At 44.4% G+C, this 134,335-nt stretch overlaps 21 protein-coding genes, 1 long non-coding RNA gene and 2 other non-coding genes across 30 annotated transcripts in view; 15 read left to right on the top strand and 9 right to left on the bottom strand.

The window, feature by feature from the left end:
• Window positions 1–3,807, top strand: part of ca4a (carbonic anhydrase IV a) — a 6,395-nt gene extending 2,588 nt beyond the window's left edge. Inside the window, exons 2-8 of the mRNA XM_062485908.1 lie at window positions 659–703; window positions 843–1,007; window positions 1,094–1,239; window positions 1,480–1,572; window positions 1,734–1,800; window positions 1,879–2,042; window positions 2,226–3,807. Coding sequence (XP_062341892.1) covers window positions 659–703; window positions 843–1,007; window positions 1,094–1,239; window positions 1,480–1,572; window positions 1,734–1,800; window positions 1,879–2,042; window positions 2,226–2,405 — 860 coding nt within the window. The 3' untranslated portion in view covers window positions 2,406–3,807. The remainder of the gene's footprint in view (window positions 1–658; window positions 704–842; window positions 1,008–1,093; window positions 1,240–1,479; window positions 1,573–1,733; window positions 1,801–1,878; window positions 2,043–2,225) is intronic.
• Window positions 3,808–23,077: 19,270 nt separating this feature from the next.
• On the top strand, window positions 23,078–30,245 carry gusb (glucuronidase, beta). The gene is made up of 12 exons (XM_062486371.1): window positions 23,078–23,322; window positions 23,625–23,810; window positions 23,927–24,108; window positions 24,209–24,351; window positions 24,460–24,647; window positions 24,970–25,122; window positions 25,226–25,404; window positions 25,615–25,761; window positions 26,375–26,459; window positions 26,731–26,907; window positions 27,729–27,864; window positions 28,710–30,245. Exons 1-12 carry the CDS (start codon window positions 23,092–23,094, stop codon window positions 28,859–28,861), a joined length of 1,959 nt encoding a protein of 652 aa, XP_062342355.1. The 5' UTR covers window positions 23,078–23,091; the 3' UTR covers window positions 28,862–30,245.
• A 2,583-nt stretch (window positions 30,246–32,828) lies between these two features.
• Window positions 32,829–37,125, bottom strand: vkorc1l1 (vitamin K epoxide reductase complex, subunit 1-like 1). Of its 2 annotated transcripts, XR_009932854.1 has the most exons (4): window positions 36,881–37,125; window positions 34,828–34,937; window positions 33,345–33,695; window positions 32,829–33,234 (listed from the first exon to the last, which is right to left on the bottom strand). XR_009932854.1 is itself a non-coding variant. In XM_062486372.1 (3 exons), the coding sequence occupies exons 1-3, from the start codon at window positions 37,069–37,071 to the stop codon at window positions 33,469–33,471; spliced, it is 528 nt and encodes a 175-aa protein (XP_062342356.1). In that variant the 5' UTR covers window positions 37,072–37,125; the 3' UTR covers window positions 32,829–33,468. The 2 variants fall into 2 exon arrangements, 1 of the variants encoding a protein (XP_062342356.1); XM_062486372.1 differs by having other exon boundaries at window positions 32,829–33,695.
• Window positions 37,126–38,008: 883 nt separating this feature from the next.
• LOC134040132 (nuclear protein 2-like) lies at window positions 38,009–38,790 on the top strand. Its single transcript, XM_062486374.1, has 2 exons — window positions 38,009–38,310; window positions 38,486–38,790. Exon 1 carries the CDS (start codon window positions 38,068–38,070, stop codon window positions 38,296–38,298), a length of 231 nt encoding a protein of 76 aa, XP_062342358.1. The 5' UTR covers window positions 38,009–38,067; the 3' UTR covers window positions 38,299–38,310; window positions 38,486–38,790.
• Window positions 38,791–39,166: 376 nt separating this feature from the next.
• nhp2 (NHP2 ribonucleoprotein homolog (yeast)) lies at window positions 39,167–40,519 on the top strand. The gene is made up of 4 exons (XM_062485245.1): window positions 39,167–39,459; window positions 39,677–39,746; window positions 39,883–39,988; window positions 40,189–40,519. The coding sequence occupies exons 1-4, from the start codon at window positions 39,306–39,308 to the stop codon at window positions 40,312–40,314; spliced, it is 456 nt and encodes a 151-aa protein (XP_062341229.1). The 5' UTR covers window positions 39,167–39,305; the 3' UTR covers window positions 40,315–40,519.
• Window positions 40,520–42,092: 1,573 nt separating this feature from the next.
• LOC134040129 (uncharacterized) lies at window positions 42,093–46,067 on the top strand. Its single transcript, XR_009932853.1, has 3 exons — window positions 42,093–42,317; window positions 44,680–44,800; window positions 45,848–46,067. It is a non-coding gene; the product is annotated as an uncharacterized LOC134040129 (long non-coding RNA).
• Window positions 46,068–48,728: 2,661 nt separating this feature from the next.
• foxi3a (forkhead box I3a) lies at window positions 48,729–50,659 on the bottom strand. Its single transcript, XM_062485383.1, has 2 exons — window positions 49,870–50,659; window positions 48,729–49,612 (listed from the first exon to the last, which is right to left on the bottom strand). Exons 1-2 carry the CDS (start codon window positions 50,450–50,452, stop codon window positions 48,891–48,893), a joined length of 1,305 nt encoding a protein of 434 aa, XP_062341367.1. The 5' UTR covers window positions 50,453–50,659; the 3' UTR covers window positions 48,729–48,890.
• A 1,354-nt stretch (window positions 50,660–52,013) lies between these two features.
• Window positions 52,014–61,728, bottom strand: lcp2a (lymphocyte cytosolic protein 2a). Its single transcript, XM_062485894.1, has 22 exons — window positions 61,043–61,728; window positions 60,564–60,626; window positions 60,298–60,344; window positions 59,389–59,454; window positions 59,265–59,293; window positions 59,018–59,058; window positions 58,613–58,817; window positions 58,352–58,440; window positions 56,847–56,913; window positions 56,514–56,603; window positions 56,328–56,353; window positions 56,156–56,181; window positions 55,740–55,850; window positions 55,523–55,639; window positions 55,147–55,171; window positions 55,005–55,017; window positions 54,774–54,864; window positions 54,585–54,637; window positions 54,235–54,347; window positions 53,834–53,908; window positions 53,599–53,748; window positions 52,014–53,424 (listed from the first exon to the last, which is right to left on the bottom strand). The coding sequence occupies exons 1-22, from the start codon at window positions 61,118–61,120 to the stop codon at window positions 53,293–53,295; spliced, it is 1,707 nt and encodes a 568-aa protein (XP_062341878.1). The 5' UTR covers window positions 61,121–61,728; the 3' UTR covers window positions 52,014–53,292.
• Window positions 61,729–62,062: 334 nt separating this feature from the next.
• On the top strand, window positions 62,063–66,284 carry LOC134039771 (putative ammonium transporter 1). Its single transcript, XM_062485824.1, has 10 exons — window positions 62,063–62,362; window positions 62,481–62,570; window positions 63,485–63,706; window positions 63,882–63,964; window positions 64,045–64,170; window positions 64,262–64,486; window positions 64,577–64,715; window positions 64,833–64,912; window positions 65,350–65,476; window positions 65,568–66,284. The coding sequence occupies exons 1-10, from the start codon at window positions 62,299–62,301 to the stop codon at window positions 65,627–65,629; spliced, it is 1,218 nt and encodes a 405-aa protein (XP_062341808.1). The 5' UTR covers window positions 62,063–62,298; the 3' UTR covers window positions 65,630–66,284.
• zmat2 (zinc finger, matrin-type 2) lies at window positions 66,039–68,277 on the bottom strand. Its single transcript, XM_062485826.1, has 6 exons — window positions 68,126–68,277; window positions 67,674–67,770; window positions 67,296–67,419; window positions 67,020–67,093; window positions 66,762–66,907; window positions 66,039–66,602 (listed from the first exon to the last, which is right to left on the bottom strand). Exons 1-6 carry the CDS (start codon window positions 68,162–68,164, stop codon window positions 66,459–66,461), a joined length of 624 nt encoding a protein of 207 aa, XP_062341810.1. The 5' UTR covers window positions 68,165–68,277; the 3' UTR covers window positions 66,039–66,458.
• A 155-nt stretch (window positions 68,278–68,432) lies between these two features.
• Window positions 68,433–71,596, top strand: slbp2 (stem-loop binding protein 2). The gene is made up of 8 exons (XM_062485825.1): window positions 68,433–68,587; window positions 68,835–68,969; window positions 69,150–69,227; window positions 69,369–69,452; window positions 69,592–69,738; window positions 69,926–70,093; window positions 70,306–70,455; window positions 70,656–71,596. The coding sequence occupies exons 1-8, from the start codon at window positions 68,490–68,492 to the stop codon at window positions 70,873–70,875; spliced, it is 1,080 nt and encodes a 359-aa protein (XP_062341809.1). The 5' UTR covers window positions 68,433–68,489; the 3' UTR covers window positions 70,876–71,596.
• A 408-nt stretch (window positions 71,597–72,004) lies between these two features.
• Window positions 72,005–77,068, top strand: fam53c (family with sequence similarity 53 member C). Its single transcript, XM_062485967.1, has 5 exons — window positions 72,005–72,384; window positions 73,523–73,809; window positions 74,022–74,079; window positions 74,285–75,138; window positions 75,765–77,068. Exons 2-5 carry the CDS (start codon window positions 73,735–73,737, stop codon window positions 76,041–76,043), a joined length of 1,266 nt encoding a protein of 421 aa, XP_062341951.1. The 5' UTR covers window positions 72,005–72,384; window positions 73,523–73,734; the 3' UTR covers window positions 76,044–77,068.
• A 426-nt stretch (window positions 77,069–77,494) lies between these two features.
• On the top strand, window positions 77,495–83,967 carry LOC134039678 (C-terminal-binding protein 2-like). 2 transcript variants are annotated; one of them, XM_062485690.1, is made up of 10 exons: window positions 77,495–77,688; window positions 78,567–78,631; window positions 81,002–81,156; window positions 81,266–81,410; window positions 81,627–81,833; window positions 81,965–82,179; window positions 82,332–82,462; window positions 82,622–82,749; window positions 82,895–83,015; window positions 83,143–83,967. In XM_062485690.1, the coding sequence occupies exons 2-10, from the start codon at window positions 78,574–78,576 to the stop codon at window positions 83,330–83,332; spliced, it is 1,350 nt and encodes a 449-aa protein (XP_062341674.1). In that variant the 5' UTR covers window positions 77,495–77,688; window positions 78,567–78,573; the 3' UTR covers window positions 83,333–83,967. The 2 variants fall into 2 exon arrangements, with proteins under 2 accessions (XP_062341674.1, XP_062341675.1); XM_062485691.1 differs by lacking the exons at window positions 77,495–77,688; window positions 78,567–78,631 and adding an exon at window positions 79,343–79,452.
• Window positions 83,968–91,279: 7,312 nt separating this feature from the next.
• On the top strand, window positions 91,280–94,617 carry LOC134039373 (early growth response protein 1-like). The gene is made up of 2 exons (XM_062485197.1): window positions 91,280–91,946; window positions 92,442–94,617. The coding sequence occupies exons 1-2, from the start codon at window positions 91,730–91,732 to the stop codon at window positions 93,758–93,760; spliced, it is 1,536 nt and encodes a 511-aa protein (XP_062341181.1). The 5' UTR covers window positions 91,280–91,729; the 3' UTR covers window positions 93,761–94,617.
• A 3,270-nt stretch (window positions 94,618–97,887) lies between these two features.
• Window positions 97,888–99,656, top strand: btg4 (B-cell translocation gene 4). Its single transcript, XM_062485257.1, has 4 exons — window positions 97,888–98,336; window positions 98,468–98,605; window positions 98,851–99,118; window positions 99,215–99,656. The coding sequence occupies exons 1-4, from the start codon at window positions 98,164–98,166 to the stop codon at window positions 99,437–99,439; spliced, it is 804 nt and encodes a 267-aa protein (XP_062341241.1). The 5' UTR covers window positions 97,888–98,163; the 3' UTR covers window positions 99,440–99,656.
• A 1,007-nt stretch (window positions 99,657–100,663) lies between these two features.
• Window positions 100,664–104,706, top strand: LOC134039407 (heterogeneous nuclear ribonucleoprotein A/B-like). Of its 3 annotated transcripts, none has more exons than XM_062485255.1 (9): window positions 100,664–100,796; window positions 101,357–101,733; window positions 101,912–102,080; window positions 102,206–102,364; window positions 102,653–102,784; window positions 103,072–103,162; window positions 103,379–103,543; window positions 103,637–103,722; window positions 104,352–104,706. In XM_062485255.1, exons 2-8 carry the CDS (start codon window positions 101,366–101,368, stop codon window positions 103,705–103,707), a joined length of 1,155 nt encoding a protein of 384 aa, XP_062341239.1. In that variant the 5' UTR covers window positions 100,664–100,796; window positions 101,357–101,365; the 3' UTR covers window positions 103,708–103,722; window positions 104,352–104,706. The 3 variants fall into 3 exon arrangements, with proteins under 3 accessions (XP_062341239.1, XP_062341238.1, XP_062341240.1); XM_062485254.1 differs by lacking the exon at window positions 100,664–100,796 and adding an exon at window positions 101,002–101,019; XM_062485256.1 differs by lacking the exons at window positions 100,664–100,796; window positions 103,637–103,722 and adding an exon at window positions 101,002–101,019.
• A 1,089-nt stretch (window positions 104,707–105,795) lies between these two features.
• On the bottom strand, window positions 105,796–115,434 carry st6gal1 (ST6 beta-galactosamide alpha-2,6-sialyltranferase 1). Its single transcript, XM_062485455.1, has 9 exons — window positions 115,032–115,434; window positions 114,785–114,887; window positions 110,827–111,033; window positions 110,336–110,701; window positions 109,934–110,198; window positions 109,682–109,779; window positions 109,218–109,319; window positions 108,911–109,085; window positions 105,796–108,664 (listed from the first exon to the last, which is right to left on the bottom strand). Exons 2-9 carry the CDS (start codon window positions 114,794–114,796, stop codon window positions 108,390–108,392), a joined length of 1,500 nt encoding a protein of 499 aa, XP_062341439.1. The 5' UTR covers window positions 114,797–114,887; window positions 115,032–115,434; the 3' UTR covers window positions 105,796–108,389.
• Window positions 115,435–116,005: 571 nt separating this feature from the next.
• On the bottom strand, window positions 116,006–116,077 carry trnae-cuc (transfer RNA glutamic acid (anticodon CUC)). The gene has a single exon. It is a non-coding gene; the product is annotated as a tRNA-Glu (tRNA).
• Window positions 116,078–116,267: 190 nt separating this feature from the next.
• Window positions 116,268–116,339, top strand: trnaw-cca (transfer RNA tryptophan (anticodon CCA)). Its single transcript has one exon. It is a non-coding gene; the product is annotated as a tRNA-Trp (tRNA).
• Window positions 116,340–117,234: 895 nt separating this feature from the next.
• On the top strand, window positions 117,235–118,893 carry LOC134040045 (E3 ubiquitin-protein ligase TRIM17-like). Its single transcript, XM_062486269.1, has one exon. The coding sequence runs from the start codon at window positions 117,235–117,237 to the stop codon at window positions 118,426–118,428; it is 1,194 nt and encodes a 397-aa protein (XP_062342253.1). The 3' UTR covers window positions 118,429–118,893.
• Window positions 118,892–123,355, bottom strand: tpst1l (tyrosylprotein sulfotransferase 1, like). 2 transcript variants are annotated; one of them, XM_062485792.1, is made up of 8 exons: window positions 123,107–123,355; window positions 121,755–121,885; window positions 121,164–121,557; window positions 120,802–120,960; window positions 120,151–120,404; window positions 119,594–119,795; window positions 119,430–119,471; window positions 118,935–119,034 (listed from the first exon to the last, which is right to left on the bottom strand). In XM_062485792.1, exons 2-7 carry the CDS (start codon window positions 121,862–121,864, stop codon window positions 119,439–119,441), a joined length of 1,152 nt encoding a protein of 383 aa, XP_062341776.1. In that variant the 5' UTR covers window positions 121,865–121,885; window positions 123,107–123,355; the 3' UTR covers window positions 118,935–119,034; window positions 119,430–119,438. The 2 variants fall into 2 exon arrangements, with proteins under 2 accessions (XP_062341777.1, XP_062341776.1); XM_062485793.1 differs by lacking the exon at window positions 119,430–119,471 and having other exon boundaries at window positions 118,892–119,034; window positions 121,164–121,885.
• Window positions 123,356–124,014: 659 nt separating this feature from the next.
• On the bottom strand, window positions 124,015–126,227 carry crcp (calcitonin gene-related peptide-receptor component protein). Its single transcript, XM_062485671.1, has 6 exons — window positions 126,139–126,227; window positions 125,735–125,771; window positions 125,436–125,534; window positions 125,236–125,330; window positions 124,864–124,921; window positions 124,015–124,687 (listed from the first exon to the last, which is right to left on the bottom strand). Exons 1-6 carry the CDS (start codon window positions 126,144–126,146, stop codon window positions 124,541–124,543), a joined length of 444 nt encoding a protein of 147 aa, XP_062341655.1. The 5' UTR covers window positions 126,147–126,227; the 3' UTR covers window positions 124,015–124,540.
• On the top strand, window positions 125,723–130,277 carry asl (argininosuccinate lyase). 2 transcript variants are annotated; one of them, XM_062485670.1, is made up of 17 exons: window positions 125,723–125,835; window positions 126,324–126,363; window positions 126,534–126,728; window positions 127,254–127,337; window positions 127,432–127,488; window positions 127,633–127,730; window positions 127,948–128,025; window positions 128,150–128,227; window positions 128,323–128,375; window positions 128,486–128,548; window positions 128,635–128,749; window positions 128,946–129,030; window positions 129,129–129,188; window positions 129,273–129,356; window positions 129,430–129,510; window positions 129,611–129,717; window positions 129,873–130,277. In XM_062485670.1, exons 2-17 carry the CDS (start codon window positions 126,346–126,348, stop codon window positions 130,015–130,017), a joined length of 1,401 nt encoding a protein of 466 aa, XP_062341654.1. In that variant the 5' UTR covers window positions 125,723–125,835; window positions 126,324–126,345; the 3' UTR covers window positions 130,018–130,277. The 2 variants fall into 2 exon arrangements, with proteins under 2 accessions (XP_062341654.1, XP_062341653.1); XM_062485669.1 differs by lacking the exon at window positions 125,723–125,835 and having other exon boundaries at window positions 126,209–126,363.
• Window positions 130,278–130,322: 45 nt separating this feature from the next.
• On the bottom strand, window positions 130,323–134,103 carry ca4c (carbonic anhydrase IV c). Its single transcript, XM_062486270.1, has 8 exons — window positions 134,049–134,103; window positions 132,152–132,199; window positions 131,754–131,918; window positions 131,496–131,641; window positions 131,300–131,392; window positions 131,078–131,144; window positions 130,798–130,961; window positions 130,323–130,707 (listed from the first exon to the last, which is right to left on the bottom strand). The coding sequence occupies exons 1-8, from the start codon at window positions 134,101–134,103 to the stop codon at window positions 130,522–130,524; spliced, it is 924 nt and encodes a 307-aa protein (XP_062342254.1). The 3' UTR covers window positions 130,323–130,521.
• Window positions 134,104–134,335: the final 232 nt, after the last annotated feature.

Below are 134,335 nucleotides of genomic sequence, written 5' to 3' on the forward strand. Positions count from 1 at the left end.
GTGTCTTTGTGTTCATTGACAATAGGAAGACCGTTCTTTGTATTAGGGTATTTGTATTGCCGGGAATAACAGTTGACTCAAAGCTATACTTGAACAATACAATGTTTGTGGTAAAAAAAAAACCTATTGATAATGGGGTCAGATTTGATAAACATGATTGAAATCTAAGGGTGCTGTTGGTCCAGGATGTTAGCTGAGCAGGAGTAAGCAGTGCAAACTCTGTCAAAACAGACAGAGTATTGTTGCTGTTGCTGAGGGTTTGACAATAGGATGAGTGTGTACATTGTTGGCTGATGAGATAAGATGTACTGTATGGACTAACGGAGGATATGTGGCTGTTGATGTTCAACCCCGCGGGGGCGGGCGGGGGGGGGGGGGGGGCGGGCGGGGGGGGGGGGGGGGGCACACCCATCCACCTATCCACCCACGACCATATGCTTCATGACTTCCAGACCTAGAATCGGTTCATTCTCTGTCAAAAGTGGCTTTTCCATTTAAGGACTAACTCAAGGGTTGAAGATGAAGTTGAGTTATGTGTCACTTCTGCTTTCAAACGATGTGGCCTGAGTCCTGAACGACTGGACTGTTAACTTGTTTATCTTATGACAAGCCTTCAGTACTTACCCCTGGTATTGACATATCACTCACGTTGTTTCAGATTGGTGCTACCAGTCTGAGTTCACCTGTGAAAACCAGTGTAATGGTGAGTTGGTCAAGTATGAACAGTCAGAAATCACACTCGTCATAAAAGAACAACATTGATGCCATATTCCTCTGACATGACCTTTGTTTGTGAGACTGTACCTTAGTGCTTATTCTGGTGTCTTTTGATTTGCCCTCAGCACCAGAAAAGTGGGATCATGGCAAACGAGAATGTGCAGGAAAGAAACAGTCTCCCATCAACATTGTGACCAGGAAGACCATCCCAGATGACCATCTGACACCCTTCCGGTTCCTCAACTACCAGGACACTTTCAGGAGCGTCATTAAGAACAATGGCCACTCTGGTACATGTTCTGCAGTTAGCTCCAGCAGCAGCCACAGCTCAGAGGTGTCACCCCTGTCCCAAGCTTACGTGTCTTCCCCTCTCCAGTTCAGGTGGCCATCCCCAACCAGGCCAAGGTGGAGGGTGGAAACCTGGCGATGCCTTACAAGGCCGTGCAGTTCCACCTGCACTGGGGCAAGAACGGAGGACCGGGCTCTGAGCACACCATCGACGGAGAACAGTACCCCATGGAGGTAGAGTGTGGTGTCTGCAGTCTAGGACCACTCTGGTCGCAACATTCTCTTGGTTCTATAACCTAGGAGTTTTTTTTGTTGTTGTCTTGGTTTTGTCAGTAAATGTGTTTTGTCCATTGTCCTTGAGGGTTTAGGTTGGTTGAGGGGCAGTTCTATGGGCATATGTGAAGCCCTCTGTGACATGATTGTGTGTAAAAAGGGCTATACAAATACATTTTGATTTGATTTTGTCCCCTACAGCTGCACATAGTTCACATGAAGCAACATTACACATCCCTGGGAGAGGCACTGAGCGACCCGACTGGAGTTGCAGTACTTGGATTTTTCTATGAGGTTAAAATGCACATTTTGTATTTCAGTCTTTTTGTGTGTCTCTTGTTAGGCAGCACGTTCCCTTAAAAACGTGTGAGTTAAATTGACTGTAGAGAAAGCTGAGCGCACAGTCAATTTGATTTAATTGTAATTGAAAACCTTATATCACTTTCCATTTTTAGCAATCCATCAGTAGTAACAGAAAATATGAGCCAATCATAAATGCCCTGAAAAACATCAAAGACCCAAGTAAGTAGCTCAAAACACAAACCAACCATGAGAAAAGAAAATTGACTTGTTCTAACGTCCTGTCTGCTCCACCTCCAGGTGCCAACACCTCTCTGGGCCCAATCTCCCTGGACCATCTGATCCCACCTCGCCAGAATCTGACCAGTTACTACCGCTACATGGGCTCCCTGACCACCCCGGGCTGCAGCGAGGCCGTGGTCTGGACTGTGTTTGAGAAACCCATCCCTCTCAGCAAGAGCCAGGTTAGCTACAGCTTGCTAACACTATCCAACCACACCATCCAGGGATAAGTACAGCACAGCGGTAGAGCATCATTACTGTAGATCACGTTTACATTGGGGCACAGTGTGTTTTGCTGTATGAGTTGTGTACAGGACTGTCCGTCCTGTGTGTGTCATGGACTTGTGTGTCTGTCGCTCCTCCAGCTGCAGGCATTCTCTGAGCTGGAGTTCCATGATGGGAAGCCCATGGTGGGGAACTACCGGCCCGTTCAGCCTCTCAACGGACGCCCGGTGTACCGGTCGGGAGGCACCGTGGTTTTAGCTAGCGTGGCCGTTATGCTAGGCTCTGTGGCCATGGCGATGGGACTGGCCCAGCCCAACTAGAGAATAGCATTTTGTCTCCGCACCGCGACTTGCATGAACACGATGAGTTCTCAAACTAACCAATCAACCAACAGACTAAACTCCTGCACTATCAGCCATGCCCTAACCACAGACACATCAGCCTCCAACGCCACCAGCATGCTCATAAAGGCCCACAGGAAGCGGTTCACCAGCCCTCAGCCGTCCTCGTCAAGTGCCACGTAAATGTAGTTAATCTCAGTGTCAATCTAAACGTGATCCTCCGTGCTCAGGTGACAACTGTTCTGGTCACCGAAGCCAATCATTGACCTGACACGTGAAGTGCTTTCCAATGGAACGTGTGAATAGCGTTTGCAACTTATAAATAGGCGCCGTCATAAATACTTTCCAGTTTAAGCCCATCGGTCAAAGGAGAAAGCTGCAAGCCATGTCCAGGGTATTTGCAGTGCCATGAGTCAGGTGTTCTAGCCGCCACGGGTGTTGGGGTCGCCTCACCACGTGAATACCACAGGGAGGAGAAGGGGCGTGGGCCGGTCTATGACGAACGGCTCGCTGGTCTGTTCTGAGGGTTGTAGCTAGACGCCGTGTCCCACCTCCCAGACCCCAGCCAACACACACGCTGCATCAGGAGGAGGAAGGGGTGGAGCGTCATCGTCCCCCCCCCCTCCCCCTTCGCCACTATGCTCTGAAGATAGGTCGTTAGTAGGCTGGTAGGGGGTCAATGAGGGAGCAGAATACGTAGAGAGCCAGTGACTGGGCAGAGATTCAAGTGATATATCACCCGACTGACTCCTTTTTAGCACCAACCATTTCCGTCTCAAATGTTAGCGTTGTTTCGCATCTTTCTCAGCCTCTGATGATCACAAAAATCGACGCTGTTGTGTGAGGCTGTTCTGTCTGATACTGAGAATACGTGATTTGTGTCCATGGCTTGTATTTTAGGATTCTGGGTGCACTGAATGTTATTTACTGTGAATTTCAATCTGTTGTTTTCAATCTGATTTGTTTATTCGGAGGGGTTCTAAATAAATCATACAAGAGATCTGGGCAGTTGTCTTGTGAGACAAGATTTAACGAGCTGATTGAAATGTAGATTTTCCAATATTTAATTGCCAAGCTATACTTCTATACTGTGTCATTTGTACACATGTATTTATGTACTGTATGTGTATATTGATATAAGGACACTGTTTATTTTATTTATATGTATTTCAAAGTTTATGAAACAATAATTAGTCAGAAGAGACTATATGTAATAGACAAATAGACTGCATCATCAAGTTGACCAAAATAAGTTTACTCTTGTAAATGTATGGAATTGCTCAGTTTTAAATTGGTTCAGTTTATTTAGTTGTAATGCTTGAAAATATTATGAATACTATGAAGAATGTGTTCTAGTTTAACAATAAACTGCTGACATGCCTTTTTAAACTCTGTCTGTATTTTAATTATCCTCTCTTCTGACAGTAGGTCATAATATCAAGCAAGATCTTGAACAAGCATCTGTTTTCCTGGAGTTAAATGACATACACATATCCCCTGGCTCAGCCTCGGAGTGGAGGCTGCCGTTCTGCACCTAGGAAGGTGATATTAGAATAGCGACTTGGCCTGTGCTCGGCTGTCCTGGTGATCTGGGGGTTCAGACCCTCTTCTCAGTTTCCTGTCCCGCTCCCCGGCGATCCTGAGAACGGCCACATATCTCAGCCCTCCTGCTAATCCTTTTCTAATTGACTGTTCTGGACGTTACGGCTGTCCCACACACACACATACACACACATGCCCACACACACACACACCCACACACACTTAAGTGACGCCCACGAAAACTACACGCAATCAGACACAGTATCGTAAAGAAGCTGCGCAAACACTTTATTCCATGAGGCGTGAAATTGTATCACGAACGTTCAACCCAAAGTGACTGTTGGCTTTTCAAACCAGATTGCCGGTGTCCTATAAACTCGGTCCCCTTACGAGATTTTCATCTCTCCAACCCTCTCTCTCTCTCTTTCTTGTCAGTAAGGAATCAAAAGCCTTATTGTGACAGACAGGCTGGAGGAGACGGCGCCCTCTCACAGAGAGAACAGGCACACAAAGCCCTTCTGCTGGGAGAAAGAGCTCCTGTTCTGCTCTCCTCGACAGTCCTCTATGGCTTGTTAGTGCATCTTCAGTTAAGACCCCTAACCTAAGTGAATGTTTGGGCCTGTAAAAGTACGAGCCCTTGTTACTAGAGTCTAACACCCGTCAACAGAACACCCTGCTCTATACCCTTCTCGACCCCCCTCTGCCCCACAGCACGGTGGTCCAGAACAAAGACCCCCATTCTCCCAGAGAGAAACCAGAGGCATCCCCACTGGCCCCAAGGGGCCCATCAGATACCCATGCAACAAGAATGGGGGAGAACCCTTAGTAAAGGTCACCACCGAAGGAAACGTCCTCCCAGAACTGGGCCAAGACTAACTCTGACACCTCGACAGCTTCAACCACTTCATGCGATAAAGTCATGATGCAGCACTGCTCCATGCGCCTCCCGTATCCGTACACGCTCTCCTCTCTACACAGTTCAGGAGTTCAACCTCACAGCTGAGTACAGCGCAGCCCTGTGACACAGTCTTCTCAGGCCTCCACCAGTTACGTGGAAATATATCTGACCTGATCAATGATAGTTCATTTTTTATTCATATCCCTGTTAATATCAATGCTGAGCAGTATGTTGTCGCTGATGCAGTGGAGTTTATTATTCGTCTGCCAAGTAGGGCAGTGCGGCCAAGGAGATACACAGACGGGGGAACAAGCCTCTTGTCTTGCCAGGTACAGGAGAAGCCAACTGCTACAACAGAACTCCCTGCCCTTGTTTTTATGGAAATAGCAATCTAGAGGAAGCCATCGAGAGAGGGGCCAAAGGTTTATTTCCTCTCATGAATGTCAGCGGAGATGTAAGTGGGTCTCGTAACACCTGGACCTTAAACACCTCCTCTCCTCCTCTCCCCTGTTGACAAGAACAACATTAATACAAGCAGCCATGGCATCACATCACTGACAGAGAGAACACGCTGTACTAAGCTCTCTGCACGTTCATCGTTCACTCCCAGGTTGAATGTGAGGGGTTTACGTCGCTCCATACATTACAGTGTCCCTGTAGGACTAAGGAACGGCCCAGTGCCAGCAAATTGAACCTGTGTTTCACTGCTAAGTGAAACACAGGTTCAATCTCTTTGATGGCAAATGGAATTTGAACACAGTGATTAACTGCCAAACAATAGCAAACACATGGAGGGTTTGAGAGAGCCCTGTGATAGATGATGGGAAAGAATGCGGACCTTTGATCTCGAAACCTCAAGGATGCCGAAAGGTTCCACAGCAGGCGCATTGGTAAATCATCTGGACCTAAATATCTATGGTTTACACCTCAACCCTCTCCTTCAACCATCTAGGAGTAATACTTAAAGGAGTTCAACGGTCATCGTGGTCAAAAGTGGAGGTGTACTGTTCAATCTTCTGGCAGGCATGTACCCGTGTACAGGAGGCCCGGTCTATAGCCTGGGTTGAAACCTCCATGTCATCGTGCCTCATGGGGGAGGAGCTGGAAAACAATAACAGCAGTCTTCTAGAGGTTTCCAGTCTGTTCATCTTGTATCCTCACAAAAACAGCCTGTGTTCTTGTTGTTGATTGGATTGAAGCAGCCAGACCTGGCTTGGAGGAGAGGCAGTGAGAGGCAGCTGAAGTGATAGGTTAACCGCTCTAATCCCTTTTAGGAACACCAGCTTTGGAAAGTGATCTAGATTAGTATACCGCTGATCTACTGTAGTCTGGTGGGGGCATGGTCAGACCACTTAAGTGTCAGAGTTTTTGTGTGAGTGTGTGCGTATGTGGTTATGAGAAGTGTACGGGTGGGGGACGGGGGGAGGGGGGGGATTGTGAGGAGGTATGTGTTGGGTGGGGGGTTTGTGGGTGTGAAGAGGGGTTGTATTTGGGGGATGGAGGTGTGTGGGTGAGTGTGCTTGTGTGTAAAAGGGGAGAAGGTGTATGGGATTGGGGGATGGGTGTGGTGTGGATGTTACAGAACTGCATGACAATCTGACATTAATTTCATCTGGAAAATGACAGAAGCATGATCATTACGATTACACAGAATTAGTAATAAAAAAGAATCACTCCATGGTCAGTTCAAAAGGTCAGTCCGTTTTTGCGTTATGGTTATTGCGTGTTGTGTTGCACACAACACTAATATTACTTTGATGTCAAGTGGGTATTCATGCAAGGTCAAATGTTCCACAATAAACTGGTGGACTTCTGCCTTCAGGAAGGGTCGGCCACAGAGCGAGCAGATGGATAGAAAAACAGATGTAGTGAGCTGTGGTCCCCATCAGCATCCCAGCACTTGTCTCATAAAATTGAAAGCTCCGTGGCGACCTCAACACAGACTGAGGAGGTTAGGGTCGATCAACAGGAAATGGGGCGACGGAGAGGTGAAAGATGGCTCTCCCTCCCAGAAACAAAGGTATGTCAAGTACCAACACACACAAAGGGCCGGAGGTTACACATAGTTGAGGTTCTTTTCTATTTTTAACAACATTGTTACTCCACTACATTGTATCCAAGGCATGAGTGTCGAGGGCAAGAGGTCTTGCCAAAAGACACAACATCAAGGTATCGTTTTGGGTGGCTCCACATTCCTTGACCAGTGTTACGATGTGTCCGTCTGAAATGGCTGGAAATTTTGCTGTTTCAACCAGTTGGAACGACTGAGACTGTAGATGCTATGCACCACTATTGCAACATTCTGATTGCAATAGTGGTGATTTATCCCTCTACTAGGGGGGTCAGATGGGTGAGCGGTTAGGGAATCGGTCTATTAATCAGAAGGTTGACAGGTCGATTCCAGGACGTGCCAAATGACGTTGTGTCCTTGGGCAAGGCACCTCACCCTACTTGCCTCGGGGGGAATGTCCCTGTACTTACTGTAAGTCACTCTGGATAAGAGCGTCTGCTAAATGACTAAATGTAAATGTACTATTTCCTGTTGAGAGATTATAGTTGGCCAACAGTCAAATTTCCAAAAGTCCTCAGCTAGGTCTAATATACCAGACCAGCCTCTGGTCTTCCTGATGTATTATTTTTACTTTCCCTAACTACCGCCAACCCCCCACCCCCAGCCCCCACACACACACAAACAAACAAACACTCCCCCCAACAACGCACATTACGTCAACGTGACTTGAGTCTGATCCCTGTTTACTGGTAGTACCAAAAGGAAGGGCTCCTTCCGCATTCTCTGTTATCCAAATTAAACGTGATGAGTCATTGCATGTAGCCACTACTACAATGAAAGGGTGCAGCGGCGCTGGCAATTCCAGACAGATATACGCCCCCTCGCCACCCTGACTCCTTCTCTCCATCCTTCCCCCTCCTCACCAGCCACAACCCCTTCTCCCGCCTGGTCCCCCTCCTCTCCATCCCTCCCTAACCCCCTTACCCCTGTGCACTGCTACTGTTACAAGACTCGCTGTTTATCAAATATAAATGGACGTTCATTGAAATAAAATAAAACAGAAGTCCCGTAAGAATGTAAACAGACACACCATGTTTTGGTCCGCCCTCGAGAACACATTTTTGATGCCGCAAAAGAAAAATGAGAGTTTGTTCTATTCTAGTTGTAATATTTATATTATCAAAGGAAGCACTGTCTACCAGTCTATGACAAATCCATGGGAAGATGGAGGATTGAAGGTAGACAGACCCCTGGCAGCAGACGAGACACAACCATCTCCGGGACTTCCTTGTTTTCAAGCTTCCAGCAGCACTCAGTGGGACAAGTACAAGTGAACCGTGTGATTGCTAACTCTGCTTGAGCTCTGTGTAAAACCAGGGGTTTTGTCAGTGCCAACACATTGAGTTGAATGTCGACCAATGTCAACAAAGTACGATTCCTGCACAGTGAAAGTGCTATGGTACACCTCCGTCTGTGCTCATTCCCTTTCTCAACATGGGAATAACGTCTAATATCTGATTGTCAAGCAAAAATAATAAGCATATAATGCAAAAATTGAAAAGGCGTTGTTCCAACTCAACAGGAGCTGGTATCTGAGGCAAGATTCAGGCCTAACAGACTGATTACACAGTAAAGCATGTGGAGCCACCATCATCGGATCTGAGGATAGCATACAGAGTCTTAAGGAGGAGTAGGAAACACTGATTATATATAGGAGATTTGATTATATGTTTTCTGATGAAGGCATCCTGCTATGTACTGTAACAGCTTTTAGCTAATAACCTTCACTTCCATACGGGCTGTTGTGGGCCTCTCTCCATCCTGTAATCATTAATGCAGGCCTTGTCAGTTAGCACCCCATCAGCTTTGGGTGTACATGTTGCATTTGAAGTGATTATAATCTACTACCTGTTGCTACTTTCAAAACCGATGCAGACCTAGCGAAATATTCATCTGCACGCTATCCTAAACTGGGTTAAACACAGTGTGACTTCATGAGAACTTACAGGAGACATAGGGAAATATTGTACACATGATGTGTGTCTTTTCATCTGGATTTTCTGCAGTCAGGGATCCTCCTCAATCATTTTCCTCAAAGTAAAAGTTTATTTTTAAGGGATTCCAAGAGCAGTGAAAGGATATGAGACAGCAACACATCCTTCCCCCCACCCATACGGGCCAGCATGATGTATTGCTTGTTCCACTTACATAAGAAGTTGACTCCCAAAAATGAAAAATTCTGTTTTGAGCAATGAACTTTTGCGAAATCTACATTCATCCTGATTTTGAGGAAGGAACTCAAGTGACGGCACTTCCTCATTAATGAAAAGTAACATTTTAATACACAGAGGCAACACAATGGTGACACAACACCTTTGGCCTCAATCTACACCTCAGTCTGAAACAACATCTGCCCAAAGAACTATGTTGAACTACATTACCTGATGTAGACCACCTCTTTCTCTCCTACTTGCGGTTGTCTGTCTGTCTGAGTGAGTGAGTGAGTGAGTGAGTGAGTGTAGTGTCTCTCTGTCTCTGTCTCTGTCTCTGTCTCTGTCTCTCTCTCTCTCTCTCTCTCCCACTCTCTCTCTCCCTCTCCCTCTCCCTCTCTGGCTGTGAAAATATCAACATCAGTCTGTCCATCTGCCCATCTACCACACTCACACAGCCTGCAATACAAATACCTGAACCTTCAGACATGCTCAGTGAAGAGGACAGAGGAAGGTAGGAAGGGAAAGGGACATAGGGGAAGACACCCTCACCCCCTCACCTCCTCACCCCCTCACACCCTCACCTCCTCACCCCTCACCCTGGTCCCCATCAGCATTAAAACCAGGGGTCAGGGTGACACATTGAGTCCACAGCTGCACAGTGTTCAGGAGAGTTTGTTGCCTGTAACCGGCCTCCCACAGTGTAGAGCCCCAGGGGTGCAGATCAGATTAAAGATTTTGTGCTGAATTAGACAAGTGCCTCATTTTCAAATAGAAAGTTGTTGGCAGGATTTTCAGTGTAGTGTTACCGGGAGACTTCGGAGCCAGGTCAATTAAATACACACGCACACACATGCACGCAAATATGCACGCACACAAATTTCTGCTCCATAAACAGGCCAGCCCACATGCATGTACCTTATACTGTACATACTCAGTCGCACCCATCCACGTGTTCAGAGAAACCCATATGAAATCGGAGACAAGCACATGTGCTGTTTATGACCGGTACATATTTTTACGAGGCGTACATGTGATACTGTTACTGTGTGTCAAACGGCCCTCATAATAACTCTGGACTCTGGACCAGCTGCCCTCAGTTGGGGCCACTGCTGTGCCTCGATGTTCAGCCGGGGCGTCTCAGATGTCTGCTTTGAGTTCAATCAGCCGTTTTTTCCCCCGCTGGCTGATCAGGGCCTGGTCAGGGACAAGGGGCTTCTCTTTCCCCAGCTTGTGCTGACTTAGAGCTGATGGGGATATGGAGTCTGCTGGCCCCCCGCTGGGTGGAAGGAACCAGGGGGGGGGGGGGTGGAGATGCCTTCCTCCAAACGCCCTTCATCTGTCTCTGCTTTAATTGTTTCATGTGTGGTCAGCTGCACGTTGAGATGTTGTTGTCTCCACAGATGTTGTTGTGTATGTTATGTTATGTTATGTTATGCCAGGTTGCTTTGCGTTGTCTTGTCCTAAGAATTTCAGTGCCCAGTCTGACCCTGTGTTGTTCTGTGCATCTGACAATAAAAGACTTGAACTTGAACACTCAGCCCAGAGTAAGCTGGAACAGATGACAAGTTTGGTCAGCGTCAGAGTGTTACAGGGTTGATAATGGGCCTTTTTCAGCACCGAACTGATGGAGGATTTCCCCTGACTCGAAACTCTTTAGAGTGCTGCACGTAAGTTACCTCCAAGCTTTACTTGAAAGATTTACAACTTTTAAAGTAGAGTAAGCAATATGAACTTTCTAATGCATGGACGCTGCTGTGGGGGATTGTTTACTTGAAGTGATAACACAAGGAACAAGGGTGATCCCCCTGCCCCCATCATTTTAAATGACACAGAAAAGCTTATGTCACCCCTGTTCTGTTGTTTCATGTTTTATTCAGGTTATGGAACTTTCAGCGGCGGAACTTTGAGCATTCAGCAGAAAGAGCTTCTAGGCACTCTGTCTATCTATACATGCTGTGCATCATGAGCCTGCATGCATGGACGGAGATATGCAAGAATCAGAATCAGAATCAGAATGGGATTTATTCGCCATGAAAGTTTGCACAGACAAGGAATTTGCTTTGGCAGGAAGGTGCATACAATAAACATATAGGGACCTAAAATTTAAATATGTGGACTATCTATACTAAGGGTACATAAACTAGCAGTACTAAGTGGGATTAGAATATAATTAAATATACAATAAAATAAAAGTGCAGACAGAGATGCTTCCGTGGGAGTCCGTGAGGCTTTCAGACATATTTAAGCGCATAGTGTCATACAACGGTACGCCTCATCAAGTCTGCGGGCGCCCATTGTGAGTTTTCATGGTGGTTTTGAAGCCATGTATATTATGTCTTATTAATTGGTTTACTTAAGGTTACTTTAGACTTTAGAGATACCATCTTTGCTGAGGGAAACCTAGCAATGCCTTTCCTAGAAAAAAATCAGTCCATCATTTTTGGCTTTGACTTTCAAATTCCTGCATTTTGTGCCTAATCAGTGAACTGTGATAACTGTGAACCAAATCGTGGTCTCTCTTTAGCTGGAGAGACCTGACGTTAGCTCTAATCTCCCCTCAGAGCAGATCACAGTCGCATGTTTCTACATATTTAATGTTTCTCACACAAGGATGTCAGCGTCCATTAAGTTAGGCGTTGCCTCCACTGGCCTTTCCTCCTCCTATAGATGTGGGACTCTAAACATTGCTTGTCATCATTAATATTTACCAGTCAACACTTCCGCAGTTCCTGTGATTCTGGATACAAAAATGCGAAGTTTATTTATGAATGCGGGCGGCACAGAGGGGGAGCCAGGGCAGGGTGGGAGGGTCGTAGGTCACTCTGAGTGTAATTCATCATGTCCCACGGCCACTTTAGAGCGAGCCCCTGACTTATGTTGCTGAGGTCATGCAGTCTCACACTGCAAGGCTCAGTGGTGGGATTATCACGTTACAGCAACATTCCACAAAAACACTTTTGTACTATTTGCACATTATACTACGATTAATGACACAAGTCGTTCAGAAAATCAAAACACTTACATGTGCAGATGACACCAAACACCAAACACCACACAGTTTTATTTACACATGTGAGTCATTTACACATGACCCACATGAGACTGGAGCCATTACTTTCTGTCCAATATCCTCTTTCTGTGGCCAGAAGGCACCCAACATGCCTCTCAGAGGTCACAGTGTCCTGCAGTCTGTAAATCTTCAGTTGTTTCATTGGTTGATTTTGTGTATACAGGAACTGGCTTTGTTTAATTCAATTACCCATTCGGTTTCCAGCCTCATGCACTTCAATGGGAAACACTCACACACAGAGTGGAAGCCCACGGCGTTAACAAGGACTGTGATGTACAGTGACTGACATCACCAGTGACCTCGCCTCAACATGGCTAAGGAAGCATGCCTAAAGGCAGGGGGTTCTCAAAGGGTCACAGGGATCCATGGCAAAGACCAAACAAACCCAGGGAACATGCTTAGTTGTCCAAACGAGCCTCATCATCTGCGTGGCCAAACATGATATAACATAAACAATGAACCTTGATCTCATCCAGCTTTGATATAGGCGAGGACTAATACATTCATGTTTTTCCTTGAAGGTGACTGGGGAGCTATTTCAACACACAGTAGAGCAGTGAGGTGTCTGAGTGTTTTGGTTCCATCGGGAGGAAGCCATATGTTAGGGGACAGCTAGCAGCCCCCAGGCTGTGCCCCCAGCAGGGGGTGTTTGGGAGAGGGGAGGGGGAGGGAGATGGAGGGGACAGTGGATCCCAGCAGGGGGGGAGGGCGTGACATCACACACAGGAGGGAGATGCAAGCCTGACTGGCGGTGGATGTGGGCGGGGGTGGCAGGGGCGGGGGTGCTGGTGGGGGGGTGGGAGTGGGAGTGGGGGACAGGAAGGAAAACAGTAGATCACGTAACATCTCATGTTATGGCGGTACTGCTCAATATGGACACAGACATTCCAGAAGAGCTGTTTCAAACCCCAAATGTTTGTGTTTCTCCCCCAAAAAAAGCCTGGTGGCCTAGGATATGGTTGCAGATGTTTCACCTCCGAGCAGGCCTGTTAGTTTGTTGTGGGCGCGCTGCGCAGAAGGCTGTGACTTTCCCATGATGCGTCCACTCCCTAGTGATTGTCCACTTCCCACCATTGTCGATGGATGTTTAATCACGACCCTCCCAGACCCCCAAGTGCCTGACCCTGCTCCCCACCACCGCACCACCGCATACCGCGGGACTGCATGTCCAGTAACGTAGCAGTAACAGACACAACAGTAGCTCAGGTGCAGTTCTTCAAAAGATCCCCCATCATTTTCTAACATCTTCTGTCAGACTGACGGGAGGATGAAGGGTTCCTACTGAGTTGTGGGTTTGAAAAAATCATGAAAAACTGAATTAAAATAAAGGATTGTAAACACTATGTCTGACCTTGTGCCACTCCCCTTACAATGTGCACTCAGAACCTTGGCTTTGTTTCAAACTGACTGCATACATATGTGATTTCCTTCCACATCTTCCGTTGCAGTGTGAGATAAGTTGCGACCAGCATGGAAAGTAATCATGCTATTATCATGTTGGATAATACTGCACGTATATCAGACTGAGGATCAAATAATGAGAGAAAGAGAGGCGCAAGGTTCGCACCCCCCCAACGTGTTGACACACAGCGCCTGCTGTACCACATACAGCCATCAGTTCCTCTGTCAGGGAATTTGCTGGCATAAGGATTAGTTGGCTTTGTGTACCTCCATCTTTCCGCCATCTTTTCTGCTGAGTGCGCAGACAGCCTGCTTCAGGCAAGCTTTCTTCCCCCTCCAAATGTTTTGATACGGCGTATTTTCCTGAAAAACCAATTGCATATTTAATGGCGCCAAGGTCTTTTTAAGCACAGAGTCGGCCGCAAAGTGTTTTCTGAAACACTCCCCTGACCGCCTCCTCAGTCGGAGCCAGGCTTCCTGGGCCACGAGGCCCAGCTGCAGGTCCACCTCAGATGGGCAACACAGAGCTCCCTGAAACACACGCAGGGACACAGACCCCGGGATCACTCACAGTAAACTGAACCTGACACAAAGAGCCGAGGTCTAAGTGATGGTGCCTGGAGGGCACAGGGCCCGTGCCCCTGGTCCAGTGCCTTTTCTCACTCACCAGTGTCACAATCAGAGCAAAGGGCTTCAAGCGAAGGAGACATCGAATCTCTTCACACTCACTTGGCTGCGTGTCCGAGTGGGGCTCTGAGCACGCCATTCTGGATGTGGTGGTACGGACGGCAGTCTGCCGGTCTCCCTTGGAGAAGAACAGGAAGTGACGCAGGGTGACTCTGACGTTCCTCTGGTGGGTCCACAGACAGAAGTCTTGGGACAATAGAAGTTTACGTCATGGCACACACGTATTCACAGGGAGAAACCTTGTTTCTGAAACAGGTCCAAGTGCAGCCTGTGAATCAGTGGGCTGTTCAGTAGCTGACAGGTAGAGTATCAGTAGTTGTTCACTGAGTGAGTATGAACTACCAGGAGAAGGCTAGGTTACTGTTAAGGCCGAGTCAGCATCACAGAGAGCTTTGGAGGAGTCTGCTGTGTTTAAGGGATTGCAAAGGCTCGTAAAGTCTTGGTCGACAAGATAAGCCGAGAGGTGGGTCTGCGTTGGCTTCAAAATAAACAAGTGTGTGTGCAGGAACTCTGAAACACGAGCTCTGGGCATATGTAGCAGAGAAATACATTGACCTTTAGGGGCCACCTATACAGTAAATAGACAGTTGCTGAATAAATACACTCTAGCCAACTGTACACAGCACACATCAAATGTACGTCATGTACGGCAGGCATCTTCCAGCTGTTCTGTTTGGTTTGGATAAGAGCATCTGCTTAATGACTAAATGTTTATAGACATGTTCTCTTCACAGGGGCTTCAATAACTCACAGATAAGAACGAGGGGCCCATCTCTTCCAGGAGATGACCCCTGAAGAGGAGCCGTAGAAAGGGGAACATGAACATTCCACGGTCGGGTGGACATTCCTTAGCAGAGGTACAAAGGAGGGTTGTGGTGTGGACGGACATGCACCAGTATCTGAAAGCGGGGGTGGGGTCACTCAAACCATCTCTCCATGCCTTGGTGTCATTGAAATCCCACCTAAATATGGAGCCTGCAAATGTAATGCATGGACTCTTTTGTCCAGGAGAGAGGTGCAGTACTAAAGAATGTGCGGAGGGGTGTTCGTATGTGCTTATGTGTGTGGAGGGGGGCGGGGGGGGGAGGGGGGGTGGGGGCAGGAAACTGTCCTGCAGACATCCTGGTTATCTTCTATACATTGCCTTCCGTACTGCTCTGTGTCTGCCGGCCTGTCTGCCGCTCAGTGGGACGCTCGGTGGTGGGGATGGTCTTCAAGGGGCAGAAAGCCCTCTCCCCAACCTACTTAGCAGCAGGAAGAGGATGTGACCGGTTTGGCTGTGCTGATTGAGCCTCATATTGTCCGCTATCTCCTTGTGCTATGCCACAAACAGAGACAAACAAAATCCACAGTTATGCCAACATCTACATGACAGGATGATGGACCTGACGCAATTATTTTACATAACATAATTCTGCAGAAATGTGTGTTGTGTTTGCGTTGGGAGGGGCATGGCTTTCTACATCACACAGTTATCTGAGTGTTGGCTCATGTTGTCAGCTGTGGACAAACACATTTCAACTCACACAGAAGAAATGTCTCAACTAAAAGATCGTACTTTAGCTGATGATTTCTGTATCTGTCATGATGTTCTATGGTACTCATTACAGTCAGGAGGAGTATGGTGACAAAACAGAATTCAATCCGAAGCAGGGACAGCTCCGATAATTCAAGACAGGGAAAGTAAACTTCCGTTATTTTTTCAGCTGTCTTGTGAAATGACAGTCAAAGTCGTTAAAGCACCTCGGCTAAAGGTGAAAAGGTCCACTTACGTCAGGGTCGGACTGGCCGTCGGGAGATTTCCCAAACGGCCGGTCAAATGGCCGCAGCATAATGCAAAATATACATATATATAATAAGACGTTATTTATAATAATAAGACTTTATTTATATAGCACATTTCAGACAAGAATTGCAGCTCGATGGCCTTTACATAATATATATAATCATAATACACGGCCGTTGGCCGGTCTGCGTTTCAAAGGCCTGGGACGTTTTTCAGTCCCAGTCCAGACATTATTTACGTACTACTAAAAGACTGAGGAAAAACATATTACAATATATAACATCTTAAGAAATATCCAGACCCACACAAACAACATAGATAGGCTACATAGATTGATTAGTAACTGCAGTGACAGCAGGACCTCTAAACCCTTGGCCCTGACCTTCCCTTCATCAAAGAAGGAAATCCGTTCCAGATCATTTTGAGGTCCTTGGGTTAAAGCAGTGACGGTGGAGTTAAACGCATACCATCTCTCTCTCTCTCTCTCTCTCTCTCTCTCTCTCTCTCTCTCTCTCTCTCTCTCTCTCTCTCTCTCTCTTTCCTATCTTTCTCTCTCCCACTCTTTCCTTCTTTCTCTCTATCTCTCTCTCTCTCTCTACGTGTTCATGTGGAGTAACCCATGCTGAACAGAACATCATACAGAACGAACCTTCCTCGTCTCTCATTGGTGCGTTCATCCCCGGCGATTCCGCCCAGTTGTAATGAAAATCTCAGGTTCAGCTACAGCAACACATCCACATTCTTCCCACACGGTTTTAATAAGTAAAAGTGTAGCATGTAGACCCATGCTCCTTTGTCTTGCCTGGGGGCTCGCACGGCCTTCCTGTTCTGTACATGTGAGGTGTATATTTAGATGTTTAGTGCTTACAGTAACAGTGGGTGTCGTGTGGGAGGAGGAAGAGGGGGGGGGGGGGGGGCTGTGGGGCTAAAGTCAATGACCCGTGTAATAGAAAGACAATCAAGAACACAAACATGTGCAGTTTGCACACTTCCAATTACATGTGTACACAAACATGCACGTATGTCAGCATATGCATATGAACACACACATGCTGTTTTATATGTGGGCACGTGAGTGAATAAATGCACACACACACACACACACACACACAGAGATAAACCTTAGTTGTACTTCGTGCAGTGGGAACCCCAGCTCAGAGATACTGAACAGTGATTCTAGGCCAAATATATTATTCATCACTGAATGCTGTCCAAAAACATGGGTCCTCCTGCCCACCTTTTTTCCCCAATTAGATTTTACATAATCACAGCTGAGTATGGTGGGATTTTTATTTCTATTTTAGCAAAGCCTCTGGGAGGACAACCCGTGAATCAATGGAGATCCAAATATTAGTTATTCTGTTTTCAAAACAGATGGACTATAAAGCGTGCTACATGAATATTGTGGATGGCGTATTGTAGCTTCTCCCGCTCAGTTGGAAATAGCAGGTGTGAGACCCCCCCCACTCCCACCTCCAAACTCATTAGCATGCGTTCCCTTTAATCACTTTCACTTATTCATTATTCACCTACCGCAGCATGTTAATTATTCAACGCACATATTTCCTCACGAGAGCAGCAGGAGGAGATGTGAGGAATGCCTCTCTCCTCTCTCCTCCTCTCCCCCCTCCTCTCCTCTCTCCTCCGCCCACCACACACACACACACGCACACACACTCACACAAACACACCACTGTCACTCTGCTGTATAAAGAGAAATGATAGTCGGGTGGTGTATAGGTGAGTGGTTGGGGGCAGGGCCTAACTGCACCCCTGTGAGTTCCTCTTACCCTCTTCCCTTTCCTTCCTTTCCTGTGTCCAATCAGAGCCCAGTTGTCCATCACTGAAACATGACAGTGAATATTAGCCCGAGTCTGTTTTCCATAAGTTACTCATCACAAGGACACGCCATACACTCCATTACGTCCATACTTCACAGTCACCTTACAGTCATCACCATCGTCACATGAACTTTTTAACAAAGGACAATCTAATAAGGAAGGGTTTCTGTTCCAAAGAAAATACGGCCATTGCCAAAATATACAAGGAAAGAAAAACACCACCTTCCCGCTCTCTAACTGCTCAGTCTTACAAAGAAATGACAAGACCATTTCCACAAAACAGATTGTTGACCTCTACGCCAATCCCCAGTCAGCCTGTCCCCTACATCCAACTCCAGGAACTAGCCCCAAGAGGGCCTTTATGATGTTTCCATGAGACAGCAAATCTATTTAGATTAATGGCTTAGGCCTCACCTATACAGGTGGCTGTTAGAACACATATATAAACATGGTGTCCATTACTATTGATGTCATTCACCTGGAAATGGTTTAGCTGGTGAAAGCACTGCAATCCATATCCATCCTCTGAACATGAAGCTGTTGCAGGGGTCAGCTAAAAGATACTCATATATCTTTTTCCCCTTTGAACATGAAGATTGCAAGCCGGAATTGAAATCGATCTGCAGATCTCCGTGTCTACATTGTTGTGTGCAGCCGAGGCCGTCTCTGAATCAGAAGCAGGGAGGTGGAGAGGAACGTCATGCTCCAGTCTAGCTGCGGCCGCTGCACCTTGAGGACGGGCTTCCAGACAGACAGGCTGCCAGACAGACAGGCTGTCAGACAGACAGGCTTCCATACAGACAGGTTTGCCAGACAGACAGGCTGCCAGACGGACAGGCTGTCAGACAGACATGCTTCCATACAGACAGGTTTGCCAGACAGACAGGCTGCCAGACGGACAGGCTGTCAGACAGACAGGCTGCCCCCTACAGAGATGCAGGAGACAGGCTACATGGAGCCTCACCTGGTCCTGAGTCTCCGGCAGAAGGACAGGATGACTATGTCCTGTCTGCTACCCACCACACTGCCACAGCTGACAAAAGCTGTGGCTACCCGTCATGCAACACACCTGGAACTTCATCATCAAATGATGGTAACAATCCCATCTCAATGATTTTATCATTCCCTTTCCCCTACCTTAGTTTGGACTCACAACTCATCTAATATACCTCCCGTTGAGGAATGAATTACATGGCAGAAGCTGGAATCAGACATCTTGACTGGAGAGGAGATGGGTCCTGTGACTCATGGAAGCAGCAGCATAGACCTCTGGCAGCGGGAAGACTTGGCACACACAGGGAAACCCAGCAGGATTTAAGAGATCGCTTCCTACTCTGTCACGTCTGCGCCCACACACACAATCTGCCACTGCCGATGTCACACTGAGCCATCCAGGACCCCACTCCAACACAAGCCTTATATGGGCTTCCTCCCACCTCGCTTACCTCCTCCTCCAACCTCTCCTCCTCCAACCTCACAACACAGGCTGGTCTTTGATGATTTGCTAGAGAGCGAGTTTGAATGGAAAGGGGGCATCTATGCACTAATCTGTCATCTGGACTTGTACAAGGCAGGGTACAGATTGAGCTCTTCAGCAAGACGTGACGTGAGAGGGGACATCGAGATCTCGGTCCTACACAGCTTGTCTCCCTCATGCTGGAGCCGCTGAGTTGGCACGCTTGGCGCACGGATGGTGGGGGCACAGGGGCACTCATCTGACTCATGCTAGTAGGCTGCTGCCAGGCTTGTGAAGGATGAGCAGGTGGGGGGGGGGGGGGGGGGGGGGTGCTCATGATGAGAGTCCTCCTCTAAACGACCTGTTTCTCCTTGCAACACATGTTCACTAGGCAAAGCGCCTGGCCCCAGTATCATCTTTCCCTCTCTCCCAGCCACTCTGAGACTGATCTAAATAGAGATGCCAACCCACTACTCTGCCTGTTCTACACCTCCCTCTCTCTCTCTCCCCCTCCATTCCTCCTCTCGCCCTGTTTTCCCCAACATCCCCATTTCACGCTCACATTTTTGAATTATTTTTTTTGCGTAAATGTCAATTTACCGATTACAACGAGTGTCGGCTCTGTCACTGAACTGAAAATATTTACAATTCTAAGTACAATACCTTGAACAGAACAAACAGGGGAGATGTTGGGATAAGAACCTGACCAGTATTGGTGTCAGAGCTCCCACCCCATACATCAGGCTGCTAATCAGACATGCTGTCAAGGACTGCTTATTTATCCACCCTGGCTAACAAGCAGCGACAATGTTGAGAGACAGGATGCAGAGAAGGCTATGGGAAACACAGGAAAAATATCCACAATACACTGCTTCCAGCTAGTTAGCAGCACTTGGTCTAATGCTGTGTAAAGATGCAGGGTTGTGCGTTCTGGTTCACCAACACCACAAAACAAGCAATTACTAACTAAAATCACAAGTGGTTGAAATCTTTCCCAGTGGCAGCATCTTCGCTGTATACGCCCTGGAGTACTTCACTGTATTAAGAGATGTATCTGCAAAACTGCTGAGCTTGTAACCTGCTGGATGCATGGCTGATAGGTTGTTGGCATAATCATCTGGATACAGTCATCAGGAGTTGGTGCCTTTGCTACTGGGTCACCTGTGGAAAACACTGTCTACCAAAATGAATCTGTCAAAGCATGTAATAAGACACAGTATGGGTATTGAGACAGCAGTCTCAATCTCTCGCTCTTTCTCTCTCTCTCTCTCTCTCACACACATACATGTCACATACAGTACGTCACTAAACACCCTTTAACTGCACAGATGACTGCACAGAGCACACAATATAGCTGGTCCTGATAAACAAAATCTTCTCTCTTGGACATTCTATGTATTGCTTCCACCAGTTAGTTACTTAGCAATAATGGAAAAAGTAATCGGCTATTTCTTTTAGCGACTACATCTATGTCAATCAGACAATAAATCAAATATTGTGGTGATTATTTAGTAGGTCATAATAGTACACCAGCAGACTGCATCCGTAAACCAATGGCATAAGAGATGGACACAGGAGACTAGGTTACAGGAATGACCCTGCCAAAGAACCTTCTGTCTTGCTGAGTGTTGTAAGATGAGCTAAACCCTGATGTGCTCTTCTCACTTGTGAAGGAGACTACAAAATATAACCAAAACAGACTTGTTTTCATCACTATTTTATTGATAAAAAAAAACATTTTGTGGTGTGAAATACTGTAGTAAGGTCTGCAGTACACTGAGGTTTGTCTCAAACTACTACCTTGCTGTAATTTCTATCACCACTGGAAACAAAGTGTGACAGGGTACAACAAAAAGCTTCTCACATAAAAACAGGGTCATGGAATGTCACTTCCACATAGTGTTTGTGATTTTGCTCAAGGCCACAGTGTTATATAGACAACCAGTAAAAGTTATATTTCATGTGACTTTTTTCTTTGAACTTGGCCCAGATCAGTTCTGTTCTGCAGCCTCCAGCCAGGGACATCCATCCCTGCAGCTCTGCATGATTATCCTGGGAGGGCTATTTGTGGATGCAGTGAGGCAGGTGAGTCTGAACTTACAATGACACAAATATTACTTTATATATTAATATTACAAATATTACTGTAGTAAAAGTTAGCTAATCACTCTTTAATAATGTATCATGCCACAAAACTAATTACCAGACACTGGTTAATGGATTCTGGGTAACTAGATGTTGGTATAATGGTATTACAGGGTTCCCACTGTGTCAGTAGTGAAATTCTCAATTATTCGACTAGACATCCATCATTTATGGACCCAACACATATGGGGAAGATGATGGGCATTTGGGACCAACATATTGTGGTCCCAGTTCAGTATGAAAAGGAGAAAATGCTGCCATTCAAAGACTTAACTCTTTAAAGAGTCATGATAAGTAGGTAGGTACATACATAGCCTACCAGATACCCGAGTAGAAGCTTTATTATTTATAGCTCGGAAGACAAACAGCATCTTTACCCAGAATCTATTGGCCTCCTTATGCTATCTACAGTAAAACTGCATATTGTGCTGCTCCACTAATAATTACTGATTTATTATATATTTCAAATTATTTAGAGGCCTAGCCTTGGAACCAGACGAATTTGCAATGTCATACTCGCATGCCACAAAGAAGCCAAAATTACAATGTGAGAAGGCGTGTCAAAGGTAAGACAGGTGGAGTTCTACGCCAGATACATTCTGTTCATTAACCATTAACAGTAGGCTAGTCCACAGTCAGACTCGTAACTCGCTAACACAACAGCTGGACGCAAAATTATTTCGGATGAAAAGTTTTGCGAAGTCGATCCTATATAACCTACATGTAGCCTACATTATTAACGTCGACAGACTTTATCGGCTCGTAGCCACCGATGGAAAGTCTTCTTGGAATGGTCAAGAGGACGGAGAGGATATAGTGTTGCGCATTTGCAAATATTTATCCATAGGCTACTTATCACCAGGAACAAGAGTGACATAATTCTGTAAACAATGGAGAACAGATCCTCGCGTGACAGTGACACACAAACGCAGATTCGTAAATATGTAGATCTATTAACTGTGCAGTATGGACAACTCGTCCATTAATTGTATATAGCGTGACAAAATCGCTTATTTCTCAGCTTGAGAAATGGTTAAAATGGGTGAGAAATACAAGGTGTTGCGTGAGAGCGTGATAAATGCCTGAAATGCCCTGTAAGATACGTCTACCTCCATACAATGGCGCCACCTGGATGTTTAACGAACGAATTACAACTGGATTTTTTTTCTCCCAATAGTTCAGTCAGACGTAACCGACCAACCTTTGCTTCATAACGTCAGTTTATCTCAATTGAGGATCAGTATATCTACCAACACGTACTATCAGAATATTAAGCGATGGACATCATTTTTTACATTAAGTTTCACCGCAAAAAAAAAAAGTTTATTTGGCATTCTTCGGCATTCTTCAAATATCATGCGTGAGCCCCGACTAGTGGCTTTAAAACATACCTTCTCTAAAATATTTCTAGCCGTGCTTTAAAATAAATAAATTACTCTCGTACAGTTATCATTCTTGTAGTTTACATGCATAGGCTATAAAATAATCCCGACATGAAGGTTTACCAGAAGTAGAACGTTAATTCATAGATTATTTAAAAATCACATGACTTGGTCATATGACTGCGTCTGCTAACCAATCAGACGGTGTTAAGAGTGTTCACTCCGTGCAAGTCATGAGTGCTAGAGGGATGGGGTGCAGGACAGTGTGTCCGCTAATCACTATTTTATTACTATTTGCGACATGGAATTGTGTTCATATGTTGGATAGTGGTATGCTATTTCCTCGAGAGTCCTCTTCGCGTGAGATAAGAGAGATAAACGGCCTGTGGAACTTCAGAGCCGATTTTTCACTCAACAGGAACTTAGGCTTTGAGCAGGCATGGTACAAAAGTCGCCTGGCAGAGGTAAATATTGAGCAATGAGGCTAACTTTACTCCAGATAACATTGCTTCGCTGTATCAACGCATGTTCACGTTGCAAAAGTCATTAGTCAGAAATGGTTTAATGTGTAACTTGTACTGTAGTCTATTCAGTCGTAATGATCAAGGCCTTAACTGCGCAGATCATGACGTTGTGTCCCCTAAATACAATAATACAATGCTTTGCCACAAATCAAACACTATTCTAACTATCTTCCAATTCTGTAAATGGTTCCTATTTCAAAATATTCCTCTTCTCTTTGCCTGTGTCCCATCTGTATGTCTAGACTGGCCCTGTGATTGACATGCCTGTCCCTGCCAGTTATAATGACATCACTCAGGACTACAGGCTGAGGGACTTTGTGGGGTGGGTGTGGTATGAGCGAGAGGTGGTGGTTCCTCAGCGCTGGCTTGCTGACGAGGGAACCAGAGTAGTGCTCAGGGTGGGAAGTGCACACTACTACTCAGTTGTCGTAAGTATCCTGTTAGTCGTTTTATTTTATTTATCACCTCCTGATTTCATGACACAACCCTATGCAGCCATTCCAGCAGTGAAATCAGTCTGACCTCCAAGTCTTCTTCCTGCCAGTGGGTCAATGGGGTGAAAGTGACGGAACATGAGGGAGGTCATCTTCCCTTTGAGGCAGAGATCAGTGATGTGGTCCGTAAGGAGGGAGGTGTGCCCTGTAGGATCACCATCGCTGTCAACAACACCCTGACCCTCCAGACCCTCCCTCCAGGGACCATCCAACACATGGACGACCGTTCCAAGTAAAGTCATAGTCATCCCTCTGGTTTAACCTAGCATTAATGGCATATTACCCTAAGACTTTAAACTCACAATATGGTTTCCAATGCTTGCGTTGAACAGGTATCCTGCTGGCTACTTTGTGCAGAGCACAAACTTTGACTTTTTTAACTACGCTGGACTTCATCGCCCTGTGCTGCTGTACACCACACCCAAGGTGTACGTAGATGACATCACGGTGCTGACTAGCTTCTCGGACAACATTGGTGAGTCTAATTTCCTTAAATTGCAATATGTTTGTCATATCTTAAGTTATTGCCTTAGCTCAATATAACATGGATGTCATTGTGATGTTTGTTTCTCCTTCGCTGTAGGTCTGGTCAGCTATAAGGTGTCAGTCCTGGGAAGTACCAACCCCACAGTGAAGGTCACTCTTTCAGACAAAAATGGCCTCTGTGTGGCCTCCTCGACTGGAACGTCTGGTGTCCTCAAAGTGGTTGATGTCAGTCTATGGTGGCCATATCTAATGCATGAGAATCCAGGCTACTTGTATTCTATGGAGGTGAGTTAAAAACTTTAACCAAATAGATTGTGTGTACTGGAGCATGCTTGTGAAACGTCTGGATTGTGGCTCAGCCTCACATGAATCAGCCCTCTTGTAGTCAGATATAAGATATGCCACTTGGATTGTAGAAGTTACGCAAGATGAATGCGAGTGTTTGTAACATGCCAGCACTAATCAAAAACAGCTGTGGCTCAACCGCCTTTTTCCGCAGTGTGTTCAGGTTCCTGACTAAGCAGCCCCTCCGCCACTTCCTGTTTGTGGTGATGTCGAGTCTGTTTAACTGTACGAGCCTCATCATCTTCTAGGTTCTAATCCACAGGTTCACATGACCACTGCTGGTGAGGGTCCTGTACACAACGACGTGTACGCTCTTCCTGTTGGCATCCGCACTGTGCAGGTCACCAGCACACAGTTCCTCATAAACGGCAAGCCCTTCTATTTCCATGGAGTGAACAAACACGAGGACTCTGATGTGAGTGCTCCTAGAGTGGCGGGTATAGCACAGTAGCAGTCTGAGCTGCTCAGTCAGTAAATAGACAAGTCATTGATGTTTCCTGTAATTTGCTGTGTGTCAGATTCGAGGTAAGGGTCTGGACTGGGCCCTGATAGTGAAGGACTTTAACCTGCTCAAGTGGCTGGGGGCCAACTCGTTCCGCACCAGTCACTACCCCTACGCTGAGGAGATCATGCAGATGTGCGACCGCCACGGCATCGTAGTGATCGACGAGTGCCCTGGGGTGGGCATCAAGGACATGTGAGTGACGCCCTTGACCCCCTCCAGAGGTCACACAGAGGTCATAATGTGTGATCATCAGTGGTGTTTGTCCAATGTGCTTGTTTTTCCAAGAAAACACGCAGCGGTCCCTTTCTTGTGAGAAGCAAACATATAGAATAGTGAATGAAATGAACCAGTTAGCTGTCAGTAGTCAGTGAGGATGTGACCGCGAGTGCTGCTGTCCTCCAGTCGTAGCTTTGGAAACGCCTCCCTGGCTCACCACCTGGTGGTCATGGAGGAGCTGGTGAGGAGGGACAAGAACCACGCCTCCGTGGTCATGTGGTCCGTAGCCAACGAGCCTGCTGCAGAGATGCCCCCTGCTGGACAGTATTTCAAGTAAGTCAATCCTTAAGTTGTGCCTTGACGGTTATTTATTTAGCGGCGCATACAAACAAGTGCCTTTAGTGAGTGCAGCAGATAAGGAAGGACTTGAAACTATGTAACATACTAGAACCTGGCATTTAACAATGATTACATGCATAGGTATTTGAAGCTCTCCTGGGAAACGTCTGTCGGGAACGTGTCTGTTGGCATGCAGGTGTGTGTGTGTGTGTGTGTTAGTGTTCCAGATAGCAGAGATGAGGGTAAAGGTGAGTCTAAGCCTGCCCGGGTTCTACAACCTGTGGAATGCAGTCTGATTGCTTGTCAGCCCTCCCTATCTCACAGCACAGACCAGAGCACCAGAGGCCAGGGAGGGAACCCAGGAATTTCACCTCACAATGCCCAACCATTGAATTTCAAATCCTATGTGGGATGATGGTTCAAAGTTCCTTCTGTACAATGCTACTTTTCTCATCCTAGTTCAGGTAATACTCTAAGGCTGGGCCTAAGCTTAGGATGTGTTGTGTCTTCACATTCCATCAGGATCTTTTTTCTCTCCTTCCTTTTCTTCTTCCCCCTTGCCCGTCTCCACTCAATCCCTTCTCTCGTTATTTCATCTCTCTTTCAGGACTGTGATAGCTCATACCAAGTCTCTGGACCAGACTCGACCCGTCACCTTTGTTTCATCCAGTGACTATGCCAGGGACAAAGGGGTGGGTCTTCACTCTACCCAGCTCACTGCTAGAGTTACCAACAAGTGTGGCAGATTATGAACTCTTGCTGCCAGAATGTTGGGCTATTTTAAACCCATACACCTGTTCCGATTGAATCCCCCTGGTTTACAGGGCAAGCTCTTTTCCATTTTGTGTCGACAAAAATGTTTCTCTGGCATTTAGTCTGCTTAGATTGAACATTACTTAATGCAGTTAAATACATTTAAGCCATTCATTCATTGAGGACCCTCTCTACCTTCCCCCTCACCAGGCTCCATATGTGGATGTCATCTGTGTGAACAGCTACTTCTCGTGGTACCACGACCCTGGTCACTTTGAGGTCATCCCCATCCAACTCAAGACCCAGTTTGAGAACTGGTACGGGAAGTACCAGAAACCCATCATCCAGAGTGAATACGGTGCCGACGCGGTTCCAGGTCTTCACACGGTGAGGCTAACACATTGCCGGGTGTTTACCGCACATCGCCAGGTGTTTACTGCACATCGCCGGGTGTTTACTGCACATCGCCAGGTGTTTACTGCACATCGCCGGGTGTTTACCGCACATCGCCAGGTGTTTACCGCACATCGCCGGGTGTTTACTGCACATCGCCAGGTGTTTACTGCACATCGCCGGGTGTTTACCGCACATCGCCAGGTGTTTACTGCACATCGCCAGGTGTTTACTGCACATCGCCGGGTGTTTACCGCACATCGCCAGGTGTTTACTGCACATCGCCAGGTGTTTACTGCACATCGCCGGGTGTTTACCGCACATCGCCAGGTGTTTACTGCACATCGCCAGGTGTTTACTGCACATCGCCAGGTGTTTACTGCACATCGCCGGGTGTTTACCGCACATCGCCAGATGTTTACTGCACATCGCCGGGTGTTTACCACACACCGGTGCGTCGGTAGAGAGCGTGTCCTTTCTGAGAACTGAACGTCTCTGTGGTAGGTGTTTGGGAGAGGAACGTTTCGTAAGTTGTAGGGAGGATATTAGGTCAAAAAGAGGGGTCTAAATCTCGGATTCCTGTCCCAACAAGTGACTGAGCATGTATGAACGTAACACGCCTCAGCACAGACACACATGCCCATGCTCTACAGACCCTTCAACCCACACATATACACTCACTATCCTTCTCCCCCACACACACAAGACCCAACACATCCATGACTAAGTTTCTGGGTCTCTTTCCCACACTGCTGTGTGTGTTTGCAAATGGATGAAAGTGGCCCTCTTGTCTAATGTGCACCGCTTCCTTGCAGGACCCTCCTATGATGTTCACTGAGGAATACCAGAAGGCCGTTTTGCAGAGATACCATGACGTGTTCGACCAGAAGAGGAAGGAGTATGTCATAGGAGAACTCATCTGGAATTTCGCTGACTTCATGACAGCACAAAGTAAGGAGGAATTTACAGAGACATGCACGTTTTTTTTTTAAAGCCATATCATCACAAGATAAGAGATAATGAGGGAGACATCACAAGATAACTCCCAAAGTAATACTAGGTTGTTCTTTTGGCTCTGTACGCCTCAATTGTTTTGTGTGGAATAATCCCATGGCTATGAAGTTCAATTGGAGACTTCAAACCCATGCTGATTGTTTCCAATACAAAGTGGAGGTGTATAGAACCAAAATAGCACAAATGTGTCACGGTGTGTCAAATACTTTTGGACATGAATAAACAAATGAAGCTGGTGCAGCTGTGGAAAGAGCCAGAGGGTTCATGTTGAAAGTGACTTGAACTTGCGTCAGCTGGGAAAGAGTCTGAAGTGGCGAAAGCCAAACATAAGTAGGTGGGTCCAACATAATAGTTCATTCAATAGCTCTCCATTGCTGTGCCCCATTTGACCTGCCATATCTGAGCACCACGACAATTCAGATCCGGTCAACTCCCTATAACTTTGTATGCTCCCCTCCCCTATCCATGATATGTAGTATGTTTGTGTGTACATACATATTATATACTGTAGATACCGTTTCTGTTTGTGTCCAAATTCCAATGGACTCTACCTTGAGCTTTACAAGGTTATGTAATGTCAGAATGGCTTTTGAGGAGTGCACATAATGAAATAGATTATCAGGCATTTGACCTGACATACCATGTTTTGGCCTGACCCAGTTGACAAGAATAACATGTACACTATGCACTCTGATGTGTTTGTTACCCTGAGGAAATGTAAGCCAACTGAAACGGTGTCTCATGTGGTTGTTTGCTGATGTTCGGTCCTCGTCTCCCTGCAGCGATCACCCGCGTCGTGGGGAACAAGAAGGGAATCTTCAGCCGCCAGAGACAGCCTAAAGCTGGGGCCTTCCTGCTGAAGGAGAGGTACTGGAGGCTGGCCAACGAGACCGGGCTGCTTCCTTACTGGACCCGGTACCCCTGTCTGCTCTGACCCCCGGGAGCTTGGGACTAGGACAGAACATGACACAATCAGCACAGGCTGCCTGTAAGCGTACACTGCACACAATGTCATTAGAGACGGGTTTAAGGTTCAAGAAGGTGAATGTATCAAATGCTGTTCTAAATCATTGTTAAGTGGAATGTTCTGGTTGGAAGAACAACATTTTTCAGTATAACATTCAATATGCATACTTATTTAACAATGTACTTTTTTCATCCTGGTGTTTATCATCACCGTGTATAGTATATAAATGGCAGATTTTTGGTTGGCCTCTGTGCGAATTCAGTATCTGTAAATGACCAGGTTATCTTCTTTCTGACGTTTAGAATGTTTGACCAACACTATGTATTCCCTTGTTTACAACAAGACCAAGTCAGAGCCTTGTAATTGTTGTTTTTGTGTGTAGGGCATTGTCATTCCCAACATCCCATTGGTTTTCATCATGCCCTTAAGGAACATTATTTTAATTCAAGTGATAATTTAAAACTTGTTCTTTATCGGTCATCGGCAGGGTACTTGTTTGTTGCATTTCACAGTTTATTTCATAGGGGTGGGAATCTTTTGGTACCTCGCGATTCAAATCGATTCTTGGGGTCACGATTCGATTAAAAATCGATTCACGTTTTTTTAAATCAAATTTCGATTAAATATATGCTTACATACAAAATAATAAAAAATAAATAAATAGAAAATCCATTTTTAAAATTTGTGAATCGCTAGAAGACTGAATCGCGATTCATATGGGAATCGATTTTTCCCCCCACCCCTACTAGGTAGTGTGCTAGTATGGATGTGGAGACCTTAAGGGAGCCCAGCCTCTTGTTGGGGGAAGAGCACATTGTCTTACTGCTAGCCTGGCTGATACATATGAAGACCGTTCATGAAAGGCCTGTCTAAACATCGTCTACAGACTTTATTCACAAACCCCGATATTGAATATTGAAGGGATGGTTTAAATAACGCTGTTACATTGTGGCGTGGCGATGGTTTCCTTTCCATAGGGAAAACACACACCACACACACACAACATATATTACTTAACTGATATCAGTTACATGAATTATCAACTGGTTTGAGCAAGATTTGAACCAGGGGTACCGTGTTTGGCAATAGACTTGATGGTAAGCATGCTTACCCACTGAGCCACAGAGAGGGTTCCTGTAAAGTTGCTTTCTACAAGACAGTGTAATTGCCCGTATGACATTTTGATTCAATATATGCTTGTCTTTCACGTTTCCATCCTTTTACAAATACAGTATTGTTATTTCATGTAAAAATGCTGTCTTGATACGGAACAAGCCTATGTTTTTATAGAATTGTGACTTTTGAATTGCGTTTGCACAAAAACCATCAATTAAATATATTTTAAACATTACGTTTCTGGCACTGCAGTGATTAACTCAGTTGAAATGAAAATGATCCTTATTTTCTCAAAAAATAAAGTCAGACTGGGTGCTTTAGAGGGAATGTTTTAATGGTTGACCATTTCCACACAACAATGACACAATTTAAAATGTTCACTGTAGTGTTAACTTTAGCAACTGTTTCCCGCAAGGTACGCTGGCCTCCGATTGTTTTTCTGCACCCTCCTAGCATTCCTGTAACACTTTTCCATGTAAGAAAATACAGCATCTTAAAAATTATATTTGGCAAATACAGACGCAAACCAAAACAGTCTTCCTCCCAAAGAAACTTGATTTAAGATAAATTTGACGCTGACACATGGATTCCTAAAGCTCCAGTCCTTCCTCTATACTAGAATATTCCAGAATGTTAACAGTCTATACAGCTAAAGGGAACCACTGACCACGGCGAGATCATTCACATGACATTAGGAAAGAAATAAAAATTCACTAGTCACAGTCGGACAGAAAAAGAACTTTACAATCTTGGTAGTTCTGACAGAGTATTTATAGGAATTAAGTGTCCTTGTTCTAATGAGAAAAGATTGAAGATGAGAATGTGCTGGGAAATTGTGAGGAGAAAAAACATGGTTGACCGCTTATATGAGACAGGGATTTTGTGGGTCATTTCTATGGAGTACTTCACTGTTACACTGGATACGAAATCTTCGGGGGGCTTCCAATTATCAGAATACATCTTAAGAAAGGCAAGCAGGAGTGCCATTTACCGTAATTATTCTTCAATTACAAGGCTTTACTGTTGCTCTTCATTGGCTCCAAGACCAGTAATCAAACAGAAGGCACTTTTGATGGCGATGGTGACGCAACAACCATGGCAGTTGGGGGTCTATGCATTGAGGTCTAATTCAACAGTTATGACAGGACACTTAGATCAGTAGCTGTACACAGGTTGATGGATCAATTTTATCCTCACATTTTATGTGAAGAAAATGAAGAAATGCAGTCTCCTTGACTCCTTTTACACAGTCTGTTAGGTCAGGAGCAACCCAACTAACCCCACACGCCTTTCTGGAATTAGTAACAGAGCAAATATGGTTTTAGTATCACAAGCGATGGAAGAACATGAGACTTTATAATGATCTTGACAACATGGAATTCTGTCTATATTTGGGAGAGTCTTGGCTACTTATTTTTTCAAAATAAAAGCAGACTCCTTGTATGTATCCTAGATAGTCCTGCCTTCCATGTGAGGGCAAGTACATTATGACAAAATAGTGTGGTCAATCATCTCACAGTGAGTTTGACACATACAGTTCCGGTAAGTTTCAATAGACAATGCTGTTTAAAATAACGCAGAACTAGCAAGTAACAACTTTACGATGTACCTCATATCCCACTTCATATTCTGTTAAAATACACTCCTTTTTAACCCAATTACAACAGCATGTACTCAACCCCATTGCCATTCACAATTGATGAATTAACACAAAAAATGGTAAGCATATCATCATCAAAAGTCAGTGGAACATCTGTCATGATGAACAGTAGCTTCTCCATGCTAACTTATCAGGATAAATTGCATTCCATGGTACACAGATACACCAAGGCTTTGTCTAGCAGTAGCAGAGAACAAATCACACACCAGCGTGTTACAAATGTTGTTCAGTGTCATCTAAACCACTCTCAGACTGTCCAATGGCCAACGTGTTAGGAGCCTGGTCATATTGTACCATACAGTAACATCTTTCTGAAAATACAAACGAGGTTAGCTTCAGTGTGGTGTGACGTGGTCAAAATAATCTAGCTCTAGATTCTCACTCGGAACTGGAGACCATACTGACTTGGGTTGTTTCACACCTTGGCCAATGACTGTGATTTCCAGTTACAATGTTGGCATACCACCATCACGGTGAGACAGTGAACCTGCATGACTCAAGCAAAACCATTGGCCTGTTTTAACTGGATGCTCTTCCAGACAATCCCAGTTTGGCAGCCTGCCCTACCTAATTACCCAGTTGGACATTTTAGTTTAGCCATCAGACAATTAAGTTATTATAAAAAGCCATGGATTAATAACAACAGTACGAATGAGCAGTGATAAATTACATACAGTATACACCCCCAAAACAATAATGGTATTTCACCTCACCTCTCTTTTAGGCACATAAGTCTTTATGGATCCACTTTAGGGTGTGGTGGTCAGGAATGCTTTTCACACGTGACAAAAACGTTCAAAGAGACGGTAGGGGTGCTGCTATAGACTCGTCAGGGCCATTTGAACCTCGGTGACATTTGGGAGATGATCAGTGACCACACAAGAAGATCCACACAACAGAGCAGCATGCCTCGCTGAGATTGCAGGGAATATGATGTCACACACAGACTGCAAACACATCTTCAGATTTGTTAACCCAGATGATGACTTCAATTCATTTTTTGTTCCTTGTTTTGTATTCTTTTCAGGGGGGGGGTTAAATCCCATTTTGTCAGTGTTTTTAATTTTTTGTTTTTTTTTATTTATTTTTTTACTTAAAGTCTATATCACCACTAAATCACAATCTAGCCTTGAATATTGCTCAGCAGCTATTTACAGAATTGCAAGAAAGAAACAATAATCTGATCTACACACAATTTCTCACATTCTTCCATGTTTCATATTAGTGGTCCTCTTCAAAATAAAGAAACCTGCTTTAAAGTGTAAACATAAAAAACTATTCTGTACGGTGTTAATGCTTCTTTTCTCCCTCCTACTGGAATCATATCTGCTGACTGTGCAATAAACCCATGATCATGCATTTATATTTCTCTCACACCCATAATTCAGTTCTGCTCTGGTTCTAGAACAACTCCAATGTGCAGGAACAGGACCTCCTAATTATTTCAAGTAAACACCCAGATTTTTCCATCGTCTTATCCGTTTTGTTCAACAGAGGGATGTCCTCCACAAAGACTTGGGGCTCGGCCTGCTTGTCTTGGATGCATTTCCTCCAAAACCCATCCCTAAAGTGGGGAGAATAAATATAAAGAAAAAACAAAACCGACAAATACTTTTTTCCCCATTATTAAATCCTTCCATGTATGCAGTGAACTTTTGGATGTCTGGCCCCAACTTTTTTAAGTCTTCTTTTTCTTCTTCTTTGAACACACAGAAGCAAGGTCTCCTGGTGGCAAGTCAAATGTTCAGACAGGTCACATTTCTTTTTTGTTTGTTACAATTTTCTTGCTCTCTACTACTTAGTCCTGCTTGGGCTGGAGCTGCTGCTTCCAGGCCTCATTCAAGTAAACTAGTCGCTTGTAGTTGAGGATAAAGAGAATGAAGTTCAGTGCGTATGTGGTGACACAAATGAAGCAGAAGTCCTTCAGGACAAAGTAAAGAATGTAGCTCAGGTAGAGGGAGCCCACCACCGATAAGATGGACGTCATCATTAGGATGAGGGCAGCCATCGCACTGACGGTCATTCCTGCAACGAGAGAGGCACAGATCAAAACCCTAACAGATACTTTTGCACTTTGATTTTATTGAGGGATCAGACTAATGGATTTATTGTCTTGTTTGCTGTGGTAGCAGTCAAACACCATTTGACCTCTATATCCATTTTCAAGTAATCATTGGGTACCTCTGTGTCGTTTTAATGTGCCCATAAAATACACCCTACTGATTACTGCACTAACGATAAGCCTGTATCTCTACAGCCATCGTTTGCAGATTCAACGACTGATCTTAACACAGAGTAACACTGTGATGTTTCCAGGATCCCATAGTTAAAGAAAGACAGGTGTTTTATGTTCTACAGTTGAGGACGTTCAACAGACACCAACATTCCTGGTGCATGCGTCTATTCATAGTTCTGAAATTACATTAGAGGAGAGGGACAAACACAGCATACTGAACAAGGACAGGAGAGGCAACAAAAGACATGAGGACGTGCATCCCTCCAACAGTATCAACTATGTAAACTTGTTGTTAAGGAGGTTGCAAATGAGGGCAACTAAAATGGAAATCTAACCGTTGGTCCACTGATGGAAACAATAAGAGTCCTGTTCTGTGCAGAAACCAGGTGGCTAAGCAGGCAGCCAGCAGTGAACATATCAAAACAGTATAACCGAGTCGCTTAACCCTGCCTCAAGGAAAGAGGAGGCATGTTGTGAGAGTAAGTAATAACAGCAGTGCAAGAACATTTTTAAGAAACTCTGTGACCATGTATTTGTCTGGGGAAGGACCTTTTTTTGCACTACACTAATTTCAAGCGGATTGTATGCAATTTGGCCAAAACCAAGTAAAGTACCTTACAATCCTACATAGCCATGAGAAACTGGACTTAAAATAATATCAAAGGTGAATAAACTTGAATTAAACATACTGAAAAGCAACATTTTGCATGGTGATATGACAGTCATATGTTCATGGCTCATAGAGTGAGTAAGACCGTGTGTTTTCACTTAGACTCCAGTTCTTATATAAGAGCCAGGGGCAGTCAGATATAGGAGAGCGGCTGTTAGAATGGTGTGTCAGCACAAATAGTCGCCTGTGACAATCAGGGTGACACACACACACGTACATTCAATGTATTGGCCTAGTTCCGACAATCTTACCTAGTAACAGCTGAAAGACATAAAAGAAAATTCCGTAGACACTGTTTGGCTGGTTCATTGCACTGTCATTTCCAAAGATAGAGCCCAACAGTCCAAATCCTCGACCCCACCTACAAAAGGAAATAAAAACAAGGATTCGTCACGTTTTATACCCCTGAAAACAAACAACAGATAGCATTTCCGAAGACGATGACCTGAGCCGTCACTCATTTTACAACAGAACGACTCATCTCATAGGAAAGGTCACAGGTTATCCTGCGTCGGTGACACTGCAACTCATATTATTTCAAGCACAAAGATAAAGGTTTATTGAGCCACTGAGTCATTGGTAAGCTGCATTCCACAGGTCGTACGGCCCCAACAGCAGGGCTAGATAATCAAGGACCCAAGGAGTTTGAATGACGCAACCACTGGTGGTGGTCCGACGGGGGGGAACTCTCCTCCCTACCTCCACGGGATTACACCACTGCATTGTTCACCGTGGACTTTGAGCATGCCACACACGCAGGCCCTATATCATTTCATTAGAACAAAATATGCCCTAGTGAATTTCGAAAAGCTTTCGCATTTCTGTGATGCAGTGTGTGTTTAAAGTGTTGGTCTGGTTGTCCTTGGGAAGGTTATTTCAGTCCTCAACCTTTTCTCTAAATCCACCATTAGACTAACAGACAGACAGAGAGAATTATCCAAATATATAGTTGAGAAGGAGGCCTTGGACTCACCAAGTTTCCTCATCATCTATCAGATTAAGGCCAGGTCTGTGCCAAGTGAAGGAAACATAAACAAGTCTACTTGCTATAGGCCTATGTCATGCAAACGGATATATCCTATCCCTACTTTGCATTTTATGACCATGATGAAGGCCGTATCCTGAAAGTGTTTCAGAACCCTTAAACATTGATAGCATTTAACATTGACAATTTATTTTATCTGAGACCCTCTTCAGACAACCTGAAGAATTGGTGGCATAGAAGCATCTGACAATCTGAGGATGTCTTTTCTGACAAAGGTTAATGCCTGTATGTTTCACAGTTATACTATTTATACAAGACTATTTATAACAGGTCTGGCGTTCCAGCTACATGTGGACTTTGCTATTCAGGTCTACAAGCATAGAACATCCTAGGATATCACCCCTTGTTGCAACTATCAATCTAGTGTATGTCTTAAAGGTCAAGTTATTTCAAAGCCATTCAGCACCTCATAAGATGACATTGGCCAAGTAAGCACAAAAGTGACTTTATCAGCAATCAGGAAACAATGGCTAGCGTTTTCTATAGGTTTGGCGTAGGAACACATGTAACATCTTTAAACTGACGTATAACATCACTAATTAACAGGCCACAGCTAAGTAAGTTCGTATGTCAGTTAGGGCACTTGGGACATTCAGACGGGCAAACTTAGAGCAAACAATGAAGGTACCATAAAGCATTGTATACAATAATCAGGAGCCATTTAAACCTCCTGACAAACTTTAGAACCACAGTTGTGTAGCTAACCAACATCACATATCAGAAATGAGCAGTTTATCGTTGTGGTTAACTTGAAAACATGACTTAACGTTAATGCTAGCTGGAAAGCTAGCAGCCTATGTGAAGCTCACGGCTAGCTATAGATTTGGACAGCTAGTACTACGAAAGCTGGCTCGAGCTGTATGCATTTACTGATAGAGCTTTAGCTACTTGGATATATAACGTTAAATCAAGTGCGTATATGTCAATAAAGAATACATTTTGTGCCTATACTGTTTAAATGTATATAACATTTACATTTTGCTAGCCTAGCATATATTAGCCCCCTCTCCCCTCCCACAGCATAAGGATTGCTATATGTTTACACCACGTTAGCTAGCTTACTAGCCATTTCGACTTTGTTATTACAGGTAACATGCATTATTTGCATTTGAAGAAATATCGTATAGCAAAGTTGCTAGCTAACAGAAATCTGACTCTCAAGACATTTTGACAGTTCAGCCCGCGCAGCCCTTCCCACAATAATGCCACTAGTCTCATTCAGCGCCACTCTCTAGTCGGCGCCGTTGTGAATTCATTACCTTGAGGAGAAGACTTTAGAACAGCTGATAGAATTGCTCACGTCGCACATGGCCCGATAATTTGAGTCCCTAGCCTTTTCCCTTTCCACGTGAAAGGCATACAAGGACAATATAATGCCCAAAAGGCAAACAAGGAGCCTCGCTATTCTTTCCCATCGAGGGGTGGACACTCTCAGGACGGGCGCCGCCATCTTTCTCCGGCCTTGTTCTAGACACGCAGCCACTTACCATTGGGGACAACGAGAGCTTCTACGTGGAAAAGCTTCACAACGCCCCACACCACCAGGGGCGTGTCACAGAAATGTCACCAACCTCTGTCTCGCGCCTCCTGCCATGCTACATATTGTCATGCAGGTTTACAGAAAGCTTTTTATTTTTCATTTTAGAAACGTTGTGTAAAAACGTATTGAAAATCTATGCGATCTCAATGGATTTCCACATAATGTTATAAACCAAACACCTATCCAATCTGTTTAACACTATTAATTTACTGTATAAAAGATTACTGTATGTATTGCAATTGTCGCAGTGGATTCCACAAAAACACAAATGGATAAAACTTTTGCTGACTTATCAAATTATCAAATCAGTTATGTATTAACATATGGTATAAAGTCATCCATATGATTAAGTGTCTATCTGATTCTTACTACCCTGAACCTGACGGTGTATTTGCAGTACTTTGCTGTAAATGAGCATGTGACTATTCTGAAGGGTATGTTCCAGCATCAGTGTGTATTAAATTGATAAGGTATAGTATTGCTTAGCAGCACTGCACTGCCTCTCTGTGGCTACCTCCCCATCCAATACACTATAAGTTCTCCTTACTTGGAAGAAACATCAATTAGATAAGAAGACAGTTGTGTGATTATGTTGATAAAATTACATGAGACCTCGTCTAGCCTAGTAAACGCATCGTGACAGCACTAGGTTTATAACTGTTTTACGTAGTTTTCTTCCATTTGTTATTTAGTTGCAAAAACTTATCAAGGTAAAAAGTATATATATATTTTTTTTTAAACGCCAGATGCGAGCAAAAATAAAACGAGATGTACAAAATATAGAGAGGAATCATCCGATTGGTTTCTTGGTCACGTGACTATTTTACACAGCAGTCGATGACATCGTTTGTTTACTTGCCGTTTTCACTGCAGACAGATAACAGACTGAGTCTCTCCTTCAATAACATGGCTACAGAAATCGAAATATTTTCGTATTTCGAAGAAGTACACTATGACCAATACGATTACTACAATTTAAACGAATATCCATGTCATTATGCTGGGAAAGGAAGAACTAAGAGAGAAATTGGATTGAACACTAATCGCCATTTGCCTGCAGGACACGAGCGAAAAATTGCTGAAAAATATCGCAACAGCGAGCTGAAACGCAGAAGAACCAAAAGTTCTTCATCTTGAAATGTCTTACAGGTAATAAGAGTGCTTAAGTACGTAAATGTTATATATTTTCAATATGTTTCAGCTGTTCTCTGTTGTTTTTGTTATTGTACAGCTACGAATTTTCTCTTTGTTGCGCAATGTCTTACTTCACACGAGCCAAATTATGGGATTTTTTAATGACATTATGCTTTCTGTTCATTTATAGGTTTCGGGAAATGATTCAAACTCGAATATCGACGATACTGAATGTCCAACGTGTGTTTCGCCTTCTCTGACCAAGGAGTCAAGATAACTTGATTTGTGATCTTGATCCAGTTAGTGAACGGACTTCGAAATGGCCAGGGAGGCCATGAGAGCCAGATCTTGTTACAAAAATGTTCCCACTTCGATACCTGTGAACTCTTCAGGTGTTCCAGTGTACTATCGTGGGTTGAGTGGTTGTATAGACTAGCAAACTATACTATAATAAAGAGTTGTATAATAGCTAAATAAATATGCTATTTCTCAGAACCCTTCTCTATTTGATTATTTGAATTACAGCAAACTATGTATAGCTTACGTTTTTTTCCATCGACAATGTATACCCGTCTGTCATTTCCATATCTTTTCTGATAGCCTACTGTTATTTTATAACGTTCGCTCATTTCCCCTCGGTAGCCTACCAATCATTTCCTCTTTTCTGTCCGTCTCTTGTTTTCATTGGACCACGGCGCCCAAGAGGTATGATTTGGGGGGGGAGGGGGCGGGGGTTTATTGTGGCATAAACCTACTTTAATACCAATGATTTTAATGGTTAAAGAAAACTTTGAATACGAAGAAAAATACTCACCCTAGCCAGTAGGTGTCACTAAAATGCTTTACCAGTGTTTCGACCGCCTCACGCAATTTCCTGTTTCATTCACGTGAAGAAGCAGCACATGTGCACATTTTTCTACATGCAGTAAGACCACGGGACAACAGTCAGTTCCTTTGAATACAACAGCACTCATACATATATTTGTCGTAGTTATATATCTGTTGTAATAATGACAAAAGTTAAGAAGGAAAAAAGTATCAATGAGGAGGAAACCGGTGGAAACGAGAAGTCGTACCAAGAGTTGATCGTCAATATCAACCCAATAGCTCAGCCGTTAGCCTCCCGGAAACTTAGCAAAAAGCTATACAAATGTGTTAAGAAAGGTGCGTAACGTTTTTTGGTTACATATTTAAATATATCATATGTATATGTAATGACGTGTGTATATATGTTACACGATTGTGACTGTCGAACGTAAGCAATGTGTAGTTCATAATGCTGGTTGAGTCTATGTTAAGAGAAGCAAATACAAATGCTAGCTTTTACTAGATAAAGAATGTTTTGGCTAGCTAACCTACGTGTTGTTCTTCAACCTTCCAGCTGCTAAGCTGAAACAGATTCGACGTGGAGTGAAGGAAGTCCAGAAATTCATCAATAAAGGGGAGACAGGGTATGCGTGTTTATCATGCACGGCCTTGTCACGATAACAGTAGCTAATTGGCTGCAGTAGTATTGAATAAAGATCTAGCATTAACTATTTTCTGCTAAATAGCCTGCCTTTAATGTGCTATGAATGTTTATTGTAGGATTGTGGTGCTGGCTGGAGACACGCTGCCAATTGATGTTTACTGCCACCTACCAATTATGTGTGAAGACAGGAGTATGCCCTATGCCTATATCCCATCTAAAGTGGTAAGTCTTAGTTTTACTGTATTTCTATCGACTGTTTTGACTGCACACATAATTCTACATCATCTTTGGATCCATTTCATGTAGGACTCTTAACTCATTCTCCATCCTAGTTTCTGACTGTTGTAACTATCTTGATTAGTTTACCCGCAATAACTGTAGTCACAGATTAAGATATTCTAAACACCCTTCTGTCTCCTTAGGACCTGGGTTCATCTGCAGGGTCCAAAAGGCCTACATGTGTGATCATGATCAAACCTCATGAAGAGTACAAGGAGGCCTATGATGAGTGTCTAGAAGAGGTGTCCGCTTTGCCCAAACCCGTCTGAACCACCCCCTGCAGACCTTGTCTTCTCCCCTGTCTAAACCTCTCCCCAGACCCACTGTTCATAAAAACTAACCTTACATTTTTCTTGATCTCCACCCTCTGATCCTTTTTTAACCCTCTCTTCAATACAAATAAACTCTTTATGGCTCCATTGGACTCTGCCCAAACCCCCCCTGCATCCTTGGATCCCTGGAGCCTCCCTGAGGGTCGGGTCCCAGATCGATTTAGGCAGACGGGCATCACAGCGCTGTGACAGCCCAGAGTCGGTGTTCCAGGTTGTCTATGGTGATGCTGTGCTGCACAACGTCGCAAAAGACCACCTGATTCGGACTTATTCTCTGTGCTTGATGTGCGTATCATATGCTTTGTATAAGAAGCCATGGTGTTTTTTATTTGAATGATAATGGTTTGAGTTTCTGTCAGTGGTTGGACACTACTGTTTTGATTGATCTGTAAATCTGATTCTTATCCTTGTTTTTATTAAGCAAAAATGTGTGCATTTATCAATATAGATAAGCATTCTCACTTGGACAGATCTATTTGTGAATGTTGAGAATACATATTGCTTCATTACAATAAAAACCTTGGTTGTTTCATACATCTTTATGTACAAATCTGATTATGGTCACTATGGTAGTGATGGGAAGTTTGTCAATAAGGGTAGTAACTACATCTGTGAAATATGATTACGCTCTGGATAAGAGCGTCTGCTAAATGACTAAATGTAATGATTACAGACACAGCTTGCACAAACTGCACCGTAGTCTTAGCTTCACATACCCAAAAGGAAAGTAATTCGACTGCATCTAAACTAGAATAAGATATAGTACATCGAAAAAAAACTACTCACTGTTATGCAGTGTTAAAAATAATCCTTTCATATGGGATTTGTTTAAACCTAGATGTCTGAAAAGAGACTTGACTCCACAGAACTGACATTTACTGTTGAGTGGTTGCAGCCAGTAGAGGGCAGCAGTGCTGCATCTAATTGATTTTGAAGAACACGTCTTCATTCTCCACTAGCCAGCAGCAGATCTTCAGGCGTCATTCGATTACAAATTTGTGCAACTTGCAGTTCAAGACGGACATCTTGCAGTCAGACAAGACACAGAAGCATCAAATAATACAAACAATATAGACCTTATAGCATACTTTGTCCCAAGTGTCTTTGACACATTACAGAGATAGCAAATAAAAGGTTAGAGTTGACCCAAACAAAACTACCATTGTACCTTTCTCTCTGGTCCAGGTGGTCAGCATTTAATCCCTGGAGCTCTAACAAAGATAACAGCGTGTCGAAGAATCTGTGTTTCAATTTAGCATTTCTCACCTGTTTTCTTCTCCCCTGACTGCAGCTCCTATCCATTCCCCATGGCATGTGTGTGTTTCTGTAGGATGAATCAGAGGCTGGTGTATTGGTCTATTTGGTGAGGAAACATTGTGTTAGCTGTTGAAACAGATAAGCATGCATCCTAACTGTGCTCTGTGTACCCCACTCTCTCCCTCTCTCTGTCTCTCTTCCTCTCTCCCTCTGTCATTCCCACCACAGCCAACATCTCGCTCCTTGTTGACATCTTAAATATTTCAGTCAGGAAAATGTCTGAAGGTTTGTTTTGTTTGACCTTTTATTTTCCCCAAATCATGTACAGTATATAAGCATAACAAAGAGAGTGGTCCCATTCCCTCCACACCACAGGCAGCAGACTGAGAGTGGCAGCAGTAGAAGATGTTACTGAAGGTGTTAGATCCATTCTGTCTCTCTGTGTGTTTCACCCTAATATTTCAGGAAAGTGAAGAACGAGGATTTTCCTGTAGATGCCCGGAAGTTTTTTTCTCAAAAAGTGGATCTATTTATGTTTCTTTATCATTTTGTTTGTTTGAATGATTTGGTTTGATGAAAACTAACACAAGACTCTTATATTTTTGAGATCTCTGAGATGGTTTTGAGGCCTTTGGCGAATCATAGCTTGAGAGAAGAGGACGTGGATGAGGTGGGCTCCTAAGGTAAGAATAGATCGAATGTCTGAGAAAGATGCAGAGAATAGTACCAGTCTTAAACGCTATTTTATCATTCCTTTCATAAGTTACATTATGTTGTGTCGATGAAGTGCTTTCATAAATGTGATTTATTTTTAAACTTGTGCTTGAACATGCTCAGTTAATCCCTCTTATCAACAATATATGACGCTTTGTGTGATTTGTTACGTGTTTGAAGAGGGATAAATCAGGATTACGTCTACAATGTGGAACGCTCCTAGTTCTGGATCCATCCAAACCCTTTGTGGCAGAAGGAAAAGGAAGAGGAATCAGAAAAGGGGGGCACAAGGTGATACAGGTGGCTTGTGTCCTGGAGTAGGGTGACAGTGTGACAGTGTGTGTGTGTGTGTGTGTGTGTGTGTGCATTGCAATCTCTCTCCGTTTACCCAACAAGCAGTATACGTCAGTGGTGTTTTAGTAAACACTATGGCGCGTGGATCAGATGGAACCTGTCGGTTTACCATGAGGGCTGATCTCCTTATAACGACCTTCAGTCATTATGTGTGCGTGTGTGTGTGTGTGAGTCCTTCTTAATCAGTATTTCCAATTCTTTATCTCAAACTTTGTCTCCTACTCTGTCATCTCCTAGCTCCTTCCCCCTGACCTGTTTGTACTATGTTCTATCTCCAACCCCGTCCCACCTCCTGAGGTTTTGGCTCTATCCATGAAGATGTTTATTGTGTCAACAGCGCAACTGCTGCCTTCCCCCTCTAAGCTAACATGTTGGAGATTGGAGTTTCAAATTCTCGTGACTGATTTTGATGTTTAAAGTGTTATTATTTAGTTTTCTATTCTTTTGAAATGTCAGTAGAGGGGGAGACCCTTTTTCCTGTCGGTTTATCAGACAGGTGTGTGGATGAACAAGGTGAGGCTGAGCAGGTGTACTGAGAGATTTATTGAACATTCTGTTGAGCAATAATTCTCAGCCTGGGGCTCAGCTCAGTTCAGCATCAAATATCTCCTTCCCTCTCAAAAGAAAATGCGTACACACACACACACTCTCACACACGTGCACAAACACACTTACACACACACACACACACAGAGACAGGGATCAGGAAGGTGTGAAGTAAAATAGGGGGGTCTCAAACAACTGACTGAAACTTTTGTTAAAACTGACCCTTAAGGCATCCATCATGACACAGTTTAGTCTTTATCTTCTGTACGCTTTTCTTTGTATTTACGTGTATGTGCGCGTGTAGCAGGTTACAGGGCTGTCACTGTTCTAGCAAGAGCAAGGTAGCCCTAGGGGGACCTGTAATAGGGCTTGTGGTGGCTTGTCTTCTCCCTCGCCTTGCTGTCTACTCTACTGCCTCCACCGTTTGTAAACTCCTGTCAGCTCATGCTCTTCACACCTGACTGAACAGAAAATGTATGCTGCTGACACTCCTTCTGACCCCAGTCCCCCTGCACACACACACACACACCATCTCTCCATCTTAACTGATCGGCTTCAGCAGCAGCAGCAACCGATGTGACTGATGTGTCAAGGAACTGTCAGGGGGCTTGGGACCGCATGGCCTCTCTGAATATCGGTTCAACCTTCACCCCACAACAGACCGTTTGGTGCACATGTCTATCCGACAGAGATCCGTGTCGGAGAGGGGTGTATCGACTCAGGTGTTCCAGTGTCACGCAGGTCAACAACGCAGGTCACAGTCATTCGCTCCCCGTGTGACTCAGATGAGTAAGATTAGAGCTAACAGTCTTGTGAGACTGCGTGTCTGGTCCCAGGCTCGGAGAGAGACAGGAGATGGGTTGGGATCTGATCCTTGCAGCCAGACTAATACCCTCTCAGACAATCTGAGAGTCTCTGCTGGGACAAACTGTGTGTGTGTGTGTGTGTTGGCTGACACTTGTGTGGTCCCGTCATCTTGCCTCTTTGTGATGGGGGCGGTGGGTATAGGGGTGGTGGAGCAGATGAGGACGTTATAGGGGCTCATGCTTGGAATGTCCCACCAAGGTGGCAGCAGGGACGTGCTGGGACAGGAGCACGGGGACCTGAAACACACACACACCCTTTTGTAGAAATGGGACGTTATCGGTTTCCTTGAACGTCGCTTTTTCAAGGAACACGCAGGGGTACAGTACAGTACACACACACACACACACACACACACACAGATAGTCCACACAGACACACACACACACACACTCACCTCTTCCAAAACCTCCAAAGTAATTCCAATCTTTAGGAACAGTCTCTAACCTTTACATATGATGTAAATTCTGTTCAATCCCTATTAATAAAAAGGTATAAGTCTGTGTCTGTTGTAGTTCAGTGTGTCCAGAGCTTTGCATTTGAGTGGAACTTGTTCTGTGTTCCCAGAGAGGGAGCAGGGCCTCAGCAGCTCTGACAGACCGCTGGACAGGGTGTCTCCACGGCCTCTCAGGCCGGCTCACAAGACGTAACGAGAAAGTAAGAAAGAAAACATGGCTTGGAGATAGAAGTGATTAAAGAGATGTGTATTTCTGGGGTCATGGATTTTCTGTTCATTCCTGTATGGTTGCTCTTAACTTTTCATATAGTCTATACAAATATCTTAACCCTCGTGCTGCCTTCGGGTCACATGACCCAAAGGTTCATAACGAACCATCGTTGTGTTTACCCAATTTTACCCAATACAAAAACAAATACAAATAATTTTCTTTTAACCATTCCAATGTGGGGGGTCTGACACAGCCCGACAGTTAAAAGAAAATGCTTCACTTTGTTTTTGTATGAGGTAAATTTGTCGCAATACGACGGTGGGTCACAATGACTGATGGGTCAGAATGACCCGAAGATAACACAAGGGTTAAACATGGAGGAAAAGATTAATAGTCGCTACTGGCACTGTGCTCCCAGACAGGCACCCCAGGGCATAACTACTCCACCTGGGTCCCCTTCCCCCCTATCTCTCTCTCTGAATTCATTCAAAGATAATTGTGATGATAATGATAGGGAATTTCTACCACACACGCATATGCAAATACTGTGGAGAAAAAAAAATGTACTTGAGGCATGATGGTTGCAGAGTGGGACATCAGCCAAGTCAAATCAGGGGTTCTGTCTGAGTGTGGATATGGTCGGGATGATGGTATACAGACAGCATCACAAATCTTGTACCAGGAGAGAGAAAAACCACAGGGGAGAATCTTGATCGCATTTATACAGATCGAAACATACACAGGAGGATCATCTTGCTACAGACTTCAGACTTTTAAAGTTTATGTCAATTTAGTTTGTGTGAGTGTGTTTGTGCATTCTTGTGTGGACGTGTGTGTCCTTGTGCATGTGAGCGTGTTGTGTACGTGTTTGACTGTGAGTGAACTAGGTTCTGAACTTTCTGTTTGTCAGCCCGCATCCTATCAGTGTAATAAAATAGAAACATCACTGTCATTGTCCTCTGTAAGCTCAACGGTGTTACCTGTACGAAACCCCCCAAAAAAATATGTAAATATAAATATTGGATTTTCAAACTGTCTTTCTTCTTGGCTTTCTCCTTCTCTGTCAGTATGTCTGTCCAGCTGCCAATCTGTCCGTCTGTCTCTCTAGCCTGGGGGTATGTGAGGCTCCTGTATCTCGGCCCCCATCAGCCCCTGTGTTTACCAACAATACACTCCTACTGATGTGGCGTGTGACCATAAACAGCAGCCACACTTACTCTTCTCGTTCGAATTTATGTATGAATTGATCGGTTGATAGCAGCTATAGTATCAATAAAGGCTGATAAGAGCCTGTAATGACCAGGTGGTGAGGGTGTGTGTGTGGGGGGGGCACATGGGGTTCACCTTTAGCAGTGAAGGAGCATCATAACACAAGACATTACTGAGACACCTTGATGACAACTTTGTGTGGAGCAGCTCTGAATTGCTATCTTTGATCATTCAGAATAACTTCTCTTTCAAATCAGATGGAGAACAGAGTTCCTCAGATCCAACCGTGTCTGTTGGAGGGGCACTGGGGCAGAAACACAGGGCACATTCACCATGTCGTTGGTGCCCTTTATCAGCTGTTTCATGACACGTGAATGGCCAGGCCTGGTATCTCCAGTCTCTACAGCCCCTGTATTGTGTCAATAAACACTGCAGGCTGGAGGTCCAGGTCCTGAAGGCAGAAGTGTGTCTGTGTGTGTGTGTGTGTGTGTGTGTGTGTGTGCGTGTGTATGTGTGTGAGAGAGAGAGAGAGAGAGAGAGAGAGAGAGAGAGAGAGAGAGAGAGAGAGAGAGAAAGAGAGAGAAAGAGAGAGAAAGAGAGAGAAAGAGAGCGAGAGACAGTCAAAGAAAGAGAGCGAGAGTAAGAGAGAAAGTTAGAGAGAGAGAGAGAGAATAAGAGAGAGGGAGAGTAAGAGAAAGAGAGAGAGTGGGACAGGGATTAGTGCACTGAGGCCTGCACCCTGAAGAGGATCATTCTCTTTCTCACCACTGCTTCAAAGGATCTAAAGTAAACACTTCCTTTCATATCTACTCCTCTCTCTCAACCCCTTCTCTCACACCTTTCCTTGAGTGTGATCTAAAAGAGATCTAAAATAAACACACATCTGTCAATAAATACAGCATCTGTGTGTGTGTGTGTGTGAGACAAAGAGTAAGAATTAATCAAGAGTTGAGAGAGCAAGAGAGAAAGACACAGGGAGCTTGAGTTAGAGAGTTAGAGAGAATTAGAAAGAAAGGGATTGAGAGAGAGAGAGAGAGAGAGAGAGAGAGAGAGAGAGGGGGACGACGACAGAGGGATTAGAGTGCACTGAGGCCTGCTCTAGGAGGATCACTGTATTTCTCACCTCTGCTTCAGCGGGGATCTCTCTGGAAGATCTAAAATAAATACTTATTTCCTCTCTCTCTCTCTCTCTCTCTCTCTCTCTCTCTCTCTCTCTCTCTCTCTCTCTCTCTCTCTCTCTCTCTCTCTCTCTCTCTCTCTCTCTCTCTCTCTCTCTCTCTCTCTCTCTCTCTCTCGCACCCTCGCTCCCTCAGTATGATCTACCTGAGATGGTCTAAAATAAACACATCTCTGTCAACTCCTGTCCCCCCCCCCATATTATAATTGTGGGAACATCACCCCAGGTCAGTTCACTCCCTCCTCTGCATGCCAGTTGACACATAGGCAGCACTGGTTCCCACAAAGTGAACCGCCCGCCTGGCAACAAACGATCACATCAGCACCTCAACTGCTTCCTTTTCCTCCTGAGGAATCTGCAGAGTCAGCCTGTGGTCCTGTGAGAATCTCCTCTGTTGTACACGGTCAGCACTTTACCATGAATCTGAAGCAAAAGCTAATATTTACTTCTTTAAAAAAATAAAAAAATAACTTGTAAAATAACACAATTAACACAATTATCTCCTCTTCTCCAGTAAATTACTGGAAAAGTTGGGACTCAGGGGATAAGTTTGATATCTGTCTCCACCTTCAGAAAAACAGTTCTGTGGCTAGACATGGCGCTTCACATACTGTAAATGTATATTCGAGATGTAAAAAATGAAATAAACTCCAAGACAGCTCAATCTGATTTGTGGCCATTTCCCAGAGTTATGTGTGGCAGCAGGTGGACTGTGGAGAGATATTCATAGTACTGCAGTATACTGTAGCAGGAATCGTGGCCAGTTCCAGGTAAGGCCAAATATCAACAGCCCGAGGTGTCCACTGTTGCAGTTACCAGGACAGACAGACAGGCGTTAGAATGGTTAAGCCAGGTGGGGCGGAGGTAAAACAGACAGGTGCGCTGTGGTGCAGTGTTGGACTGTCTTACATTATATAATAAAACATGCTCTTTCAACGCTCTGAACACCCAGCATATAGTATTTCTGTTCTGATTCTGACTCTGTGTGTGTGTGTGTGTGTGTGTGTGTGTGTGTGTGTGTGTGTGTGTGTGTGTGTGTGTGTGTGTGTGTGTGTGTGTGTGTGTGTGTGTGTGGAGGATATAAGAGGACTTGGGGCACCTTGAGGAACTAGTTCTGTTCTTTGGCTGTTAAGCCTGTCTTTTCATCTTCTCTTCCTTGCTTGGTTTTAACGGTCTCTCTGACTACTCCCCCCCCCCCCCACCCCCCCCACCCCCCTTCCCTCCAAATACACACACACACACACAGTCTCTGTACTAGATGTCATTAGATTAAATTAGATTGACTGTACTGGTGATGACAACCATATCCAGATAGAAAGTTCCAGCACCCTCACATGGCTTTCAGAATCATTATGATTGCATGTGTCATGCTTTACTTAGCGTGCATGAACAGTTTATTCTCACGCCTCTGTATAGCCTCTGTATAGCTTATGAATTCAGAGCTAAATTACTTTGAAATTAGAAGTAATTCTCTATTACTGCCAATTCCAATTTGGTTAAATACCTAAATGTTGGTGGTGAAAAAAAAGACTAAATGGTGATAAACAACTTCTGGAAAGATAATATTTCAATTTGTTTATTTTATAAAAATTAAAAAACAGGACACTTGATGTGCAAAACAGTAACACACGTAGAAACAACACATACATACACACACAACCACTGGTCTGCAAGGCTGAGACTGAGTTTGTTGGTAATCATCACCCTGCCAATGCCCCAGCAGCCTACACCTCAGTGCCGTCGCGAGGGTAGAGCAGGGAGGAGTTGAGACTGGATTCCAGGGCTGAGTACAGCTGGCTAGGCAGCAGTGGCAGGGACAGCTCAGAGTCACCGTAGCCCCCCGCGTACTGGGGGGGAGGGGAAGGGTAGAGAGGGGGGGAGGAGGGGAGATTCTCAGAGTCACTGTAGCCCCCGGCATACTGGGACGGAGAGGAGGGGAGGTTCTCTGAGTAGACAGGGGGGGAGGGTGGCAGGGCAGGCTGGGAGGGCTGGAGAACCTCCCATTGGGGCACTGTGGCGCTGGGGGAGTAGGTGGAGGCGTAGGAGGCGTAGGTGGGCAGGGAGGGCTGGGGGGGCACAGTGGCGTTGGGTGAGTAGGAGGAGCTGTAGCCCTCGGACGGAGACATTCGCTGCTGGAGCGACTCTGCGGGCAACGCCCCTGGCCCCGCGCCATTGGTCACATTCGCCACGTCCGACATCTGGGACAGGAAGCTGGTCAGACAGAGATTGGAGCCTGAGGAGGGGGGGGAGGGGTCCCTTTCAGAGCCGCTGGAAGTTTCGTTGATTAGGTCGGGCTTGGGACTGGACTCCAGAGAATCAGAGCCTGAAGATTTGCACTCAGGGTTGGCTGGTTGAGAGTCTGACTTTCTCCTCCTCTTACGGCGGAAATTTCCATTGTCAAACATCTTCTTACAGTTGGGGTCCAGAGTCCAGTAATTTCCCTTGCCTGGAGACAACCAGAAAAAAAGAGTTGGTTAGAGAAACATGTTTGCCAGTTTTTATCTAACAGCACATATCTGTACAACTTTTCCAGATGATTCATATGATATAAATTGGAAGTCTACAATGTAATCTATGGTTATAATTAAGTGAAGTCTAAAGCACATTACTTTAATACTCATGAGGAAGAGAAAATAACTGTCATGTTAAATCCAGTCTAACTCATTTGAAGTGCCATCAGAATAGCCATAGTCGTGTTCTTACCAGGGTCATCTTCATCCCGGGGGACTTTCTTGAAGCAGTCATTGAGCGACAGGTTGTGTCTTATGGAGTTCTGCCAGCCTGCCTTGCTTTTGCTGTAGAAGGGAAAGTTTTCGGCGACGTACAGGTAGATCTGGTTCAGGGTCAGGCGCCTCTCAGGGGCACCGTGGATCGCCATTGCGATGAGGGCAGAGTAGGAGTAGGGCGGTCGTACCAGCTTCATCAGCTCCTCCTGGGAGGGCATGGAGTACCAGCCCCCAGGCCCTCCAACGCCCCCTAGGTGAGGCCTCTGCAGGTTGTAGTGCTGGGGGACAAAGCCTCCTCCATAGACCCCCGCCAGGCCTCCTCCACCTCCCAGGTAGGTGCTTCCAGGGGCAAGCTCTGGGCTGTTGAACCAGAGGTAGGGGTTGGTGGGGGGGCTGCCACCAGAGTAGCCCCCCAGGTCGTAGGCTGAGGGGGGGTTCTGCTGGGCGCTGGGCAGGGTGGGGGGGCTGTATAGACTGAACTCTAGAGGATCCTGGCCGTGGCTTGGGTACTGGCCACCACAGCGCGACGGGGACAGGCCCTGGGCTATGTAGGACGTCATGTTGCTCTCTGTCCGATAGGCTTCTGAGCTCCGATCTGCTCTGGGATTAGCTGCTGGAGATCAGTTCTGTACTGGCATTGGCTGCTCACCCCTCCACTTTTTTCTGATCTGTTCTGGGATTGGATGAAGTCAATCGTCCGGCCTCTCTTCAGCGTTCTTTTCTCTGATCCTCTGTGTCTCCTGCTGAGTCGACACTCCGGTACCTGTCCAGTACAGGTGTGCCTAACTATTCACACACCTGTTCCACCTGGTCAATATATAACCCTACAGCGACGCCCACAACAGCCCTGATTGGTTTTTGCTGTGACTGTGTCACACTCTTCTTTGCATATGAGGGATTTAGGCCCTTATTTGAATAGCAGTAGACTTCCATTCTTCAGGCACCTCAATGAGTTACATGGTAGTCACTCAGATTTAGAGACTGATATGACATCCAAGATAAACAAGAAACACTTCTATGAAATGTTCCTGTTTAAAAGTATTAAGTGGTAATAAGGCTTGATATATTTTGGTTGCTAAATATACCCTGCGACAAAGAAAACATTTAAGTGTAAAATGTATTGGTTAAATAATAATGTAATATTTCAAGATAATGGCTACCCTAACTGCAGTTGCAATAGACACTGAAGCCAAGATTGTACAGTTATTTATTAAAAAGTGTTTTCACGTGGGTATATAGTAATTGACCAGTGTTAAATGTTTATGATGTAAGGGTGTTTTAAACAATACAACACCCAGTCTTCAATATCTTAATAGACATGGACAAGAAGGGTCTGTATAGGGAGGCTATATAGCCAGAAAGAAATTAACTTGTTTACAGATGTGATTTTTTGTTGTTGTTGAAGACACTTGACTGTTAAGAACCCGTTGACCTCCAAAGAGTCAAGAGCGTGCTTCTGAAAGACGTTGCATGCGACCTTATGTGCTTATTTATTTGCTTGAGGAGACGCTTATAGGGTCTTGCGAAAGTCAGGACACAAATCCCTTATGTTCACGAATAAGAATGTGTCATAGTGCACAGAAAAACCCTTTATGAGTCTTGGTGACGGGGCTGAAATCTGCAATAAGCTGATTCAGTGTGTAAACGTGATGTAACTAAGAACAGAACCTGTTTCATTTAGTGATCACCCACCCATCCATACATTTTCTTTTTTTAAGTTGAAATTCTTCACATAAAACGCACTCCCGCGCCTGCGCAGAAGCAAGATGGTCGTTGGCTTGTCTGAAAGCTCCTTGTCCCTGTGAACTAGTAGTTCGACGAAACGAAAGTTGCGAAAAGTTATCAGCACAGCGCTGTTTCTGCGAGCCAGTCCTTTGCCTGTAGAGACAGGTTTAGCCCCAGAATATTTATATTGAGGAGAGAACGCCTGCCTTGGATGGCAGTTATAGTGATTGAAGAAGTAATCCGCTTGCTTATTGCTGACAGTAAAGAGAATTCCCTCCGGCGCACCTGCAATGTCTACTACTGCATTTGACAGACGTCACAAATCCCACGTCTTGTCAGAGAAATGGGCTCAATATTTCAAAACGACCCCAAGATAATTGACTGCTGACAAATTCAGAGAGATAACAAACGTAAAGCATTTATAGACCGCCAGATTGAGAAAATGATATTGGTTTGTGGCTGCAGCATTATGACATTAAATCAGGTAAGACATAGATAATATCTACATAGGCTACAGCTCTACTGAAAATATCAAATGATAACCCTAACATTCACAATACATGTGTCATACACTGTATTTTTGTTTGACCTACAATGAAAGGAAAAGTACAAAAAACAACAAACCGACCAACCAAATTGCTGTCAGAGTTCTCAACATCTATACCTGTCTGCACTTACTGTGTCAAATACCCTATAAGGGAGATCTGGTGTACCTATAACTTAACAGATGTGATGACTAAACATAATTAGATGCATACAATTAGTATATTATGATCAATCCTGTTTTTTTATAACCATCCAGTATTAAACAATGCCCAAGATTAAAACAATTGTCTTACGTAAGCAGCGCTACGATGTAAAAGTTTAAATACATGATGTCAGATAGTAACAGGCAGCAGATTTACAGTATATTCCTCTCTGTACTTGACAACAGGTAGTTTTAAAGGCTAAAAGAATATAAATGAAAATGTTTATCTAAGGGACGAGGGATCCTATTAACACCAACTGCATCACCATCAAACCCCCATTGTTAGACTGCAGGCTAGTGGCTGCACTCCATTCTCTTTACTTGGTTAACTCTGATTACGGCCATAGGCCAGGTGTCATCAGGATGTCCCTCATGAGCCCTAAAAAACTCTTCAATTACCACAGGACATATGCAAATCAGCCACAGCTTATCCTCTCTGCACTTAGATTACTGGGCAGTTCAGGGCAGAGACTGTGGATTTCCACAACCAGAAAGTTACAGAAGGTTGCTAACTCTATAGCTGTATAATCAGCCAGACGCTCTCTCCACAATCTAATAAATATACATAACACAGACAACCTAAGAAAGAACTCTGGATAAGAGTGTCTGCTAAATGAATAATTGTAACTTGTCCCATTTATACCCGGTTCTGTTTGGCACCTTCACACTGAAACCTTAGCAACAACATAGCTAGCTACTTCCCTCTGTTGCAGCCAACCACTACTTTGTATTTACACACACATGAATACATCAACCACTAAAATTAACATAATGATGATAATCAGTTAAAACACTTCGGTAAAGTTCATCACGTTTCCCTCAGTCCTTCTAAATGATTTTTGTGATATCTTCTGGCCCATCCTGCCTGACTGGGTCATGGAAGACCAATTCTGGATCTGTTTGGTTGGTTCTGCTGGTCCATATGGGTCAACGCTGGTACCCTGCTGGATACATGAGAGCGCAATGGTTCTGCTGGCCCGACCCGCGGTTCTTGGAATCGATCAAGAGCAGAGGTGTCTGTTGGTAGTGGCTGATTATGTCGGACACTGAAGGGAAGGTCTGCCGCAGAGACAGGAAGAAGTCAGTTAGGCAACAAACCCGAGAACATGTCTGTTGTCATCGCAAACCGATAAATGTAGGATGTGAAGTGGTGCAATATCTGAAATGGTGAAATGAACCAAGTGAAAAGGAGAAAAAGAATGACAGGAAGAGTGAGCCAGGGAGCTGGTGTACCTCGGAGGTCTTCAGCCCTGTGCCTAGTAGGTACTGGTCGTGCGTGCGTTTGATCTGGATGTTGAAGACCTTGTCCTGGTAGAGAACCATCAGGGTGTACGGCTGCTCCATCGAGCCCTTAGAGCTGTCCCTCACAAGGAATGCTCCATCCTGCAAAGCACAGGAGGCAGGGCATTTACAGTGTAGGTCAGCTGTGTGTGTGTGTGTGTCTGTGTGAGAGAGAGCCTTGCCTTACCTTGTTGACCTGCCTCAGACAGCTCTCTGCTTTGCCTCGTGTCACTTGGCTCACGTACCAGATAGGGTCCATGTCCTGTACAGGCAGACAGGAAAATCATTGCACAACAATCCCACAGCATCCACATTGCCACCACTCAAGCATACTGCTGCTTTTAAGACTTGCCCCCGTATTTGATTCTAAAACATATTGAGAGGCATAGTTTGCCACACTTCAATCAGAAAAAATACGTTTTTTTTGCGTATCTCAAGATTAAATTCCATCTCTGTTGTCCCCCATGCTTGTAAATCATTCAGGCCTGATGAACAATCTCAAACCACTGTTCTAGCCTAGAGCAATGGTGCCACCTGCTGACCCCCAAAATGCAAAACATAATGACAAGAACTGTGAGTGTATCTTACCTCTGAGCGGCCCATGTCTGCTGGTGGGGGGTAGGAGGGCTGCACTGGGGGCCGGAGGGGAACAAGCTGTCCCCCTGAACTAATCCTGGTGCTGTTCCGGTGAGAGCTGATGGCTGAAAGAAAACACAGCACACACACATACTGTAGCAAGCCATCAGACTGTACTGTGCCTTACTAGGACCATGCTTGGCCTGATTAGCCTACAAAAGTAAAGGTTATAAAGATGACGGGTTGTTTGTAGATCAGTCAGGTGGCCCTGATGCCTGCATGTGATTTGACCAGTGTATTTTTTAATGAGCTGCATAGTGGGTGCTGCTGGGTAATGAAGCATTTATAAGCACAGCTCTCACCTTCCTGTAGTTTGTGTGGGAGGGAACCGGTGAGATTCAGAATGGGAGGTAGGCTAGAAAATCAAAGAACAGAGATCAATCAATCAACTAAATCAATTTATAATTGAGTTATCGGTTAATTGAACTTTGTACTACAAAGTTCTGTTATGTTAACATTCTCGTGTGTGTTGAAAGCCCCCGCCCCCCTACCTGTCTGTGTGAGGGGGTCCTGGTGGGCCTGGCATGGAGCCCATAGCTCGGGATTTGAGTGGGAATGTATGGGAGTTAAAAGTTGGGATGGCTGAAGAGAGAGAAAGTGTATATGTGTGATGTGTATAGTTTTTCATTTTAGTTTGGTAAAACTGTTTAGTATAGCCAGACAGGCAGACATTGTGAGGACAATGAAAAGAAGCTCTATTAATCCAGGTCTAAACAGTTTACCTTCGTCTTGCACCTGAACATGACGGGTAAGAAGGGAGAAAGAGATGAAGAGTTATTTTTCACTCAGATTAATATAATTGTTAAACAGTCTAACCAATCATTTCAAACTGAGGGTGCGTTTTCCTTGCCCCCAGGACTTTACCTCAGTCCTAGAATTGAGCGCAAATCTGTAGAAGAGAACATGAACACAGTATTAACAGTAATACAGAAGAAGGGTATGGCAGTAAGGCAGTACTGGAAAGCACCTATTCAGTACTGCCGTCCTTCAACATAAGGCTGGTTTCTGGTATGGCTGGGTATATCGGAATATCAGTACAATGTGTGGGAAACAATACCACAACAACAGGTAATAAGACTTCCTCTTCCCTTGCCCTGCGTCTTATTCCAGATGACTGGACTTCCTGTCTGTCTTAATTAACCACAGTCTGTTTATTTAGACAGCCACATGTGTGTGACTCACTATGTGTGAGAAAGGGCTGGATGCTGGATGTGTGTGTGTGGTGTGTGTGTGGGTGTACCTGTTGGGGATGAGGCCCCTGCCTGCTGAAGAGCTGCTCCGGTTGATGCTGGTAGCTGGCAGGGGGGGCTTTGCCACCCTGGGAGGCTCGAGAGCCCCCCTCTCCTCTACTGGGGCCCTGGGAGACGACACAGCTTACCTCAGGGAGGGTACATGTCGCCACTAAGTCAGTAGCTTTAATACTGCTGCTTTCTGTGTGTATGTGAGTATGTGTGTACCTGTTAAGGCCCCTGCCTACAGAGGAACTGCTTCGGTTAACGCTGGCGGCTGGCAGTGGGGGCTTTGCCACCCTGGGAGGGTCCGGAAGCCCTCTTTCCTCTGCAGGGGATCTGGGAGACAACGCAGCTTACCTCAAGTTTGGCTTTTAATCTTAACGGTGTGTGGTTCAATGGTTTAATTGTTTCATATGTTTGTTATGAAAAATATATATATATATTGTTGCGTATATTTATCAATGCATCTTTTGTTTATCTATTAATGTAAGTGTTGTTTGGATGGTCGTGTATTTGCGATGTTTCATAAGAGGTTTCGAGACTAAATAAGGGGGAATGTATTTTTCGTGTGACAACATAGGATGATGACACAGACTTCGTCAGAACCAAGGAGACGTCATCATTTCAAAAGACTTCCTTACCTCCAGGACTGGGGCTGTATCAAAGGCTGTAGAGAAAACAAAACAGTCATGTCAGTCAATTAGCACAATTGAGTTATTTATCATTGCTGTTGTCTTTCACCACAGTATGATCTTCTTTTTCCTTTTTCTGTCATACCCTCAGTAACCATAACTACCATAAGTGTACGCTTACCCTATCAACAGCGCTGGGCCTTCGTGCTGTGTTGAGAAACATATACAGGACAAGAATGTGTTTATATTAGTGGTTACATGAACTGAACATTAACAGTTTCATTCTGTGTGGTGCTAAAGTGATTTCACCATTGACTCAACATAGCTTGATAGCAGAAAGAACTTTCTGGAAGGGAGAAGGTAGTACCCTGCAACGGTGAGCTGCTGTTCATTCTTCGGTCCACTGCAGAGGGCTTCTTGCTGCGGTCCACCTGAGGCGCTGCACAGCCGAGGGGACCTGGGAAGGAGCAACGATTCAGACATTACATTCAGTCATTTAGCTGACGTTCTTATCCAGAGAGAATTACAGTAAGTACAGGGACATTCCCCTGAGGCAAGTAGGGTGAAGTACCTTGCCCAAGGACACAACGTCATTTTGGCACGGCCGGGAATCGAAACGGCAACCTTCTGATTAATAGCCCGATTCCCTAACCGCTCAGCCATCTGACCCCCCTCTTACTAGGTGTGTGTGTGTCCTTACCCCTGGTGGGGAGTCTGCCCTGGCGAAGGGGGGACAGCTCTTGTCTGGGTGGGGTGGGCTCTGTCAGCTGTAGGGAGGAGAAAATATAACGTGGGAAAAGAAGGGAGAGAGTCATGTAGTATAGAGAAGTGGTTGAGAGAAAGAAGTAGGGAGGAAGAGAGATGGAGGGTGGTCAGTGGTAGGAGAGGGTTGCTGAGCGAGTGAAAGAGCAGGGTGTGGAGGATGAGGAGGAGGAGAGGAGCAAAGCAGGATGGAGCAGGGCTGGGCCATGTGACCATTTCTATTTACAGTTTTTCACAATTGCTAAAACACATTCTTGAAACAGTCACCCATTTTCTCAAAACTGTAAACACAAAACCTCATCTTCAAGCACTATTTACAAAACCTCTGAATCCTCTTGCAAAATGAAACTTTCGCCTCAAAACAGTTTTACCTGTGCTCAAAATCAAGCATTCGCCTCAAAACAGATTTACCTGTGCTCAAAATCAAACACTGCTCTCAAATCATAAACAAAGTGATCAAAATTATATACACTATCAAGCAGTCAGTAAACAATACACAAAAAAATTGAAAACACATTGTTCAAAACATATAGTTCTCAAGGAGAAGATCATTTTTACGTAACCTCAAAACAAATTTCATATGTATCCGTCATTGTCTTTTGATGAACGACAACATGTTCTATCATAGTAGCTCAAAATGTATCAGAAATTATACTATAATACTCTGCTTTGCTCTCTTTTTTTTTGTTCTTTCTCCTCCTTGTACCCCTATACAGTACTGTACCCTGCATCTCACTACTCACAACTCACTCTTGTTCTTTGTTGATATGAACCTGCAACCAGTCAAAATCTATTGAGCAGTCAGTACTGTTACTGTAACAAATGGAAAGCACAATGTTCAGGGCCATACAATTTGTTCATTGTACAGTATACAGCCTACAATGCACTGTACTACAGTATACAATACTACAGTAAAAAGGACAACAATATAAGGAGCAAACATGTGATTTGTGCTTCTTCTTGTCTCTTAGGCCAGAGCACTTTGTCGACATCACAAGCAATATTTTCCCACCTTCAACAACCTGTTTGCTCTCTGAACTGGATTATATTGGTTGTGTCACATCATTTGAAACAAGTGAAATCAATTTTGAGTGGTTGTGTTTTGTCAATGACATATTTTCTCTATTTGTATTTGATTGTTGCCATTTGTGTTTACCAGTATGGATGACATGTGCATTAGAGTGCAGAATGTGTTTTGAGAATGAGAATGTGTTTAGAGTTTTGCTGAAAAGTCTATGTGAGATCTGCAAATTGTGTTTTACCATGTGAAATGGTTTAAGGTATTGACAACAGACTGCACAATGAGCTACATGAGTTCAGACAACTGAGAACTTTGTTCAGCCAATGGGTTTTAGTGTTTTAGCAATTCAGAAAAACTGTAAAATCCAAAACAAAAAAACTGTCAGTTGTGGAACGTTGTAGAAGAATAGAAAGAATATTTACGGTGGTGCGGGGAGCAGCTGGTGGGGTGGGGCCATGTCCGGGACGTGGCTGAAGGGCAGGAGGCTGGCCTTGTGATGATCTACGGTTGTCTAGGCACACACACACACACACACACAGAATAAGGAGAGAGGACAGATGAGAGAGGGAAGGAAAGAGAGAGGAGAGAGAGAGAGAGAGAGAGAGAGAGAGAGAGAGAGAGAGAGAGAGAGAGAGAGGGGGGGGGGGGGGGGGGGGCATGTCTGCGGTGTGTGCACTGCCTACCAATGTAGTCGCTCTCTCCAATAGGAAGCTGAGGTGCAATCATTTTGGTGGACTCGTCCGACTCAGAGGGCGGAGGTTCATAGTCGTTGTCATTGTCTGGTTCCTCAATGCAGCCAGAGCACTCCTCTGTGGGAGACTCATAATCTCCCACACTGTCCCCATCGCACGAGTCTGGGCTCTCATAGTCATCATCGTCACTGCCGTCCTTTCAGAAAACAGCGGAGTGGGTTCGATATATTTACATTTAATGTTCATTCAGCAGATGCTTTTATCGGGGAGGATCAAAGGGAGGATCTGAACCCACCACTTCTTGATTTGTAGTAACATGTTCGACCACTGAGCTATACAGAGATTTAGGACAGAGCAGAGATACAATACAGAGCAGACATTGAATGACAGACTTACAAACTCATCTGGACCCCAACACTGGTCCTCTACTGGTGTTTCTGTGGGTGATATAATAGGAATGAGGAATGGAAACTCTTCCTGACATTCATAAATTCATAGAGTGAACACAGCACTTTTTACACTGCACACGTTTGTAGAAGGCACAACATGGTTCAAGGACTCAGTGGACCTAAAATGCACCCAATAATGCACCTGCAAATCTCCTATCATGCTTTCATCATTGACAATGTGAATTCCTCCCTACCTGGTTCACGGTACTTAGGGATAGTTGACCTGGAGGAGAGAGAGAAGGACAAGACTGAGCTTGGGTACATCACAGTGGACCTCTAGAGAAAAACTGCATTTGGGTAAAGCTAGGAAGAACTCACTTTTTACCAAACAGTCCTCTTTTCTCCTCCTTTCTGCTGATCTCAAGGCAGATTTTAGAAATCAACCTGCAGAGGGAGGGAGACTATGTCAATCGTCCTGTCTTGAAATGAAGGCTCAAGTTCAAGGGGGTCAGATGGCTGAGCGGTTAGGGAGTCGGGCTATTAATCAGAAGGTTGTTGGTTTGATTCCCGGCCGTGCCAAATGACGTTGTGTCCTTGGGCAAGGCACTTCACCCTACTTGCCTCAGGGAGAATGTCCCTGTACTTACTGTAAGTCACTCTGGATAAGAGCGTCTGCTAAATGTAAAGTTGCACAAACTGTCCTCTCCCTATATTGGCAACTTAAGGCAGCCCCTCAGTGTGTGTGTGAGCCTGCGTGCATGCTGCGTGTGTTCAGTAATTTCACTGCTGCCTACCCTCCTCTGATGGTACAAGTTCCCTGCATACTCACTGGGCACACTGGTTGGTAACAAGTCACATGCTCCTGACTGAGAACAGAGTTTGGAGCTAGCTTGTAGGGAAGTTGGCTGTAATTCAATCAGGATGTGGTGTTTACATTTATGTTTGTGTGCGTGTAGCAAGCCAAGTTTCAATTTCACTCCACATGTTCTCCTCCACAATGCGCATGTGTACAGAAACACATGCGCATGCATTTCTACTTCCTCGTCTTCCCTCTTTATCTCTCATTCCCCTTCCTCCATGTCTATCTCCCTAGTATGTCTCTCCCTGCTTATCTCTGAGGTACATATATGTTTCTCTATTTACTTGGCTTCCTGTCCTAAGTCCCCCGTGGTGCAACGTCATCCTATCTTAACCACAACTCTAAAAACGGTTTGGTTCAAATGGTCTAGTGACTCGGTCTCCAGCGTGTTAACAATCAAGACTATAAAAAAAAACATCAGTACTCACGGAGCATGAACCTTCGGGAATTTTTGAAGGTCATTTTCACTCATGTTCTACAAAATGATAGAAGCAACCATTCAAATTAAATTATAGACACTATTTGTTACCCAACCACCACAATCTCACCACATGCTTTTCTTAAACAGGCAGCAAGATCAGACCACAAAACAGGTCGCTCTGGACCTCACTGCTTCACAAATATCACAATGAATCAATTTACAGACATACTGTGTACTGCCTTATGCTGACTTATGTTGTGGGGAATCACTCACCAGAAATCTGGAGCCGTTTATACAGTTGTTAATGATGACTTTGTCACAGCCAGATAGGTTCATCTAGATTGGCAGAAGACAGACAGATACGTGAGGATGACACTGACTTACACAAACATGAATCTCACTGAACATGAGAGTTTACCAATACAATAGTGTAGCTGATCTGAAGATGAACATATAAAGGTTTCAACTTGTGTTCATTTTGTTTACTCTATGTTTCTGTGGAAGAGCTTTGTAAAACAGTTGGGGGATAACCTGTTGACATACATAAGTGAGCATCCTACCAGAAACATGGTAACCTCTTCCCGAAAGAAAAGGGAGAGAGTCAACTAGCTTTCCAAAGATCTCCCTCAGAGACACACATATGTCCCTTCACCATCACTCCCACTCCCTGACATCCTACATTCTCTACTTGAGACAGGAAGACCTGAAGTAGCCTACATCATTAAAACCTCGCCCTGGTCTGAGAGACTCACCTTCTTCATGTAGTCAGCCAGGTGATGTTGGCTCCAGCCCATGACCTCCACCTTGGAAGGAAGTCTGTCGAAACTCATCTTTCCCTTCCGTCTTCTCACTCGCCAGAAATCAAGATATACGTGGAAATGTAGAATATTTGTTGGAGAATCCTTACGACCAGAGGTAAGTGAAGTGGCAAGCTGCTACTGAGCAGTCATATCCTCAAGACAGTCTCCACAACAGCCTGGGAAGAGTATAGTTAGTGCCTTGATTCTAAAGGCCTGGATAGTTGTGTGCTGCGGTCGTGTGCTGGGTAGCAAAAGAGGAAGCCAGGCTTCTGGTTTGTGATCAGTGGAGAGAAGTAGAAGATGTCACACTCTCACAGTTTGGTTGAGGAGAGACATCAACTAATGAAACCAAATAGACAGACTGTCTCTACAGTAGACTAGAACGTCGGGAAAAAAAGAAGAAAATAACACCCAGTCCTCTTCTGCTTTGATCAAATCATGCTGCAGTGTTTGCTGGATGATTCTCCAGAGAGTTTAGTATAAAGTAGGAAGTCCATGAAAACATTAAAAAATAAGCTAGCAAACAACAAGCATTCTTTTGTCAATTAATTTAATTCAGGCAGTCTTGTGAGTGTTCTCAGAAAAAGAAAGACAGCAAACTTCCTCTTGTGTTTCCTGTTGATCCGTTTGGCTCTGTGGCAAATTGCAAAGAGAAGTGCAACTTGACTGTCAGAGAAATCACTTGAACAGCACACACCCCCAACCACATAATAGGAGGTCATGATGACACAATAGGCCTACAGTAGCTGTAACCTGTGGTCTAATAATTCAGTTTAGTAATTTACTAATAACGCATAATACGATATTGAATATCCTATTTGTTATTTTCAATTTACGGACATAGATTTGATGGATGAAAACTCAAATGAAAAACACTGTCACTAACATGGTACCCTTCAGATGGCTCATCGGTACATTGAGCCCCATGCTGTTGGTACAACGAGGGCTTTCGCGCGCAGCCCTCGTTGTCGCCAGTAGTAACAACCAGCTAGCCTACCTCACTGATGTTTCTAGATAGGGGCCAGAAGTATAAGTTAATAATTTAGATAGGAGGCGATTTTAACTTATATGGGTGTACATTTCGAGTTGTTTAATTTCAACCTGTTTCTGGCAATAAAAAAAAAGCTCACTAGATAGCACGAACGGCTGTGAAATAATATCTGACGTTGGCTAGCTACTGGACTGTAAACTTGCTCAACCAAGTCATCATGGCCTCCGACCCAACTGCAGTCCACGATTCATTTATAATAGTCTGTAGTATGTGGGTGTTCTGTGAGTAGTTTAGATAGTTTTATGAATTTCATAAATGGAATATGTTTGTTAACAGTGAGGAATTTCCAGTCAGGGATGACTTGACAATTGAACACTTATGCTTTCTGTTTCTGTGCAGGCCTGAAGTTCGGGTTTGCTTTCGTTGAAGCAAGCAAGACGGCCCCCGAGAATATGACAAATGTGTTCTTCAAGAACATGTCAGACACCTGTAAGCTGAATGTGATCACCTAGGAACACAAGATACATAGGCTACTAAGACTTTTTATTAGTTTTAAAACATACAACGCCAGCCCATTAAAATTAATCAGACAGACTTATTTCACTAAGAGGGGAGTTAGTGCCAGCCTTATCTTTGTTTGTTGCCACCCACCTGGAAATATCCATGGTGTAAGGCAGTTTCTCTTGCAACACTTAACAACATTAGTCTTTTGTTTTAAACCATTCAGTGGAAACTTGTGCCACTGTTTTATAAATGTAAGACACTTACATCTATCTGTTAGGTGTAGTCTAAAGGTAACATTAGCTGTTTGAGATGCGTTATCTAGGCCCACTGTTGTACCATAACCACATTCAGACCCCCTTCCTCCCCCATCCCCTGACATCAGTTCCCAGCCTCGTACAGTGTGGGTTGCACGCTTCAGGCGTTAGTTTGCATGCAAGAACAGGGTGTAGGTAGCAGAGCAGAGCTACTCTGCTCACAGTTTTTTCCACTTCCTGAGGACTTCTGTGATAGAGTGGGAGGATGTGATGATGTTTTGAGCAGGTATTGGCAAAGCATTGTAAAAGGTAATAAGTCTGAGTGTAGCAATCTGACCTTCATCTGTGGAAAATGTGTGTGTAATGTGCATCCACACAAACACACTGGATTTTTTTAAATTAACCTTTGTACCTAGTGCCATTTAGATTAATTTATTCAATTTAGCCTATGCTTTTTTTCAACGGCAACAAACAGAACATGCTTGATCAACTTCCATGTCAAAATAAGACCCCCTCAAGCCTAGTGGGGATGTGAAATTCACTTGAAATTCAACATAATCCCTTCTATTCTACTTGTGTGGTGTATGTCTGTCTGTCTGTCTGTCTGTCTGTCTGTCTGCCTGTCCCTTGTCTGGGTGTCTTCAGTTGTCACCCTAGTGGCCTGGTGGCTACATGGCTATGCCTTCGCCTTCGGGCAGAAAAACTCAGTTATCGGAGCCCAGTTCTTCCTGACTCTGGACAACACCAACCTGGTCCACTTCCTGTTTAACTACATGCGCTGTTCCGTGGCCACCACGTTGGCACTGGGTGCTGCCAATGAGAGGATGGAGCCCATCGGCTACCTCATGTCGGCCTACGTCTTCGCAGGTACCCCCCATCCACCCCCCCACATGCTGGTATGTTTGTATGTCTAATATCTGGCTATACATCAGATATAATTTTTTGTAAGGTCTTTGTTGATGGACAGAGGATGATATTGTTGGGACAACACCTCCATCTAGTGGCTTTATGACTTTATTGTTTGTCTGTTTGCTCTTCTCAGGGCTTGTCTACCCTCTAGCCTGCCACTGGGTCTGGGATGAGCAGGGAATCTTTTACTCAGCCTCCACCTCTTACGCAACACAGGTGTCACTTACCGCACATTAACGAATGTTGAACTTTTTAACAGGTAAGCAAAGACTATAATAGTGGTGTGTTCCATGCAGGACTATGCGGGCAGCGGAGTGATATTCCTTCTGGGTGGTGCTGCGGCTGCCGTATCACTCCGGGTCATTGGGCCCCGTGCCAGGCGCTGGAGTACTCACTTCAGACAGAGACGCCACAGTCCAGCAGTGAGTCTGTAGGGGCATTCCGATAAATCCATTTATTTATTATTATTTTGTTGCATGTGTATTTCTCTCTGTTCTTTGCCTGTGTGTGTAGATTTTGGTCCTGGGGGGCTGCCTGCAACTGATGGGCTTCCTGGGCCTGGTATTGGGGTCTCACCCACAGCTTTTCAACCCAGACGAAGGCCAGGTGCTGGGGCTATGCTGGCTCAACCTGCTGTTAGCGGCTTCCAGCGGGGGCCTCTATTGCATGGTCATCCGCTGCATCCATTTCAACTACTATGACCTGGACAGTCTGCTCTACGGAGCTATCGCTGGCATGGTAACACACACTCACGACACAGGTCATGGCTCAGCCATGGTCAGAGTTGGTGTTTTTTTTTTTAACTTTTTTGTGTGTGTGTTTGTCCAGGTGTCTGTGTGTGCAGGTGTGGACTGCTACATCCCAGGTGTAGCTGTAATGGCTGGAACTACAGGCTCTCTCTTTTTTCTGGCAGTCCGCTTTTTGATGGCCAAAATCCAGATGGACGACCCACTGAACATTGTATCTTGTGAGTTTCATAAAGTTAACAACATAAAAGAACAATTCTCTTAGATTTGGATGATTATATATATAAAAATATATTTGTATCCCTCCTTTCTTCCCTCAACCCCTCCTGCCCACCCAGGCTATTTGGCACCGGGCATATGGGGCATGCTGCATGCTGGTCTTCTCTCTGACAATGGGGCCCTCGGAGGGCGCAGTTGGGTGAGACCCTTTTACATTTACATTGTCATTTAGCAGACGCTCTTATCCAGAGCGACTTACAGTAAGTAAGTCGCTCTGGATCTGCATTCCCCCGAGGCAAGTAGGGTAAAGTGCCTTGCCCAGGGACACAACGTCATTTGGCACGGCCGGGAATCGAACTGGCAACCTTCAGATTACTAGCCTGATTCCCTAACCGCTCAGCCACCCGACTCCCTCTTCTACCAACAGCTCTTTTGCTGCCTTCAGCTGTCTCATCTTCTTCAGGCTTCAAGCTTGCATACATCAGAGGACAGAGATCCATGAGGTTGAGAGAAAGAATATCTGTACTTGTGAAGAAGAGGAGGGAGGACACTCAGAGAAAGAGTTCTGTCTGCAGCCAGATTAGTCCGCAGATGACTCATACTGGCCCCCTTGGGCCTCTCTATGATCTATCTCAGGTGCTGGGGAATAATTGTCTGGCTGTGGTCGTGCTGGTCCTGTGGGTCGTGTTAATCATGTACCCCCTGCAGTCCCTCTTCATGTGCCTTGGCGTCTTCAGGGTCCCTCGCATCCTGGAGAAACAAGGTGAGTTCAGGAGTGGACACCAAATGACAGTACTTGGCAGGTGTCTATATTGGTCATTTAAGTGGTAACTGAAGTCTGTCCCTCTGCCCAGGGATTGACAGGTTCAGACACCGGCAGAGACATCCTTGTGTGAAGAGAAAGTTCATGAAATGACCCATCAGAGCCTGTTACATCTCCAGAGGTTTTACTTGGGCACTATCAATAGATTTGCTCTTTACTCCTGTTTATAATAAAACATTTCTTGACTTCAGGTAATAACATTTGTCACCCGTTTGATTTTTGGTGTAATTGATCTATGACATTTAGTCATTTATCAATAAAAATAACATTGAACTCATTTCTGACTGACAACCAAATACTTCAATGCAATGCATTTTTATGTACAGTATTGGAGAAGAATGATGAAACACCACATTTAGAAAGTCATTTATTCCAAACTCAACAAATGTCCTAGAGCATAGATCCCCTTGTGACCAGGGGCCCTCATCACAAAAGCAGGTATTTAGTATATACTTATCAGGGTAAGACTAAATGTTCCGAACAAATAATAATAGTACAACAGTTCATGTTATATGTATATTTCCTTAAAACACAAGACAAAGTTCAGGTAATGCACACTGAACTACAGTAAAAAACAAAAACATAAATTGTTCACAATATTTCAAAGTCCTTGGAAGTGTGCTGCTGTGAGCGTTCTAACAGGTAATAAAAACATGAACGTGGATCCCCAGCCGTGTATTTGCTCTCAAATACCCAATACTCTCTTAACTCCATAAAAATATTCCCCAATGCTGACCACGAAAGATAGCTTGTGTGAAAAAGATGTTTATCTATATGATAAACAATGTCTGGGAGACAATTTGAGAATAAAACAACGCCTAAAAAAGGTCAGCTTGCCAGGTAGCTGTGTGTGTTAGCCCAAGATGAGAGGTTATACGTAGGATGTGGTGGGATTATTAAAGGCAGCCTGAAAGTCTGGACCTCAGTGGCCCTTCTTAGAAGAACCAAATCCTGAGAAGCCCATCACAGCAGCCATTTCGTCATCTTCTTCAAAGTCCAAGTCATCATCTGCTTTCCTCTTCCTTTCCTTCTGTTTCTCCTTTTTATATGCCTTGGCCTTCTCCTCCTTAGACACACACAGATAGAAAGAAAGGTTTAGGGGGTTTTTCTACCACGTTTGTTGTGCCTGTTGTCTGCCCATCTCCCAAGCCTCTAATGGCAATTAAACCAATCAGGCCGACACTAAACACACACACACAATATCCCCATCCTGTCATCAACATACCTCTTCTCTAAGTTCTTTCATACGCTCCTCAAAGTCATACTCCTTCTGCTTCTCCTCAATCTTCTTCTTGTTAATCTCAAATCTCTTCTTCACCTGATCCAGGGATGAGCGCTCCACACGCATGGACATACCCAGGTTTCTCTGGTCTGGGAGGAGGAAACAAACAACAATCCTTTTAGTATGATGCCAAATAGCTTTTCATCCAGGTATTCTGCACTGTTTTCCAGCTGAGGTTGGCGATACCGCCTGCAGACTTACGTTTCTTTCCATTGATGTGATCCAAGAAGTTGATGGAGTCTTTTACGACACAGTCACACACGTTGCAGTAGTACCTGTTGAGAGGGAACAGAATATAGAAGGTTAGTATCTGCTGCAAAGGGGTAAGGTGTCATTTGGGCTATAGTGGCATTCTCAATCATACCATGTTGGGGCTGTTTCATGAAATGTGAGAACCCATTAAATGCTCAGTCCCAAATTAAACCCTAAACCCTGAAATGTAAATATACAGGGTAAGACCCGTCAATAGGTACACACCCTCCCATCTCCGCCTGGGGGGTTGTCTTGGTGATGACGATGGTCTTCCCCAGCTTGGACTCCAGGTCCACCTTGTAGTCACGGTGACGCAGGAGCTCACGCTTGACTGGGGGTGCTGGCTTGCCTAGGGGGCAGAAGAGTAGTTACAACAAATGAATGAAAGGATCATGTGTGTGTGCACAGGTTCATATCCCGACACGTTTACAGTTGAAAGTGTATGGATTTAATAACCCTTGTCCACGTTTGAGATGTTGATCCTTTGAAATAGTTGATATACTTAGAATAAAGTTTATGGATATTAGATTGATTTCAATGCACAATTTGATCAGATATCACAGCGGATAAGAAGCATTAAACAATTTTTTAAGCCAATTTTACCATCTTTCTTGTCCCTTTCCTCATTGAGACGTTTCTGAGCCAGTTGTTCATATTCATCTTTGTCCCACTTCCGACGAAAGTCATTCTTACTGTTGGACTGAATAACAAAGCACAGAACGTAGACGTTAGATTGATAATACAAACTTCATTCTACTGACGATTAATCCATTGTACAGCCTAGCTATATTAGCAAGTGTCTTAGCTCGTGAGAGTTATCAGATGATTATTCGTCTGTATAGCGAACAAAAATAAAGCATCGGGTGAATTGTTGTTGTAGCCTACTCAGTGCAGTGGGAAGATATTCTGTCTGTTTGAAACTAATTTTAATCTTATGATAGTCTAATCATACGAACATATGAAATCTAAACTATACGGAGTTTCGTCTCAAACGAACATTGTCGTACATATAACACATTTTACAATAAAACCAAACTAAAAACAAGAACACATACCCCACTGCCGGACGCCATCTTGATTCGAAGTGACAACATACGGCAAGTAGTGTCGTAAAAATGTGTATACCGCTAAATAGACTGGTCAAATCACTTATACACTATGGTGAATGGAAATCGCTGGCCGTATCTCCGTCTTTCTTATGCCAAGTCAATGTCTATATGTGCCTAATGTGGTCTGTTTGACAATTACATTGAAAAGGGACATTGTTGGGGAGAGATAGTCTTTCGTACAGACATTCTTTTAATAAAAATAGGTTTGAAATGTATTGGTCAAAATATAAGGAATGCAAGGTAATTACAACACAAACGTCAGACCCTGGTGGCCCCGCCCTAATGTCACCTGTTGTTAATTTAAACCTGTATGGCAAAGCAATGGCGTGTATACTGCATGGTTGCAGCCTTAATCAGCATGACAACACGCGTGGAAACCGCATTTCAGAGTTCTTTTATAGAGCCGAGGTTTGTCTGGTTTGTTCTTGATTATCCAAAGTTGTGTATGTGTTTAAATCTCAACTTTAACTACGACTTTGAATTAACAGACACAAGACGTATTTAAGTTATAGGGTCAAATGCCTTGGGTAAATTGGTCTTGGCAAAGGGAACCCATATTTTTCTTTCATATTGCCTGAGTATCATACTATAACAATGGTAGATGGTGAATATAGAATTACTACCACAGTATTATTCTGTGTTGCATGTGTTTCAGGGGCTGGTCCATGCCTCTGTGGTCTGGCCCGTCAGAGCTTCCTCCAGGCTTCATGTCCAGGTCCCCCTCCCTCTCCAGTAGCCCAGAACCATGGCTGCTGCCTGGCTGCAGCTCAGTCTATGACAGCCTTGTGAGGTGCTAATCGAAAATTATTTTTTATTGTCCTAGTACCCAACTCCTCATGCATGCACATGTATGCTGGGGTGACGGTCTCCACATGTAGATCCAACAAACAAACACAAGCCATTGGTGGCCTTACAAAATGTCGGGCCCAGTTTGAGCTAATCCGTAATTAATTTTATGTTTTTTTTTTAGTAACTCATCCCCAGCCACACCTCCGTCTGCCCAGAGTGGAAACAGGGAGCCTGTCTCCGTTTCAAACAAGCCTCGCCGGTACAGCAGTCTCTACTGTCCTTTGTATCTCAACCACTTAAGTTTGTCCCTGCTCCTTTTGTGTATGTTATGGAAGGAGTGGAGGGAAAGTTGTGAGATCACCCCTGACCCTACCTACTGACCTCTGTCCCGTCTCTTCAGGTCATCCATTCTGGAGCGCTGTATCCTCAGGATGTCTTCTGCTAGTGTTGCTGTGGGAACAGAGGATGTGGATGGAGTCAGGAGGTTGGGCACCGAACCTTCTAGAACCATAATCACATAAAACATTCGACAGTCATGCAGAATCAAAAATCTGCAGAACGTTATTTCATGAAGGTTTGAAATGGTGTACATGGAGGCTGTGTATGACCTGTTTGACCCTTAGAACTCAGTCAGGGATGCGCTGTGGTTCCCGCAATCTGGACCTTGCCCAAATGGAGAGCAATGAGTCGGTGCTGAAACGGCGGCAGAAACAGATCCAGTATGGACAGAACACCTTGGGCTACCAGAACTACCTACAGCAGGTTCCCAAGTAATAATTTTTTACTCACTTACAATCCACAAACCCAAGATCCACATCAGAGCAAGTCTAGACTAGGCCAATGGCTGGTCTCATTGGCTGCACCAGAACAGGGAGGACTGAAGAAAGGTTTGCAATTTTGTTCGCTGATTACCTCTTCTAAATGTGTTGGTGTGCGCCCCCAATCTCTTCCCACAAGGCGTCTGAGGATCCCAGGGCTCCACCCCTCCACCCCAAACAAGCACAGGAAATACAGCCGCAGGTCATGGGACATGCAGGTGCGTCTGTGGAGGAGGGCGCTGCATGCCTGGGACCCTCCCACTGGCCTATCTGGTGAGGCCCAGGGACAGGACCCTGTTGACCAGCTGTAAGTAACTTGTATATGTACAGTCTATCAACTGTTTAACACTTATCAGCCCATGTTCAACCCTGTCACTACCAGAGCCTGTTTAGCTTTTTTTTTCATGCTAAAATGTGCACGTCCACTCCCTACTCATTCGCTCTAATTTGTTGTGGACTGGACAAGTGTACACTTCTGAGACAGACAAGGTGGAGCTGGATGCCATGTCTCTTTTACAGTCAGGGCCTGTTGGAGCAGATGAACTGTGACCTGTATGAAGACAACGAGGACTTGGGGAGGAAGGAGGAAGAAACTACCCCAAGCTCTAAAGCCTCTTTGTCCCCCACACCTGCCAGCCTGCCTGTCGGCAGTACCTGGATGGGACCTCAGGTGAGGGAGAGATATGGTGCCGCAGAATGGTTCTGGGGTCTTGAAAGGCTAATTTGTTAGATCGCTTGTTTGTTTTCTACTCACCTTTTTCCTAGTGAACGTGTAAAAGTTAGAATTCAGAAACGTGGGGGGGGGGGGGGGGGTAAGGGGTCTTTCGCTTGCTTTATTGCTATATTTTCAGTTTTGTTTTTTCTCTCCTGCCCCAGATGGACATGTCCAGCCCCAGGCTCTCCCCAGTTCAGGCTGGCCTGGCCTACTCCTTCAGGAGCCAGATGACTGCCGAGGAGAATGTCCTGGGCTGGCTCCGCTTCCTTCTAGAGACGGACCATAACCCGGACGTCACCCGTGGACACGATCATGATCATTCCTATGAACAGATGCCTGTGCTGAGCGACTGCCTGTCCTGGAAACCTTACTGATCCTGGCTATCGCTCTGTAGCTTGATCTGAAAAATGCATGCTTCATTTTAAGAAAAGGCTGATATGATTTAGATGTTGTCCATCTATTAAAGGTAAGGCTTTCACCTATAAAATTGTGTTGGCCTACCATGGGAATGGGAGACATGAAGGATGCATTTTTGGGGTTTTGCAACAAGGCTTGTCTGTCATGTCACTGCCAATCAGACATGCAGGGGTGCACAGGGTGTAGTGCCAGCTTTGTAAGAGTGGTTGACAGTCAACCATGGACAGTCACTTCATAATCATGTCATCTTAGGGTCACTACGATGGGTTTATCAATCACATTTCCTGTGTCTGCTTCACCGGGGATCTTTTTGTTTAAATGTTTTATGCACCCACAGTAGATGCTCATTTGTGTTTTGATTTAGTAGATCGGTATTTGTTGTAGTTTGTCACCGTTTCACGGTTCCCAACACAGTTCCCACTTCTAACCCTAGATAAGTCACGTTCACCAGTCCATGACCCTACTCAGCGAGATTCTCCACCTCCTCCTCCTATAAACGTGCACCATCCTCCCTTCTCTGCCCAACACCTCACTGTTTTTCTCAAAACAGAATTATGATGGCGACATGCTGTGACTTTGTTTTGAGGTTTCTTTTTATTTTGTCTTTCTCAATTGTCATGTTGTACAACTTAAGTACTGATGCAGGTCTCAACTAATAAAGATTATAAATTCAATGCATGTGGTCTTTGGTTTGTGTTCCGTTAGCAATCAATATCCTATTCAGGGATAATGAATGCTCCTAGTACGTCGACTACATGAACATACGCTATCGACTCGTCGGCACTTCTAGGAGATGACCGTGTTCTATTTCAGTATATAATTCCCTGACATTGTAAACAACCTATCCAACCATTTGCCTCTGTTGCAATGAATGAACTACAAGTCCCACGCGTCATGTAGCCATGCGTCGGCTAGTCCATGATGCATGTTATGTGAAAATAAAAACGTGTAATATTTATGCTTGCTGGTCAAACATTTTCACATTCAAATATTTTCATTTAGATTATTTGTTTATTCAGCTAATATTTTGTGTTGAATTATCCGTCATAGAATCCTCCCTCTCCTCATCCCCCACCCTCCCCTGTACCCTCTCCCTATCTCGCACCGTAAATGTTATTTATGAATTCCAATCGCTCACGGGCGTGTGAACGTTGTTTTTTGTTTTTTAAATGGACGACGGTGTGAATTGATTTTACGCGATGATATTTCACAAAGACGAATGAAGCCTTGGATTTACGAATGACAATTTGATACAGTTCGATATATAAAATGATTTTGGGGATATTGTAAGAAACGGTCTGGTACATGTTATGCTTTTAATAGGTCAATACATCGGAGACCCATAGATAGACGTACACTAGCGTGGCTAGGTCGTGAGCCGCACTAGGATCCAAATTGGTTTATCCTTCACGAGCAGTGCCTTTTTAACCCCTGTTTGCGGTCTGGTGGAGGTGTTTGTCGTCAAGGTAAATATGGAATTTCATTGAGTGGTGACACAAATGAATGTTTATTTACATCAGGTTTATTCATAAGAAAATCACCAGCGTTGTCTTCACCGCATCATTCTGCATGGCCCGTGTTTTGCTCGCACGCGCGTCCTAGTAGGCATTGCTAAAGCATTGGTCCAAGGAAGGCAAGGGTGTGTAGCTTGAGCTAGAAATAAATGCTTTGATTTATCTCATAGGCAATCCAATATTTCAGAACCGGGGACAGAGAAAAACAGATCTAGGCAATTTGACTGATTGATTTCTCTAAATGCAATAAAAGAAAAATCCAACAAATTCGCTTGTTGATGTAGCTATGCTAACGTTTGTATGGTTGTCGGCTTTATCAGCCTTCTGCTAGCTCGCTATATATAGCCTGCTGCCTGGCCAGCCGGTTACCTATAGCCCGTTGGAATTGCTAGCTAGCTACCTGGTCGTCCCATTGTTGTTGTCTATCTACATCAAGAGAAGCCGTAGTTTTAGCTTTATAACATAAGTGATATATAACTTGAAGCCAGCTGCAAATAACTTGCTGTCATCTGTTGTTTTGTGTGCCCTGCCAGTCGATTAGCTAGTGAGCTAATATTAAGGCAGATTTGTTTCCTCCCTTCTTCACGTCATATCGAGTTAGTGGATTTTGATGGGCGGACATTAAAAATGTAGACGGCGTGATTATAACTAGCTGCTATAATTCAGTTGTTAGTGTACTTATGAACCTATTTCCAACGGTCCTTCTAAAAGTTCACTACCAAGACTATATTATGTCTGGCTGGACTACAGCTATCCAGTAGCATCAATTGCAAAATGGCTTGTAGCCATCTACTGTAGCATATCTGGTTCACAAGACGTGACTTCACCTAACTTACACTTATCAAATGTGTAGGCTATACAGTATAGTGTGTTCGAACCCCGTAGCTTCACATGATTGGGCAGTTTACTCTGTTGCATGCTGGAAGTGGCCTTGTAAAGCTTAAACCATAACAAATTATTACACAAAATCTACTACCTATGGCTGGGACCGAAAAAGACAAACAACTGCAATGATGACCCATCAATTGTGTCAATTGGTCAGACTAAATAATCTAAACCCTGCCCCAAACCTCCTTCTCTTACCCCTCAGGTGAGTTGCCCCCATCCATGACCATGTCCCAGTGAGACTGGGCTGGGCTAGCTGGCCCTGAGGAGGTGAGGTGGAGGAGCCAGAGAAGCTCTGCCTCTGTTCCTCAAGATCAGACGGACAAACAGACCGACAGACACCTCCCTTCCCCTTCTCCCTCCCCCTCCCCTCTGCCTCCCCCGCTTCCCACCTCCCCTGCACCTCGCCACCATGCTATGGTCACTCTGATTGTGGAGCGCCTGCAGAAACAGAGTCTGGATGCCGACATTTGCCAAGGGGCTCTCAGCGTGGTATGGACCTGTCTGCCTGACTTTTTATCTGTCTTTGTTTTTTTGTCTGCCTTTTTTCATGTCTATATACTGCTACATATTCAGTCCATGTCATATTCCATGTGTGATATTCAGCCTCTAATTATTCAGCCTGTGAAGTCATAATAAATAACTAATCTTTTATGGCATGGTATCCCTAACTAAATCCCTAACTAAACCTCAATGTCTTCCAGTCTCTGCTCGAAACCAACAACCTCGCAGTCTGCTGGCCCACAGATGGATTGATGCCTGGTGAGTAGCAGTCACACAAGCTTATTATTGACCTTCGATACCAATTAGTAGTACTAAGAATGCTTCTTTGTGCTAATCTCTCATCTAACATGGTTACTTTAGTAAGGTCAGATCAGTGATCTTACGAACGGTTGCATTATACAGAGTTCTGATTCAAGGTTCTAGGGCCTAACCTGCCATTGCTCTGTCTCCTCTGTCTCTATAGAAAGTAGTTATTGGCAGCTGTGCCCTCCCTCCAAACCTAGCCTGCAGGGGGTGCTGAGCTCCAGCTTCCCCCCTGGGCCCGTGCCCCTGGTCCCCTCAGACGAACACCTCCCTGAGGAGGACCCCCTGCACCGGCCCCTGGTCCCCAGCACCTCCGCAACCGACCTGTCTCTCCCAGGGGCGCCCCCTCCCCCCCCGCCGCCACCCAAACGGCACTGCCGCTCCCTGTCGGTGCCAGAGGACCTCTCCCGCTGCCGCTACACCTGGCGTCCCAGTGCCTCCAAGGTCTGGACGCCTGTCAACCGCCAGTGCCACAGTGGAGGGGGTGCAGCGGGGGGGGCTTGTCCGCTCCGTGCTCCCAGCTCTTCTCTCAACTCTTCGCTGCACTCCTCCTCCAGCCCCACCTTCTTTAGCCTCGCTCTCTCTCCAGACTCCCCCCTACCCTGGAACTTCCCCTGGGACCCCAGTGATGCGGCAGGAGGGGGAGGAGCCTGTTGCTGCTTCTTTCCCTCCCCGTCCTCCTGCTCCTCCTCCCCGTCCCCTCTCCATCCTCCTCCTCCACCTCAGCGCCGATTCTCCCTCTCCCCAGTCCTCATCAGAGATGCCACAGCCCAGTTCCTGCCTCCTCCCCCAGTCCCACCCCTCCAGCCTATGGCTCCACCCCCTCCCGTACCCGCCTCTCCCTCCTCGGCCTGCAGTACACCGTCCTCGCTGCGCAGGGCCATTCCCCCTCAGCTCCCTCGCTGCCACTCCCAGCCCTGCGACCTGCTGCTGCTAAAGCCCGGCTTGAAGAGACGGCGAGACCCTGACAGACCCTTTGCTCGCCCAGTGCTGGACTTTACCAAGATGACCCAGGTACATGCCTAGACTGTAGTTTTGGACTTACATATTCCTCAGTCAAGCCCTCTATCTCTAAGATCCAAAGCCCAGTCCCTGAGTAGATCTACATGTGGATAGCAGGGTGCCAGTCCCCGGTTCTGACTAAAGTTTGGGCACAAAGCCATGCCAATTCAATTCCCTGTACACACAAGTCTGTCTAGTGCTCATTTGCATACACTTTGCATACAGCTGCAAAAAGTCCTAGTTACACTACACATTTATTTTTGTGGCCCCCCTTGCCCACCACTTACATTTTCAGCTTTCGAGTGGCCTTCACAGTAGATTTTTTTTTACTAATGTGTAACAGACAAAAAAATATTCTGGTATGATATACATGTGCAGTTCATGTTCTTTATGAGGAAGAGTTATTTAGTTATTGATAGCCAGTGACACTTGATATATAACTTAATCTTCTTAGCTGAGAAAAGAAACACAGTAAATCACATTACAATACCAGAATCCATTACAATCCATAACCTTGTGTTAGAGAACATGGTCGGTCTCCCTTCAGTTGAGATGATTGTGATGATCTTTTATGTGATCTCCTAGGCTGTGTCTGTTTCCTCTAACTGTGATGATGTATTCTATGTCTCTACCCCCAGACGCGCAGCACTGACCCCTTGGGCTGTCTGGAGCGAGGCAGGCTGGCCTGTGGAGGAGACGTTTGCATGGGCCTGGAGCCCTTCCTAGGGGACTTCCGGGGATCATGCTCCCCCGCTGAGGGGCTGGGAAGGACCAGTATCGGGCCTCTGAGTGAGAGTGATGAGGAGGAGGAGGATGAGGAGGGGGAGGAAGAGGACCCTGAGAGAGATGGGGGTCCTCAGAGTGTCTTTGAGAGGGATTGTACAGAACTAGACTTGAACCTTATTGAAGAGAATTAGAATCTTGTATATTTGAAGATGTTTCCCCTAGGCCCCCCCCACTTTGCCATCGTTGAACACTTCACCCCTCTCTCTGGCCTGCTACCCTCCAATCAGCTGGGCTCTCAGGAACAACACCACACCCTCTCTCTGGTGGGATGATCTGGGCCAATAGAAGCTCGTTGACAACAGTGATGATTTGACTACTATCAATAAGAACGGAGAACGCAGGTAGTCATTGATGCTGTCGTCCCATCAGAGTACATTCCAGAACACCTTGCTGAAACATTCTTGTGAATAATCCGAAAGCTGGAGACTCTAGCTGATCCCATAGTGTGTGTGTTGGTTGGATATCTTCTTAATGCACCCTCAACCTGACTAGAATGGAACAGGAAGAAACAGACCAACAACAGTGGGTCGCTTGCTTTCTTTCTTTGACTGGACAATCCCCACAGTTGTCTTTTTCAGTAAAGTAGTGAGAATAGACTTTCCTAAATGATGGTGATGAGTTATCCGTGTTTTGTTCAGTTTTATGCAAAAAGGCTGTCTCTCATTGCAGTTTTCTTTCTGCAGACCTTATAGTTTCTGGTAATCAATCCATAAGACTCAGAATAAGCCTTAAGACACCATGTTTTTGTCTGTAAACAAAAAAATTCAACTATGAAAAGGAAATGAATTGTGTAGCTGTTGATATTAGTCATTTTGTTATTTTCTGCTTTTTACTTAATATTTCTTATCTATACAACGCATTCCTCTGAAAAGGGTGAGGTATAGACATTGATAATGAATGCACTGTGTTTGAAAAGTTAAACAAAACTTCTAAATAGAAGAAACCACTGTATTCCGAGGGCACATTGTTAAATTGTATTATACAACCATTTCATTTGTTGAGAACCAGTTCTGTGTAAAGATGGTAGCTGAGAGTCCTGGGACAGGTCATTGCTGTCTTATAGAGATGTTTTTTTTATTGTATGTGTTAAAAATATGGCAATTTCAAACTCAGTTTGTGTATAAATAAAGTTTATTGGAAATTATTTTACAAGGAAAGGAAACAGAAGTGTCTGACCTCTTTGTTCCTGATTTTGTTCTCAGTTGACAGATCAGCATAGGCGACGACAACCATGTATATACTGATAAGTGTTTTTTATCTAAGCTGTCAAAGTAAATTCCACATTTTGTAAGGTTTAGTAATACAATCCAGTCTTATAATATAGAGCTATATTTACAGTGAAATTGTCTGGTTGTTTTCCTTTACCAGCGTAACTGGTCTGTAGACATGGGACAGGTGTAAGGATATGTTGTGAAACAAAATATTATTTAACTGTTAATGTCGGGACATCTAAAAGTTAGGAGATAGGTTCAATGTATATCCATTCTTTGTCCCGCTCAGTCAGTGGTCAACAATGGCCTACAATGGGTTGCCTATTTTATCACATGAAGGCGTCATGCTCAACTGAAAACAGCTGCACTGCACAGACGCAGCCCTTGCTGTTCTGACTCGTCCGCCGACCCGTCCGTCACCTGACTACCCCTTGAACAAACTGTTTGGATTCATGAAGACCTATAAGTGGGAAGAACTAACATTAGCAAGCAAGCTAGCTGGTTCGCTAGCTAACTTACTAACTATTGCTGACCCCCGTAGGACCAACTGAGAACTTGCCACTTGGTAATAACTTGACATTTTAACGGAACTACTGTGCTTTCAATCAACTTGATTCAATCAAACTTCTTATGAATAAGTAGCTAGCCTAGTAATGTACTTTTGGGGAACGGAAACTTGTTTATTTTTGCCGCCTGAAGTAATAGTATAGCTAGGTCACCTGTTTTGTTAACGGGCTAGCTAAACCGTAGCTGTCTAGCTAAATGTTAGCCATCAATGGTCGTAGATATGACTTTTTTTTACAGATAGTAGCAGGCCTTAGGTGTTCGCCAACATATTATTCTTGTGCTACCTAGCTAGCATAACATATTAAGCACTTTGCCAGTAGCTGAATAAGAGCTTAGGTTTTATTTCGCTAACTTTTTCGATTAAGATAGATAGCCAGCCGGCCACTTAAAAAATTAAACAGTAGTAGTGGCAAGAAGAGCAAGCTAGCAAGGCTAGTTAGATGACTGTTATAAAAAATAGAGTCCAGTCAGACTAGTTGATTTTAGCATGATTGCTTAGCTAGCACTTGCTATCCAACTTTCTTTGCTAACAAAATGCGTTGCACTATTTTTTAATAGAAAGCTAGTAGCTATTAGCTGGTTACATACTAGCTGTTGATACTAGCTAACGATTTATTTCTTGACATGTATTGTGCTCTGTTTACTACTCTACTAGCTAGCTATTAAATGGCAAACCTTAGCCAGGTATCTATTCTTGAGAGACCGTCAGTTTAGTGTAATAGGATTGTAAACATTGACACGGTAAATTGTTTTTTAGGTGGTACTAAACCGTGCAGTGCACGTGGGACGTGTTGTGTTGAATAAAGCGCGCCGCTATCTGACTGTAGAACATTGTTTTCCCGTGTGCCCGGTGTTCGTGTTCCATCGGCTGAGAAGAACGGAGATGGCTCTTGTGGACAAACATAAAGTCAAGAGACAGAGGTTGGATCGCATATGTGAAGGTCAGTTGTATACATTTAAAACACAAAAAAAAGCATTCTTGTAATTCTTGTTCCCAATAGCAAAATACCCGTTTAGCAACCTACTCGACATCCCTACACTCGAGTCTTTCTCGTGTTCTAGAAAGGCTTGTGTGAAAATACCCACCCATGTAAATTTGTGGTCTTATTTCGACTCGTGGAGATAAGTATCCTCTGCTACCAGTCTAGTAAATCTCTTAATCAGTAATCTGGTCAGAGTGAGTTCACATATCTACCAGTCCCTGGTTTGTTATTACAGTTTCTACTGCTGTTGCTATTGATGTAACCTATAATGGTTGCAACGCACCAAACAGTAAACCCCAGAGTGCTAACTTTCCTGTAGCCTTGTGCATTATTAGCAACATACTAGCGACATATCCTGTGTTGCTAGTGATCATCCTAGATTATTATGTATTCAATGCTTTATAGATGAATTTTCCTTTTATACAAGAAGCATTTTTCTTAGAAAACAGATGGATTGGTGGTATTGTTTTTACAAGGAACTAACCCATACTAAAACAGCTCATCGAATTTCCACATCCCGCGGTTGTCTCTTTAAATAACAACAACATGGAAACCACCTCCTCTGCACAGAACACTCACTACCAAGCCCACTGCCTTTATGCTAATAAGCTTAGATCTGGTAGGCCAAGGCGGAATTTCGGCAGCTTCTGATTGGAGCAGAGGGTAGGTAGAGGGAGGGTAGTGTGGGACGGCTGGGGTTGTGCCAAGAGAGAGCATTCAACCAGCAGCTGGAAGAGGAGCAGCACAGGAAGAAAGGCTGGTCAGCTTCAGCATGCAAGGTTAGCAAGATGAATGTCTTTCTCTTGGGGGTTTCTATGAGAATAGACATGGAGCTTGAAGTGGGTGGTTGAGGGGGTGTCGAGGCTCAGGGAAGGTAGCTATTTATGGTTTCATACTGCATGACATGGAGAGGGTTCTCCATCCCTAAGCATCTTTGTCCTTGAAGGATATGATAGTGGTGTGTGAGAGTGAATGCTCTCCGCAGCGTGTGTGGCAGGGGGCAGGGTGGGGTACTGCAGCACTGTCGTCCAGCCCTCCCCTCTGTTCCCTCCCTCTGTTATAGCGTACGCCCTCAGAGCGGCAAGCAGAGGGGGGGAGAATGAATGAGCGCTGAATGAATGGTATTGTGTGTTTGGCCCTGCTGCCACTCTGACCAGGCTTCCCACACACACACACACTGCCAGGCGTCTTACCATATGGCGCGTGTGTGTTGCCAGCTCCGCTCCGTTTTCGTGTCATGTTTTTCCCCCCTCTATCGCATGTTATTTTGTAATCATGCTTCTCGGTTATGTCGCTGTGGAAATGGGTCATTAAAGTAGGTTTGGTGGAGGCTGAAGCCGATGTTGTAGTGTTTTTAAATCTGTGGAAATATTTGGACTCTTTCTTTCATTGGAATTGATATGCCAGGAACTGCATTTACTAGATGCCTTTGTCTATGAAAGATGGTTTTTAACTGCTTAGCATCCATTGAAACCTTGGCCATTTTGTGGTCCCTTAGTTGTCCTTCATGAGTCAAGGAGTCTGCTGGACATTATCTATCACTCTGGAGGAGGGGGGTTGCTGTGTGTGTGTGTGTGTGTGTGTGTGTGTGTGTGTGTGTGTGTGTGTGTGTGTGTGTGTGTGTGTGTGTGTGTGTGTGTGTGTGTGTGTGTGTGTGTGTGTGTGTGTGTGTGTGTGTGTGTGTGTGTGTGTGTGTGTGTGTGTGTGTGTGTGTGTGTGTGTGTGTGTGTGTGTATTGTTATAAAAGGGCAGGGGTCTCTCCCTCCAGACAGAGAAATTTAGGTCATGACTACTCAAAACAAGCCTGTGCCCCCCCCGACCCCACCCCCCACCCCAAGCTCATCTGCTGGAGGATTCCCCGATGAGAGAAGGGGGCGTGGCCTTGTTCATATTTGCAATAGAGGCAGGCCAGGAAGAGGCCCTTTTCCAATACATCTACTCCCTAATGGCCATAAAAGCCACGTCATGTATGCTGTAGATTGCTAATGGACTCCACAGTCTGAGGCACTAGAATGCTACTAGGCTGAAGTGTTGTTATTCCAGTCTACCTTTATGGTCTGTGTATGTATCGTGTAGTGGTAATATTTGGTTTCTGGTGTATCTTTGGGTGACTATAGGGAGGAATAAAATAAACTGAGTTCATCATAATCCTTCATGGTGGTTTATCTGAGACATTCTTCAGTCTCCATATCAACGTGCCCTGTAGTCTAGGATTATGCATGAAATGTGCTAAGGAGGCACGTTCGGTGCCTGATATTTGACTGATTGATTGTTGCATACGGTGCCTTCGATGTCAGGAGTGTTTACTCTGAACTTGTTGTGCTGAAGGCATCCGCCCCCCAATCCTGAACGGGCCCATGCACCCCCGGCCCCTGGTGGCCCTGCTGGACGGGCGTGACTGCACCGTGGAGATGCCTGTCCTCAAGGACGTGGCCACAGTCGCCTTCTGTGACGCCCAGTCCACCCAGGAGATCCACGAGAAGGTGACTAGACTTACACCCAACGCACACAGATGTAGCGTACACACACACACTGATGTTAACATCCGTTCCTCGCCCGTGTGTGTGTGTGTACGTGTGTGTGCTTGCACAGGTGTTGAACGAGGCTGTGGGGGCTCTAATGTACCACACCATCACACTGTCCCGTGACGACCTGGACAAATTCAAGGGCCTGCGCATCATCGTCAGGATTGGAAGCGGCTACGACAACGTGGACATCAAGGCTGCTGCTGAGCTGGGTTGGTACCTTTCAGAATGATCCTGCCTCACCATGGACCTAAAAACATAGCTTGAAACAGGTTTTACCTCGGCATACACAAGAATGTTGCGAAAATTACAATCAATCACATTTTGAATGCCATCTGTAAGATGGAAAAATAAACACTTTCAATAGGCTTTTTAGTCAAATCCCTCTCTGCCCCCGCCCCCCCTCTGTCTACCTCCTCTCCCTCCAGGCATAGCGGTGTGTAACGTGCCAGCCACGTCTGTGGAGGAGACGGCTGACACTACTCTGTGTCTGATCCTCAACCTGTACCGGAGGGTCACCTGGATGCACCAGGCCCTGCGCGAGGGCACTCGCGCCTCCAGCGTGGAGCAGATCAGGGAGGTGGCCGGGGGCGCTGCCCGCATTAGAGGAGAGACGCTGGGCATCATCGGGCTGGGTAAGGAGGGTGGATGTTTGGGGATGAAGGGATCAAGTCCAACATGGGAAGGTTGAAGTTGCTGTTGGGGGATGTAGTGTCGATGATTTCAGTTAGCTGGTTAACCGTGTGTTTGTGTTTTGTTGTGGTAGGCCGCGTGGGTCAGGCGGTAGCCTTGCGTGCTAAGGCTTTTGGCTTCAACGTGATCTTCTATGACCCGTACCTGCCTGATGGAGTAGAGCGCTCGCTGGGCCTGCAGCGCATGGCCACTCTGCAAGACCTGCTCATCCACTCTGACTGTGTCTCCCTGCACTGCAGCCTCAACGAGCACAACCACCATCTCATCAACGACTTCACCATCAAACAGGTACACGCATAAAGCCAACCAATCAGGTACACAGACCAGGAATCACAATAGTCTGAAGATCTAGAACTCCTAAATGAATAAAATATCCAGTGGTGTATATAAAGAACCGTGTAGAGGCATCGGAAGTGGACACAGTGTGTGTGTGTGTGTAGATGCGTCAGGGGGCATTCCTGGTGAACACAGCCAGAGGGGGTCTGGTGGATGAGAAGGCCCTGGCCCAGGCCCTGAAGGAGGGCCGGATACGAGGAGCAGGACTGGACGTACACGAGGCGGAACCCTTCAGGTCAGCACACACATGCCTGCTTACACCATTAGTACCACCATCACACCATTTCTTATGCAGGCCAAACCGACAGTTTTCTCTAAATGTATTTTTTTTTTTGATCACAAACACTTGTCTTTCTATCATGCCTGATCCCTTATGTGTCTGTTTGTCCCCCAGCTTCTCCCAGGGCCCTCTAAAGGATGCCCCCAACTTGATCTGCAACCCCCACACCTCCTGGTACAGTGAGCAGGCCTCCCTGGAGGCACGAGAAGAGGCTGCCAGAGAGGTCCGCCGAGCCATAACAGGTACATACACTCTAGGAGTGGCATTTAGATCAGCTATGTATTAGTCAAGATAAACTCATAAGTAACCTCAATGATAATAAATGATGAAGGCATTCCCCTGGATATTGATGAGGGATTTGATTGGCCGCCATGTGTGTCTCTCCAGGGCGTATTCCTGACAGCTTAAAGAACTGCGTCAACAAGGAGTACCTAATGGCCACGCCCCAGTGGCCCGGCCTGGACGCAGGGGCCGTTCACTCAGAACACAATGGAGCCTCTGCTTACAGGTAACAAGCAGAGTCACCGTCTCTCTGTGTCTCACTCTCACCCTCTTTCTCTCTCAACCTCTCTCTCTCACCCACACACAGTCCATCACACACGGGTTTCTAACTCCAGTTCTTTGTTTTCCCCCAGGTTTCCAGCGGGGCTGGTTGGAGTGACTGCCGGAGGCCTGGGGGGTGCTGGAGCTGCAGTGGAAGGCATCGTAGCAGGCACCCTACCCATGGCGCACGGCATTGCCCCCGTCTCCAGACCACCACACACCCCCTCACCAGGGCAGCCTTCGAAAGCAGAAACGGACAGAGACATGCCAACGGACCAGTAGCCCCCTACACTTGCGTACCCTGATCCTTATCCTACGTAGGAACTTGTCACCCCGGTCCCTCAGCTGCCCCCTCATCCACAACATTCCTTCGGTGCCCCTCAGTGATGCAGATAGACTCTGGTGTGACCCGGCTATGGTCCAGTCCCACTAAACAGAACTCTTCAGGAGAGACCAGTCTGCCTCATCCTTCCTCCCTCTCTCTAGTGTCTCTCTATCTTTCTCACCCAGGAAGCAATAAGTGGATTACTCAAGGATTTTTCTCCAGTTTGCTTTTTAACTCTGTGTGTGTCTCTGATTCTCCTGTGGCTCCGTGTTTTTGTACATCTTTTTGTAAACCTGTTTGTGTTTTTTTCTTTTATTGTTTTCTCATAGCTGTTTGATATGTTAAGAAGTAAGGCCAATCAGAAATGGAATTGCCGACATGAATTTCATTTTCCACAACTATTTGTTCAAAAACAGTACAGTGGATTTTATAATGTAGGGCTCAATGCATTTATAGTATCAAAATAAAAGTGTGGCTCTAGGTTGTTGAGCTTTTGGAAATGGATGGAAATTATCAATATTGTCTACGCAACACCCCAGAATAGGTGGGTAGATAAATTCTTCATATAAATGTGCCATTCATAAAAACCTTATCTGGTTCCTAGTAAGTTTTTGTATGTGTAGCTCGTCTATTTTTCACACTATCTAACCTACTCTGCTGATTTCAGAAATTGAAACTTTCAGACAACAATTCCACAACCTGTGCAAATTAAGTATCTTTAGCTGGACATGTATGTGTAGGGGTCGCGGATTTCAAACCTCTTTTGCGTGTAGCTCCCAGAAGCGAACGAACGAACTCTTTAGGATCTGTTATAATTTAATTGTCAAGCTGCTCTTTTGTCTAGACTAATTAAAATCCTGTAAAGTACGGTGCTTTGTGAAGACATAAACATGTCTTAAACAAATCGGGAATGCTTTTCAACACACCAAAATTACGTGTTTATTCAGAGCCTTAGACGTTAGCTGCTAGCTACAGTAGACCCATCATTTTAGGTCATCAAGGTTTACTGTAGCCGAAAAAAGAGTAAAGCCTATGGTGATTCTTGCCTACTAATTCAGTACTAGTACTCTACAACAGTTCAGTCGTGCTAGTGTAAGTTGTCAGTCTCCTGTTGGTATCATTACAGTGCCTAGACAGAAGCTGTGTCTTTCCACAAAATTCACTGGTGATGAAACATAAGTAGCCTATACACCGAGGGGAAATGTCTCACCGCCATTTCCGAGAAGAAGGAGGTGTCCATTATTCTCCAAACAGAGCCTTACACGGACATCGAGTCATTGCCCCATCTCTTTATATTGCCATTTCATAATGGGTGACGGTCTCGGAGAACTTGTATTAGCCAGGTATCTTAATAAACTAGATAGCTCGGCTACCTGGCTTCTACCAAACATAACACGTAGGCCTAGTAAAGCTAAAACAGGTGAATGTGAGGCCATGTAATGTGAGGCAACATTTACTATAATAGACAGTGCTAGTAACACCAACATCCATACCTCTCATTACATAAAAAAAAATTGGACTATAGGACTATTAGGACTAAACTATAAACACTTCGTTCTCCAGAGCCACTGATATCTTGTACTAGGTGGTAACTTACTACCTAGTTTTTAGAACAACACGATGGCTGTTCACATAGACACATTCCCAGTTATGGGTGTAGTAGTAGGTAGGATACGTTTTATTAGTGTAATGAGGGGGTAGAAAAAAACTGCACATGCAATCATTTATTATATAACAGTCTCAACTGTTCCTAAATGAATATGCTGTTTGTAGAATGGAAAAAGATTCAATGTACACTAACATGCTATATCGGATTATTTCTGATTATTGATGCACCCTTGTTCGAAATATAGTTTCTATATATTGATCTTAATATTCAGTAAGAAAAGCTCTTAGTCTGATAACTAGTAATGCATGTTTTATTCACCAACCATCTCTAAATGAGTTGTATTTCTCTATCTGAACAGCAGTGGGAGCTGTTGAGCTAGTTAAGAGCTTTGAAAGGGAACGTTTCCTTGATTGTTGAGCCCATAAAGTAAAGGCCTGCGCACTTTTACCTGTTAAGGCTTGCATAACAGTACAGATTAAGGACATTAGCCAGATGGGTGTGATAATGGCTGGGTATGCAGACAGTATGCAATGTGGTCAAATCTACTACACACCTGCCCTCAAGTGTAGTATGGTGGCCAGCCAGACAGGAGACATTTATTTCTTCATTTATTTATTATGCACACTCACATTTTATCTACACTGATATATACATGTTGTATAATGTAATTATGAAGTAAAATAAGCATTCTGCCAACTCTGTATGACATTGTTGGGGGGTCATTCATTTAGTGTCACCATGTGCCAGCCATACAGACCTGCTGCTGTGTGTAGACTTGCCTTCATTCAAGTTCAAGTCTATCGGCATCCTTAAAATACTGTGCCAATTGTGATTATAGAAAAAGTGTGCTGTGTTGTTTTCCTACATAAGGAGCACCAGGCCATCTACCACTGTCTCCATCCCCCTGGTCCAGGCTAGTGCCGACCCGTCCCCTCGTTGACAAGACAAGGAGAGGAGATGAGACAACAGGATCAGATGAGAAGAGGCAGTGCAGTCAGCAGGAGCTAAGGGTGGCCACTGTCATGTGGGTCTCGTCCTCGCTGTCCTTCTCTGTCCTCTACCATCACTGTCACACTACAAGTAGAAAGCCTGACAATCCTACACACTCCCGCTGCCGGACCCTGGTCCCTATGCCCTACAAACCCTCCCCCTCCAGCTCACACTGGCCAGCCGGACTTCACCAGTGACACCCCGCCTCTAGAGGGACCCCTGGCACTCAGAATGGCACCTTCCAGACCCTCCATCCCCATCACCCTCAAGGAGTTAACCCCTCGGGGAGTTGACTTCCAGCTGTCATCCTGTCCAACTCGGCTCTCTGTGGCTGGTTGAAGATTGTCTTTCTATGTGTCACATAATCCCCCTCTAGAGTTACCCCTAGCTTTTTGTGTTGCATCCTTTACACATTCACACACAAACACACAGCAGCTGCACAGGGTTTGAGTTGAGTAACTTTGACCATGTTTCCATGGAAACTTCCTGAAACCATAAACATTTCCTGCAGGAAGTTTATTCATAGCAGTGTACCCTGAACATCTAATATATGTAGCCTAATATTATTAAGCAGTACAACAAAGTAAGGGAAAGACAGTTAGTCATAGATATGCTGCTTTCTGGGATTGAATCATGCGCCATCCCAACGTGCCATTAAGTTCATTTAGACTTTCCATACAGACAAGCAAACAGGCATGGATATACAGACAGACATACATGCAAACCGGCAAGGTAAAGAGTCCAATCAGATCAGATCACTGTCTACCTCTCTATCTTTTCACTCTTACTCACCCTTCTCCAGAAAAATGGTTTTGGATGAGGCCACAAGTGTTCACAATGAGAATGTTGAGGGCCTGTTAAGTGTTTGTGTTTTTGCGTTGTTGGAAATAAGTGTCACATTTCAGGTTAAGTTTGGGTGGGCTGCTTTACTGTTGGGGGGAAAGTTAGTGACTCACACACACACCACTGTACTGTTCCAATGCAGGTGGGATGCTGGTAATTGGGTCATGTGGTCCACTATCATCTTATACCAGAAGAGTAGGCAGTATGTTTCTGTTTACTGTTTGCCTCTGGGACCACCACAGTCTGTAGAAGGAAAGTTCATGGTTATCATTGTGAGCTGAACCAAAGATAGAAGTACAGGCCTGCTATCTGGGTGTCTGTGGGCTGAACTGTATGTGGTCCCAGTCATGGAAACAGTAAGCAGATCTCAACAGGGGTATCAGCAGAGATCAGTAGTGGATTGTTGAATACATGCCAGTAGGCACACAGCCCTGAGACCATGGATAAAATGTTGATCTGAATCTCAGAATGACTATCAGAAATCTGAATGGCATGTCCGATAGATCAGATTATTATGTCAGAAGAATCCAATCTTCCTTTTTATTTAGGTAAACAGGTGTGTTCAAAACACCCATTTATGTGCATCATTATGGGTAACATCAAACAACATCCAATCCAACAACACTGTATGTACATTAGGTCTGCCATATCTGAGAAATCAACAGCTTTTATTTCACTCCACAATTCATGTAGATCCATAATCACACAGACCTTGAGGTCACTCAGAGTCTAGAGGAGGATTTAAGGGGAAGGCCCCAGTTATTAAACACAACAATAAAGATACACAGTTAACAGTTTGACACCTATTGAAGCCTCCATTCAGGCCTGTTGTGGATCTAATGTGGAAAAACTTGTTATTTACAGTTTGGCTATTTTTAACATGACATGAAAATGTATTCAAATATGAGACCACAGTTTCCCTTGCACTGTGCTGTGCTGGATGACTAGCCTAGTGTGATCTTCAACACAGTGGTAAATACACACAGGAAGTAGTGTCACAGTTTCCACCCTTCGCTCGCTCGCTCTCTGCCTTTCTTTCTCTCTCTCTCTCTCTCTCTCTCTCTCTCTCTCTCTCTCTCTCTCTCTCTCTCTCTCTCTCTCTCTCTCTCTCTCTCTCTCTCTCTCTCTCTCTCTCGCTGAACCCCAGGGGTCTGGTCCTGTCACCCACCCACACAAACAACAGGATGACAACAGTCCTCAGAATAGAACATTCACCAAAAACAGATATTATTCAACTCTCTTTGAGCTATGTTTAGAACACTTTCATAGTGGACTTGGTAACCCTTTGGGGTGTGCCGCTCTCTGGTGTGTGAGCCTTTGGTGTTTGTTTAAACGCTTGTGTAAGAGAGATGGACGCCAGGTAAAAAGCACACACACACACACATACACACACATATACACACAAACATGCAGGGGCAAAGGAGGCACCAAGAACTGGTGGGGAAAAAATTGAAATGGAAGTAAAGAAGAATGCAGAAATAGACATGAGGCACATGGGACTCTGAAGAAGGAAAATCAGTATTTCTGAATTCAGAGAGAGGAAAGGAAGAGGCAGGGAGAAGAGATCGAAGAGAGAGAGTGTGTGTGTGTGTGTGTGTGTGTGTCGGGGTACAAAGAGAGATTGAACAGGGAGCAACTTGTACTCTAAGGTGTTGCCTCACTGCAAATGTTATAGCACGAAACAAGTCAGAGAAGTACTTGTTGGAACATCTTAATTTATTAGCCTAAGCATTAACTCAATGTACCATGGATTGAAAATAAGGAATGCATTACTCAAGCCATATCATGTTAACGTGTTGACCTAAATCAAAGGAACATTGAACCCTGAAGTGTACCCCATGCTGGTTCTGAAAGAGTGTTCAGCTTTGAGGGAGTATTATGCTCAGTGTCAATCAATGGTGTGTGTGTACGTGTTTGTCGCTTTCCAATAATTCACAAGCTTTCCTCCAGAGTGTTACAGCAAACAATGTAAAATGAGAAAAAGAGCTGTTGAAAGCAAACAGACATTTTCCAATCAAATATCTCCTTACTGGTAAGAGTCAGGTCTTGTTTCTCACAATAGTATAAATTGTTTTATCTGTGTGGAACATTTGTGAAAAGATTCTCAACATCACAAGCTTCCTTACATCTTTAGAGGTTTTGCAACCCTGGTCACAGATAAAGACATGTTTGGTTGTGTACAGTTTCAAACAGACACAGGCATACGCAGCACTGGAAACAGAGATGTGATGGAACACTCCCTGCCTCTCTGCCTCTCTCTTTAGCCTTTCCCTCTCTCCATCTTTCATTCTCTCCCTCTGTTTATCTGTTTTTCTCACACAGAGGGACCGAGGCTTAATTAGATATCAACTGCTGAGCAAGGAAGAAGGGAGGGGGGGGGGGGTTATGCGTTGGCGGGTGGAGGGGGCACAGGGGATCTGCAGCAAGGAGAAGCCCTAATAAAGAGAACGGACCTGCTTTGCCTGTTTCTCCCTCCCTCTCTCTCCCTCCCTCAGGGCTCTGGCTTTGCCATAGGAACTGGCTGATGTTGCAGATAGAGAGAGACAGAGAGAGAGGTAGGGAGGACAGGAGGAAGAGGAGGTAGGGATTCCCACCTCCAGTACACACAGAAGTGCAAACTCTCCACCAACACAGTGCTCTGACACACTGACACACCATCCCAAATGCAAGCTGAAAGCTTATTTGGGATGAGCCTTAGACTTTTGGAATTCTATTTATTTTGTACTTGTTTAATGTTGTCATTGAGTAATCTTGGTATGTCGTTGGTATGTTCAAAAACATACCAACGACATACCAAGATTACTGGTCTAGTTTTCTGAAGGACTACAATTGAAGTTATAGTAAAGACAGGAGAATTGGAAAGAGAGAGAGAGAGAGAGAGAGAGAGAGAGAGAGAGAGAGAGAGAGAGAGACTTTAGAGACTCCTCTGGCTGCGCCATGTTAGAAAGTAGGACAGATGACATAACAGGCTGTGATCTCACTGATCAAAGAGCGACAGACCAGCCTGTGTAGCCTGGAGAATCTGCCCAGAAGAAGCTCTCTGACCCAGGGAAGCCAGGCGGCTCTTCCCAGCTCTCCTACTTCAGGCTTGGATTCTACTGTCATGACACATGATGGTATTATACACCATATTATATGGAGCAGCTGTAACAGTGTGTCACTACTGCTGGACCAAAAGGCTGGCAGTCTGCAAGGCACCCTTGACCCATATAGGCAGACTGGTACTGGGCATGCTCACAAGAAACTCTCCCTGGCTTACTCTATGCTTTTGGATCAAGCTCTTCCCATGAGAATAATGACACTGTTTTGTCTTCAATCCATCTTTATTAGATAACAGAAATATATAATTTATTTTCATAAAAATAAAAGCCAATAGTTTGGTTTGTTTGTGCATATTTTATAACTCCTTTTATTTTCTACATTACTATGAATATTTTCAAAGTTTCTTAACCTACCAACCGCTTAACCAGCATCTAGAAACAATACATATAAATACATAATTGTCGCTTTGGATAAAAGTGTCTGCTAAATGCATAAATGTAAGTGTAATTGTTCTGGGTCATTTGCAGATGCAGTTGCTCATGAAACATTGTCTCTCTCAGGTTAGCAGCATATTGCAGTGGTTTAAAAATAGCTCAGGGCAACAGTGTCCAGTATGAGACCAGAGAATCCCCCTTGAAAGATGCTGAGTGAGCACCTGTGCTCCCAGTCATCTGGCCCAGACAGGAGGCTCCCTGCTCGAGGAGAGGAGGGTAGTGGGAGGGTGGTAGTGATGGAGATGCTGCTGCTGATGATGCTAATGAAAAATGAATGCAAGTTCACCACTTACCGATTTGTATTGTATTTCCAAAACAATCGTTCATGACCATGTTTGCTATAATATATGTTTGTGTGATTGTGTATGCGTTTTTGTCTAAATGTTGACTAAGTTTGTAAAGAAAAACTGAACGCAGATGTATGTGTATGTATAGGTTACATTTTTACATGGTTGATCAAATGTATGCTACTTTATGTGGAGCCATGAATTACAGATTGAGCGTGTCCAAGAGATTTACATTTTTTTATCTGCCATGCGCTGCTCAGCAGTACACCAGGAAACTCCTAATAAGGGCAAGGAAGTACAACCCCACCGGAACCGTTCCATTTGAAGGTACGACCTTATATGGCATGACGTGTAACTGGGATTTCCGGTAATGGCAGCCATCTGCAGAGACTGGAAATCTGCTTTTAAAGTTGAAAACCTCAATTTGAAGCAAGGAACAACGGTTGAAAACTAGTAAACCATAAAATGCATCGAGCAACATCTGTAGATATCACAGAATATTTAAATGTTGGTCTCCCCGTTGTCTCTATTCTCTACATAGCCTACGTTATATGCTAGACTGCGTTGCCTAAATATGGTCTTCCTCCGTTCCATATTTGGACATCTACGTCACGACAAGAGGCTTTATAAAGCGGTGGGAATCCTCTTCAGAAAGAAAAGAGCTTCATTGCCACATAGGTGTAACATCAGAGTAGAATGCCCCAAATAACAGTAGTCTTAACAATTCTGACAAACCTGCACGTGAAAGTTTTAAGGAAAAATAATAATTTAGGCCTATAACTAGATATCCCAATTTGCACACTTTTGCGTAGCATAGAGAAAGGGTATTTTTAGTCCTTTCTTGGGAATGAATAAGGCAAAGCATCGTTTCTGAAGTCTGTCAGAGGATTGTTTTGAAGAAATAGCCTACCAATTTTTGACATCGGTGTGTCCACATTGGCATCCTCAGAGAAACAGCAGCAGCAATCAAGCCCCTGTGCTCCAAGACTAGCTGGTGACTTCGCTCTCTTACTCGAGAGAATTAGCGTCTACCCAGGGTCTGTCTATCCAGATCCCCGGACCGCCGGCATCACCCAGGAGAACAGGGAAATGGCTGCTACGAAAGCCGAACTTCTCCTTTCAGCCCTGCAGATCTCAGACCCATTGGGATTCCCACATTCACCTTTGGACAGTTACCCCAAGTTGGAGGAGCTGATGCTGCTCCACTCCGCCGCGACGGGTACATCCTTCCTTGCCGCCTCCGCTGCCGAGGTCGCCGGGCTTGGGACCGGGGACTCCGGGGACGCTTATGAGCATCTGACCGGAGGTAAGATGCTTCTCTGGGTCTGACGCTTCAGGTGTCAACAGATTAAAAAACACATAGGATGCATATCATGCATTTCATTTACAAACTTTGCTGCTGCAGATAACGTGTGTGCCGATGTTAGACCACTCATAAAAGTTTTTTTATTTATTGTACGAGTACATCACTGGACTATTATTTTAACATGAACATCATGTTTTTCCCTGTAATGTATGAGTAATAAATTGTTATGTAAATTGTTAGATTAACGCATTTGAAAAAATAAGACCTTCCCTGTAAATGGGGCTCAGTCATGGGACTGCTACAATATACTATTAGAGTAAGAGAGGAAGGACAAGTGCAAAAAGCATTTCCAATGCACTTTTCATTATGAGTCAAATCAATATATTTGTCTTGTGTCTACACACAGACATGCACATTCACAAACTCACAAACGTCTAATAAAGTTCTTCCGTTTAATTACAGTTTAATTAATGTTCCCTATCGTTGTTGTTTCAGACACCCTCCCAGACCTGAGCTCACTCAGCTGCGACAAGTCTCTGTCAGAGCAGCACTTCCCTACAGCCCGCCTGCCATCACTCTCCTACACTGGGCGCTTCACCCTGGAGCCCACCTCCAACGCCTGCAGCAACAGCCTGTGGGCAGAGCCTCTTTTCAGCCTGGTCAGCGGCCTGGTGGGCATGGCCTCAACCCCAACCTCGGCTGCCGCTTCACGTTCCTCCACCGCCTCGGTCAACTCCTCCGCCGCCTATTCCCTCCCCAACCTGAGCTGCTCCATCCACGTCAGTGAGCCCAATCCCATCTACTCCGCGGCCCCTACTTCCTACTCCACCACAAGCCCTGACCTTTTCCTCGACTCCCCCCAGTCCTTCGCCGGCTCCGGCCAGTACCCGCCACCTGCCTACCACTCCTCCTCCAAGCCTTGTGCCACCAGCACGGCCCTGCCCATGATCCCAGACTACCTGTTCTCGTCCCACCAGCAGGGGGACCTTAGCCTGCTGGCCCCCGATCAGAAGCCCCTCCAGACACACAGCCTCCAGCAGCAGCAGCTGTCCCTCACCCCCCTCTCCACCATCAAGGCCTTTGCCTCCCAGACAGGAACAGTGACGGCGACCGCCCAGGATCTGAAGGGCTCCACCTACCAGTCCCAGCTGGTCAAGTCCAGCCGCGTGAGGAAGTACCCCAGCCGCCAGTGCAAGACTCCCCCCCACGAGCGCCCCTATGCCTGCCCTGTGGAGAGCTGCGATCGTCGCTTCTCACGCTCCGACGAGCTGACCCGTCACGTGCGCATCCACACCGGACAGAAGCCCTTCCAGTGTCGCATCTGCATGCGCAATTTCAGCCGAAGCGACCACCTGACCACGCACATCCGCACACACACTGGCGAGAAGCCGTTCGCCTGTGACGTCTGCGGGCGCAAGTTTGCCCGCAGTGACGAGAGGAAGAGGCACGCCAAAATTCACCTGAGGCAGAAAGACAAGAAACCTGAGAAAAGCTCTGCCCCCATCGCCATCCCCTCCCCAGCAGTCTCAGGGTACTCTTCCCCCTCCGCCTCCTCCTATCACTCCCCCACTTCCTCCTACCCATCACCTGGGTCCTCCTATTCCCCCGTGCCATCCTGCTACTCCTCCCCTGGTCACGCCTCCTATCCCTCTCCCTGCACCTCCTCCTACCCCTCCACCTTCCCCACCCAATTGACCTCCTTCAGCACCTCCTCTTTCACCTCATCCTCCCCATCCCTCTACTCATCCCCTGTGGGCACGCCCCAGTCTGACATGCAGTCTAGTCTCTCCCCTCAAGACATTGACCTCTGCTGAGACTCTCTCACAACTCTGCTGGAGAAGAACAAACGACAGGTCTGAAATGCACTATGTCTGGCTTGATGTCAGACGGACTCAGTAGATAATGGACCAGACAAGTTGATGGTGAAGGTGGAGGGAGAACTCTTTCCTCTGCTTCACCTCGGAGACTCAGAAACTGTCTTGGAGCACTGAGGGACATCACAGGGACATCACAGCGCTTCAGTGCTACAGTGCTGTGCTGCTGTCTGAAGATCGGCTGGCCCACCACCACAGACAGTGGCTCAAAGGGAAGCTACATCCAGTCCAGAGTTTATGTAAAACAGCCATGTTTTGGCTTTCTGTCCACCCTCTTCCAGGATTTCAGCTTGTTTACATAGTTATGCTGGAACCCCTCTGTAAATATAAATGGTATTGATTGTCTCTCTCCCATGTCTGTTGACTGGCATCCATCCGTAGCTACCAACCACAGTCTGCCATCCATGCTTTGGTGCCTTTAGCTTAAACAAATCTAGAATTCGATCACACTATATGGTGTATTTTTCACCCAATGTAAAATAAGAGAATTTAAGGGACAGATATCAAGGTTCTTACAGAGAGAATGTAAGCAAAAAGTTTATTTTTGTAACTAAAATGTTGATATGTATATAATACAGTCAAAATGTTTTTTACCTACTAAGTAGGCATGGGATTTTTGATTTTATGTAGTTTGTTACTTTTTGGTTATTTCTATTTTGTTGTTTATTGGTTCAACCCAGTGACTGTTTATGGCTTCTAAAGACATTGAATGCGCTTAACTGCCAAGGATATTATGTGCTGTTCATGATATCCTTCCAAAAAGGGATATGAATAAAATATAAATATGTATCAATACAGTTACCTTTTTGTGTAATCTTTTATGAATGCACAGCTGTTTATACATGAGGGGTAAGGGTATTTGACATGAAGTAATCAATTAAATATACTGTTAAAACATCTATTATAAGATAGACACAAACCAAGTTTGCAAGTCTATATTGCACACATATCATCAATATACCATGATATACAACTTCTTACTATGCAATATGTCCATTCCTGGGGTGGCTTAAATGGAGAAGTGAGGATATTTATATAGCTGCAGTCACCTTGACAACCATATTCTTCCTTAAGAACTGTGTTTCCATGTCAACCAACCTGAAGAGCCTATGGAATGGGAGTGAGTGGGTGTGAGAAGGTCTTCTTTCTCTGAGGACATCTGTGATTGAGATCCTCTGCAGCTCTACCACAACCCAACGATGGAAAGCTATCTGGAGTACGGTTCTTGACCATAGGCCTTGACCACTATGTGTCAGGTGCATTCATCTCCCATCCTTACCCTCTAATTTCCTCTCTAATTTCCTGTTTCTCCCTCTCTCTCTCCCTTTCTCCCTCTATCTCTCAAGCCTCTTCAACTCCTCCAGTCCATGTGATAATGCCATTAGAGAAAAGAGGAGGGTAATAGAGGTAATTTGTGTGATCTGGGTTGACTGACTGCACTGTTAAATGTGATTCATTTTACCTTGCCTCTTTCACAGCCTAACCTCATAATCCTTCATTATGCATAATTAGCCAATCATCCCCTCTCTGTCTGAGGAGATCAAATATAAATAGAAGGTTCCAGGTGAGCTGTGGCAGGGCCTTTCTCCTCTCCCCTACTTTAACCTTCTCCCCTCCCCTCCTTTGCTCTTCCCCTTACTGGCCTGAAAATCGATTTCTCTGTTACACATTACTCCCGAAAAGAGGATTTTCTGCATGTAGTTAGTGAATTTTAAGTCTGTGTGTGTGTGTGTGTGTGCGTGTGTGTGTGTGTGTGGATAAAGACAGCGGGGGAAAAAAGACAGGCACACTTTTCATGACAGAGCCCCCACTTTCTCTCTATTGCTGTGATAGGCAACAGCTGAAAGGTATTTAATCCTTACAACCATAGGCTAGACCGCTCAAGTGTCTTTCACATTCCTACACAGATGAACCTCCCCCCACCCACCCACACATTATTTCACATACCCTGCCACTGTAAAACCACTGCTACTACCCTTATTGTAATTATTGCACACACCAGAACATTGAACAACCTATACACACACACTGGACTCACGGTAGACTTTAACCTAGCTGTTCCTAGAGATTCTTCTATCAGTTACACACGGAGTATAACTTTGTTTATGTTCAACCTGTGTCCTATCTTAGTTCATTAGCCTTCCCTCATACACGCACGCGTGCACACACGCAGTCACACCACACATACACACTCCCCTGTCTGTGGCCTGCCTGTAGCTCCATAGAAAGGGGAGTGGCTGTGGTAAGATGTGTCCCTGTCTGCCTCCAGCCACAGCTGCCACAAGCCCAGCCCAGCCACAAGAGCCAATCACCAGGGGTCGTGTCACCGCCTGTCCTGCTAGCCTGGAAATCTCTCGGCCCATAGAAGGGGTTTCCTGTCCCGGCACCGGACTTCCTGACGTCCTTTTAGGGTGTTTCCTGTGCTGACTCTTGGCTGACTGCCCAGACAAACTGGTGCAGGGATTTTATTTCCCAGCTTTTTTCCTACTCTGTCTGTGACTGGGGAGAAAAACAAGATTGGACTGTGTGCTAGATTGATGATGATGGCTGGTGTGTGTGTTTGTATGTATGCGTATGTGTGTGCATGCGTGTGTTTGCGTGTGTGTGTGTGTGTGTGTGTGTGTGTGTGTGTGTGTGTGTGAAGGAATGACAGTTTTAACCGTGTTACTGCCTGTGTCTGTAATTTTTCAGAACAAAGGAAAGAATGGTTGAGAATGTTGGCAGTGATGTCAGAAGTGGTGCGACAGGGTTTTCTAGTGTGTGTGTGTGTGTGTGTGTGTGTGTGTGCGCATGTGTGTGTGTGTGTGTGTGTGTGTGTGTGTGTGTGTGTGTGTGAAAGGTGAGATCAGCTTGTCTGTGCCTGACAGACTTCCTTAAATTTAAATGGTATAGTGTAGTCTAGTATTGTATTTAACACTTATTAGTAATTTTGTAAAGCATACATTTAGCTGTAAATGTATGAGAAACACAGTGTGAAATTAATTTTATCTCAGCTGGATAGTTAGGGGTCAGTCTGCCTGCACAGTCCAAGGTGTCTATCTGATCCATCTATGTCACTTCTACATACATCCATACATCCATACATACATACATACATACATACATACATACATACATACATACAATAGGTCTAACATTTACACATTTATACAGTGTCACGTTACTGTTTCAGGATTTCAGGAGCTGTAGAAAATCAGCACATGCATTTTCTGTACAGATAGCCCTCACTCCGTAGGCTAAGTGCTTCACAGTGAATTCCAGTTTTCAATTATTTGATGAAACTCATTCATACATGTAATGATGTCATGAAGTTTGTGTAATGGCCTGTCTGTTTAGAATATTAATACATGAAAAGTACAGTTATGTAACACTATAATGCTGCTATTATTCAAGTACATGGTGCCAATGTGATCAACATGGAGAGTAATGATGATTGGCGCTAAGGGGGGGAAAACAACAAAAGGGAATTGCTTTTCAGTAGTGAACTTCTACCTTCCATTGTCTCTGTTCAGACGGCAGCCTTTTTGCTAATCGGAATGCCAGAGAAAATTACAACTTTCAGAAGTTACCTTTGGAAAAGATGCATGTGATTAAGAGTGGACTGGAAAAGAGAATTTGAGGCCAGGATAAAGCCATGTGAGAATTGTGGCATGACTAACAAGCGAAAAAATAAGATGACATGGCACTTGTGCAGCAGTCAGAACGTCGACTGGCCTGACCTGAACCATGATCAAAAAAGTCCTGAGTGGATAGTGTAACCTTAGAGTTAGCTCTGCGTCAACAACTTGGTGGAAAACGTCTCTCTGTTGCCCCCTGCTGTTCTCACAAGCAAACAACAATTTCTGTTGTACTTTACAAAAGTACATTGGCTGTGAGCAAGGAGTCCAAGAAGTTATGGCTAGCAAATAATGTGACACTTTATGGAATACATCAATAATGATATGGGATCACCCTGGATACCACCTCTCCCTCTATTTCCCTACCCACTTGTAATCTCACACACCTGATTAATTACAGCAACCGGCTGCAGGTGTGTGGCTTTTTAGTGCCTATGATAAGGCTTGTGTGGCGCTGACATGGTGTGTTTTACTTTATCACCCTAGTCCCTAGCTAACTTGAGATGAGGTTGTAACCTTTTTCATCTACCATTTTTAAGGCTGGAGGCATAGCGATTGATCAAGCCATCCCTTGGGAGTTAAAGAACAAATGAGTTTACTAGATTGATTAGTTGTGTATTAATAGTGTAGACAATTGTTTACTAAATTCTGCTGAATTAATTTTATCCTGTGAAATTAGATTTCTTTTGGTGAGTCTGTTTGTGGAACAGTGTACTGCTAGTAGTTATGAAGGACGAAATAGCTGCAGCTGTGTTCTTTGTAGCACGACTGGCCAAGAGACATGGCTGCCTGGATAACGAGGGCAGAGACCGCTTTGCTGCTGCTCTGACCTCTGCTCTGTTTGAGAGCTACAAGAACCATTGGTACCCGCACACTCCCAGCAAAGGACAGGCATACAGGTCAGTACACACACACACCAGGTTAAGTGCCACCCAGAGACCAAGATCATGTCTAAATGTCAGTGTATGCATGTGCACATCCAGTGGGGGTATGTCCTGATTGTCTAATGGTTCTATGCATCTGTGTGCAGGTGTTTGCGTATGAATAGTTTCCAGTTGAGGGACCCAGTGTTGGAGAGGGCATGTGTAAAAGGTGCCATTCTGTATGAAGATCTGGGGTTGCCAAAGGAACTTACTGTCTGGGTGGACCCAGGAGAAGTCTCCTGCAGGTAAGACACTTGTATGGAATTCTTGTCTAGAGCATTTAAGAACTGATGGAATCATTTAGAGCTGATGAGAATCTGTTTGAAACCTGGTTCATGATGTTTAGCAGAGTAAATGTGTATTGGCATAATTTCCAAGTGACCTTACAAACTCTGTTCATATTAACAATATTCTGAATAGGCTTGGTCCATATACTACTGGAACAAGTGGTAGAGGGTTTTTGTGTTGGTCTGATGGTTTCACTGTGCAGGTATGGGGAGCGCTGTGCACCCTTCTGTGTGATTCAGCTGGAGGACTTCCATCGTGGTGGTGGGGAATTTTCTCGTCGTATTCAAAATGCTGTGGAGCGTGCTGCCTTGGATGTCCAATCAGGGGTCTTGTCTGATGAGGAGGGTGGGGACATCAGCATGAGTAGCAGTTGCAGCAGCGTATCAACTTCATGTCCTGCTCCAGGCCCAACCCCCAACCTAGAGCCCAAAACGATTCCAACAGTGAGCAATCCCAACAGTGTCTACCAGGTGCACATGCTTCACATATAGTTTATTGACATTTTAAAATGTTTAATTTTGTATGTCAAGCAAGATCCTCAGATTCCATATGTTGCTCTCCTTCAGATCAGTGAATTTGCTCCAGCTGGCCCACTGCTCTGGGCAGGGTACCCCAAAAGGAAGCCTTTCTCTGGTGAGGGCCACCCATCTCATGCCCCTCCAGGGACCCCGTTCTCCCAGCACAGCTCACAGTTCCCTCCCCAGAAAGGCTACAAACCCTACCGGCCATCTTTCTGCTTTACTGGGCCACGGGTTGACAAGTACCATTGGGTCAGCAAGTCCAGGTCCTAGGGAACTGGAACTGCTGGGGAACCAAGGCCCAGGAATGGAACTATAGAGAACTAGAAGGTTCAAGTTTACATTATTTATAAAATTATGAAAATTATGCTGATAAAGCATTTTTAATTGACAAGTATTTTAATAAAAAAAAACATTTTATGTTGTCTTAACTACAATTGCTATTTCTAAGTGTAAAAAATTGTCTGAATAAAAAGGATCAATTGTTTTTAAGAAATTGGTCTTCATACGTTATGTAGCTAGTTTGGGAGGGTCCTCCATTGTCTCACGATTGAAGTTTATGAGTCGATGTGCTGGCAATACGGTTAGTGATTGGTGAACTTTTTAAACAATCAGCTAACTACACTGCCTACACATCAACCCCAGCATGATTGATCCCATCCACACACATCAACTGAAAGTAGGCTGGAGAGCATTGTAGTTGAAAAGGCCTGAACAGGAATGGACAAAACGTAACCATCTTCTCTTCATCACTATAGTTTTAGCTGGCAAAGCAGACAATGGCAAGGGACCTACCTGCTGAGTCTGATGGGGTGTCTGGCTTCTGTAAAACGTCTCTGAAGTCTGGATTGAATATTTCAGCATCCTGCTGTTATCACTGCCTCAGAAGTTCTGATTGCTGTGTTGATGGTCCACCTCAGTTCTACAACATTGGTTTCCAAGGAGACTGTATGCACAGAGACTTGTGCCTTGCTTTGGGTCGTGCCTAGACTTGTCATAGTATCAATCAGGCAATGTTACCACAGTGATAATTCCAACAGCACTACTCAAAGGCCTGCTGCCCTCCAGAAGCTGCTCTTCCTACACTCTCTGAATTGATCACAGTATGCTGGAGAAAACTGTCAAGACACAAGCATAAATTAGGACACGATTATAAATTGGGTTGGGTATTAGTGTAAAAGCTGGTTATATATATATATAATTTTTTAAAGCATATATATATATATATATATGCTTTAAAAAATTGCTCCAATAAGTTTTTGCTGAATTTTAAGTTTAGAAAATATTTGGTAGGCTGTTTTATGATCATGCTCTGGATCGTTTTACAGAAATGCTCCAACCTTTACATTTGTTTCTTTAATTACTTTGTCCTCGAAATGGTTTTAACTGTTGCTACAGTGTTTCAAATGAGTGGAAAGGGGGAGGGCAATAGCAGCGTATACTGTTCCACTAACCAATGGGGTAATAGCTTTAACACTATGCCAGCTCTCAATATCGTATCACGGACTTTGTTGTTAGAAGGGTCCTATCGACCAGAGAACTTCCGGTGGTATAAAAATTGCCACGAGTTAGCAGCGGAATCGGAGAGTATCCATCTTGATAAGCAGCCTCCGTAACATTAATTTTTACAGTAAGCTCCTATTTTGTAACTCTATTTCTTTGAACACAAATCTGTTAAGTATTGCTTGCTACACGATTATTTGTTATGGCACTACTTTATCCAGCTATTTATCGTTATTCAGCTGAAATAGCCGGTGTTTAGCCAATTTGCTAGTAAGGCGCTTTTTCAAGGCAGGCCGCAAATACGAATAGACAGCTACAATAGCTATAGCGAATAGCTGGATAGCTAAATGGTATGGGTGGTTGAACAATGCTCAATTTTTACTTAACATGTAATCAATCGACTGGTTTTCTGGATTGTTTTGTACCCTGCTAGTTTACCAACAATTTATTATTTAATATAGATTACAACCCGTTGCATTTAACGTCTCTAGCCGGCTAGCTAACTGCTAACTGGCTAGCTGAATTGACTAGCTAGCTCGAGTTAGCTGGGGTTGCGGACCTGCATAATGAATTGACTGCGCAGAATGCGCGGTCGACTTCAAATTTGAAAACGTAAGACAACGTTTGTTGAGAAATCTTTTGATGCAGTGATGTAAACTCGAGTCGATTTGTTTATATTTTTTTTAGGCGATCAACATGGCTGACGCTGAGCATCAGTTCATGGAGACCTCCGAAAATGGTAACGAAGGCGAGGAGGACCTGAACGGAACGGAGCAACCAGAGCCCGAGACAGAGGAACCGGAGGCAGAGGCAGACGAGAGCTGCACGGCAGAGGGAGATGAAGTAGCATTAGCAGCAGAGGAAGATGAGGAGGAAGAAGAGGAAGCCGCCACTGTGGAGGCCGAGGCAGAGGAGGAGGGCGAGGGAGAAGGCGAGGCAGAAGGAGAAGGCGAGGGAGACGGCGAAGGAGAAGGCGAGGGCGAAGGCGAGGGAGAGGGAGACTCACAAAATGGAGCGGGCGAGGGGGGACAGATAAATGCAAGCAAAGGCGAGGACGACGCTGGGTAAGTCTTAAGACATTCTCTCTATATAATGATTTAACATATTTGTCTAGATAATAACGGATATGTTTTACAGGACAAAACCACCAAACATTACAAATGCCAGCTAGTGCAATTTGAAATGCATATTAATAATTAGTTTAATGTTGTCTATAGCTAATCTGTCTGTTTCTATCTGCAGGAAAATGTTTGTTGGTGGGCTGAGCTGGGACACTAGTAAAAAAGACCTGAAAGACTACTTCTCTAAGTTTGGGGAGGTGGCAGACTGCACGATTAAGATGGACTCGAACACGGGCCGGTCACGAGGATTTGGCTTCATCCTCTTCAAAGAAGCTGCAAGTGTAGATAAGGTGTGTGTGCATCCCGCTTAATAACTCAGCATGTATGTATGGTTCTTAGGGTTTCAGTGTGCTTAGATATTGTCCATAATACTTTGATTGTGATGCTAACTTAGTTTTGTCATTGTCCCTGTCAGGTGCTTGAACAGAAAGAACATAGACTAGATGGTCGACAGATAGACCCAAAGAAGGCCATGGCCATGAAGAAGGAGCCTGCTAAGAAGATCTTCGTAGGAGGTCTGAACCCAGAGGCCTCAGAGGATACCATCAGAGAATACTTCGGTGCCTTCGGAGAGGTTTGGCATCTTCCCTTTTCTATGTCTTAGGGCCCCTGACTTGAAATCTACTGAAGACACATTCAGATTATAGATTTTAGCATCATTCTGTGTAGAATTACAGGATGTCCCAAATATATCAGACGACACTCAAATGCCACCCATGTCTAATGCCCGTTACCATCCCTGCTTTGCAAGTTAACTGAAAGCTTAGTTAATAGTAGTCTTATTTGATGTGTAGGACATCTTAACCACAAGGGGGCTATGGTTCTTCAGTGTTCTAATGCATGTATCCATCTCTGCAACTAGATCGAAACCATAGAACTTCCTGTTGACCCCAAGTTCAAAAAGAGGAGGGGTTTCATCTTCATCACCTACAAAGACGAGACCTCTGTCAAGAAATGCCTGGAGAAGAAGTTCCACACCGTCGAGGGCAGCAAGGTAACACGATATTTGAAACAAGGGTGTCTGCCATGTCCAGAGCCCCAATCAAAGTCTAATTCTGTGAAGTGACAGGATTTAAAGATAAATATGGAAGTTGGAGTACTGAGGGAGTTAGTGGATGACTAAAGGAGTCGCTGAAAGGCATGCCACCCTGTGCTTTCCTCATTCTATCATGTCTGAAAGATACGCTAATGACAATCACGGACACAACATTTAAGACGATGTATTGAGTTCATATGATTATTTCATGTTTTATACCCTCACCACTCGCATTTCCTTCCCAGTGTGAGCTGAAGATCGCCCAGCCTAAGGAGGTGTACCAGCAGCAGCAGTATGGAGGCCGGGGCGGCGGCAGGGGTGGGCGCGGTCGTGGGGGTGAGTTGCTCTGCTAGAGGACCCCATTACTCAGGCTGTTTTAAGTGTGTGCTCTCAATCTAATAATGCAATCGAGGGCTTTTTTTTAAATCAAAAAACTTTTGAACCTTTTCTGGTGGCACGGTCCACAACATGTATCTGTACTGTAAGACTTGCGGGTATTTAAAAAAAGACTGGTGCGTCTTCATTCCTAACCTGCATGTTGCCCTCCTCCAGGTCAGACTCAGAATTGGAACCAAGGCTACAGTAACTACTGGAACCAGGGCTACGGTAACCAAGGTTACGGCTACGGTAGCCAGCAGGGCTATGGAAACTACGGCGGCTACGGCAACGACTACTACTCTTCCGGTTACTATGGCTACGGGGGTGGATACGACTACAGTGAGTATAAACAGACATGGCTGGCTGGCGGGCTGGCTGACTGTTTGACTTGTCTCTGCACAGAAGCACTCAGTCCTCTCTCTCTTCCCGCAGACCAGGGAAATACAAGCTATGGGAAAACTCCAAGACGTGGAGGCCACCAGAGTAGCTACAAGCCATACTGATCACATGTAGTGCAGGTATGCGTTTCTAGTGCCTTGTAACACTGTGGTGCCTTTTTGTAGCTGTTTAGAAACCTGTGGCAGTGATGCTAACTCGATCCATGCCAAGATGTAGCCTCCATTCTGGCTGAGGGAGGGGAAGCCCATTGTGGTGGATTTGAACCAAATTACCCGACTCAATTCGGACCAATTTGTTTTATTACCGTTAGTTCCATAGTGCTGTGTTGGAGTTTTTTTACACACAATTTCCAAATCCTATTGATTTATGATTAGCACGAACTAGGCATCATAGATGCACCCTAACCACTACACTACAGATCACTAAGGGTTGCTGTTGCGGTGGACCATGTTCAAACCAGTGGGTTTTTCTACAGTGGGAGATGGGAGACTATCTGCTTTGAGGCTGCACAGCGACTTCAACAAATATCTGCCCTTTACTCCTATAATGCTATGCTCTATCTACATATCAATCTAACCAGCAGTATTGGCTTCCTAATCCAACCAGCGCCCTTTTCCTCTTCTTGCATGCTTGATCTCCTCCTAGCTGTGTGCTTCGTGTTGGGTGTTGGTGGTGGGATTGTGTGGATATGATTGTGTGCTACAACATGTCTTTTTTTTTGTGTTCTTTTTCTCTCCAACCTCTCCAGGGCTCAAGTAACTGAGGTGAGAGACTGTGATGAACGGCAACTAAGACAAGTATGATGATGCAGGACTTGACACTCGACTTTGTGACAACAGACCATTTGTACAGACCATCTGAGGAACTGGGGAAGCAATGTCACTTTTCCACGTTTTTATTTTAGTCCTTTTTCCCTTTTTGTTTTTTTGTTTTTGTTTTTTTTTCCGGTCCACATTTCCAGGAATGGAAGTGTAATTTTTACTGTACTTTTTGGTACCTTTTTTGAATCTAATGTATTGTAATGGTTGTATTTTACATGTCTACTGGATTTACATGAGAATCTGAAGCCGACTGAGCTTTTGAAATAAAACAATTTTGAGTAATTTGGTCCCAGTCTTTCTAGATGATCCTGATGACAGATCTGCAGCGAGACTTTGCAACTACAGTTTGGAGGGAGGGGGGGGGGCAGGGCTATGGAGATGGGGTATGATGTAAAGGGATTGTGTGATTTCATTTAAGATTGTTTAAGGACTGTCTGCGTCTTGGCTTGTAGACAAGAACAACCATTTATCTCCTACTTTTGCTTATTTTGATTTCTGTTAAAGTGCCATTGATAGAAATTACATTTTAAGTTTAATGTCTGCTATATTACAGATGGGAGTTCCAGTTCTCCCCTGGAAACTCCGTATTCAGTGTCTTTGGCGACTTGCTAGAAATAAACATTTTGGTTAATAGCTGACGTGTCAATCTCTAATGCTTACTGTAATAGATATTTGTTAATCTCAATGGCTTTCTATGGATTGTATGATTTGAAGCGCTGATACTTTCTCATTCTCCATGGTTAGATTTAAGTCCCTTGTGAATTTTCGGCGGCAGGACATGGTAAAGATATATATTTTTTACATTTGATATTTCAGGGCTGAACAGCAGAAGATCTCAGAAGGGGGGGGGGGGTAGTAAAAGGTTATCACTGGTCAACAGCTTTTTAGTGCAGGATGTTAATAGTCTAGAGATGCAGCATTGGTTTCTATATTACATCATTAGTCTTTACCAAGTCTTTTTACTTTGTGTGCAAAAGTAAACAGAGATATGCATTCTTAACCACAATAGGAAACGTGTAGCAGTTTCTACCAAGAAAATCATCCAATATACTCATGAATAACTTTTCAAAGTATGAGGTGGGAGGTTGCAAGCATCTAAGCTCTCCAGCTGATCGAATCCTGGCCCTCCAAGAATGTTAGAATGGTTGGTTGAAGTTATCTTCTGAGGACCCAGGACAATTGCTCAATCGTAAGATGGGATGGGTAAAGGGCTCCCACGGTTAACCTCCAATGCACACACTTAACAGATTCTATCTCTTATTGGTTGACTGTGCATGTGTTTCAGCACCCCCTGCCTCTCAGGGCCTGGGTGATGCAGTGACACGTTTCTTTCTTATGATTGATTGATGGGAAACAAACTGATACAATCTCTTGAGTATAGCTCCCTTTAATGAAAACATGACTTGAACATTCCATTAACACGGTATTGACATTTGTGACAATATTACAGAAGAGGAGACCTAGGAAAAACATGTATACAGGATATATTTATTATTGCAACCATCAATATTCATCAGCATTTAAGCTTTGTGAGAGATTACTCTGTGTGTATCAGGATGGGTTGATGTGTGACAGATAGGCAGTGATAAAGTACCCAAATGCAAGAAAATGACATTCTTTCCCTTTGCTTGATGTCCTGTCACAAAACTAAATTGGTCATCAAAATACCCTCCTAGTAATGCTTTCCAGCAAATTTCAAAGCACTGTGTTCCTTTTAGGTATGTCTATATTAAGGAATGATACTTACTAACTGTAGGCCATTTTTAGATAATGTGGCCTTGTGTGCCAGGGCAGTGTTGTAGATGGAGCCATGACCATATAAGATCATGCTTAACTGAAAATGAAAAACACATGCTTTGTTGAGGAGACAATAATTTCCTGAGATGAAATGTATTGGCACAGTAGATGTAGGGACATAACGTGTTATTTCAATCAAAGAGAGTACAGGTGTGTCCTGATAACTGCCAAAATGGATAAAAGTGCAATTTGATTAGATTTCCCTTCTCAGTCACTACATTCTCTGTAGGTTAATTGCAACGGATGCTGTATCTGTCTCAGGTTTAAAGCCTTGTAGAGCTTGCGGCCATGTTCCGGCTTCAGTCTCCAGCTGTTGCATTTACCACAGATTAACTGTATACCAGATTTAAAAGAACCACAATGGCAACAGACACAGGCTATACCAATATTTGACCAACAAAATAACACCAGTTACTTTCATAAAATTATACCACATTTTTTACAACTGCTTTTTTAAAGCACATAACGTTTCATTGCTGACTTGTTTCTGTACTGCGCATGGAAAAAACACCAACTAGTTTAACATGTAATCTTACAGGGTTGCAGGCAGCTGCTTGTTTTGACTGGTTGGTGATACTAATCACTAGCATAAAAAAACAACTGTTTAATCTTCCATAAAATTAGTATGGTAAGTATGGTATAGGGTTGGTATTAAGATACTGAGTAGGTATACAGTAGTTAAATCATGCAACACTATTCAGCCATGCTTTTTTAAAAGCATAAATGCAGATTGAAAAGACACATTTTTGAAAAATAAAACAAAGGAGAGATACGTGATCAAAGCAGTTCATTGAGGTTTGTTCTAAAAGTCCACTTTTACCTCATACTAGCTGTAAAATATCTTAAACCAAGAAAGTAACATGAGTGTGACGAAATAGTGGCCTTGAAAACAAACTTGGTTCTTTTTCTTTAGGTCTGCTCTCCAAACAAGTTTAAACTCACCACAAATAAAACCTGTTTTTCAAATAAATGACCCACAACCAGCAGGGGAAGAGGCTAACGATAAGAGTGCAACAATAAGTTTAGAGACAATCTGTTTGACATTCTCTCAAAAATGTAATGACATCAATAAATACAAATCCATCCTCCTAAGGGATTAAATAATAAAGATAGCCACCAAAATACGAACACAAATTAAGATTGCAGGATAGATAGAAACCCTAATCCCTTTATATCACTAAACTGGCCGTGAAAAAAATACAATTCCCCCAAATCCAGGCGCGTCCTTTTCTTGTCCACCAGGAGGCTCTTGATGCGCTGCTTCAAGGAAAACTCCTGCTCAGCTGCCTGCAGTTATTGGTTATTGGTAACTAGTTATTGTTGAGTACGAGTATTATACTGTAGATGTATATCATCTATCAATTGATTGTCCATGGTTGTATAAATAACCAAATACCCATCTGAAGTCCCCTGTCTGCATTCAAATATTGATATATGGTTAAGTGAGGGGATGCAGTGTTTAGAGCACCACACAGGCGCAATCTCCCCAATTGGCCGTACTCAGGGTGTCCGACCGCTAATAAATGGTCTATAATATTCAGCAAATGTTATTCTAGTCTACTTGTACTTTTATTTATTTATTTACTGTACTGGAACCAAACAGCCAGACTTTAATGATTATCTCATTGTAGGCCAAAGGTGCCTTTTTCTCCAAGGATATCAAAGTTCATCTTGTCTTCTCTTTTATTTCCCCTTGGCATTGAGTAGAGAGGGCATGTGTGTGCGTGCGTGCGCGTCAAGTCAGGCATGCAGAGACATTCGTGTAGCTGTCCCTGGTCTCTGGCCCGCCTCAGACACAGGGGCTGGGTGAGAGAGAGAGACAGCCCACAGCAGCACCTCACTGTGTTGTGACCATATACATGTTTACAGTATGTACATGGATAGAAGCCTGCCCAACAACCAAACAGGTGTGTGCATGTGTGTCCTTTGTGTGTTTCAAAACGTACACAAGAAAGCCGTGTACGTTTTGAAAACATAAAAGGTTAATTTTTAGGTAGATTTTTTTTATCACGCCTTTCAGTGTGGCATGCTTGTGCCAAGGAGGTATGTGTATCTGTAACAGTGTTTGAAGATAGGATGTTAAATCCACATGCAGTTCTTGGTGGATATTTGTGTGTCTCTTTGTGAAAGTATGTGTCTTTGTGTTGGGATGTGAGGTAGCTGCCTATTTAAGTCAATGCCTTATGACTTCCAGCTCTCTGGGTACAATTGAGGCTTCTGAAGCCTGGTAATGTGACCCGGCCGTGGGTGTAAATGTCCCGGTCGAGCCCCTGGTTCATCCTCTTGACGAGGTTCTTCTCGTAGAGCAGGGGGTGGTAGGCCCCCAGCGTGCAGGCAGCGTCGTAGAAACGCTGGTAGTAATGACATAGCTCAGTCTTCCTCCGGGACGGCAGGAACTCGTACACATGCACGACATCACACAATGACATCATCAGAACTGTGCCTGAGGGGAGGAAGGCAGGACAGAGGAGAAAGTTAAAAAAACTAATGTACTCATGCACTGATAAGAGTCATGGTTAAGGAAACAAATTCATTACTAACACTAAACTAATACTTGGTTGTCAGTTATACTGAATACTCCCATGGATCAGGGCCTATGTAGAGTAAGACACAATTTGAAAATCAAATGAATCAGGATGAACTAGGATCAATAATATCAAAAGTAATCTAGGAGGCATTATTCCTTTACCTAGAAGGCCAGAAGAGGGTGGATTTTTCTGTATGGGTTCTGCCATGTTATCCTGGATTCGTTGCCAGAGCTGCCACTCAAAGCGGGGATGCAGGATGTAGAAAGGCTGGAGTGGGTGGAGCCTCCTGTAGCGTTGGTACTGATCAAAGATGGGGTAGTCTGTCTTGTTGTACCACTGAGGCAGAGAGAGATCCAGAGTCTTCCGCTTGTCACATTCAATTCCAGGTCATTTTGTATGCGTGTATATGTTTCAACTGCGTGTTAGCGTGAGATGGATGATGCTGTGTCCAATGTTGCTGTCTCTTACCTTGCTGAGATTAGCAGAGAAAGGAGCGGGATCCCAGGCCACCAGAACACCAGTGCTGTACAGAGAACTGGACAGGAAACGGTGGTCTTCTGAAGCCATCACCTAGGATCCACCACAGGTTACCACAGATGATCCTGCTCATGTGACATACTTTCCTGGTAAACACTTTTATTTGATCAAATGTCCATGGGGAAAAAGGAGAACTTAATGAAAATTATGGACAACCTTATCAAATATTAATTATTAACCTCAATGTAGATGGTACAAATGGCTTTTGCTGGAGGCAAAGTTCAGTCTGGAGAGCACTGCTGAATGGGCACTTTGTGCCTCTCATTTAGCACAACACAGCAAGTAAAAAAAAAATCAAATACAGGTGGTGTTTGTATAGAAACATGGAGGCTTTGAGAAAGCGTGAGAATGTTTCTGACAGTCAGCGACAATTCGATTGTTAAGTGTCATGTTACCTGTGAGTTGATGAGGCGGATAGTGGTCACGGAGCCAACGTCTTTCTCATAGCCCACAGTGGGTGCCGCGTTGAACCTGAGGACGGCGTCATGAGAGTCTGCAGATCGGAAACAAGGAGAGAAATTCCATCTCAGACATAACGTTAATAGTATTTTTTCTTTTTTACTTATCTTTCTTTTTGGTCGGCTGCTTTGAGATGTGCTTATTATTCAAAAGGTGTATATCTGGGTTAGTGTTTCTTTGGTTCCCACCTATCTCCTTCCCCAGTCCTGAGTAGCGTAGCGATCCAGCAGATGACACCACGGCGCAGGTCTTAAAGGGGCCCAGGTCAGAGGTGAGAGGTTTAGGGGGCAGCTGGGATGCCCAGGTCAGCGAAGAGAAGGGCTGAAGATCAGGGGTCAGAGTGGCGACTTCCACCTTCTCCTTCAACTCGCAGAGCAGCTCAGGACCGCTCACCTTGGGGCGGCTGACCACACCCCCGGGTCCAGAGACCTCCACCCCATACTTGTTCATCGCCTACACAAAAAGGCAGGGAAGGGTGACATGGGGATGAGAAGAACAATGTTCCTAAGTTTCAAGGAGGGGAAACTGTAACAATGGTGAAGATGACAAGAATACAGTTTTAATGCTGTATTCACCATGCGGTGTCTCACCTGATAGTTCTGCACCACCTTTCTCAGCCTGTGTCCTAACATGCTGCTTGACATCTCATCGTCCCACACCTCCCCCAGAGCTCCGTTGGGCCCGAAGAACGCAGCATCTCCTGCGCCACTCAGCTCCCCCCTACCACGCCCACCAAACAGGGTCTCCATGGCACGCCTGAAGGGGCGGGGCAAAAGCCAAGCGAGAAATCCTGTGGGCTCCCGCTCTTTCTGTTTCCGCTTGGAATGTGTTTCCTTAACCTCCTGGGTGTGGTTTGGTGATGAAAGCACAGGGATTGGACGGTGGGGGTTGCCAGGGACGACGCCTGGAAGCTTCTGAGGGTCGACGTACATTGGCTTGGCCCCGCCTCGCAGCACCTGTCAGACAGACAACAGTACTTATTGTCTATTGTTGGGTATTATGAATTTCAGACACACAAATGGCTTCTGAAACAGTTGTCACTGCTGACAGTGACAACTGTTAAGACATGTAGGGGGCGAACCTTGATGACAGAGTGTGCACGGGGTTGGGCACGGGTGCGTGCCCGCACGCCGAAGATTGCGTCTGTGACGGGAACGCTGTTCTCAGCACAGAGGGCGTAGAGCAATGCCATGGAGACGCAGAAGAAGCCCATGCATAGCGCCCCTCTGCGTGCCCGCCGGCGCATACGCCACAGCAGGCTGACCCGGTCCATCGCTGCCCCGGGGATCTGGAACAGAAGGAGGGGGGGAGGGAATGGAATGGGAGGATGGAGAGAAAGGTTTAGTAAGAGCGAGAGGGATCAGGACAAACATGAGTATTTAAGAGAGGGGTGGACGTTGGATTGAGAGATATGGAGTGGAGGAAATGGCATACAGCCATAAGAGGATTAGATCTGATAGTTCAGAGTATACTAACTTACGTGGCATGCTATCAAGTACCAATCACAGCTGGAAAAATAGAACTACAGTGAAAACTGAGTCTAAATTTAAGATCCAAAATAATAATAAATTCAAAACCTTTTGAAATCAACTTTTATATTTAAGGACCCCAACAAAGACACATACGGCATGCTATCAGCAAAAGAAGAAAGGACTCAAGAAAGAGAGCGAGAGATGGGGATGAGAAACACACTTGCACTGCCCTGGGCCAACTGGGCTCAGAAAGGGAGGGTGGTGCGATAGAAGGAGAGGAAGGAGGACACTGATTTACTGTAACAATGGGATAGATACACTGAAAGGCGAGCCTGAAATTGAGAGGTTGATTCGGACTGACCTATGGAGGACAACAGTATTAGTACTAGTACTACTACAGTAACTAAGACAGAAGTCAGGACAGGACAGAGAGATGGGAGGTGTGATCTGGTCTTTAAATAGGAAAACTTTCCCAGAGGAAGGAGACAAAACACACCAAAGAGAACAGGGAGGTTAGCTTCAAGATTAGGCAGATACAGTTAGGTCCATAAATATTTGGACATTGACACAATTTTCATCATTTTGGCTCTGTATACCACCACAGTGGATTTTAAATGAAACAATCAAGATGTGCTTTAAGTGCAGACTTTCAGCTTTAATTTCAGGGTATTTACATCCAAATCAGGTGAACGGTGTAGGAATTACAATACATTTTATATGTGGCCCCCCCCTTTTTAAGGGACCAAAAGTAATTGGACAATTGGCTGCTCAGCTGTTCCATGGCCAGGTGTATGTTATTCCCTCATGGGAGTTCGTTATTTCATTGACAAGGAGCAGATAAAAGAGAGTTCATTTCAAGTATGGTATTTGTGTTTGGAATCTGTTGCTGTCAACTCTCAATATGAAGTCCAAAGAGCTGTCACCATCAGTGAAGCAAGCCATCGTTAGGCTGAAAAATCAAAACAAACCTATCAGAGAGATAGCAAAAACATTAGGTGTGGCCAAATCAACTGTTTGGTACATTCTTAAAAAGAAAGAACGCACTGGTGAGCTCAGCAACACCAAAAGACCCGGAAGACCACGGAAAACAACTGTGGTGGATGACAGAATAATTCTTTCCCTGGTGAAGAAAAACCCCTTCACAACAGTTGGCCAGATCAAGAACACTCTCCAGGAGGTAGGCGTATCTGTGTCAAAGTCAAAAATTAAGAGAAGACTTCACCAGAGTAAATACAGAGGGTTCACCACAAGATGTAAACCATTGGTGAGTCTCTAAAACAGGAAGACCAGATTAGAGTTTGCCAAAAAACATCTAAAAGAGCCTGTACAGTTCTGGAACAACATCCTATGGACAGATGAGACCAAGATCAACTTGTACCAGAATGATGGGAAGAGAAGAGTATGGAGAAGGGAAGGAACTGCTCATGATCCAAAGCATACCACCTCATCAGTGAAGCATGGTGGAGGTAGTGGTATGGCGTGGGCATGTATGGCTGCCAATGGAACTGGTTCCCTTGTATTTATCGATGATGTGACTGCTGACAAAAGCAGTAGGATGAATTCTGAAGTGTTTCTGGCAATATTATCTGCTCAGATTCAGCCAAATGCTTCAGAACTCATAGGACGGCGCTTCACAGTGCAGATGGACAATGACCCGAAGCATAATGCGAAAGCAGCCAAAGAGTTTTTTAAGGCAAAGAAGTGGAATGTTCTGCAATGGCCAAGTCAATCACCTGACCTAAATCCAATTGAGCATGCATTTCACTTGCTAAAGACAAAACTGAAGGGAAAATGCCCCAAGAACAAGCAGGAACTGAAGACAGTTGCAGTAGAGGCCTGGCAGAGCATCACCAGGGACGAAACCCAGCGTCTGGTGATGTCTATGGGTTCCAGACTTCAGGCTGTCATTGACTGCAAAGGATTTGCAACCAAGTATTAAAATGCAAAATGGGAGTAGGTATTGATTTGATGTGCTTTTACGTGCATGACTGCATTTGAGAACAAGTGTTTGCCCACATTTGGATTAAAACTTGTCGCATAAACACAGCGGTTGGTATGTAGCTGCATAGATCTGCAGGGAACCTTTCAAATCAATATGTTCATGCTACATTATTTATTTGCTGTGGCAAGTCAATGCCCTTGCCCAGAACCACAGGCATAGCTTACAACTACTCGCCTCAGCTTTTCTCACACCCAGGATGCACTGTAAAGGGGATTATTTGTCCATTAGTGAAACTGAGCCAGCAAGAGTACTAGAACTGGAACTGGAAGAAAAACGCTGGATGCTCTGTTCTGAGTGATCTGAGCAGCTGTATACTAATATCTTTCTTTCTCTCTTTCCCTAGAAGTTTCACACATAACTATTCTGTATCCCCCCCTAAAGTGGCAATTCCAGATAATAAGAAAGAAGAATGTGGAATGAGATTGAGGTGGAAATAAGACTTTGGCCAGTAGAGTGATTGGGAAACAAGGACACCGATTTAGTTTTTTCCGAATCTTTTAGGGTTAAATGGCATGATGACACAACCTTAGCCAGAAGGATCTGCCTTGTGAATTTACACACTATAGCACAAAACTGAACAAAGGCACATCGGTGACTTATAAACTAGAGGAACTGCAGTTCGGAAGTGAAATGTGGTGGGATGATAACAAGTTAGTGAGACAGATGGGAAGAGAGTACAGACTATCTTCTTAAACTGTCACACCAGTCAATCCCCTTCACTCTCCGAACACACACCCACACACACACCCACCCCCACACACACACACCTTGATGACAGCAGCTTATGATTGTGTGTGTGTACATTTTAATCTCCTGTTTAAATCTCCTCAAACCAAACAAACAGGAAGCTGTGTAAGGGGAGATAGGATGGGGGGGGCTACCTCCCGGAAATGAGTGGGATGTCTGTAGGATGTAGTGAACAGTATCTTTGTTGGCTCAAAAGTCCAATTTGATTAATTATAAGAAAAATAATCACACATCACACGTGCATGGATGGTGGATAACATTACATGCTAACAAGTGAAGCTAGCAAGCTGTCTAGCAAGTGAAGCAAGCAAGCTTAGCTAGCAGTTAGCATGTTAGCTTGTCAGTTGGGTAGAGCTATCTATGTGGGGATCAAGAGGGAGATCGTGAGTTTAGACAAGTGTAGACTACATTATGTACACACTTTATGTTCATGATGATAACCTTATCAAGATATTCATATTCAACTTAGTCAGTGGTTTCGTTTTTCACAGCTTTGCATACATAGCTATAGTAGTAGCATTCTACTTCTTGTTCCTCATTACTGTAGGGTTACTGTACAGTACCTCTCACTAGACTAACTCATTTGAATGTTCTGCCATTTTTGTATGCAAAATTTTAATGCATAATTTAAATAATTGAATGCCCCATATGTTACTTAGCCTAATGCATATTCCTATACATTTTCTGGCACCAGTATTTAGTTTATATTTTGATACATTTGTTTGTGGGATATTTTGTAGGCTATATTGTAACAAGATACATTTTGATGTAGGCTATCTTTGCCCATGTCTATGGACCCTCTAGTGTGATAGTCTTACCTTGTACCCCATCTCCCGCGGCAGCTCTGTGTTTCAGGTGTTGTTGCTTAGATACTTGTCTCCATCTGCACTCCCATGATCTCTCCTTGGGTCAGTGAGCGGCCTATGGATGGACGCGCAGTGTTTACGTTAACGACCGTCGCTAAGCCGAGACATGAGGACAGACTGATTGAATAACACACAATAAATACATAAATATATGGCACTCACAGACACACTTACACAAAGCACCCTGTGTGCAACTAACCTGACGAAATGCTGCGCTCCTCGGGGAGCGTTAGGCTGACACCACTCTATGCATAGAGGCAACAACGTCCATGTTACACAACCACTATTATCCCTCCATTTCCCTATATCATTCCCTTTCACAATCCCCTTCAATGTCGGTTTTTGTTGGGCGGACGAGCGAGCTGTGATCTCATAGAACCAACCACTGTGGATTCGATTCTGCGGCAAACGCCAGACCCCTACTTGCATCTGCGCCGCCGAAGGGTCTGCTGCAGCTGCGCAGTGTAAAACCGTAAAATATAATAATTTACGCAGATAAAAAGAAATTAAACAACGCAACACTTCATGGGTTGAAGAAACTATGTAGACTGTACCCTCAAACAGGATTATATTTTACGGCATTACAACTTATGTTGTGCCATATTCTTGCAGTCAGTTATCACAAAAATATCTACTGTTTAGCCTACTGTAAACGCTTAAACGTTGCGGGTCGGTTATGCACGGTTTTATCACTATCTATGGTGGGTTATTAAGGCAGGGTCTTAAAGGGACGGTTCACCCCAGACAGTTCACTAGTCTTTTTATGCTCAAAGTGCCAACAAATTATACAAGGTCTTTTGGATTATTTTAAGTAACCGGGTCATGGTTTTGCACTTTGAGCACTACAAGGCTATGGAAAATCATCCAGATGAAAGAAATATGTTCACAAAAAGAATGTTCCCTGACCGGGAATCGAACCCTACTGTAAACGCTTAAACGTTGCGGGTCGGTTATGCACGGTTTTATCACTATCTATGGTGGGTTATTAAGGCAGGGTCTTAAAGGGACGGTTCACCCCAGACAGTTCACTAGTCTTTTTATGCTCAAAGTGCCAACAAATTATACAACGTCTTTTGGATTATTTTAAGTAACCGGGTCATGGTTTTGCACTTTGAGCACTACAAGGCTATGGAAAATCATCCAGATGAAAGAAATATGTTCACAAAAAGAATGTTCCCTGACCGGGAATCGAACCCGGGCCGCGGCGGTGAGAGCGCCGAATCCTAACCACTAGACCACCAGGGAGACATGAGTCTTTACGGTAGACTTAAGAATATAAATGATCGCCTGACATGGCCGAGTCAAGACACCGGTTTAGTGTTAAAAACAAAATTCTAAGAGTAGACCTACATACATTTTATATTAAATTTGCCTTAAACCGAAATCACCGATATATGAAATACAAAATTAACTTCAATGTAAGTATTGTTTAATAGACCTCGTGGCGCAACGGTAGCGCGTCTGACTCCAGATCAGAAGGTTGCGTGTTCAAATCACGTCGGGGTCAACATTTTTCGTTATATTTGAAACTGGAATTTTACCTACCTCAAGCAGGTCATAGAAAATAATTTTGGTGTTGTCTGTTTGGCGTTGTCTGTTTGGCGTCGGTTGAACACTACAATAAGTATGAAACATGATAGCTGTCATCAATAAAAATATGGCAAATAAGTCAATACATACAATTGAAGAAATGCCTTTGTGGTTACTGTATTTTAATAAAGTGTAAAATAGGCTATAGAGAACAGTTGGCCTATAAACCTTTGTCATGGCATATTATAAAAGCATATGTTCAGTGCTTTTCATGGTGCCTTGGGCAATGTTTCCAGCCTGCACAGGAGCATAAATAATGGTTAGTGACGTTAAACAGCACCCACAGCATTTCCCTCTACTCAGAAGTCAGAATGCTCAGTTAAGCCCTAGCCAGGCCTATAAATAGCACCACTAAAACTCTACTACAGGACACCTCCATTGATTCAAAGCATCCTTTTCTTTGCTACATAATCACATGATGCTATGAATTATTTTCCTCTCCAATTTCTTTAAGGGCATGCTATGACAGAGCTATTCTTGCAAGAAGGGATCAAAGTTTAGATCTTCACATTTATTCTACTGGATATGAAAAGTGTAAAGTATGACATGATTGGTAAGCTCAAACAACTGATCTCTCTTCATGGCATACACCCTTGTGGTTATTAAAACCTGCTCCTTGTCCCCTCCCTTCTTCGAAGTGCAGTTGTTTGTCCCCACCCTTCTTAGAAGGGAGGGGACAATCAACTGATATCAACTGAAACACAATTTCCTACACATAATTGCACCATAAAAGTTAAGGAAAGGGATATAAAGCAGATATATCTGTCAACAGGAACAATTCTCTTCGTACTTGTGTCTTCAAACTGATCAGTATGGCTGAGAGTGCTTCTAATCTAAACAAACACCTTAGCTGTTCCATCTTTCACAGAGACTCAGCTGTTCCGAATTCCTCAGATTCTGTGACTCTCAGCTGCAAGCACACCTTCTGCAGGGACTGCCTCGAGAACAGCCAAAATGAGCTCCATGACTGCCCAATATGCAGATCCAGTCTGTTCAGAGACACGAACTTCGACACCAACCCCAAGGCACAGGAGGTTAACAGCATAGAGGGAGAAGAGGGAAGGAAACCCGCATTGGAAAGAAGGAAAAAGCCTATTGCATCCAAACGAGCAGCTTGCCCTGAACACAGAGAGATTCTGAAGCTGTATTGCGAGACAGACAGACAGCTGATCTGCGTGATCTGCCGGGATGGGAAAGACCACAAGGGACACGAGTTCAAACCCTTGAAAGAGGCCCAGGACGAGATCAAAATGAAAATAGTCACGACGCTGTTCGATTTGCAAGAGGACGTCAGTGCAGTCAAGAAGTTCCAGGAGGGTGAGCAGGACATTGCTTCAAGAACAAAGGTTAGAAACGACAGCCTCAAGATTGAGATCTGCAGGCAATTTGAAGAGTTGCAACAACAGTTGAAATTAAAAGAGCAACAAGCCCTTAAAGAACTGGAGGAGCTGAATATAGACTGTGAGAGACAATTGGAGATCATAGACAATGTGATCAAAGAGGGAAGAGAGAGGAAGGCCATTCTAGAAGCTGGCCTCAACATGGATCAACCCTTGGACTTCTTACGCTGGTGGATAGAGACAGGCATCCATGAGGTGAAGGCTGTGTTGGCAGAGAACCACTACGCTGCTTTGAATGAGGTGCAAAGCGGTTCTCTGATTAACAAGTGTCCTTTGCCAAGTCCAAAGAAGCCCTGGACCCAGGATCCTGCCTCAAAGTCCCCTGACCAAGAATGCAATGAGCTAGAGAATCTCCTGGAATACCTTGATCTAAAGGGTCTTGGGATAAGTCTATCCAGGGCTGTCAATCCTCCCTTAACAATGAGTCGACAAAGTCATGAGTTTCGGTCAACATTTGAACCAACCTCTCCAACCCTCTGGTCCACTATCCCCAGCTCCACCTCTATGACATCTCTGTCGTCATCTCAGAAAAAAAACATTTTTTCATTCTTCAAGAAAAATAAGAAAAACAAGTCCAATAGTCAATTCTATTCAGAAGATTGTTGAAGAGGCGACTTATCGAGGCATTACAACGGTTTAGCAGCTACCAGCAGAAGATATTGTCAAGTGATGAATGTGTGGAATACAGCTTACGTGTTAATTATTGTTGCTTGCTTTCCTACAGGTAAACTCTTGCACTTTGGAGGTTCATGATTTATTTGTAACTTTAACTACTTGCTCTTTTGTTTTGTTCCAATTGGCACTTGGTTGCTTATCACAGTGTATGCTCATGTTTTGGCTTCCTGCAATGTTTTTTGTGGCTATCTCGTTCATGATCATGGACCTATGCACTTTTTGTAAAGCTCATTCTTGGAAGTTGCTTTGGATAAAAGCGTCTGCTAAATGAATACATGTAAATGTACATGACTCCTTGTTATTCATTAATGAGGACTACATAGGGAATGTGCTGTTCATTCAAAAAAAAAATATATATGTTGGAATATGTCAAATGTATTTTAGAACAAATCATTCACAGTTGTCACTTTACTGAATGACCCACAACAAAATAATTTATTAAGAAAATAAACTCACATCTTTAGAAATATACAGTTATGCTTCCATCATTATTTACTCCATGGACCTTTTAAAACGTATTCCCAGGTTGATGATCAGTTGATGAGAAATTACAGAAATATTCATCTTACCATAAGAAAAACTATGGTACAAATTCACATGTACACTATAATACACGATAATACTGATATTGGTTAACTGAGGTATCTGTCAGCAAAGACTCAGTCCAGAGACTGAGAACTATAGGGATTTCCTTACCAACTCTCATCCCCAAAATTCTGGGAAATTATATATATTTTTTAACGAATTCAGCAAAATAACACATTCTGTATTACAATCAATTAATGCAGTTGAAAGCTGACATCCATTTCACTACAAATATCAAAATGCATGTTTGGGGGGGATCTTCATTCAGGACAGTCTGCTTAAGGTGCATGTAGAACATGGAACCACACAAGGTGTTTTACAATGTACAAATAAGAAGTGACCTCTGCCTTATCCACCTAACTAGGGTGTGGCGTTTCTGTTCTCGAAAGCTGAGGATAGAAATAGCATCATCTTTATCACCAAGGTTATTCACTTGTTACATATTAACAGGCAAGCTATAACAAAAAGCATATACGTGATTTTATAGTTTAGACACTGGATAAAATCTCACCTGTGTATAGTTGAAAGACTGGAGGAGTGGGCCTGGCTGGGTGTAATCTGGGGGGTTAGCACGGGGGTCGTAGCCAAGTCGAGCGAGCATGGGAGCGATGTCGGACATTTCTTTCATGACGTCAGAGGGGATGTGTCCCACCCACTTAGAAAGAGCATCTGTGTTCACAGGGTTCATCACCTGGTCTGTCGAACGCTCAACCCTGCAGACAGAGTAAACTCTTTCACAGTGGTTTTCAATCTACATAACATTGTATTTAAGTTAACAGGAATACACATTTCAGACATTATACAGTATTTGCATAATGGTGATGAACTGCATTTTAAAATATATGAAATAGTTTATGCTTGTCTGCCCTAGTTTAACATAACGTGGCACAGAAGTGGGTAGATTCCTCTCAAATACTATATTCAGCTCGGTCACAACCCAGAATGCCATCTTCTGGAGGGGGTAATTCATATCACATAATTCCAATCAGACAGTTACCTTCACATTCACACTCATGCTTATGCTCTCACAATTACAGAAGTGTCACACCACAACCACACAACACTCACTTGGACAAAGACACCCCTCCTGCTTTGCCAATCAGCTCCTCGTGGTGGAGCACTGCTGGGTCCCATGGCAACCCCAGGAAGTGCAGCAGCTTCCTCATCTCTTCCTCTGGGTGTAGCACAAGCTGCTCGTAGCGCACGGGTAGACAGCTGCCCTCTGGCGCCCCCTGGCACTGGCTATACATGCCCTCTACAGCACGACTCCACTTTGTCAGGCAGTCCCTGTAACTGGTGAGGTCAAAACCAGAGATGGTGACCTACAGAACGAGGACAGGGAAAACCAAAAAGAGAGAGATATTTAGTTGAGAGAAAACACAGGACTCTGAAGTCTTCCAGGAAGTGTTATAGGAGATATTCTGTGACAGACAATCTAGAACAGGGGTCCAAGAACCCTGTTCCCAGTTACCTGCCTGCTGGTTTTTGATCTTACCACACTTATTTGACCCGATTCAACACAAGTTGCCTGATCAACCAGCTAATTATTACAATCAGGTGTGCTAGATTAGTATTAGAGCAAAAACCAACAGGCAGGTAGCTCTCCAGGGACAGGGTTGGAGACCCCTGGTCTAGCATAATAGCGAATACAATGTATTTACAGTTAATTTACCATCATGGCAACATAGATCTACACCTGAACAAACACACAATCTGTACCTTGCGTGAGATCATGGAGTGGACAGTCGCCCGTCCGTCTCGTAGCATCAGTACAAATTTGGCCTTGGGGAAGATGCTGGCGAGATAGGAGAGAGACTTCAAGGCAAAAGGATCTTTGTTGCAGAGACGGAGGGCAGGCTCTCCATGACCAACTATCACCTGGAGGAGACATCAGACAAATACCTGTCATTTCATTGGTGTTACACTAATGTCTACATTGTTTTCTGTAGATACTACGTTCATTTAACAAGTGGGGGTTTCCTAAAAGTCTAGTAGCAAGATAATCATTCGTCGATTAGACTAGCTTATACTGGATGATGAGGGAGCTCCCAAGCTCTTAGGAAACCTCTCGCTCAGCCTACCTCCAAGAGGAATGCCCGCACGGCAGAATCCAACACCTGATCGGTGACTCCAGCTTCATCCAATCGCACCCTCTCCCTGGCCGAGCGACTCCAGGTGGCACGCATGGCTAGTAGACGGGGGATCACGCGTGTCTCCTCCCCACACCGCACAGCATTGTGGGCATCCAGCATGGCCCTCATGAGTGTGGTGCCACTACGGGGGAATCCACCAATAAAAATGAGGGGGGTGTCCTCTCCGTAGTAGATGGGAAAAGCTTGGCTCTGGTTGATGTGTCCCAGGCGGGGGTCTACCCAGCTGTATTGATGGCCTCTGTTCTTGGGTGGGCATTCGATGCCACTCAGGCCCAAGTAAAGGAGGGACACTGAACAGAGGATTACACCTACCAAAAACATATTCAGCCTGGGATTCCTCATGTTTATTCTGAAGGGAGTTCCACTAAAACAACCACCAGGTGTTAGGTGAAGGTGAGAGGTTAGCGGACTGAGAGGGATCAAGTCAAAACAGGAGAAATAATTGGGTGGAGGGGGTTAGAGAAGAAAAAAAAGTATCTGTTTAAGTGTTGAGGGAACAGGTGAGGACAGGCTGAAGATTTCAGAAGAGTGTTTTGGGCAGGGAGGTAGGACTGATCCCCTCTCACTCTAAAGCCCCTCCTGGTGGCTGAGACCAGAGCTGCAGCCGACCTGATTCCAGGCCCGTCCATGAGTCTGAACCAACATCATACCTGTCAAAAAAGAACGCATCCATAATTGAGTAAATAACAGTCACAAAATAACAACAGTTATGTTATTGCAGATGTTTGTAAGATTTGCTGTAATTATATTGCAGACAAGCAGCATATCAGGTGCACATGGAAAACTGTCATTTTGGGAACCACTAACTGCTACCTCAGACCTATATCCCCTTTGTGTAAGCTCAGTACTATCTCTCTCGACACACATTCACTCACATGTGCAAACCACAAACTGCTACACTGCTATGTTTCATTTTCAGTGACAGCATCTAACCACACTAGAACCCAAAGCAATTTGTCTACGGTCTAGAGACCTCCTATTGTAGAGCTTTGTGGACCTTCTGAGTGATCTATGGAGTTGCTTGTCGCAGGTAAAAACGGCTCGCTTTCTCATCAGAGGCAGACTAAGGGCATCTGGATGCCATGTGTAAGGGACGCGGGGAAACACACCGTTACCACGATGAGCGCTTGCCCTACCAAGGTGTGCATAAACCAAGGAGCTGTAACAGTTAAACAATGTTTGACTCAAAATGTGTGCAAAAAAGGGATTTTGTATTAAAAGCAACTTGTGATAAAACCCATGAAATAACAGGAACATCGTGTTCAGGTGTATTCGAACGAATATTCCAAAGTGCTTCCGTTGACTATAGCTACATATCTTAATAAGACACGTTGACGAACAGAAAGAGGAAGTGTAGCCTTGCTTGTGACAAAATAATTTGACTGTTGTTGTTGTGCCTGTGCAGGTTGATCGAATAACAGCTTTAAGCTACTATACTAGCAACAAATCAACAGGTTTGGAATGTAGAACATCGGACCACCTCCAGTTGGTCCTCTTTGTCCGTCTTGACCAGGTGAACGCATTGAGCTGAAGCCGGGTGAATGACCTATCTTTCACATGTGACGTTAGCTAGCCCTGATCTCATTGTTAACCGTCATTGGTTAGCTCTGTATTTTTGTGCACAGTATAATGTTAGCTCCAACATTACGACAGTATTAGGACTAGCTGGTTGCTATCTACGGCCCCTTCTGCGTCTGCGTGCTAGAAATGCTTTAGAATACAAAAGGAGAGAGCTTTCCTCCGAGAGATATTTCCAACGTGTTGCAGGCCAGCTAACCTTGGGTAGCGAGCTATCTTCATACGTTATTGGTAGCTAGCTACAGGCTGAATGCAAAAAATAAGAATATTCATTTAGAATCATCATAACTCACAAAGTGCCGAGGTCTGAAACACCAGAGCGTCTGTGCCTTGAGTGCGACGAGCGAAGGTTGAATTTGGACTGCTACACTGTGATCACTAGCTAAGATACAAAAATAAAAACATTGTATAGGAAATGGAAAACTGTCAAACAAGTTAAAGATAATTTAATCGCTGTATCTAACATCTAAACACATCTTGTCACCATTGAAGTTTGCCCAAAATGTTTGCTCCAACCGTCTGGCCTGTTGTATTGCAACAGTGAAAGCTGTTTGCTGATTGGCCAAGTGACAGACCAGCATATTGTGCATTGAGGCCTTCATTGGCGGATACTGAACTGTGATACTGAACTAGAACATACAGGTACAACCACAATTCCACCAAACATATGGCATGTGGATGTGATTTTTGTATTTTAAAATGATAGAGTACGGTAATATATTTTGCGTTCAGTAACCCCAGAACACAACTCTTCCGATTACTGAGCAGATTAAATTGTATAACCACAATGACAGATATAAACTAGCTATTTCCCACTCCACCGGGATTATGATCAAAAGATAAGATAAAGAATATACTATCCGACCCATTGGAGTTAATCATGATAGGATTTCCAAGAGATATGTGGCTATAATTTTAGTAGAATTACAACAGAACTGGAGTCAGATGGCTGAGCGGTTAGGGAATCGGGCTAGTAATCTGAAGGTTGCCAGTTCCATTCCCGGCTGTGTCAAATGACGTTGTGTCCTTGGGCAAGGCACTTCACCCTACTTGCCTCGGGGGGAATGTCCCTGTACTTACTGTAAGTCGCTCTGGATAAGAGCGTCTGCTAAATGACTACATGGAAATGGAATGGAGAACTGTAGAGTAAGTCAGGTTTGCACAATTCAAGCTTCATAAAAGGGAAATACTAACAGACACATTAAAGTTAGGAACCTGTTTATTAGGCAGTTTGTAATACACTTGATACCATCTATATGCCTATAGGACACTGCAGGACCATGCAGGTACAGTACCGGCAGTCTTATGTATCGTTGTCAACATTCCCTGTGCATCCTAGTATCCATATTTTCAGACAAAACATGTTCTAGGGTCCTACGATCAGTCAGCTCAACAGAACCTGTTATTTCCAGCTCATCCCATCTTCAAAGAAAATGCAGTCCTCATTTATATTGCTGCGCTATTGGTTCAGATGACTGCTCCAGTTTCATCTCCAACTGCTTACCTTATATCCGCCATTTAAAGATATGAACAGCACAGAAGGAGTGTGGGTTTAGACTGATCCTACAAATAATCTCTAGATACTGTAGTCATGTTCAGTACACCCTCTTAACCTGCCTCTCCCAACATAGTATCTGAAGTGAACAATTATGATGAATGCAAGGCTTTCTGTGTTCATCAGGACTGTGGTGAGACACTGTATCCTCCCTTTTCCCATGTCTGCATTGTTACTGGCTGGTGCCCCCGTCCAGTTCTTGTGCATCTGCGGGGGCAGTGCCTTCTTGCTCCGGGTCGCCAGGGAGGACCTCAGTAACTTTCTGAATAAGCTCCTCAATCTGGTCCTCTGACAAGCGTTCCTCACTCTCCTCAACCATCTGGAAAAAACGTACACAAAAAATTTAAGTGAAAATGCATACATCCTTACAATGTTATATCAAACTGTCATAAAATGTAAACATGAAACACGACCCACGGAGAACAACTAGCAGATACCCTGGAGGAGAAAGGGAGGAAAATAAGAATATAAATAAGAGTAACAGTGGGTCCTTACCAGCTGTATCTCTACTGCTGTTTGTGGTCTATGGTTCAGGAGCTGCAGCTTCTCAGCCCTGACATCAAACAGAGAAATCGGTAAATGGTTAGGGGTAGATGGTTTAGGGTCAGATGGCTGAGCGGTTAGGGAATCGGGCTATTAGTCAGAAGGTTGCCAGTTCGATTCCTGGCCGTGCAAAATTACGTTGTGTCCTTGGGAAAGGCACTTCACCCTACTTGCCTCGGGGGGAATGTCCCTGTACTTACTGTAAGTCACTCTGGATAAGAGCGTCTGCTAAATGACTAAATGGGCAACGCAATGCATGCGCTCACATATACATGCATTTGCTTTTGTGCTACTCAAATGTACTTATTGGCCGATCTCATTTACTTGGTAAGTTTATGGGGCATCATGGTGGTGAGGAAGTCCTTCATGATCTTTGGGCTCTGTCTGCTGCATGGTGTCTTGGATAAGTACTTCAGCGTCTGAGAGGAGACATGCACACAAGGCAGTAATGGAAACTATGACTATGGGAACACCTATCAGAATTAAAATGTTTGTGGGTTGTCTGACGAGAATGAGTTACTAACCTCATACATGATTGTATTGAGGTTCTGTTGCCCAGTGCTGTGTTTATTTTTACCACTGTCTTTTCTTTGCTCCTTTAAATCTGTCAGTAGCTGAAACACCTGAGAGAGAGAGAGAGAGAGAGAGAGAGAGAGAGAGAGAGAGAGAGAGAGAGAGAGAGAGAGAGAGAGAGAGAGAGAGAGAGAGATTGATGAGCAAGAGGTCAATCTTGCATAACACAGTAGCATTCCTGGTAACACAAACACCTGGGATGACCAGACCATGGACATATTAACGAACAGACAAAGATAAGAACACTTACTTCATAGTTGCTTAGCATAGCAGCGTTGGCATCTTTCCTATTGCAAAGCAAACAGAGAGTATTTCATGCGAAATCGAAAACACATTTGTAAGACTGAGCAGGTATTATTGTGATCAAGTCACACATTAGACTTCTAAAAAAACACAGCTAGGTACAGTTACTAGCACTAGCTATTTACACCCACAATGCTTGTAGTACTAGCGTTTAATGTTTTTTAAGCTAACGTCAGCTAGTGCCAGAAAATCTGAGCTGTAACTAGCATTACTTGAGCCTGATGCTCATATATTTACAAACAATAAAACAGGGGACTCTAAGTGAGATAAAATGTTTACATTTATTAATGACGTGTAAGTAACTGTTGATCTTAAGAAATAATAAAACAAGTAGAGCTATATCATTCTTACACTTCCATTTTGCCAGAAACTGCTTCTGAGTTCGGTACAGAGTAAGTCCGGGTAGAAAATCTTTCTTCACGCGATTTGGTTCCTAGCCAATCCACCATAACCATTGTCAGAACCTGTTCAGGCTTCACTTGACCGGTTAACTATTTTTTAAAATCAGTACAGCTGTGTCTTTATCTACTTGTTAGGATTTTTACTGCATACAGTGGGATGATGGCAAATGCTGAGGTAAGATGGAGTCACAACACAATTTGTTTTGTTTTCCACGTGTATTTGTGTATGTCTGTGTTTTGTTTATATAGCGTGTCAGCTGGCCAGTAATATGTCAGCTGGACTCAGTTCAGTGTTCAAGCTAGATGATATCTGAACACTAATTCCGTATTTTCTGCATCTCCCAGGGAAACAAACTATGGGGTGGTCGGTTCGTGGGAGACATTGACCCGATTATGGAGAAGTTCAACGCGTCTATTGCATATGACCAGCGAATGTGGGACGCAGATATCCGCGGCAGCAAGGCGTATGTGAGAGCACTTGAGAGAGCCAAACTGGTCAGCTTGGAAGACATGAATCACATCCTTCAGGGCATGGACAAGGTGAACAGAATCGACAGTAAAAGCCAACTATGTAGCATATAAAGCATTGAGAATGATTTATACCTGTTGCTGAGTAGGCTAAGGCCGTTTTAAAACCTAAATGTCTGTGCGACATGACTTCAGGACGTTAAATTCAAAAGTTTTCCTGCGTTGAAACCCAAGTGCGTGGGAGAAGACTAAAAATAAATGTGTAATATTCCACGCGGAAGTGACTAGGTTAATAGGCGACAACAAAACAATTTGCCTCGGTGCAGAATTCCATTTTACTTCTGTGCTATGTGTCTGACAATAGAGTCATGTGATAGTTCAGATGCCAAATACAAAATAACAATTTCAGTCGCACAGCTTCAAATCCTAGACTGCTCAACTACTGAATTGAAACACAAGCATTTATATTAGCACAACAGAGGTTGTGCATATCACCATTTCTGATATGTGAGTCATATTTTCTAACATTGTGTAAAGGTATTGATGCTGCACTGCTTTTCTGTATTAATTGTGTGTGTGTGTGCGCATGTGTTTCAGATTCACGAGGAATGGTCTAAAGGAGTGTTTCAGGTCAAACCAGGGGATGAAGACATCCACACAGCAAATGAGCGCCGGTTGAAGGTAGGCTAGCATTAACTTCTGTCAACAAAAAACTGTCGACTCAGTTAGATGCACATGATCTGTGTGTGCAATGTGCATGATTTTGTTTCCTTAGGAGCTGATTGGTGAGCCAGCTGGAAAGCTTCACACTGGAAGAAGTAGAAATGATCAGGTGGGTCTCACTATTCTTTCGAAGGCCGAATTATTTCTCATAAATGGTTGAGTTTGAAGTGTGAGAGGTGTACCATAATAGTGCATGCTGGAAGGACTTCCCTGGAATTATATATAGTGTGTGTTGCTTTTATTGGTTGAGCAGGTGGTGACGGACATGAGACTATGGCTTAGAGATGCTATCTTCACTCTGAAGGCCAACGCCCTCCAGCTGATCACCACCATGGTGGAGAGAGCAGCAGTGTAAACATGCGTACACACATGCACACATACATACCACACACACTCACGTATACATGCACAAATACACACCACACACACACTCACTTACACACACATTCAATTACACATGCACAAATACACACATAAACACCACACACACACCCATTCACGTATACCTGCACAAATACACACATACACACTACACACACACCCTCACTCATGCACTTCTTTATCTCAGGGAGATTGAAGTGCTGTTTCCTGGATACACCCACATGCAGAGGGCTCAGCCAATCAGATGGAGCCACTGGATTCTGAGGTAGCCTCTCTCATTATCCATACCTCTTAGTAAGACATTGTATTCATAGGAGTCTTAAGTTTATAGTAGTTTTAGAAAAAAAAATTGTAATAATTTTTAGTAATAAGTATTTTATTCCCTCTAGTCATGCAGTGGCTTTAAGCAGAGATGTTGAGCAGCTCCAGGAGATGCGGAGACGAGTCAATGTACTTCCTCTGGGAAGGTATCCATCAGTATGCTCTCATGGTATGTAGTAATATTCACTCACACACACACACTAATCAAACTCATACTCTGTCGGGATTCCTTGTTTCCCAGTGGGGCCATAGCTGGGACGCCATTTAACATCGACAGGGAGCTGCTTCGCAAAGGTAAGGCACGAGAGCAAGACTCTTGAGTTCTGAAGTCTCTGCTGATCTAGAATTCGTTTTTCTGTAATGGATCTTGGCACTTAACTCCCCCCCCCTTGTCTGCCCATTAGAGCTGGCCTTTGATGACATCAGCATTAATAGCATGGATGCTACTGGGCAGAGGGATTTTGTTGGTATGGTAATTTCTTCGCCGTATACCAATAGATGCAGTGTGGTTGCATTGGGAGCTGTCTTAACATGTCTTGTCTATTTTCTCCAGCTGAGTTCCTGTTTTGGGCGTCTCTGTGTCTCACACACCTCAGTAAGATGGCAGAGGACCTGATGCTTTACAGCACAAAGGAGTTCTCCTTCGTCACCCTCTCTGATGCCTACAGGTGTGTGTGTGTGTGTGTGTGTGTGTGTGTGTGTGTGTGTGTGTGTGTGTGTGTGTGTGTGTGGGTGTGGGTGTGGGTGTGGGTGTGGGTGTGGGTGTGGGTGTGGGTGTGTGACTGGATTCTAAGTCAGGGTTTTTAACTGTCTTTATGTTTTATATTTAAATGATGTAATTTTGTGTGTGTCTGTTGTGTGTAGTACAGGCAGCAGTCTGATGCCACAGAAGAAGAATGCAGACAGTCTGGAGCTGATAAGAAGTAAAGCTGGTCGTGTCTTTGGCAGAGTAAGATCCCTGCTGAATTGCAACTTGAGAAATTCATAAAACTGTACCCAATCGAGGTTTCTTTGCTGACCCTGCCTTTGCCTATCTGTATTTTGCAGTGTGCTGGATTTATGATGACACTGAAGGGCCTTCCTAGCACATACAACAAAGACCTACAGGTTCAAACGTTCAAACAACCGAAGGCTTGTCCCTTTGCGTATGCATGCAATGGTCTTGTTGTTTGATCTCTCTCTCTTTCTCAGGAAGATAAGGAAGCTATGTTTGACTGCTATGACACAGTTCATGCTGTGTTACAGGTGACTACAGGTGTCATGTCCACCCTCAAGGTAAGACACTCCTAAGAGAGATTGGAATTGGAATAAAGTTATGTTTATGACCACTTCCTGTTTCCTGTTCCAGATCAACCAGAGTGTGATGGAAGCTGCCCTCAGCCCTGACATGTTGGCTACTGATCTGGCCTACTACCTCGTCAGAAAGGGAGTGAGTGTGTGTGTGTGTCTGTTCAGTGTGGAGTAAGTAATTTAGCTGTAATGGGTTTAGTAGTTCTCTGTGTACCAATTTAGTTGTATCTGTTTGTCAGATGCCGTTCAGAGAGGCTCATGGTGTCTCTGGCATAGCTGTGTTTCTGGCCGAATCCAAAAACATCCCCCTGAACCAACTTTCTGTGGACGACCTGCTGACTGCCAGGTGACTAACACACACACACGTGCGCACTCTCACACACACACACACAGTCAAAGATATTAAGTATGACTGTTGAAGCTCCCACCTAATTTTACATTTGGTCTTATTCTTCTGGTTTTCCATCTATTTTGTCTAAAATCCTTCTGTGCTCTTTTCAGTCCTCTGTTTGACAGTGACGTCTCCTCGGTGTGGGACTATGGCAGCAGTGTGGAGCAGTACAGTGCCCCCGGTGGTACAGCCAAGAGTAGCGTCAGTGCCCAGATAGAACACATGAGGGCCTGGCTGAAGAGACAATCACAGTGACCTCTGTTCATCACTCCCTTCAGACAAACATAATCACTACATTTGAACATTTGAAAATGCATCAGAACTGTTACAGGCAACAATCAAAGGGTTGGATGTGTAAACATCGGATGTTACTGAGTTTAAAAATCATATTTGCCTTCTGGCTTGTTGAATTTATCTAAAACCAAATGGGTCCATTTTGTGCCTTGCCATGATCGTTAAAAGAAACTATTTCAAAAAGTTGGTTTTGTCATACAATCATAAATCTTGGAAAACAATTGCTGTTGATTTAATAAACTGTACAACACAGGTCATTATCACATTTAAAAAGTGTTTTGTATTGATTGCATAACTATTGTTTACACAAGCCTTTGATTTGCCCTTCATGCAGCAAATTGAAAATGTTAAATAAGAAAGAACAAAGTGCCTCACAGACAATCATCCCATTATCCTACAGTCACACTTATTAGTGAAGTTTTAAGGTTGAGGACTAGAGTACTTTTTAGCAAGTTAGCTTCCATCTCAGTAGAGAACCCCCAGAGCCCCCAGTACACACAGAACACACAGGCCAGTGCTGCTCAGACGAGGCACAGCAAGGCTGGCACTCGACCTGTACACAGTCCGTCCATTCAGCCGCTGGACAGGCCGGAAGATTCCATGCATTGACTGGCCAGTCCAGAACTGACACTGCTGGGCTACAGACACCAACTGGAGAGTGAAATGGAAGATAGGGTTAGGGAGGATTGGGAGAGAAGGGGGTGGGGGTCATAGTGGGTTTGTTATAGTGTCATCTCATACCTGGCTGTGGCTAATGAGGAGGGTCTGGTGAAACAGAGTCCAGACCACTGCCTGATCACAGCCTGGTGTCGTCATGGAGCCCACGTAGCGATAGTAACTGTGGAGGGTCTTAGCGCAGGGTATGATGTCACTGAGTCGGAACCCTGTGACAAGGCTACTGGTTCCTGAAACAGAAGAAGGGACAGGAGGGGTTGTCAATGCTACATAATCCTATAAACAGAAGATGAAGTCTAAGACTAGAGCGTGTTGTGTACAGCATCTCAGATTATTGAGCAGGTACCATTTTGCCTGACTTTCCCCAGTGCCTCTATCAGTGTGTTGATGTGAGGTTGATCATTACTGGACTCCTGGAGAGAAGACGAGATACATATACAACTGAACTTGAACCCAACAGAAGGTTATTAAGATGGAGTTTTTACATGTGATGTTACAGGTCGAAAGGAAAAGACAATGGCAAAGCAGGAGTCTGCCGGAGACCATGACATCAAGCTCACTACTGGACCTCGAATAAGAAGGCGAGCACCACCACGCCTGAGGGATCGTGCGCTGCCTCCTCCAAAGAAGCGTAGATCTCTTTGACGTGGACAATGTGCAGCTACAGAGAAACAGACATAAAATAATGCCTTGGAAAAAATGAGAAATTCTATGAAAAGAAACTAAAAGTCCCAAAAGAGACTTATCGGTTCAGGTCCTCATACCTCCATGGGATACCTCTCTCCATCTATGGTGTGTTCTGACCCAAGTCCTCCTTCCATACCCCAATGGAGATGGAACTGGACTGCCCGGTACCGGTCCGGCAAGCCCCCTCCACTCACCTGCACCTTCCCTGGTAGGTCAAAGTGAACTAGGAGAGCAGAAAGAAAAGATTCATTCTACAAGGTTCGTATTCATATTTCCCAGGCAAGTTAATGCAAACATAATTCTTTACTTGTCTCAAGTTTTCTTTGCATTCTCACCAGAGTGTCCCATGTTCTCCGCAGAGATGTTAAAGGTACCATTGTATGCATGGAAATGGAAGGGTGCAAGGCTGCTATTGGTCTGCACACGGCTGGTCACGATGTTAATTGGTGACTGCCGATCCCCTCCACAGCTTGGGAACTGCTCTGACCAGCGGCTGGGGTCTGAAACAACATGTTCACCTCTGAATCCATTTGCTGACATCAGGGCTTTTGATTGGAATAGAACCCGGGTGCAAGCCCAGGTTCTGAGGGACAGTGTAGATTCTAGAAAGTTAATGTACATGAGAGGATATCTGAGTGAGCTCCATTGTGGAGAAGAGCTCTTTTGTGTTTAAGTGGGCTCTTCAGTGTGTTAGGGTTTGAGTTACACTTCTCTGTGGTAACTCATTGTTTACCTTTGCATCTGTCATCACAGGAGTACTGGGTCTGGTAACACCACTGAGCTAGAACAGAAGCACACTGTATACTTTCAGTTTAACTTACACAAAGTATATTCACAGGCGTTATATAGACGTGGGGTTTCCTATCACAGGTCCACCTTGGCAGAACAACCTTTTGTTTCTACAGTTATTAACTGACACTATTACTTATTTATAGGAACTATTTGACCATGCTCTGATAACCACAGCTCATTCTCCTAGTCAGCAAGCATAATTCTTGACCTACACAGACAAACACACGTGATGACCTTTAAGGGTTTATGGCAGTCCTACACAAAAAAGACACACACACACAAAGAAACGATAGATTATTGACTAAATATACATATTACCTGTGTTCTGACCTGACCTGCCTGTTTTAGGCTGGGGTTCAAAATCACACAATGACAACAAGCCAAATAATATCTTTCATTTCCCAAGAGACATTAAAAGACTCACTCAGTGATTCTAACTAGAAATGAGATGCTGTGACAAGTTCTTCCATACATTCCCGTCACAGTAGACAAAGATGATGGAACAGGTTACCCAGTTACAAAATAATGATGTTAATAATGTTTATTTAAGCCTTAATGTGATCTGATTGGGTTCTGCATGAGTCAACACTTCAACTGACACACACACAGTCACAAACTCTTGATTAGGGTTAGTGTTCAGTGACCTCACACATGTTCAGTGACCTCACAAAACCATCTGTCCTGTGGCACAAGTTCTCAGACTACCGAGCCAGGCACATATTTACAAACCAAGGCCTAAGCAGAGGGCACACAAACACTCGAAAGGGGACAAGACACTGTACAGTTCAGTAAATAACAGTGAAGAGGAAAGAGAGAAAAGTTTCAGAAGGGGTCATTGATGAACATAGTTCGATCTAAATCACTTATTAAATGGGTAGTAGGCCTCCTATAAATAATATGTCAATGTGACATTTCCTCATGCTTGTCCTTCTGATATTGCCCCTTTAAGGATGAAAGTTGAGAGGGTTTGTGTTGTTTCCCGGATGTTGTTGTGGCAGGTTGTACTGTCTGTCCTAGGCACCAAATCCATTATAAAGATTACATATTTGTATGCCAACACTGAGTGCTTCTAACAAAGGTGCCCATTGGGAGGAAGCTCACTTTCTCATCAGGAGAACAATGCACAGGCACAGGTAGTCAGTTACTTGCCTACTTGCACCTGTCTATTTTCACATCTGGGACTCTGAGACACTACAATACTACATTACCAAGTACACAGTCTCAGGCACAGACCTAAATAAAGGGCATCAAGATGCAGAATGGTTGTGGTGTGAGAATTACAGTACTCCAAAAATAGCAACAAATTTAGGAAATACAATTTTCTGTTAAGACTTTCAAGTTATGCCCGATACACACAGGTATCAGGATCGCAAAACAAGAAACTGAAACGTGCCTCAAGAAATTGAGATCACCCAGTGTCTTCCTTTTGGTTAATTTTCTGTCACTCTCCCTCTAATCAAACAGATTAAATCAACTAAGGTGAACAGTCTCTCCCTCGGATGAAATAAATGTCATTGAGCTAAATTTGGTGGCGAATTAGCGTGTCACCAGTTCATCAGACATTGGCATAGCCAGGGGGGCTAGGTATATAGAAAAATCTCAATGTTTGCCAATAACTGTTGTGTCGGGTGGGGGCAACATCCAGCTTCTTTCTATATACCCCCATTTAGCAGTTGAACACACTTTACATGGTAAAAAACAACAACTAATGTCCCACCCCAAAAAGACTACTCCACACATCTGTCCACCCCATGGAAAAGGTTCTGACAATGCCACTGGTCACAGGCCAGTGTTGATAAAATTCAAGTATTAAAAGTATTTCTAGTGGTTAGTCTTACCTGAGCAGTGGGAGAAAATGGAGAGCAGTGCGAAGAGAAGCAGAGAGATACCCATGGCTTTTGCTTACACACAGAGCACATCAATCCAAGACGACACAATCATTTATCAATCATGCACACCTATGAGGAGGTAGACAGAGGCAGTGAGAAATTAAGTGCAAGAGTGAGAGAGACAGAGAGACAGAGAATGTGGTAGGTGTACTGTAGGAGACCTTTCCACTTGTTGCTTAGATAGCTGTAGCAGGAGTAACATTGACATCTTGTGGTCAGATCACCAGGTCAGCACG

The sequence above is a fragment of the Osmerus eperlanus genome, chromosome 19, assembly GCF_963692335.1.
Source record: "Osmerus eperlanus chromosome 19, fOsmEpe2.1, whole genome shotgun sequence".
Classification (NCBI taxonomy): domain Eukaryota; kingdom Metazoa; phylum Chordata; class Actinopteri; order Osmeriformes; family Osmeridae; genus Osmerus; species Osmerus eperlanus.

Excerpts from the sequence above, each read along its gene's own strand:
- LOC134040045 (XM_062486269.1), top strand. The coding sequence starts at position 117,235 with ATGGCTGAGAGTGCTTCTAATCTAAACAAACACCTTAGCTGTTCCATC.
- LOC134039678 (XM_062485690.1), top strand. The coding sequence starts at position 78,574 with ATGGCTCTTGTGGACAAACATAAAGTCAAGAGACAGAGGTTGGATCGC. Across the intron at positions 82,180-82,331 it reads ACGACTTCACCATCAAACAG|ATGCGTCAGGGGGCATTCCT; the intron begins GTACACGCATAA and ends GTGTGTGTGTAG. Across the intron at positions 82,463-82,621 it reads CACGAGGCGGAACCCTTCAG|CTTCTCCCAGGGCCCTCTAA; the intron begins GTCAGCACACAC and ends TTTGTCCCCCAG.
- LOC134039407 (XM_062485254.1), top strand. Across the intron at positions 103,163-103,378 it reads GGGTGGGCGCGGTCGTGGGG|GTCAGACTCAGAATTGGAAC; the intron begins GTGAGTTGCTCT and ends GCCCTCCTCCAG. Across the intron at positions 103,544-103,636 it reads CGGGGGTGGATACGACTACA|ACCAGGGAAATACAAGCTAT; the intron begins GTGAGTATAAAC and ends CTCTTCCCGCAG.
- st6gal1 (XM_062485455.1), bottom strand. Across the intron at positions 110,199-110,335 it reads AGGTGGTGCAGAACTATCAG|GCGATGAACAAGTATGGGGT; the intron begins GTGAGACACCGC and ends CTTTTTGTGTAG. Across the intron at positions 109,086-109,217 it reads TCTCTGCTAATCTCAGCAAG|TGGTACAACAAGACAGACTA; the intron begins GTAAGAGACAGC and ends TCTCTGCCTCAG.
- crcp (XM_062485671.1), bottom strand. Across the intron at positions 124,922-125,235 it reads ATGCCCCATAAACTTACCAA|GGCTGAGAAGCTGCAGCTCC; the intron begins GTAAATGAGATC and ends GTTTGATGTCAG. Across the intron at positions 124,688-124,863 it reads CAGCAGTAGAGATACAGCTG|ATGGTTGAGGAGAGTGAGGA; the intron begins GTAAGGACCCAC and ends CGTTTTTTCCAG.
- slbp2 (XM_062485825.1), top strand. The coding sequence starts at position 68,490 with ATGGCAAAGCAATGGCGTGTATACTGCATGGTTGCAGCCTTAATCAGC. Across the intron at positions 69,228-69,368 it reads GTTTCAAACAAGCCTCGCCG|GTCATCCATTCTGGAGCGCT; the intron begins GTACAGCAGTCT and ends CCGTCTCTTCAG. Across the intron at positions 70,456-70,655 it reads AGTACCTGGATGGGACCTCA|GCCCCAGATGGACATGTCCA; the intron begins GGTGAGGGAGAG and ends TTTTTCTCTCCT.
- nhp2 (XM_062485245.1), top strand. The coding sequence starts at position 39,306 with ATGACAAAAGTTAAGAAGGAAAAAAGTATCAATGAGGAGGAAACCGGT. Across the intron at positions 39,747-39,882 it reads ATCAATAAAGGGGAGACAGG|GATTGTGGTGCTGGCTGGAG; the intron begins GTATGCGTGTTT and ends TGTTTATTGTAG. Across the intron at positions 39,989-40,188 it reads CCTATATCCCATCTAAAGTG|GACCTGGGTTCATCTGCAGG; the intron begins GTAAGTCTTAGT and ends CTGTCTCCTTAG.
- tpst1l (XM_062485792.1), bottom strand. The coding sequence starts at position 121,864 with ATGGACGGGCCTGGAATCAGGTCGGCTGCAGCTCTGGTCTCAGCCACC. Across the intron at positions 120,405-120,801 it reads ACTCCATGATCTCACGCAAG|GTCACCATCTCTGGTTTTGA; the intron begins GTACAGATTGTG and ends CTCGTTCTGTAG. Across the intron at positions 119,472-119,593 it reads AGTCTTTCAACTATACACAG|CTTTCGAGAACAGAAACGCC; the intron begins GTGAGATTTTAT and ends TTCTATCCTCAG.
- LOC134040132 (XM_062486374.1), top strand. The coding sequence starts at position 38,068 with ATGGCTACAGAAATCGAAATATTTTCGTATTTCGAAGAAGTACACTAT.
- lcp2a (XM_062485894.1), bottom strand. The coding sequence starts at position 61,120 with ATGAGTTTCGACAGACTTCCTTCCAAGGTGGAGGTCATGGGCTGGAGC. Across the intron at positions 58,441-58,612 it reads TGGAGAGAGCGACTACATTG|ACAACCGTAGATCATCACAA; the intron begins GTAGGCAGTGCA and ends GTGTGTGCCTAG. Across the intron at positions 55,640-55,739 it reads GTAGGCAGGGGCCTTAACAG|GGCCCCAGTAGAGGAGAGGG; the intron begins GTACACACATAC and ends GTCGTCTCCCAG.
- gusb (XM_062486371.1), top strand. The coding sequence starts at position 23,092 with ATGAGTGCTAGAGGGATGGGGTGCAGGACAGTGTGTCCGCTAATCACT. Across the intron at positions 24,648-24,969 it reads GCTACTTGTATTCTATGGAG|GTTCACATGACCACTGCTGG; the intron begins GTGAGTTAAAAA and ends TCTAATCCACAG. Across the intron at positions 26,460-26,730 it reads ACTATGCCAGGGACAAAGGG|GCTCCATATGTGGATGTCAT; the intron begins GTGGGTCTTCAC and ends CCCCCTCACCAG.
- fam53c (XM_062485967.1), top strand. The coding sequence starts at position 73,735 with ATGGTCACTCTGATTGTGGAGCGCCTGCAGAAACAGAGTCTGGATGCC. Across the intron at positions 74,080-74,284 it reads CACAGATGGATTGATGCCTG|AAAGTAGTTATTGGCAGCTG; the intron begins GTGAGTAGCAGT and ends CTGTCTCTATAG. Across the intron at positions 75,139-75,764 it reads ACTTTACCAAGATGACCCAG|ACGCGCAGCACTGACCCCTT; the intron begins GTACATGCCTAG and ends CTCTACCCCCAG.
- vkorc1l1 (XM_062486372.1), bottom strand. The coding sequence starts at position 37,071 with ATGGCGGCGCCCGTCCTGAGAGTGTCCACCCCTCGATGGGAAAGAATA. Across the intron at positions 34,938-36,880 it reads TCTAAAGTCTTCTCCTCAAG|GTGGGGTCGAGGATTTGGAC; the intron begins GTAATGAATTCA and ends TTCCTTTTGTAG. Across the intron at positions 33,696-34,827 it reads TGTCTTTCAGCTGTTACTAG|GAATGACCGTCAGTGCGATG; the intron begins GTAAGATTGTCG and ends CTCTCGTTGCAG.
- ca4c (XM_062486270.1), bottom strand. The coding sequence starts at position 134,103 with ATGGGTATCTCTCTGCTTCTCTTCGCACTGCTCTCCATTTTCTCCCAC. Across the intron at positions 131,642-131,753 it reads GGAGAACATGGGACACTCTG|TTCACTTTGACCTACCAGGG; the intron begins GTGAGAATGCAA and ends CTGCTCTCCTAG. Across the intron at positions 130,708-130,797 it reads TCCTCATTAGCCACAGCCAG|TTGGTGTCTGTAGCCCAGCA; the intron begins GTATGAGATGAC and ends TTCACTCTCCAG.
- LOC134039373 (XM_062485197.1), top strand. The coding sequence starts at position 91,730 with ATGGCTGCTACGAAAGCCGAACTTCTCCTTTCAGCCCTGCAGATCTCA. Across the intron at positions 91,947-92,441 it reads TTATGAGCATCTGACCGGAG|ACACCCTCCCAGACCTGAGC; the intron begins GTAAGATGCTTC and ends TTGTTGTTTCAG.
- foxi3a (XM_062485383.1), bottom strand. The coding sequence starts at position 50,452 with ATGACGTCCTACATAGCCCAGGGCCTGTCCCCGTCGCGCTGTGGTGGC. Across the intron at positions 49,613-49,869 it reads CCGGGATGAAGATGACCCTG|GCAAGGGAAATTACTGGACT; the intron begins GTAAGAACACGA and ends GGTTGTCTCCAG.
- btg4 (XM_062485257.1), top strand. The coding sequence starts at position 98,164 with ATGAAGGACGAAATAGCTGCAGCTGTGTTCTTTGTAGCACGACTGGCC. Across the intron at positions 98,337-98,467 it reads AGCAAAGGACAGGCATACAG|GTGTTTGCGTATGAATAGTT; the intron begins GTCAGTACACAC and ends ATCTGTGTGCAG. Across the intron at positions 98,606-98,850 it reads CCAGGAGAAGTCTCCTGCAG|GTATGGGGAGCGCTGTGCAC; the intron begins GTAAGACACTTG and ends TTCACTGTGCAG.
- LOC134039771 (XM_062485824.1), top strand. The coding sequence starts at position 62,299 with ATGGCCTCCGACCCAACTGCAGTCCACGATTCATTTATAATAGTCTGT. Across the intron at positions 62,571-63,484 it reads CAAGAACATGTCAGACACCT|TTGTCACCCTAGTGGCCTGG; the intron begins GTAAGCTGAATG and ends GGGTGTCTTCAG. Across the intron at positions 64,487-64,576 it reads ACGGAGCTATCGCTGGCATG|GTGTCTGTGTGTGCAGGTGT; the intron begins GTAACACACACT and ends GTGTTTGTCCAG.
- asl (XM_062485670.1), top strand. Across the intron at positions 128,026-128,149 it reads TGGAGCCACTGGATTCTGAG|TCATGCAGTGGCTTTAAGCA; the intron begins GTAGCCTCTCTC and ends TATTCCCTCTAG. Across the intron at positions 129,189-129,272 it reads CATACAACAAAGACCTACAG|GAAGATAAGGAAGCTATGTT; the intron begins GTTCAAACGTTC and ends TCTCTTTCTCAG.
- zmat2 (XM_062485826.1), bottom strand. The coding sequence starts at position 68,164 with ATGTTGTCACTTCGAATCAAGATGGCGTCCGGCAGTGGG. Across the intron at positions 67,771-68,125 it reads AGATGGCGTCCGGCAGTGGG|TCCAACAGTAAGAATGACTT; the intron begins GTATGTGTTCTT and ends TTTGTTATTCAG. Across the intron at positions 66,603-66,761 it reads TGAAAGAACTTAGAGAAGAG|GAGGAGAAGGCCAAGGCATA; the intron begins GTATGTTGATGA and ends TGTGTGTCTAAG.